Consider the following 140,629-nt stretch of genomic DNA (forward strand, 5'->3'; position numbering starts at 1 on the left):
ATTGCTCCAAGCCGGGGATCGCCTGGTGCGTGGAGCAGGCCTGGCCACCTGGAAAGATGCGCTGAGACCACTGCACGTGTCACCGAGCAAACAGAAAGGGGACTTTCAAAATTCCCAAGGAATTTAAGGGGTGGGGCTCACGGCTGGTCACCTGAGGGCAGGGCAGTGGAGTTCAAACTGATGACCAGAGAGGTGAGAACAGGCATTGTGGGACACCTCCCGGAGGCCAATCACAGCACTGTAATCACCCAGGGTGTCTACACTGGCACCGTGGCGCTGTAGCCCCGGCGCAGAAAGCTCTACGCCTCTCATCGGGGTGGCTTTTTTACAGTGTTCAAAGCTGCTTTACTGCGCGGAAACTTGCCAGTGTAGACAGAGCCATGGTTTGATAAGCAGTAATGTGACGTATGTCAACTATCTCATGGGCAGGAATGTGCAGAGGCCTCTGGAAGAAGTAAAGGTTATTCACCTGTAATTATGGACTCTGAACAGTCACACTTCCCACCCCCCTTCCCTTGGAATCCTTGGAATGCTAATTACATCCTCATAGCTGAGGAGGCGGGGGAAGGAAGTGAGGCAGATGGAAACCTCATTTATAGCTGCACCCTCCGAATGCAGAGGACCAGTGAAGGGAGGGACAGAAGCGGGTGCGAGAGCACTTCAGTGGGCACTGCCACGAAATGTTCTACTGTCAGAGCTGCACCTCTGGCCCTTCCCAGGGGCCTGACGGTGCAGGGTTCATCTCCGTTACAGATAAGTAACCTTCATTTGTTAAGCCGATGTCATGATTTTGGGGGACCCAACTCAGGACTGAATACTTGTGGGTGACCATACTGACCACACCTCCATGCATGAAGATATTTATGCCAACCCAATGTTAATGACAGGGTTCCTCACATTTATTTTTTTTTAAATTAGAAAATTCCAACACAAATAGATTCATAGATAGTAAGGTCAGAAGGGACCATTATGATCATCTAGTCCGATATCCTGCACAACGCAGGCCACAGAATCTCACCCACCCACTCCTGCGAAAAACCTCTCACCTACTACTGAGCTATTGAAGTCCTCAAATCGTGGTTTAAAGACTTCAAGGTGCAGACAATCCTCCAGCAAGTGAGCCGTGCCCCATGCTACAGAGGAAGGCGAAAAACCTCCAGGGCCTCTTCCAATCTGCCCTGGAGGAAAATTCCTTCCCGACCCCAAATATGGCGATCAGCTGAACCCTGAGCATATGGGCAAGATTCACCAGCCAGATACCCAGGAAAGAATTTTCTGTAGTAACTCAGATCCTACCCCATCTAACATCCCATCACAGGCCATTGGGCCTATTTACCATGAATAGTTAAAGATCAATTAATTACCAAATCATGTTATCCCATCATACCATCTCCTCCATAAACTTATCGAGTTTCATCTTTTAATCTTAAAGCTTAATCTTGGTTACTTTAGAGTTATGACTCACATAGGTGCCAACTCTGCACCCACCGGCAGCCAAGCTCCCCTCCCGCCCCCTCCTCCTCCTGCCCCTCTCCCCCAAGCGCGCTGCGTCCCTGTTCCTCTGCCTATCTCCCAGTGCTTCCCGCCAGGCCGCCGCCAAACAGCTGTTTGCACGCTCGGGGCAGGGGGAGGAGCGGGAAGCGCTCAGGGGAGGAGGCTGGGAAGAGGCGGGGCCGGGGCAAGGATTTGGGGAAGGGATTGGAATAGGGGCAGGGAGGGAGTGGGGACTTTGGGGAAGGGATTGGAATGGGGGCGGGGAAGGGGTGGGAAGAGGTGGGGGCGGTCAAGCACCCATGTAAAACAGGGGAAGTCAGCACCTATGATGACTGATGTAACTGACATAGGCCTTATACTACAATGCATACCTAGAGCTTACCATTAAAAAAACCTAAGCGTTCAAAAGACAGGAAATGAGTAGTTAAGGTGATTTACACAAATATTCTACTACCCTTACAGTTTATAAATTAAGTTAATGACCCTGTAGCATTACAGTTGTTGTTGGAATGAGTAAGGTAAATTTTCACGTGTCAGTGTTATTAGCATTAAACCAAATGAATGGACTGCACTGGTAATAGAATATTTTTGTAAATTACCCCTTACTAATTATGTCCTGTCTTTTTAAATCTAAGGTTAATGCTGTATCTGTGTATTCTGCGTAAGAGTTATATTAATTACTTCAGCAACTTTAATTTGGGTAGCAATTTTTTTATGTGGGTTTATTATTCTTTACTGTAGCCTGAGGAATTATTCTTTTAAATTCGTTCTCTGTTAAGGGCCTGAGCCGAAGTGCATTGAAGTTAAAGCCTATCTAAGCCCTGCTGTCTCCCAAGGATGACCCCAGTCCAACAAAGCACTTAAGCATATATGTAATTTTAAGCACATGAGTAATCCCCTTAAAGTCAGTGGGGTTGGTCGTGTGCTTAACATTACACATAGGCTTAAGCGCTCTGCTGAATCAGGGCCTACATGCTGACATGGGGTGAGGGCTGTGATTTTGGAACGGAAGTGAAATTCAGAAGAGGAAAAATGCGAGGTACCCTGTTCCTAGAAGTTCAAGATATGTAGTCTCTGGTGTTTTCTGTTGCATTTTCTGGTCCTCTAAAGCAGGTGGCATCTGCAGTTTAGAGGCGGTGGCTGCAGCTGTGGGAGTTTGTGGTTGGTCTGGTTTAATGTTCTCTGCCAAACCTTCATTTGCTGTTAGCAAACTAGAAATATTTCAAGAGGGCGATTGCAGAAGAACCAGCTGAGTGCAGAGGTGTTTTTTCTTCGCAGCTGGGAGACAGAGTAATTAGCAGTACAATCTCCCACTTGTACTGTTAGAACAGACAGGTGGTGTGAACAGGGCTGAAGAGGCAGGTGTGAAAAGGTGATGAGGTTCACAAGACCCATTAAACAACGCAGAAGCTCACAGTTATTTTCTCTTCCCTTGACTTACAGATTCTTTATTTCTCTTTTCCCTGCTCTCCATGAAGCATGCGAGTGGTACAAAATGAGATGGAACATACACCTCATTCTGGAGTCCGATATCTTGGGTTTTGTACTTAGTACCATTAATACACACACCTTCGAGATGAGGGTGAGAGTATCTGTGGGGGAGAGTATGATCATGGAAGCAGAGCTGAATGGACACAGAGATTGAATTCCCCATACTATCCCCAAGAAAAATCTGAGGTACATTGTGATTAAGTAGTGCAGTGTGGGAGGGAAAGGAAGAAACTCAGAAAATTCTGACACATGAAGCAAGGGCATCAATTTCTACTGGACTGACAGTGCTTCCTCTCTCAAACAATATGAGAAGACTTTAATAATAATACTGCTGTGCACTCATACGGTCTTCACTATACAAATATTGGGATGAAATTAATTGTGGTGAGGGGGCCAGCACAAACCCCTATGTCCTCAAAATAGGGCTTAAGTGGTGCAGTAGAGTCTTCTGCTGGCCCTCTGCACAAGCATGAATGTCACCCCATTAATGAATGAAACCAGTCAATACTCTTGTGCAGTTGGCCAGTATTATATTCCCATTTTACATAAGGGGAAATTGACCGACAAAGCAGCCAAGTGACTTGTTCACAGGCACATAGAAAGTCAGTGGCAGAACTGAAATATCCTGGCCTCTAACTCTTTCCTGTAATGGCAAGACCCTCCTTGATGTGAGGGAAGACTCTTGTATCAGATGAGGGAACCCAGTGGAACTGGGAAAAGATGGATGTGATGTGATCCTGTTTCAGCATCAGTTTTCTGTATGCACGCTGCAGCCTGGAGACCTGGGACTTTGGTGAGGATGAGTGTGGTGGGTGTCCTTCTGTTCTTGCCAGTGAGTCTACGTATTGCAAGTCTGAGGCTTGCAGCAGTGAACTGTCAAAATTGGGGCCGCATTTGGGTGACTAGTGCAGTGACGGCTGTGCATTTATGCTTTGCTGTGGACAGTATCCTCTGTTGCTAACCAACCTCAAACATTCAAATATCATGAGCCAGCCCCTCCCAAAATAATGAGTGTCTTAAAAACTGAGGGTTTTTTTGTTTTGTTTTTTCTTTTAAAATGAAGTTCTTTTATTTCCTTTCTGATATTCGAGTCTTCTGAGTGCAGTTCCGTCACATCTTTCTGCTTTTCTTCACAGCCCTGAGGGCCAGAAGTATATTTTTTTGATGAAAGCTGAGATCTTCATGTAATCACTTGTCTCCAAAGCCCAGGCTCTAAGTGAAACATCCAGTATCATAAGAATCGGCATCACAGGCATCTGCTCAGGTTGTGGAGGAGGGAAGAGACTGGAAAAGGACAAAGGGGAAGATGAAGTTTATTTTTATACCCTGCATGCTTCTCACAAGCTAATCCCCTACCAAATCTTTTAATTACCAAGTACTTGCTTGCACGCAGCCATGTGGGTGCTGTGTCTGCATTCCGTTCATTTTTAGCTTCACAGAAGACAAACATATTTTTGTCCAATGGATGTGGGAGCTTCTGTGACCTGCCTTTCTCCATCCCTTCCCCCACACACCTTCCTTCCCAATGAGTACCAGGAAGTGCCTGGATTTTGTCAGCACCTTTGACAGCCAAGCCCTTTCACATTCACTTGAACCTTACCATTTTTTTTTTAGATTTGTCTGAGGCAATGCAGGGAAAGTGAATTGGTCAGGGTGGATACCTGATCTCCAGCAAACGGATGTGAGTATTGTTGTCAGACGTCACCGGTGTGGTGCTCTGCTCTGTTCAATGTTGATAACAGTTGGCTGCATGAGTGTGTTCCCTCTGTGTGCCGCACAGATAGCTGACACAGCAGACCCCGAGAGCACTCCCAATGACCACAGACTCCGATAAGGTACGAAGGCACCCGGCCAGGTTTATTGCCAAATGAAACACAGTCTCTAGGTCCCTGGATCAGATGTCTACAGTTCTGCTAGTACATATGTGCTCCCTGACAATGGACTGGCTCAGTCAGTGGTGGGATTTACTACTGCCCCCTAGGCCAGACAAAGACATCCACTCAGGGATGTATTCTTATACACAGGTACAAACAAGTTACACCTCACTCCTGGAGCATCGAGGTACAACCCCTCTGCTTGTTGGGGTGCTGCCTCTCTCCTGGTACATGTTGGTTCGAACAAACAAGTCTATGCATCGTATTATCCTTTTGACCCTGTTTTTAGGATGGGTCAGCCTGTTCCTCATTCTCTCTGTGGAATGTGTTGGCACAGGACTATTCTGGTGCCATGCTTATCCTATTAGTGCTTGGTACCCTTTAGATATGTGTATACGTCCAATTAGCAGCCTTCTTCTTGCCAACTTCCGTGAGCAGTGCCTGCCTCTGGCTCGCAGCTTAACTTTGCTTTATGTTAGCAAAATCTTGACCATTACTTTAGTTCAGGCCTCATACCAGGCCTCTGATACAAGGGTTTATGTTTCAGGGCCTCCTCTTACTACATGTATCTCTGCCCACAGCAGGCAACACCGTTTGTGTGGTTCTGACAGAAAAATTTCAGTATTGCCAGGACCATTTCTTGGTGGAAAATGAAACATAGGTACAGCCTAACAATTGTCTGGCCTCAAGCAAGAACTTGGTGAGCAAATCTTTGTTTCTGCTGCCAAGGGGATTGATTTGAGTAGGAACTGGGACTGAGGCCCGCAATGCTGAGGCAACACGGAGCCCCCAGAAGCATAGGACCTCCATCAGTCTGATGAGAGCCAGGTCGCCTTTGTGCTGATGGGTAGGGTTGTGGGGCCCAGTTCATCATCCTGTGGCTCCTTTATGTAACTAAGCTGTCTTAAAGCAACTGCCGGGCAAGTGCAGGGGCTCATGGGGAGTATCCCCAGCATAGGAGCCCCCACTCCAGGCACAGAGCCAGCTCTGTACAGCCTATCCCAAAGCACGGGGTGTGTTCCAGGCCAGTGGAGGAGAGATGGAGGACATAAACGGCATGTTGGGGGTGAGAATGAACTGCCCATCCAGGAAGTCTGTGCCTTTGTCAGGCCCCACAGGGGCCATTGCGGCAGGGACAACCCTTCACCAGGAGCTGCGCTGTCCCCAGAAGCCATTGAATAGGGAAGGAACAAGCTGCTTTGCCTCCATCCCTGCACTGTAGAGAAATCTGTCCCCTGGTGTTCAGCGGAAGGACTGTGTATCGTCTCCTCTCTCCTCCTTGGTGTCTTTTCCCACTTATCGCCACAGCATCTCTCAATTGCTGAAGTAAAAACACTCCTCTAAGGCCAGGTGTATACCACAACCTTTTGTTGGTATAGCTGTGTTGGGCAGCTGACACAATAACTGTGCTGGCAAAAGCGCCTAGTGTAGATGCAGTTATACCAGCAAAACTTCGGGTGGGGGTAATAGCAAAGCCTTCTGAGACCTCACCTAAATAGTTCAGTTTTCTTACAGAGCCACCAGCGATCAGTACCTGAGTTCTAATTGGAATGTAGGACATAGGACTAGAAGGGACCAATCTAGTCTCCTGCTAGCTCTGTAAGAAAGAAACTATTTTTAAAGTCTAAGTCATGTTTTTTACGCATCTCTCACAACTAAATGTAGAACTAGTAATTTGTCATTCCTGTAATTTGTGGAAACGGGAAGGATGAGCATGTGGCTAAAGCATAGGCTTGGGAGTCAGGCTATTTGGGTTCTATTCTCGGCCCGGCTGTAAACTTTGTGTGACCGTGAGTGAGTCACTTCCCCTTTCTATGCCTTAGTTTCCCTATCTGTAGCTACAAAGTGGGCATTGCTCTTGCTTCATGAAAGTCTGCAAAGGGCTTTGTGAATCTCAGCTTGAAGGTGCTAGAAGTGCGCAAAGTTTTGTTGTTTATCGGGTCATTGTCAAGTAAAACAAACATGTTACTAAATAAATCCCTTACCGTTTTACTAAGGCCATGTCTACGCTTACACGCTTACAGCAGCAAGGCTCGTGCAGCTGAGCTATGTCGATGGGAGAGAGCTCTCCTGTTGACAAAACAAAACCAGAGCAATGAGCAGTGGTAGCTCTGTCAGTGGGAGAGCGTCTCCTGCTGACCTAGCGTGGTGCACACGAGCGCTTATGCTGGCAAAATGTATGTCGCTCAGGGGTGTGGTTTTTTCACACCTCTGAGCGCCAAAAGTTTTGCTGACATAAATGCTAGTGTAGACATGGCCTAACTAATTTGAGAACATGAAAAGGCGGGTGGGGAGAGGAAATATCTAATTTGTATTGTTTACTTTTAGCATTTCATTCATCTTAGACAATTGAAACAGAGTAGACAGAGCTGTAAAGCATAACTGTTTTTTTGACTTTTGGGGTGTGAAAGGGACTGACGTTTGTACGGAGGCACTGAGTTTTGTGGGAGCTCTGTCGTGGGTCTAGTTTTGGTGGGAGCTGTTGGTGGGTTTAGCTTTTAGTTCCAGCTGATTTGATTTTGGAATGTATGTCAAAGGCACGTGGAGTGGTAGGTAAGTGCCTATTGTTTTATAAAGCACAATAATAAATTGAAGAATAATCTAGCTTTCTAGCTGCTACACACTAGTATAAGGTTCTTGTGTTTGGGTTTCTAACAACACTGGGAAATGTATGAATTAAAAAACACAGGTACACCCTTTTTTTTAAAATTTAAAAATATAATAAACATGAAGATCTTTCCATGCAGCTGCTCAGAACTATCTGGATAGCCTGATATGTATTTATGAGGGCTGTCGATTAACTGCAGTTAACTCACGCGATTAACTCAGAAAAATTAATCGTGATTAAAAAAATTAATCGCAGTTTTAATTGCACTGTTAAACAACAGAATACCAATTGAAATGTATTAAATATTTTCTACATTTTCATATGTATTGTATTCTATGTTGTAACTGAAATCAAAGTGTATATTTTTATTATAAATATTTGCACTGTAAAAATTACAAACAAAAGAAATAGTATTTTTCAATTCACCTCATACAAGTGCAATCTCTGTCGTGAAAATGCGACTTACAAATGTGGATTTTTTTTACATAACTGCACTTAAAAACAAAACAATGTAAAACTTCAGCACCTACAAGTCCACTCAGTACTATTTCTTTTTCAGCCAATCACTAAGAGACAAACAAGTTTGTTTACATTTACAGTAGATAATGCTGCCTTCTTCTTATTGACAATGTCACCAGAAAGTCAGAACAGGCATTTGCTTGGCACTTTTGTAGCTGGCATTGCAAGGTATTTACATGCCAGATATGCTAAAAAGAAGTCTTAAAGGAGCAACACTCTGATGCGGAAACTAGAGAACCCGAACCAGCAAAAAAGAAAAACAACCTTCTGCTGGTGGCATTTGACTCAGATAATGAAAATGAGCATGCTTTGGTCCATACTGCTTTGGATTATTATCGAGAAGAACCCATCATGAGCATGGACCCATGTCCCCTGGAACGGTGGTTGAAGCATGAAAGGACATATGACTCTTTAGTGCATCTGGCACGTAAATATCTTGCGATGCTGGCTACAACAGTGCCATGCAAACGCCTGTTCTCAATTTCAGGTGACCTTGTAAACAAGAAGCGGGAGCATTATCTCCTGCAAATGTAAACAAACTTGTTTGTCTGAAAAAAGAAAAGGAGGACTTGCAGCACCTTAGAGACTAACAAATTTATTGGGGCATAAGCTTTCGTGAGCTACACCTCACTTCATCGGATGCATGCAGTGGAAAATACGGGGGGGGGGGGGGATTTTATCTGAGCGATTGGCTGAACAAGCAATAGGACTGAGTGGACTTGCAGCCTCTAAAATGTTACATTGTTTTATTTTTGAATGCCTTTTTTGTACATAATTCTACATTGTAAATTCAACCTTCATGATAAAGAGATTGAACTACAGTACTTGTATTAGGAGAATTGAAAAATATGTTTTCTTTTGATTTTTTACAGTGCAAATACTTGTAATCAAAATAAATATAAAGTGAGCACTGTACACTTTGTATTCTGTGTTGTAATGGAAATCAATATATTTGAAAATGTAGAAAACATCCAAAATATTGAAATAAATGGTATTCTATTATTCACAGTGCGATTAATGACAATTAGTGTTTTTAAGGGCACAATTAATCACGATTAATGTTTTTAATCACTTGACAGCCCTAGTATTTATATTATGGTTTATTATTTAAAAATAAACCCTGCTTTTGGGAATGACTTGATGGCCACAATGAGTCTGCAGCTAACACTTTTCACCCAGAAAGACCCCAGCATGCTTTACAAACCATGCAGGCGAATCCTTTCAACCACCACAGAAATGCATCCGCCGCTGAGGCGGAGCAGGGCAGCTTGTTTACACCACTGGACAACAGTTTAGGGCAGGAAGCGGGGGGGTTTCTCCCAGAGAAGGGGCTGGTGGTGACCCCACGGGAGCGGACTCTGGGCTCTCCCCACGCCAAGCGAGAAGCTGGCCGGAGCTCCGAAGCCGGGTCTCTGGGCCCCTAGCTGGGGGGGCGCTGCTGTCTCCTGGGGGATAAATGCAGCCACCGCACGCGAGACAAAGGGCAACAGCCCCAGCTCTCGCTCCTGGCTCCGGTCCGCGGCGGCCCTTTGGGGAAACTCCTCGCGTGGCTTTTGCCGCCTTCCTCCCGCTCCGCTGCACCTTCAGCCGGCTGCGATCTCCCCGGCGAGCCCCCGCAGCGGGCTGCTCGCTGGTCCCTGGCAGGCTGGGGCGTGGGACGCGCCGCGCCGCCTTGCGCGGGGCCAGGGGCCCGCCCGGCGTCCCCCGCCCGCGGGCCCGGGCGGGGGCTCGCTCCGCTCCCCCCCAGCGCGGGCCTCTGCGGAGAAGGAGCTGCCGGAGTGCGGGAAGCCGGTTTCCACAGCAACCGGCAGCAAGTAGGGGTCAGTCATTTCCTGAGGAAAAGCGTGTGTGTGTGTGTGCGTGTGTGCAAGGAGGGGTGTGTGTGCAAGGAGGGTGTGTGTGTGTGTGCACAAGGGTGGGGCGTGTGTGTGCAGGGTGTCTGTGCAAGGGTGGTGTGTGTGTGTGCAGGGTGTGTGTGCACAAGGGTGGGGGTGTGTGTGCAGGGTGTCTGTGTGCAAGGGTGCAGTGTGTGTGTGTGTGTGTGCGAGGAGGGGGTGTGTGTGCAGGAGGGTGTCTGTGTGCAAGGGTGGGGTGTGTGTGTGTAGGGTGTGTGGGGGGGTGCGTGTGTGCGTGTGTGCAAGGGAGGGGGGTGTAGGGGAGGAGAATGGGGAAGGTCCGCGACTTGCCTGCGGAATCCGGGCTCGCTCCGTGAGGGAATGACAGCGCAGCCCCATTGCCATGGCACTCCTGGCCCTGGGGGCGGCTAGCCCGGGTGTCAGTGCCGGGCGCCCACCCCGGGCCCGGGCAGCTCCGACTGGGTGAGTCCGGCCTCGGCCCTTTTTGTTTTGTGCATCAGCGGGCCGGGAGGGCAGAGCGAGGAAGGCAGGCTCACAAGGGGGATTTCTCCGGCTGCTTGCGGCAGGAGAGAGTCCCTGTCTCTTTTGTCTGGCCTGCCCCTGCTCTGGGTGCCTCTGCTTTGATCCTGCGGGGTGTGTGGGTGGGTGTGTGTTTTTTTCTTTTTGTCTCTCTGTGTGTGTCTCTCTCTCTCCTGGCCCTGCCAAAAGGAGCCCGAAGAAGAGCTCTGTGTAGCTGGAAAGCTGGTCCCCTCCATCCGCAGAAGTTGGTCCCATATGCAGGGCATTCCCTCACCTACCTCGTCTCTCTCAAAGGACTCTTTGTCATTGGCGGTGGGGGCGGAGTGGGAGCTAATGCAGCAGTAGGTGGCGTGCGCCTGACACAGCTTTGTGCCTTTTAACCAGGGCTTTGCTTCTGTCACCCCCTCCAGCTCCCCCAAATCGTCGCCGTTCCCATCGGTCAGTCTGTATTTCCAGTGACTTGTTTGGCAGCTGATGGCCCCTGGCCGGGCGTGCGCCGGCTGCTGGAATTCTCGTTTCTCCCCCGGAGCGTGCACCTGCTCTTGCGTTGCCATTACGCTTCCCCGGCCAAGGCCCAAAGGTGTGACAAGAACCCTGTCTGCGTGTGAGATGCATCAGAAATAGCAGGGCCGGGTGCTTCGAAATACATGGCATTCATTCCATGAATATGTACAGCATAACGTTTGCTGTAATCTTAGTTTCAAGATTCAGCATTTCCAGCAGTCGGAATAAATATACAGTAATAAGCAGCGGGATAATGCCGGGGTTCTGATCCTGCAACTGCCACCGTCTCAATGGACCCCTGGGTCATTTAGCGGCAGTTAGGAACTGGGGCCCCCTGTTAGCGTGGGGTGGGTCACTCTAATAAGTGATGTAATGGTTAATGAGGCAGAGTGGAGAGGTGTTTTAAGGTTCCATTAATGTTCTTGCAACACTTTGAAATCTTTGGATGAAAGAAGCTTGACGAGCAAAATAGAAAAGAGTGTTTTAATTATTATTTAATCAGCACCTAATGCGCGTTAGGGTGCTTCACAGGGCATAGACAAGACAGTCCCTGCTCTGAATTGCTTCCAGTCTGAGCATACACTGATGACAGGGATTTTAAATAAAAATGCAGTTAAAAAAAATTGTTCATTTCTCCTCTTCACCTCTAGTTTCTGATCATGGGCTATTCTCTATTTCTCTGTTCCTGTATGGCACTGGCTTTCCCTGCATAACTACACTTCTTTTAATGGGGTCTCTCCTGCTTCATAGATTTCTGACCAGAAGCTCTGTGTGTGTATGTGAGATGGCAAGGCTCATGTATCCAGTTCTGAGTTTGACCACACTGACGGAAACAATCCTAGATCACAGAGCACTCTCCTAATGACGCCTTTCTTCGTGCCACTGCCTGGGTGCCAAGCCACAGGGCTTTTTTGGTTGTTTTCAGTTTTCTTTTCTCCCCTTCATTATGGCTTTGAGTTTAGAGTCAGTCCCCAAATCAGTGCTTTCTGACTACTTCACTAACTCAGCTACATGTGCTTGAACCCGTGTTAGGTTCATCCTTCCTCTCCAGATGACTCAATGGGATCATTGAGACACAGGGTCATTGAACCATAACAATATGAATGAGAGCAGTTTTGTAACGTTACGAGTGATAGTTTAGAAGTCTAATTGAAACAAACATGGCCAAATCCTTCCTCGTGAGACAGAGGATTTGAAGACTTCCTCTCAGTTTAATCCCAAATGAGGGAGTCTCTTTCCAGATGAGTGAGGCGCAGTGGAGATGGAAGGCCTGGGCATCCAGGTGGCACATGCCACTTTGTAAAGCAGCTTGGATAGGAGTCTCTCTCTTCCCCAGTCTGCTTCCAGCCTCTGTGGTCTATGGTTCTCATCCTGTGGAGGCCTGATTGTGGGATGCACTAGGTCTCATTCTAATCTAAGTTATGAAGGTTTAAATCAAGTAATTCCACTGAAGTCCACTGGTGGAAACACTGGTGCAAGATGAGAATCAGGCTCAACAACTGAACAAAGACCCTGAATATCTTTGCTATTCGTTGTATGGTGGTAGCACTTTTGAAGGCCCCAATCAAGATCACAGCAGTGCAATAAGAGTGTGATGCGTGATGCACAGGAGAACAGGTAAGAGACTGGGGCTTATCTACTGGCTATTGTACTAGGTTATCTACAGACTCATAGGACGACATGATTCCTACCCTGAAAAACTTACAGTTGTAAAAGTTATAAAATCAAATGTTGTAGTGGAAGAAGCTGGAAATGATACAGGAATTATTAACCAAAACAACGTGGGTAAACAACATTGCAAACAATTATGGAAGCTATGGAATTTTGGCACTTAGAATGGAAATATCACAACATGAAGAAGGAAGAAAAACAGCTACAATAACATTGCAAACAGGAATTATTAAGTTAATTACAGATACAGTGTGTGTAACATCTACTTTGTATAGGTCAGCATTTCTCATGTGGACAAATTCCCAGTGTTCAAATCTGAATCGTTCCAGATCTGTGTGGGAGTAGGAATCAAGTTGGGGACATTGCTACTTGCATGGCTTGCTACAGTATCTCATCCTGGACTGCTAATTTCCTGCAGCTGGAATATCTTTGCTTGTGTTTATTCCCAGGCCTTGAGGTGTCGATCTGCTTTGGAACCCTATGCCATGATTACATCTCACAAGACCTGGGATCTGGGACCTATTCCCTCATTGAAAGACCTGTGGAAAAAGGACCTCCCTCTTGACAGTGAGTATTAAGTGATGGCTCATCCCATTCCAGGCCCAGCCCACTCTTGCTCACGCCCTTTCTCACACTACAGCCAGGAGAGGCTAGAAAACCAGCGAGCCCACATTTTTGACATTTCTTTTTAGATGCCAGAGATGAGACTAAAATGGTTTCGGGGGAAGCAATTCCAAACCAGACAAAAGCTGTTAGGTAACTCCAGGGCTTAGCAGGCAGGTATTTCAGTGCTGCTGCTGTGGTGGAAGGTGAAAGGCTCCTCTCCTGCTTTCTAGTCAGAAGCCTTGGGACAAAAGTTAAAATTTAACATGTAAAAGAAAATAAATGATCTGTGATCTGCATGGAAGAAAAACACATGGATTCTGTTCGTCCTTCATCTCAGCTCCTCGGGAGAGTTTGTTCTCTCTCTCTCTAAAGCACGTAAACCAAATAGGTGAGTTTAGTTTAACGTTCTTTCTTTTTCAGGGGCTGATGTCTTTTCAAAAAGTAGCTAAAAGAACCAAAACCCGCTTGTTGAAATATGCTGCTGCTTCTATGCAGTTATACATAACACGAGCTGTCTGTTTGCAGGCTTCAGGGTCACTCTGAGTCTGGGGCTAAATGTTAAAGCCAGGTTTTAGCAAAAGGATTAGATATTTTGGGTGGGAAATCAAAAACAAATGGATTTGTTGTTCACTCTGACACATTTAAGTTCTTAAACTTTGGCAGCAATTTGTCTAAGTATTGTTTCCTCTTCTCTGATTTCTAACTACAGACCATAGACGTGTGTGTCTGAGAGGCTGGCCTGGTCTGCAGCAGCAGGGGTCTGAAGTTGTGTTTTCATTTCCCCCCCTACCCTTTCCCCACTGAGCTAGTAACATTCCTTTGTTACTGGGTGGAGAGACTGGTGGGGAGTGAGACACTAAAAGCCAGTGTACTGTATGATTAGCATCAGATGGTGTCCTTCCTGGTGGGGGAATAATAATGTACATTAATTGCACGTATGTAATACTTTTTATTTAAGGAACTACATGTGATTTTGAAAGGTTTTTATTCCTATTTTAAAGATGGGGAAACAGAGGCATAGGGAGGCAAAGTGACAAGCACAGCAAGATTATATATCTATCTTGTACGTATACAGCCGTCTTCACCATAGTATCTGAATACTTCCCAATTATTTAAGAACAGAAACAGCAATAACAATCTCTCTCTGTCCCTTTCCAGCCTGTAGGAGAAATAGCTTGATTTATTTATAGTCGTTTTTTGGTGTGTTTGCGTATGAGAGAGATGAACTGATCATGGGAAAGCTAAATGGAAGAGTTCATTTTTGCATTTAGTTCTGGACATGGAGAGACCTGTAGTCTTTCTTATTTCTTTCAGGGCTGGGTTCCCTGGTTTAGGCCCAGCTCCCGTGAAAGTTCTCTTTTCATTTTTGCATTTAGTTCTGGACGTGGAGAGACCTGTAGTCTTTCTTATTTCTTTCAGGGCTGGGTTCCCTGGTTTAGGCCCAGCTCCCGTGAAAGTTCTCTTTTCCACCCTTTCAAGCCTCCCTCTGTGGTCTGTATATTCATTATACTAGTGGGACGTAGATGCCATAAGAAGTTATGGTCACTGAAGGAGAAATGATGTCTCAGATGGATTGGGCCACTCTTATACAGGGCTTTGAATATCAGGAAAGAGACCTTGAGGAGCCACTGCAGAGAGCTGAGTGATTTTATACGGTCATGATGACCTGCACTGCTAAGCGGAGGGGTTGCTATGTTTTGCACCGCTGGAGCATCATTCCTATATGTAATGAGTTGCAATGATCAAGCCTGGAGGTCACCAGAGTGTGGGTCACTGTAGTCAGGGCTGTGTCTGGGAGGAAGGAACACAATCTCCTGCTCATCACAGAAGAAAGTGAGTGTTTTTTGCCACCATGGCTATTTGAGTATCCAGTAGCATTGAGGAATCCACAACCATATCAACCCATAGCCTCCTGGTAACAGACACTCTTGAGAGCGGGGGATGAGAGAGGAGGCAAGTTCTGCAAAGTGCTTGCCACTTCCTGCCATCATCACTTCAGTGGTCCTGTCAGGGTTCAGCTTTAGCCGGCTGCTCTCCATCCAGGGGTTGATTTTTGGCTGAGCATTGAGAGAGCTGGGAGATGATCCATTTTCTCAAGTGAGCTTTTTCTGCTGTTGGACCCAGAAAAGAACAGAATGGCTACTTCGCCTCTAGATTTGTCCTTCTTGGTTCTGGTTCCGTAAGGAAGAACACATTCAGAGGGGCGGAGGTGTTAGCTCACTCATCCTGCAGTGTCAGTTAGACAGGTTTTGTGATGCAGACCTGGTCAGGCAAGTAGATAGGGGATAAGGTCGTGGATACTGAAGTCACAAAATAAGTGAGTGGCAAAGGTGGGAGGAGAACCCAGGAATCCTGATTCCCAATCCCCTTGTGTGGGAGTTTTGACAGTACAGAAAAAGTTCAGGCATCTGACAACATTGTAGATTGAGAGGTGAAGTTTGCATAATTCTTCAGAGTCTGTTTGGATTGTTTACAGGGTTCTTCATAAAGATACATGAATAGATTCCTACAGTCTGGATTCCTGTAACTTATGTTCATTTGCCAACAGATCATATTTGCCCTAAAGGGCTCATTTTGCTAATCAACATTGCCCAAGTTGTAATAATACTTTGTTCTTGTATGGTGCTTTTCCAAATGACATACAAAGAGGAAGTTGTAGTCATATGTGAAATGAGTTTGACCAGTCTCAGCTCACTCAGGTAGGCAGACTGTAGCTTTGCTTACACCTTTTCCTTCTTTCCTTCGCCCACCCCTTCTCTCTCTAGTGTCATAGATTATCAGGGTTTGAAGGGACCTCAGGCGGTCATCTAGTCCAACCCCCTGCTCAAAGCAGGACCAATCCCCAATTTTTGCCCCCGATCCCTAAATGGCCCCCTCAAGGATTGAACTCACAACCCTGGGTTTAGCAGGCCAATGCTCAAACCACTGAGCTATCCCTCAGCCCTGTGGCTGAGATTCCATACAAAGCTCATGGTTTCTTCATTGACCTGAAGTATTTTGGGCAGCAGGAATCGAAAGCGTGACTGTAGTTGTTAATGATCTTGGCTGTGAGCCAGAGAAGGGAGGGGGCTTGAATACCAGCTTTAGTTACTAGCATGATGATGGATGGCCTGGAACAGAACTTGGGGGGTGGGCGGAGGGGAGGAGGAGATAGGCTTGCTGAATGAGAACAGGAGGCATACACAAGACTGAATCAATCTAAAGGGATCCCTCCTCACTCTCTGCTAGACAAGCTGTTTGTAGTCAGTTTCTGCTGGGCTGATTTATTTAACATTATTTTTTGTTCTGTTCAAGGGAGTGGACAAGATTCACTCCTCAGAGACGGTGAAGAGGACTCGTCTGTCCAGACGTCTGTGGTGCCTGCATTGATCCAACATAAAACCCTCAGTGTGAACTGGTGCAGTGCTGCAAGTCCACAAGGCCTCTACCTGACTGTGCAGGTAAGGAACTCCTGATCCCCTTCTCGGTGGTTTCCTGCTTGAACTGTGTGTCTTTTCAGCTGTGTCTTTATGGGAAAGGGAGTGGGTTATCAACTAAGTGTTATATTGGCATCTAGAAGTCATCTGCCTGCAGTGTAAAGGAGCTAAAAAATAGCTTGACCACTGGGGACTACCTGAGGTGTACAAAGGATTTCCTGGTGACATTAGGCTGGTGTAATGACAGTACACCAGGCCCCATCACAACTTCTGGTGCCTGGACATGTCAGGGACATGTCTCGGGAAGAGAAGGGTTGTGTTGGGGAAGGCAGGAGGCTGGAATGCTCTGTATTCGGGCTATTATGATCTGTTGGGTGGTCCTGTGGGGACTGTTGCAGGCAGGATGTTAGTCACAGCAGCCCCTAGGCTGCTCTAACTTGTGTCAAGGGCTGAATCAATCCCCTGTAGTTCCAAAATCTGGAAGGCATAAAGGTTGCTTACAGTCATCTTTGTGCTCCCTAGATATAGGGCTGCACTGAACTCATCTTAGCCACAGCCAGGAACAGGGTCATCGTCAGTAGAGGATCCCAAACCAAAAATCAGCAGTAGGGATCTCAGCGTTTCCCAGGAGGATGCATTTTGAGGGGAATATGATAAGTGTACTCATTGTGAAACTCACAGCTGATTGAACTTAGTACGACCACCACTCTCACAGCAGAAAATCCTCTAAGGAATAAGGCAGGAACTCAGACTGTGGAGCAACTGCTAGCTAATTTAAAAAAAAAAATCACTCTTAGATTTAGAGTAGCAGCCGTGTTAGTCTGTATTCGCAAAAAGAAAGGGAGTACTTGTGGCACCTTAGAGACTTATTCTCAAATAAATTGGTTAGTCTCTAAGGTGCCACTAGGACTCCTTTTCTTAGATTTAGGTGCCAGATTTTTAAAGCTAGCTTGTCTCTTTTCAAAATACAATTTATTCTGCTGTGTAAAGGCACTTTGTTGTAATGCTTTATTCCCTGGGTAGAGATGGAAAGGGTGCTGGGAAAATATACCTCAGTTGTCTGGAAGGTGTCGGGAAACCAAATCCACTGAGGAAGTGGTAAAGATTTAGTGGAACTGTTAAGAATAACATTTTTGGTGTCACTTTTGAGCTATATAATAATCATTCAAGGGAGGAAGAAGACAAAACAAACAAACAAGCAAACAAAAAAACCAGCCCATGCTTTGCATACACCTTATCCCAAATCTAGGATTGTGCAATAGTGTTTACTAACTACTGATTAGATGGGTCATGGGTGGGGGAGATGATGGTAGTAATTTCATATGGAGGGGTTAGAACAAAGGATTGAGAGTCAGGACTCCTGGGTTCTATTTCCATTTCTGTCACTCGTTCATTGCTGGACTTTGGGCAAGTCACTTAGATTCATAGCTATTTAGGTCAGAAGGGACCATTATGATCATCTAGTCTGACCTCCTGCACAACGCAGGCCACAGAATCTCCCCTACCCACTCCTGCGAAAAACCTCTCACCTATGTCTGAGCTATTGAAGTCCTCAAATCATGGTTTAAAGACTTCAAGGAGCAGAGAATCCTCCAGCAAGTGACCCGTGCCCCATGCTACAAAGGAAGGCAAAAAACCTCCAGGGCCTCTTCCAATCTGCCCTGGAGGAAAATTCCTTCCTGACCCCAAATATGGCAATCAGCTAAACCCTGAGCATATGCGCAAGATTCACCAGCCAGATACTACAGAAAATTCTTTCCTGGGTAACTCAGATCCCACCCCATCTAACATCCCATCACAGGCCATTGGGCCTATTTACCATGAATATTTAATTACCAAAACCGTGTTATCCCATCATACCATCTCCTCCATAAACTTATCGAGTTTAATCTTAAAGCCAGATAGATCTTTTGCCCCCACTGCTTCCCTTGGAAGGCTATCCATTTAATCCATGTCTCTATACAATGGAGACAATACCTATGTGTTTCACAGGAGCGCAGTATAGCTTCACGAATTACCTTTTGTAAAGTGCTTCCAGAATGCGGGATGACAGGCACTATAGAAATGCAACGTATTGTTTTCTGGCTGCGGTCTGAGAATTGCTCTCCCTCATCTTGAAGTTAAATTCAGAAACGTTCCAGTTGTAATAACCATTCACCATTTTGTGTTGAGTATTGTACTCACTCGTGCCTTTCAGGTTTATGCTCTTCAGGGCAGGGACTTATTCGTGGGGCGCTGCTCACCTATTGTAACTTTCTGATATTGCACCTTTCTGATCTTAAGCCTGGTCTATGCTACAAAGTTTTACCAGTAAAACTCGCCTGTTTCAGAACATTATAGATACAGTGTAACTCATAAAAGTAGCTTCTGAACGGGGTGGGGGAAAATTCTCAAGTCTCAGCCAGTGAACAGATTACACCAAAACCTTGTCCACGCTGACCGTTTCCAGAAAACCTTCCAACATTGCTCCAGCCCCAGAACAATTCCACTGGTGACAGCAAAGGAGAGAGTGCTGTTACCACTCTGTCATCTCCACTTGCTTTTAGACGACATGAGGGTGAAAATGGTAGAGCCCGGCCTACACTCATGCCCCCATCACTGTTAGTGCCAGCAGAGGTGTACTGGCGTTAGAGCTATAGCGGAGAAATCCCTATAATTGTCCCTGTAGAGACAGCTTCACAGTCCTGTCTGCAGGCCGTAGTCCTGGCACAGCACCAGAAGCAGTGTAATCTTTCCTAGGGTAGCAGAAAGGAGAAGGCTTGCTCCTGGAATGGAGAAGAATGTAGATTTTTTTTTTTCAGGGTACTGAATAATTGTTACATAAATTACTATAATCCCCTTAATTCTCTCCATCCTTCCAGATCTGCCATACTTGGGTAAAACTGTTAGAAGTTAGGCTTGCTCCAAATCCGTGCCTCTGAACAGTGGCTCATTGTGATTAAATGGCCCATGGAAATGAGCTTGCAGTGTGATATAGCAGCAGAAAAAGCCAGCGTGAATTCAGAAACAACATGTCATGGAACGCAGAATTGACAGTCTGTAGAACGACTACGCCAACTGGAGTACTGTGTACAGGGCTGGGTCCCTCTCTACCAGATAGGAGCTGACAAATTGGAAAGAATACAGAGAATAGTAAATGTGATTTAGAAGTGAGAGGCATTGATTTATGAGGCTAGATTAAAGGTTACATTTGTATATATTAAAGGACAGACTAAACTAAACATGTGCATTTTGGCTAAACCACAACAAAGGTAGGAAGGGACATGACTATCTACCAATAGGATTCAAATATTAAGGAGAGTGAGGACTTGTTTAAGGTGGTTCAAGGATGGGGGTGTAACTAGGAGGAATGGGATGAAATTAAGGAAAGGAAAATCGAGATTGAATGTCAATGAAAACTTCCTCACACTGAAATCTGTAAAGCTCTGGTGACGTCTCCTGAGGAACGTGGTGGAAGCCTCATTGCTTGGGTGATCTGAAACTAGACTGGACAAAACACCAGCAAATGTAGTGAGAGGAATAATCCCTGCACGGAACCATGTCTGGGGCTACATGGACTAAAGGACTTAATGCATCTTTTCTGTCACTGGTTTCTGATTCACTCTGTCTGGTTTCTTTCCTGCTGAAAAGGATTTTTTCCCCCCTCCTCCTTTTCCCCATCAACCTTGGCTTGGCTCGCCTGATTGCAATCAGGAAATCACCTGCTATGCGATGAATGGATCCGCCTCAGTCACTGTAATTGAGTGTCACTTTTTTCTTACATTGCCATCTAATTTTCTGTCCCCTGCCTGTCTTCTCCTTGTTCCTTTCTCTCCAAAATAGTTTTCAGAACTTTGAAAAATGCCCGCGATGAGAGATGCTGATTTCAGTCTGTAGTTTGTATTTGAGACCATGTGTATGCTGCTTCTTGTCTTTTGCCTTGTGACTGACCTTTTGGAAACCTGAGGTTGATGAGAGCTGAAAGCTGGAGGGAAAGTGTGGGAGAACATGGGAGGTCACTGGGGAAGAGGGCACCGATGGCTTTAGTGGGATGGCACAGGCTGGAGTTTGATTAGGTTGGAACGGCAATGGAAGGAGTTTGGTTTTAGCAGGTGGGGAGTTGACCAGATCAGAGTGGTGCAGGGAAGCAAAGAAGATGTGAAGACAGCAGAAATATATCTTGAAATACTGTGTGATACTGAGGTACCTGTAATGATTTCAATACCCTGGGGCACAGGGTGACCTTTCAAAATCTCACTCAGTCAAAATCTTGCTCAGTCTGAGAAGTCTAGGGAGGGTTTGTGCCCTCTTGAGTTACAATGCCCTTTAAAGGGAAAATGGTTGTGTTTTGAATGCAGGCCTTGCAGGACAAGTTGTGCAAGGACAAGAGTCAGGTGAAGAACGAAGAGACGCATCGTCAGCCACAGACTCAGTGTAGGACCCAGAAGCTGGGCATAGAGAAGAGGCCGGGGTCTGCTCACAACTGGGACGCTGGAGCACAGGGCCAGGAAGCCTGCAGCATGAACGTTGAGAAAACAGGTAAAGGGGGAGGCATGAAAATTGATGGCCATTAATTCTTATGCCTATCTCTGTCTTAAGGCAACACAATCAGAAAGAAACTGCTTCCTAGTGAAATGAGCTAGGGGGTAAGTGAATTTCCTCAGCTCACAGCTAATGCAATGATTCTTTTATATAAATAGAAACTGATTACTCATTAGGGAATGAGTTTGACTCAAGAGGGATCAAATGCAAACCAGGTGTTTGCAGGCAGGTAACAAAAATGAGCTGAGCTGAGCTAGGTCACTGACAGATGAATCTAACCTTTGATCTGAAGCAGAATGATCTTGTTTATTTCTTGTCTTTTAAGGAAATGTTATCACAGCGCAGTTATAACCACCTATTCCCTCTGAGTGCATTGCCGCCTCCTTTCCTCTTCATCCCTGCTCTCTTGCATCCCCTCGGCCTGAGTTTTTATCCTGTTCTGTGTCCGTTTCGCCTAGTAGTGCCGCGTGTCCCTGTGCTCTTGGGTCTCGTTTAAATGTTCTGGTTTTGTCTTCAGCCCCCTGCCCACTAGAGGAGATAAATGGCATTTCAGAAGATTATACTTCTTGCTTTGAAAGCTGCTTCTTGCCCAGATGCTCTTCTGAATCTTACGCAGTTAAACTGACAGCTCAAATGTGGGACCTCGTCTTTGCTGTCCTGCAACTGCTGAGGACAGTGTCCACTGTAATGTGTTCAAGAGACTGGTCTACTCTTGATAGTCATTCGGAGCTTTTTTATCCCTCTCCCTGGTTAACTTCCAAAGTGGACAATGTGGATTTGGCAGAAATGGAGTCCTTATTGCTCCTTTTGTCCCGCTTCCCATCCTTCCAGAGGCAACATCGCTCGTACAAGAGTCCAGCGAATGTAAGTGTCTCCTCAGGCTTGGAGTCTGTTGGCAGGGAAAAGGAGGTGAAGGAAGAGCTTTTCACTAAAGGTGCATGGAAGCATATTCACCTTTCTGAGAGAAATGGCAGGTCTGATTCTTATCCACTCACGCCAGTTTAACTCCATTGACTTCTGGGGGTTATTCCTATTGTACAGATTCAGGCCTCGTGTCCCTGGTGAGGAAGAAGCTACGCAGAAACTGTGCTGGAAGTTGGATTTTGATTCCTATTATTTATTTTCTCCATCAGAAACTCATTACCTGGGCTTGCCCAGACACACCAGAGTGAGCCACTCCCTGCTGTACTCTGGTTTAGAACTTACTGGGTTATCTGTGGGAGACGTCTCTCTCCGCCCTGAGCGGCCCTCAGGACAGAGCGTGTGCGTGAGAGCACCAAGCATGTTACACAGAAGAGGCGTCTCAGTGACAGAAACAGGAAGGAGCTTAAGAAAGGGGGAAGGCCTGCCAGCTGGAGATGTCAGGTTCCAAGAGACAAACAGTGATGCAAAGAGTAGGCAGATGCTTGAACTGCAACTTTCTTCTCAGGCAGGGGAACTAGCGTGTGAAAATGACGTAGCCGGAGTAAGTATACAGTGAGTTAGACCTAGAATTTATCTTCCCAAGTCCGTGGTACCCCCTTCTCTGAACCCCCCTGCTGCTGCTGAGTTATTTCCTTCTCTGCTGCCCCTGCTCCTCCTGCCGCTTCGCTAAGCCTTTAGCTGCTTTTCTAGCTGGGCCCACCCGAGGCAAAAGGCTCCTCTGAATTTTGCTGATCCCTCCATCTGCTAATGCTCCTTGAGCTTTTTACTGGCTTTGCTCATAGGTGAAGCAGGCTTTCCTGCTTTATACACTCCCCATTCTCTGGCAAATGGTTGGCAAGATGCCGAATAGAGAGGCTCAAGACACTACACAGTCAGCTATAAATAGAGCCCTACCAAATTCACGTCCATTTTGGTCAATTTCACGGTCATAGGATTTTAAAAATCGTAAAATTTCATGATTTCAGCTATTTGAATCTGAAATTTCACGGCGTTGTAACTGTAGGGGTCCTGACCCAAAAAGGAGTTGTAGGGGGGAGGAGGGGTTTGCGGTACGGCTACCCTTACTTCTGCACTGCTGCTGGTGGGGGTGCTGCCTTCAGAGCTGGGCAGCTGGAGAGCGGCAGCTGCTGGCCGGGAGCCCAGCTCGGAAGGCAGAGCCCACGCCAGGAGCAGCATAGACATCAGGATGGCGTGGTCTGGTATTGCCACCCTGACTTCTGCCCTGCTGCTGGCGGGGCGCTGCCTTCCGACCTGGGCGCCCGGCCAACAGCCGCCCTTCTCCAGCCTCCCAGCTGTGAAGGCAGCACAGAAGTAAGGGTGGCAATACTGCGACCCCCCTAAAATAACCTTGTGACCCCCCCCCCCCACAACTCCCTTTGGGTCAGGATCCCCAATTTGAGAAACACTGGTCTCCCCCGTGAAATCTGTATGGTACAGGGTAAAAGCACACAAAAGACCAGATTTTGCAGCGGGAGACCAGATTTCACGGTCCGTGATGCGTTTTTCATGGCTGTGAATTTGGTAGGGCCTGAGCTAAAAAAAGCTGAAAAGCCAGAAAGTGTTGAAATAACAGGAGATTTCATTTGTACGCTTTGCACATCAACGGCTGGCTACCTCAGCACCTTCTAAACAATTTCAGTGTTAAATGCCCCATATAAATCCTATGGTCTGATCTGCCCCGTATATAATCAACATGTTTTGTGAATACTTGGGTACTGTACACATTTGCTGCAGCCTTTGTGGAAATCACTGATGTCCACTTTAAAAGTTTTTCAGAACAAGCATGGAAGTCTGTCTGGCAGAGCTAGACTCACAGTATGAAGTGTCTGCCTAGCTTTGAACTCTAGCATACATAGAATACTGCTGTGTAATTAGCTTCCCAACCAGTACGGCTGTGTGGTAAGTTATATAATGTAGGCCAGCCTGCTCCATTGGCAGACCTGCCTTTCCAAGCCTCCGGTTTCCCAAGAATGGTTTCTGGAGAATAACATGTTGGAACAGATGATATACCCTGTACCAAAGGGGAACATGTTCAAAGCATAGAAAAATGCCATGCTTTGTTTGAATTAAGTTGGGTACAATTGCCATGGTTTTAAATGGAATGGTTTAAATTCCCTAGCAGAAGGATTCAGTGTCCCAGCACAGGATTAAAATTGATAATACACACAGATACACAGTGGTTTCATACGTGCCCTGACATCTCCTTTAAACCTAGGATAACACTTTTGAGGTGAGAATGCTCCAAAAGGAACAACACTTTGCGTTTATATATCATTTTACAGGTTCTTTTCTTAACATCTGGTGGATGTTATCCCATCTGGTGGATATTATCCCTCTTTTACACACAGAGAAACTCAGGTACTAAGAGAGGTTAAAAGCCAACAAAAGTGCACACTGCTTTTGGACCCCCAACTTGAGTCACTCTCAAGGTGTCTCAAGCACCCAAAAATTAAGGCAAAATGCCACCCAGAATCAGTGGTCACTTGTGAAAATATTGGCCCTATTCATAGACTACAAGGCCAAAAGGGACCAGGCTGATCATCCACTCTGACCGCCTGTATCCATAGCACTTTCCCAAATTAGTTCCCGTTTGAACTAGAATATACCTTTTAGAAACACGTCCAATCTAGATTAAACAATTTCCAGTGATGGAGAATCCACCACAACCCTTGTCATGCATCTTATTTCTACTTTGAATTCAGCCATTGGATCTTGTTATGTCTTCGAACTGGCCATGGTCACACACCAAATCAGTGACGGAGCTAGGATTAGAACTCAATACCTGCTTTTCAGCCCTTTGCTCACACCATTATCCCATAACTTCTCTAGACAGGGACGAACATGTCAAAGGCCCACAGCTGGTATATTAAACACTTCCATGTGGTCCAAACGTGTCTTAAAAAGAGACCGAGCTACCAAATGTTTACAGGGGAACAAAATTTAGTCTTGCAGCAAAAGCAGCTTCTTCTGATAAATACGCTTTTCATAAAGCAAGCAACTTCGGCTGCTTGCAGTTAGCCAGACAATTACTAGCCCCATTATTTGCCCTTAAAGCCACAGAACTGTGTTATTTCCAGTAGTGCTTATTTAAACCAGGTGAGAGGCAGGGCAGGGTAGTATTAGGCTCATGGCAGGCTGGAATCCTGACCCAATCTCTCTTTCTTATGGCCACAGATTCTCCCTCCTCACCACCATAGCGCCTCCTTGTAGTGTCACCCCAAATCCTGGGAACTAGCCAGTCCCTTTACTTTCACCTGGGAATTAGCAAGTACTTTAAGGGTTAGTTGCAAGAGCTACAATGTATGCACAGCTAGGTCTCGATGAACATATATGTCTATATAATAGGGGATATCTGCAGCCTTTCTCCAATCAAAAATACAAGCCCAAATATAATGTAAACCATATAAAGCCACCCACAACCTGCTTCCAAAAAATAATGCTCCCTTCATAATTAATTTCAGTTAAAACAACAAAGCCTGAGGAGCTGTGAGGTGCCTTTTGTTTCCTCGCTGCTGAGTCTCTTATGGCATCAGTTCTCTTACCATGAAGGCAGCGCAGTGAGAAAATAGCAGGGCACTTTCCTCCCACAACTCCTCACTTTTCCAGGTTGTTTGTCCACTGTGAATTGCAGCCACTGTCAGCCCCTCCCTCACTTGCCACTGGTTTTTGATCAAGGCATCTGAATGTAGGAGTTTGTGCGATTTTTTTTTTGTTCTTCTGAATTAAAAAATATGAATAGTAAAGCCTGGCATTACCTGAGGGACTTGAGAGTAGGGTAGAAATAAGGGCCTTGCTAAGGCAGGGTGGACTAGTGGGTAGGTCACTGGACAAGGCCTTTATGAGAGATGTGTTTGAGTCCTGGCTCAGCCACAGACATCGTACGTGACTTTGGGCAAGTTATTGAATCTATCTGTAAAGTTAAAAAGGGGGATAGCACTTCTCTGCCTCATAGTGGTGTTGTGAGGATAAGATCCACCGACAACTCTGAGGTGCTTAGATACTACCATTATGAGGGCCATGTAAGTACTTAGACATGTTGATAGGAGCTGCAGACCAGACCTGCCCTTACTGTTTTGTAGGGCCAGATTGTTACAAACAGGAGCTGAGTGGGGAAAATGAGTGAGATGTGACCATGGAGCACCGTTAGGAGATTACGGCATGTGGCATGGAGGAAGGAGATTGCTTTACTACCTCTCAGTATTATCCTCTTCACTAGATAGCCTTTTGTATCATGCTTTGGATTGTGGCTGGGGCTCTCCTTCACTTGCTGGCCACAGCTAAGAGTGAAATGCCTCGTAGTCCCCTTGGCTCAGCCCCCCTTCTTGGTAGAACTATTGCCCATTGCGAAGGGTGTATTGGGTTATTTTCCTCAGTTTGCCCCAAAGCATTTTTTTTTACGTGTTAAATGAAATCACGGGCTCTGTCTGTGTGTTTTCTTTCTTGCTCGTGGAGCCAGGACTGTGGAAGTCAGCAGGTGATGAACTCCTCAGCCCGGGGCTCAGAAGCAGTGGGGTATTTATGAACATCACATGCTTGTGTGCACACAGTGTACTTTCCACCAGCCAAACGCCAACAGGCAGTTTCCTGGGGGGTTGTGACTGTGGAGATGTGACGTCTGGGTCATTGCTGTCACACACTGTTGTTTCTCTCACACGTGCGCTTGCGTCTCAAATGCCTCCTGCGACACTTTCTTCAGCCCTGATCCTACAGGCACTTAAGCATGCGTGCGACTTTACTCTGGGGGTACTCTGTAGTCCTGCTACGGTCAGTGAGACCGCTCACACGAGTAGTTAGGCACATGCGTACGTGCTGACAGAGTCACAGCCTTGTTTTGGGTCTGTCAGTGTGCACGGAACTCTCAAACAAATTACTGTTCAGAGGTGTACGCACTTATTTCAGGAAAAACTTCCAATCAAATGATTCATCTTCTGTATCTGGAGCGTCCCTGCAGTTCCTTCTGGGGGCCGGCAGAACTGCCCCGAGCTTCCCTGCGGGTTCTTTCCCTCAGAGCATTGATTGGAGCAGCAGGTGGTTACTGGAGTCATGAAATGGTCCTCTACATCTACAGCATGTTTAGCCCATGCTGCTCAGGAAGGAATCTGGGGTTTTCACTGCTGTTATGGTCCTTTTCTTTTTGTCTTCACATCTGCTCCACTTTAGTCAGTTAGCGGGCCCTACTTTTAGTCCACACTTACTGGCCTCTCCTGGCGTGCGTCTGTGCGCCAACCTCCATACATTCACACCTACCTGCTGCTTTGTAAATGTAATGCTAACACTCTTCTTGTTGCAGGCGGAAGATTCTTCAGTGGGAAATGCTCCAGCTTGTCAGGAGCACGTCAGTTTCCTATGATCCAGAAGATGGTGGAGTCTATGGCCCAGCTGCAGGAGGAGAAGCTGCAGCTGCAGGAAGAGCTGCTGGCACTGCAGGAGAAACTTTCTGCACGGCAGAATGAAGAACTTGCCGTGTCTGTCCAGCTGCAAGATCAGGTACTGCACAAGATGGGGGAGGAAGAACTCTGGGAGTGAACCGAGACATTTTTCAGGGTCCAGATCCCAAAAGGTATTAGGTTCCTAGCTTCCATTGATTTCAAAGGCAGTTAAGTGCCTAAATACCTTTGAGGATCTCGACCAAGGTGTTTAGGCCAACATTGTAACTTACGTGTAAATTGCTGTGTTCCAAGTGCTCTCACACTCAATATCTGATCTAATTCCTCTTATAGAATCACAGAATCATAGAATAGAATCATAGAATCTCAGGGTTGGAAGGGACCTGGTCATCTAGTCCAACCCCCTGCTCAAGGCAAGACCAATCCCCAACTAAATCATCCCAGCCAGGGCTTTGTCAAGGCTGACCTTAAAAACCTCTAAGGAAGGAGATTCCACCACCTCCCTAGGTAACGCATTCCAGTGCTTCACCATCCTCCTAGTGAAAAGGTTTTTCCTAATATTCAACCTAAACCTCCCCCACTGCAACTTGAGACCATTACTCCTTGTTCTGTCATCTGGTACCATTGAGAACAGTCTAGAGCCATCTTCTTTGGAACCCCTCAGGTAGTTGAAAGCAGCCATCAAATCCCCCCTCATTCTTCTCTTCCGCAGACTAAACAATCCCAGTTCCCTCAGCCTCTCCTCATAAGTCATGTGTTCCAGTCCCCTAATCATTTTTGTTGCCCTCCACTGGACGTTTTTCAATTTTTTCACATCCTTCTTGTAGCGTGGGGCCCAAAACTGGACACAGTACTCCAGATGAGGCCTCACCAATGTCGAATAGAAGGGAACGATCACGTCCCTTGATCTGCTGGCAATGCCCCTACTTATACACCCCAAAATGCCATTGGCCTTCTTGGCAACAAGGGCACACTGTTGACTCATATCCAGCTTCTCGTCCACTGTAACCCCTAGGTCCTTTTCTGCAGAACTGCTGCCTAGCCATTTGGTCCCTAGTCTGTAGAGGTGCATGGGATTCTTCCGTCCTAAGTGCAGGACTCTGCACTTGTCCTTGTTGAACCTCATCAGATTTCTTTTGGCCCAATCCTCTAATTTGTCTAGGGCCCTCTGTATCCTATCCCTACCCTCCAACGTATCTACCACTCCTCCCAGTTTAGTGTCATCTGCAAACTTGCTGACGGTACAATCCACACCATCCTCCAGATCATTAATGAAGATATTGAACAAAACCGGCCCCAGGACCGACCCTTTCGGCATTCCACTTGATACCGGCTGCCAACTAGACGTGGAGCCATTGATCACTACCCGTTGAGCCCGACAATCTAGCCAGCTTTCTGTCCACCTTATAGTCCATTCATCCAGCCCACACTTCTTTAACTTGCTGGCAAGAATACTGTGGGAGACGGTGTCAAAAGCTTTGCTAAAGTCAAGGAATAACATGTCCACTGCTTTCCCCTCATCCACAGAGCCAGTTATTCTGTTGCTAAGAAGCACATATTTTAAAGCAGATATTTTGCAAGACCTAGATACATAATGTGTTGTGCTCCCTCTGTTGGCTCTGCGTAGCAACAGTCAACTCACAGGTCTAGTGCAGGAGTCATGGAGGAATGTTGGGGGGAGCGGTGACGCCAGGCAGCTTGGACTTCAGCCTGGTGTGGTGGGTGCCACCTCCACCCAACTCACCTCTTTTTTTGGTCTGGGTTGCGCGGGGGCGGGGGGGATGCAATCAAAAATTGTAACTCAAAGCGGGGGCTGAGCTCAGAGAGTTTGAAAACTGCTGGTCTAGTGGTTAGGGCAGGACTCTAGGAATGAGGACTTTGAGTTCTATTCACAGGTCTGCCTTTGGCTTTTTCTGATTTTGAACAAGTCACTAAGCAGCTGCATGCTTCAGGTTCCCTGTCTAATCTTCTGCTGAATCAGTTTTGTGGCATTTCAGTAATCTCATGAAGTGCTTATAAATCCTTTGATGAAAAGAGCTCATTAAGCACCAAGTATTGCTACCTAGCAAACCTACTCTCAGAGCTATGCTGTGATTGTCCATTATACTAGTGCACAAAGGGCCCAGCACGATAGGTTTGTGGTATGAAATAAGCAAGTTAATTCTAGTGTCATTCAAAAGGCAGGAAGTAAAAAACACATTTAAAAATCAGTTTTCCAGCTGAGAAGGAGAAAACTGATAAGAGAATAGGTATGTGGGTGGGTGGATGCGGGGAAAAGGGTGGTGCATGAAGTACAAAGACATTCTTTGGTGTCTAAGAAAAAACAACAGATGTTTTAAAGTCATTACCTGGTTGTTTGTCAAAGTGTAGCAAGATTGTGCGACACTGGTAACCACTGCCCATACAAAAAAAAATAGCATTTATTTGTGAGAAAGTGGGACTACAGTGGGAAGGGGGGTTGGTTTATAACTCTAGATGTAACTATGGTCTGATTCTGCTCTTAATTACACAGATCTAAACATGACCGAATAATTGTATTGAGTTCAGTTGGGTTACTCTGTATGACACCAGTGTGCATAAGTTAAAGCAGAATCTGGCCCTATACCAGCTGACAGAGAGAGAGAGAGAGTGACATTGTATACAGGAGGCAAGTCTCTGCTAGGGAAAAACATCTAGTTAGCATGTGGACAGAGGAGAAGGATAAATTAATATGTCCCATTTTTTTAAAGAGACTTTAAAGGCTAAAAGAAAAGGAGGACTTGTGGGACCTTAGAGACTAACACATTTATTTGAGCATAAGCTTTTGTGAGCTACAGCTCACTTCTTCGGATGCTGTAGCTCACGAAAGCTTATGTTCAAATAAATGTGTTAGTCTCTAAGGTGCCACAAGTCCTCCAGAGTAGCAGATTAACACGGCTGCTACTCTGAGACAGTAGTCCGGTTACTCCCAGACCCAAAGGACCAGTCATGTATACCAGGTCAGTTGCTCTTTAGATCTCGCCCTAAAGATAAAGCTTGTAGCCAGTCCTGTCAAACGATCTAAAGATATATTAACTAGGAAAAGGAAACAAGTCCTCCTTTTCTTTTTGCGAATGCAGACTAACACGGCTGCTACTCTGGAACCTCTTTAAAGGCTAAGAGATACAAAGGCCACACCTACGTGCCAGACCTAGCTAAGAAAACCAGTGGGTGTCATTTCTAGCAATTGTGGCCAGGCTGCAGATACAACCAGTGAGGTCTAACCAGGCAAGCAACCAGGCTCCACCTATTTTTGCAGGAAGGGGTGGGTCTCCACTGCAGGAGAAGTGAATCAGTGTCTCCTGTGGTTGTCTTCAACTTCAGCTGAGGAAGAGAGATGGGCTGGTATTTTCTAATTTAACACTGTGAGTTTTCTGCTAATGAATTTAGGGTTAAACAAATGCTGATGTTAAATGTACTGATAATCACTTATTCTGAGTGGCATTTGTATCACAGGTGAATGCTTGTCTGCAAATACTATTAATTCTAAAGACATTTCAAGACTGACCTAGGTGACTGACTGGCTGACGTTGGAATGGTATGAAGTGTATAAATCCATTCCCGGATAGATGGCTATGTGTAATGCAGACTTGCTTTTGATAGATTTTTACTTGTTTTTTGTGTCCCCACTGTAAGGACCAACTATTGTAAGTGTCCATAGGTTTTCACTCTTTTTAGAGAGATGCTGTTGTTGTTGCTTTGAAATAGTGTAAAATTTCAATGTTAAAGGGAAGTAAAATGATTAAAATCTAAGGTATGGATATTAAAAGATTAATTATTCTTAGTGATTTTTAATCCATTAGATCTGTTCTTTGCATTTCTCTCAGATTGGACAATGAAAACAGCTCAGTCAGTCGCAACTTTTTAAACTTTTTTCTTCACTTCCTGGTTCTCATGCACTTGCACAGTGCTGCCGTATCTGGGGCCTCTCTTGTTTAAAAACAAACTCCTAATTCTATTGGTCTTCGGTTTTGTCGAAGTTTGTCTTTATAAAAGCCTAATTGTTAGGCAATGTATGACTTCTCAGTGTACTTTTTTAAATGGAACAGCAAGTGTGGGGTGGGATCTGAGTTACCCAGGAAAGAATTCTCTGTAGTATCTGGCTGATGAATCTTGCGCATATGCTCAGGGTTTAGCTGATTGCCATATTTGGGGTCAGGAAGGAATTTTCCTCCAGGGCAGATTGGAAGAGGCCCTGGGGGTTTTTCGCCTTCCTCTGTAGCATGGGGCACGGGTCACTTGCTGGAGGATTCTCTGCTCCTTGAAATCTTTAAACCACGATTTGAGGACTTCAATAGCACAGATATAGGTGTGAGGTTTTTTGCAGGAGTGGTGGGTGAAATTCTGTGGCCTGCGTTGTGCAGGAGGTCAGACTAGATGATCATAATGACCTAAAAATCTATGAATCTATGAATCTCAGAATATGGTAATACCATGTATTTAAGTACTCATTCTAACTTCACCTCATTAGATGGGTGTAACTTAAAGTGAGCTTAATTAATTGTAGCATAATGTAAACATGTATTTGTTTTAAGTCAGCAGTTCCAAACTGAAAAGGAGGACTTGTGGCACCTTAGAGACTAAGAAATTTATTTTACTCCTTTTCTTTTTGCGAATACAGACTAACACGGCTGCTACTCTGAAACAGTTCCAAACTGTGGTCCACAGATCACTGAGGGGCTGCAGAGAGCTGGGTGGTCACATGGTAATAGCTCCTTCTCTTTGTTTCCAGCTGTTAAATGCTATTAAAAGAAGCTGAAGTATGTGAATAGTCTGCTAACATTTCTTTCCCTTGTACTTGCCCGCTGTGGCTGCCACAGGGATGTTCCATGATCACAGGTGGAGGGGAAGCACTAATGAGAGTCTCTTTCTGTTAAGAAATGGTTCACTCTTTAGGAAAAAATTGAGATCCTTTATTATAAGCTAAAAAATAAAAACTGGTATTAATGGTCACGGGGAGTCAGACCACTTATAGTAACTCCATTGTGGAAAGACTCTTTGGGTTCAGTTCTCTTGTGGGATCCACTCCCAGCACAAGGGACTTTCAAGCTGATGTAAAAGCTCCATAGACCCACCTCTTAGCTCCTGTTTTAGGGTATGTGTCCAGGGTCGGTAACGGTTATCCCAGGGAGAGGGAAGGGGTGTGGTTTGAGTGCACGCTGCTCTGTCTGCTCTCATAGGGAGGCATGAGAAGCAAAAGATTTGTTAGAGACCCCTTGAGATAGCTCTGACTAAAGCCAGGCGGCAGAGGGCTCTTCAGCTACTATGGGACCACTTTTGGCCACCCCAATCTTCATTGTGCATTGAGCACTAAGATGGGGGAAAATAGAATTGGGGTCTTTATATGGAGAAGTGCACACCACCAGATCTTTGTGTCTAAAGACCCTGCTTCTACACCAATCAAAGAGGTGGGTCTGAGAGCCAGAATGTAAACTTAGGAGAAGTCTGAAGTGTGTGTGTGTGTGTGTGTGGTGCAGGGGAGAGAGGGGAAGGTTGTCAAGCTGTCCTGGAGTGGCTCAAGAGTGTGGGTACCAACCCCAGGGCAGACTGTTGAGAAGCAGGTCACAAACACCAAATTGGCAATGAGTTCTATACTTAGATTTCACCTATTAAGTGTAAACTTCTCAGGCAACATAACAGCCTAACCGTGGAGTCACAGATGGTTCCCTTGGGTACTCAACCTAGGCAAGCTAGCTTTTGTGCTAGATGGTGCCCTACACCAAAACTCACAACAGTAGTCCGCAAAAAGAAAAGGAGTACTTGTGGCACCTTAGAGACTGAAGTGAGCTGTAGCTCATGAAAGCTCATGCTCACATAAATTTGTTAGTCTCTAAGGTGCCACAAGTCCTCCTGTTCTTTTTGCGGATACAGACTAACACGGCTGCTACTCTGAGACAGTAGTCTGGTTACTCCCAGACCCAAAGGACCTGTCATGTATACCAGGTCAGTTGCACCTTAGATCTCGCACTAAAGATAAAGCTTGTAGCCAGTCCTGTCAAACGATCTAAAGATTTATTAACTAGGAAAAGGAAACAAAAGAGTTAAAGCAGGTAAATGTACACACACTCTAAAGGTAATAGAAGTTTGTATAATAAGCAAGCTCTATATGTACCTTAGGGCTCGCCTACATTAAGCAGCCGGGGGACCGCATGCTTATGCCTAGAAATCTTGCCCTCTAGAGTCTAAGCAGAGTAGAGTTACAGTTTCTCCTTTGTAGGGATGTTTGAGTTACCAGCTCACCTGATGGGAGGATTCAGAGTGGTAGCCATGTTAGTCTGTATCAGCAAAAACAACGAGGTGTCCTTGTGGCATCTTAGAGACTAACAAATTTATTTGGGCATAAGCATCTAGCCCACGAAAGCTTACGTTCAGATAAATTTGTTAGTCACTAAGGTGCCACAAGGACTCCTCGTTGTTTTTGCTGATGGGAGGAATTCACTTGCATGTCTCCTCTTCCCGGGGGCTGGCGGGGTGGGGGTGGGGGGAGCAATCAACAAAGTCTTTTATCTTCTTTGATGTTCCACAATAGTTCTTCTAGTGTTGATGGGCCTTCTCTGTGGGACAGGACACGACACCTTGTGTTTGTAGGCCAGCATTACACACTAACTAATGTCTCTTGCCAATCTGGTGACTGACACAGCTACAGAGGTTTACAATGCAAATGCTCAAATATTTACCTTACAATATGGTGTACAGATGTTATAATGGAGATTAATGCACAAAGCAGTTTACAAGCATTCAATAAAGTCTAGACACTAAGCCCATTTTTAGAACTCGAATACTTGTTTTAACAATACTAACACTGATCAGGTACTAATGCGGAGAGTGGACTAGATGATACATCTGAGGGAAGGGAACAGAAGGAGACTCCGGCGATTGGAAGGCATGAGATGCACTGTCCTAGGGATGGGGGTTCCACGACCACTGCTCCCAAGAGGAGGAGGCGGGTGGTGGTGGTTGGGGACTCTCTCCTCAGGGGGACTGAGTCATCTATCTGCCGCCCCGACTGGGAAAACCAAGAAGTCTGCTGCTTGCCAGGAGCTAGGATTCATGATGTGACGGAGAGACTGCCGAAACTCATCAAGCCCTCGGATCACTACCCCTTCCTGCTTCTCCACATGGGCACCAATGATACTGCCAAGAATGACCTTGAGCAGATCACTTCACACTACGTGGCTCTGGGAAGAAGGATAAAGGAGTTTGAGGTGCAAGTGGTCTTCTCGTCCATCCTCCCTGTGGAAGGAAAAGGCCCGGGTAGAGACTGTCGAATCGTGGAAGTCAATGAATGGCTACGCAGGTGGTGTCGGAGAGAAGGCTTTGGATTCTTTGACCATGGGATGGTGTTCCAAGAAGGAGGAGTGCTAGGCAGAGATGGGCTCCACCTAATGAAGAGAGGGAAGAGCATCTTCAGGCTTGCTAACCTAGTGAGTAGGGCTTTAAACTAGGTTCACTGGGGGAAGGAGACCAAAGCCCTGAGGTAAATGGGGATGTGGGATACCGGGAGGAAGCATGAGAAGGAGCGCGTGAGAGGGGAGGGCTCCTGCCTCATACTTGAGAAAGAGGGATGATCAGCGAGTTATCTCAGTGCCTATACACAAATGCAAGAAGCCTGGGAAACAAGCAGGGAGAACTGGAAGTCCTGGCACAGTCAAGGAATTATGATGTGATTGGAATAACAGAGACTTGGTGGGATAACTCACATGACTAGAGTACTGTCATGGACGGATATAAACTGTTCAGGAAGGACAGGCAGGGCAGAAAAAGTGGGGGAGTTGCACTGTATGTTAGGGAGCAGTATGACTGCTCAGAGCTCAAGTATGAAACTGCAGAAAAATCTGAGTGTCTCTGGATTAAGTTTAGAAGTGTGAACAACAAGGGTGATGTCATGGTGGGAGTCTGCTATAGACTACCGGACCAGGGGGATGAGGAGGACGAGGCTTTCTTCAAGCAACTCACAGAAGTTACTAGATCGCAGGCCCTGGTTCTCATGGGAGACTTCGATCACCGGATATCTGCTGCGAGAGCAATACAGCGGTGCACAGACAATCCAGGAAGTTTTTGGAAAGTGTAGGGGACAATTTCCTGGTGCAAGTGCTGGAGGAACCAACTAGGGGCAGAGCTCTTCTTGATCTGCTGCTCACAAACTGGGAAGAATTAGTAGGGGAAGCAAAAGTGGATGGGAACCTGGGAGGCAGTGACCATGAGATGGTCGAGTTCAGGATCCTGACACAGGGAAGAAAGGAGAGCAGCAGAATACGGACCCTGGACTTCAGAAAAGCAGACTTTGACAACCTCAGGGAACTGATAGGCAGGATCCCTTGGGAGAATAACATGAGGGGGAAAGGAGTCCAGGAGAGCTGGCTGTATTTTAAAGAAGCCTTATTGAGGTTACAGGGACAAACCATCCCGATGTGTAGAAAGAATAGTAAATATGGCAGGCGACCAGCTTGGCTTAACAGTGAAATCTTTGCTGATCTTAAACACAAAAAAGAAGCTTACAAGAAGTGGAAGCTTGGACAAATGACCAGGGAAGAGTAAAAAAATATTGCTCGGGCATGCAGGAGTGAAATCAGGAAGGCCAAATCACACCTGGAGTTGCAGCTAGCAAGAGATGTTAAGAGTAAGAAGAAGGGTTTCTTCAGGTGTGTTAGCAACAAGAAGAAAGTCAAGGAAAGTGTGGGCCCCTTACTGAATGAGGGAGGCAACCTCGTGACAGAGGATGTGGAGAAAGCTAAGGTACTCAATGCTTTTTTTGCCTCTGCCTTCACGAACAAGGTCAGCTCTCAGACTACTGCACTGGGCAGCACAGCATGGGGAGGAGGTGACCAGCCCTCTGTGGAGAAAGAAGTGGTTCGGGACTATTTAGAAAAGCTGGACGAGCACAAGTCCATGGGGCCGGATGCGCTGCATCCGAGAGTGCTAAAGGAATTGGCGGATGTGATTGCAGAGCCATTGGCCATTATCTTTGAAAACTCATGGCGATCGGGGGAGGTCCCAGATGACTGGAAAAAGGCTAATGTAGTGCCCATCTTTAAAAAAGGGAAGAAGGAGGATCATGGGAACTACAGGCCAGTCAACCTCACCTCAGTCCCTGGAAAAATCATGGAGCAGGTCCTCAAGGAATCGATTCTGAAGCACTTAGAGGCGAGGAAAGTGATCAGGAACAGTCAGCATGGATTCACCAAGGGCAAGTCATGCCTGACTAATCTAATTGCCTTCTATGATGAGATAACTGGCTCTGTGGATGAGGGGAAGGCAGTGGACGTGTTATTCCTTGACTTTAGCAAAGCTTTTGACATGGTCTCCCACAGTATTCTTGCCAGCAAGTTAAAGAAGTATGGGCTGGATGAATGGACTATAAGGTGAACAGAAAGCTGGCTAGATTATCGGGCTCAACGGGTAGTGATCAATGGCTCCATGTCTAGTTGGCAGCCGGTATCAAGTGGAGTGCCCCAAGGGTCGGTCCTGGGGCCGGTTTTGTTCAATATCTTCATTAATGATCTGGAGGATGGGGTGGATTGCACCCTCAGCAAGTTTGCAGATGACACTAAACTGGGAGGAGAGGTAGATACACTGCAGGGTAGGGATAGGATACAGAGGGCCCTAGACAAATTAGAGGATTGGGCCAAAAGAAATCTGACGAGGTTCAACAAGGACAAGTGCACTTAGGACGGAAGAATCCCATGCACCGCTATAGACTAGGGACCGAATGGCTAGGCAGCAGTTCTGCAGAAAAGGACCTAGGGGTTACAGTGGACGAGAAGCTGGATATGAGTCAACAGTGTGCCCTTGTTGCCAAGAAGGCCAATGGCATTTTGGGCTGTATAAGGAGGGGCATTGCCAGCAGATCGAGGGATGTGATCGTTCCCCTCTATTCGACATTGGTGAGGCCTCATCTGGAGTACTGTGTCCAGTTTTGGGCCCCACACTACAAGAAGGATGTGGAAAAATTGGAAAATGTCCAGTGGAGGACAACAAAAATGATTAGGGGACTGGAACACATGACTTGAGGAGAGGCTGAGGGAACTGGGATTGTTTAGTCTGCGGAAGAGAAGAATGAGGGGGGATTTGATAGCTGCTTTCAACTACCTGAAAGGGGGTTCCAAAGAGGATGGATCTAGACTGTTCTCAGTGGTACCAGATGACAGAACAAGGAGTAATGGTCTCTAGTTGCAGTGGGGGAGATTTAGGTTGGATATTAGGAAAAACTTTTTCACTAGGAGGGTGTGAAACACTGGAATGCGTTACCAGGGAGGTGGTGGAATCTCCTTCCTTAGAAGTTTTTAAGGTCAGCCTTGACAAAGCCCTGTCTGGGATGATTTAGTTGGGGATTGGTCCTGCTTTGAGCAGGGGGTTGGACTAGATGCCTCCTGAGGTCCCTTCCAACTCTGAGATTCTATGATTCTATGAACACAGAGGTGAGCCAGTCTGAGCCCTGCTCTATGTTACAGAGTTAGGCAGCTTATGTCCACCTAACTCTGTAAGAGTCTACTGTAAAATTTTGCGCCGGCCGACGTAACTCACCCGGGACACCAATTTAATAACTCTGCCTCCACAAGAGGCGTAGCACTTAGGTCGACACAGTATCAGTGTAGACCCTGCGTTGCTTACATCGACCGTTGGTGGCTTTCAGAAGCTGTCCCCACAGTGCTCCACACTTACGGTTAAATCAGTGCAAGCGCTCCTGGTGGGGACGCGCACTGCCCACGCATGGAGAGTCGTGTGGACATGCAAAAGTGATGTAAATACGGTGGTGGTGCTATGGCAATGTAACGTAGGTCAATATAATCTTGTAGTGTGGACATACCCTCATTCCAGCTAAGTATTTGTCAGTGCTCTGTTGAGACATGGAGGCCCGGCATGAGCTGGCACCTGCTTTGCCAGCGTCAGAGGCTTTAGCTCACCTTTTGTGGCTGCTCCAGCACTCTGGCCGATGCTGTTGAAACACAGGTTTTGTCCTGGCTTTATCATAATCCTCTGGGAGTTTGTCAGGCATCTCCTCGCTACCTTAGAGTAACTCAGGTTCCATCCGTGTGTTTGCATTGCTGCCATAACCCTCCCGCTCCTGCCATCCTGGGAGATTGAGAGCTCTGACCATGAGACAGAGCCCAGCGCTCTTGGCTGGCAACAGGAAGCGTTAAATGTTGAACAGAAAGGCTGCCCATCAGACAGTCTCTTAAATATTGAAATCTGGACACTTGCAGCTGTCCTGAGGGTAAACATGATGTGCGTGGTGTAATCGTCTGCAAAAGTCCCCCTTACCGTTTATCACCCTGTTCTGGTCAAATTTAGCCTATTATCCTGCAGGTTGCTTCAGGCAGATAGACAACTGTACCTGTGTGAAGCCCCACTGGAGTCAATGGGGCTCAGCACAGGTGCAGGGGTCTGCCTGTGTGGCTCTCAGACCGTACCGTGTAAGTGCTTTGGGGGCGAGGACGCCGTATTTTGTCTTTAGTGAAGCCACAGCACACAATGGGGGCGCTGTAAAGTCAAAATAATGGGCTCCTGTGGTGTAGCTGGTGTGACATCTCTGAGACTGCACTGCAGCGGTTCAGGTTAGTCATTTTTTCCAGTGGATTTCCTTGTCTGACACCGATAGAAGAATAGGACCAGGTAGAGCAGAGAACTAAGTGAGAGCTCTGCAGAAATCCCGTACGTTTTGCCAAAATCCCTCACTTCTCTTGTTCATCGGTATGAAGATGGGTACATTAGTAACGTCCAGCCAGGGCTTAATCTGTAATGAAAGAGTTGCCGCAGCTCGAGCGATTTTTTTTACATTCGTAACAGATGCAGCAAGCCCAGAGGTGCCGGGGCTATGGACTGCCAAGCTGCCAGGTGCTGGGGCTCCGTCCTAGCAAGGCCTGGGACAAATTAAGCACTGCCTACAGACTTCGATCTACTGTATCCCTGGAGCAGATATCCCTTACACACATGGAAGGAGAACGGTGTGCTGTACACGGAAAAAAATATTCTTTGACGTCTGTTTAGGAGGATTCTCCTTCACGAACCTCACCATATAAAAGGAATTTAAAAGCCACTGCGAGAAAAAAAAAGTAATAGACATCTTCCTAGAAGAAAAAGCAAAAAGTGCCAGAAGCTGGGAATGGGAGACAGGGGATGGATCACTTGATGATTCCCTGTTCTGTTCATTCCCTCTGGGGCACCTGGCACTGGCCACTGTTGGAAGACAGGACACTGGGCTAGACGGACCTTTGGTCTGACTCAGTATGGTCGTTTTTATGATACAGGAAAGCAAAGACCCCTGGCGAGGAGGGGACGATTTGATCTCTGAGCACAGTGGGGTGGAAGATTTCTCCAATAAGAAACAACATTTTTTACCCATTAAAGTTTCTCCCAAGAGTTGGTGAAAGAATGGAGGACAAGCTGTCAAAATGCTCATGTGGTAGAGGAGGTTACCTGAAAAAAAAATCTTTTTTTATTTTTAATCCTCAAACGTGCATTGAGGCAAAAAATGAGTATTTGGTGTGGGTAGCACTCAAATGTGCAAGCAAATTATCAGAGGAAATGGGATGAAACTGAGCAAAGAAAACTTTTGCTGAATATCAGGAAATAGTCCTAACAGTGTGGTCTCAGTCTGAGGAATGATTTGCTCCAGGGCAGTGGTGGGGGGCCCATTATTTGGAACTAAAACTGGATTGGAGAAGATACTGCCAGGTATCTGCGCTGATCGCAGGTGTGGAGTAAGGGACCAAATAAGTCTATTTCCTTTCCAGCTTGAATCTTTTTATGTTCCCACTTTCTGTTGATGTTTTCAGTGGCAGCTCACAGTTAGCCAGGGCTGCTGTGTACCCAGTTCTCTCCAGAAAAGCTGCCTACATGGTATTCTACAGTCATATTAGCAGAAATAAAGAGAGCGCGTTGCTTGTCTGATGAATAGCACCCCATGTAATTTGGGGATTGCTGGTGTGGTTCGTTGTCTTCTCAGGGCCAGCTTGGTAGTCTTGGACATTGCTTTCTCTGGGGTGGGGGGTTCCGCAACTCGTAACTACCCAGTCTATCGGTCTGGCTCTGTGTGGCTTGTAGGAAATTCATGATTTTTCCCTCTGGGCCTTAAAGCCCCTTATTTTTGTGCCGGAGCATTGCAGCTTCAAGTGAAGCTGTGTGTAATTTGAGCTGGTGTGTGTTGGGAGGAGGTGTTTGTGGTCAAAATAAAAAGGGGACCAGCCTAGTCAACTTGTGCCTGTGTTGACAGGTTGAAAATCTGAAGGGGAAACTCCTGGATCAAGCTCAGGAAGTGAACAGACTCCATTCTGAGTTGGTGAGCCCTTGGAAACTTATCTGTTTTTTATATCTGTATTACATGTGTTTTTCCCCTGAGGAAATGGTTACATTCTTGGTTGAAGTTGTTGGTTCCTTAGTATTTTACATATGAGACAGTAAAACAGGGAGAGAAAAGAAAGAAATCTCAGTGCAGATTGGGATTGTTTAGAAGCCTAAGGGTGATGAATGAAATACTCCCAGAACCATAGGTTTGACCCAGATGGATTTGGGCCAACCTGAGGTAGATGAATTGAAGTCCATTAAGTTATATGGGAGTTTGTCCAATGCAGCCTTAAAACAGAGGCCCTGGCACTCTTCTCCATAGCAGGAGTTTGCTGCTGGTGTCCTTGGACAAAATTTCCCATGCCACTATTATTGTGGTATTCACTGGCTGCATTCTACCCTTCACCCCAGAGATGGCTGCATTTCAGGAGTACCATATGTGTACCGGTTTCAGAGTAGCAGCCGTGTTAGTCTGTATTCGCAAAAAGAAAAGGAGGACTTGTGGCACCTTAGAGACTAACCAATTTATTTGAGCATTGTTAGTCTCTAAGGTGCAACAAGTCCTCCTTTTCTTCATATGTGTATAGTGTGTGAAAAATGTAGAATCCTTAATTATTATTAAAGATACTGTGCCAAATCCTGTTCTTTCTTTTATTGGTGCAACTCCACTGAAGTCAAATGCATTGCATGGGTATAGGGAGAGAGCAGAATTTGACCCACTGACTGAAAGTAAAATATTGGGTTAAAAAACACTCTGTCCCCTCTTCTGCCCTTTTCAGGGTGGCACTGACTTGGAAAAGCACCGGGATCTGCTCATTGCAGAGAACGAGCACCTAAAGCAAGACATGAAGTCATGTGAGGCGGAGCTGCAGAAGCTGAAGAAGCAGCATGTGAAATGCATTGACTGTGAACACATCCAGGTAGCGAGATCCCGAGGGTGGGGAGTGCAGACAGAGCTTTTCATTATGTATCATGTGCTTGCTGCCTGCTGATCACATGAAACCTGGCTTCCTCTCCCCCCTCTCCCAACCTGGTTTGCAGGAGAATGCGAGGCTGCAAGAAAGGTTGGCCCAGCTGCAGCTGGAGGTGGAGGAGGCGAAAGGGAGGCTGTCGGAGCTGGACTTGGAAGTGCAACAGAAGACCAATCGCCTGGCAGAGGTAGAGCTGCGCTTGAAGGACTCCCTTGCAGAGAAGGCTGAGGAGGAGGAGCGACTCAGCAGGAGGCTGCGGGACAGTCAGGAGACTATAGCTAGCTTGAAAGCCCAACCCCAGCAGATAAAGGTGAGATGGAACAAATCATTTATGCAGGGCGATTCCTATTGATCGTTCTGCCCATTTGCTGTTATAAATCCACGCAGAATGCATGCCTTTACATTTTGTTTAGAGCGAAAGGGCCAAACTCTGCCAGGCTTTCTCCCCTATTAACCCCTTGATATCAAAAGGGGTATAAAATGGGCTGGCCCTTGACTCAGAGAATCTAGGAGGAGCTTGCAGGCGGTTTGAATACTGTTTGTTGTTTGTCTGTAGCTTATACAGAATCCTGGCAGCGTACAAAGTGCTTAGGGTAGGTGAAATCTGTCATATAAATAAGAGTCCCAGCTTTGTGCGCTGAAGATGCCACTGCCTGTTTAAAGTTCTGGTAAATCCGTAATGGTGGTTCTGCAGACCTGCACTGAGCTCCAAAGGACTTGCCGGTTTCATCTGGTCCTTGTGGGTAAACTTCCTTGAAAATTCAGTGGGGAATGCCTTTGATTCGGCCAAGGCCGTGTCTGTCCCAGGCCTGATAGTGGGGAGTTTCTCAAGTGCTTGTGTTGGGAATTTTTTTTGTAGTATATCATCAAAACGGTGGAAGTGGAGTCATCCAAGACAAAGCAGGCTCTGTGTGAGACCCAGTCACGGAATCAGTATTTGCAGGAGCAAGTGGGGATGCAGAGACAGGTGCTAAAGGAGATGGAACAGCAACTACAGAAGTCGGAGAAGACTGCAGCCCAGCTCAGAGCCCAGGTAACCAGTACTGCACAGAGAAGGGGAAAATATACAATGCGTGGGTGGAAAAGGAGAGAAAAACAGCTACAAAGGAACATAGCAAACTGCATCCAACCTCAGAGCTCAGGTCCCTGGGTCACACAGGGAACGTACATGGGAACAACTTGAAGACGTTCCATTGGTCACATTACTCCTTGTTCAATGGCCCTTTTTGATTGACTGTTTCTGACTTACTCACCTAGCCCCATGGTACAAGTAAAAGAATTTTAACAAACTCTAATAAGAGTTGGCATGAAATATTGGGTGGGTGGGTGGGTGAGTGAGTCAGTCCTGCTGGGCTTGGCCTTTGTGATGCTGTTTTTTGTCACAGAGTCATAACTCCAGTTTGGGTCCCTTCCTAGATTATGATGTATGAGTCTGAACTGGAGCAGACACATGGACAGATGCTGGAGGAGATGCAGAACATGGAAGATGACAAGAACCGGGCCATTGAAGAGGCATTTGCACGAGCTCAAGTAGAAATGAAAGCTGTGCATGAGAACCTGGCAGGTGAGGAACAGGGGAAGCAAGTCCCAAAACAACCTGACGAGGGTGGGTGGTACAGGTACTGGGGAATGTAGCTTTCCAGGTGATGCTACACATTCTCATTTGCACCAGGACTTCCTTTGGAGTTACGAGAGGAAAGCCACACTTGGATTTAGAAATGCCCAGCAGCGTTAGTGAATCCTCCCCACATCTCTGCCATCTGCTCTGTTGGTAGTTTGAGTTCAGACCTACACTTCCAAGTGAAGGCTCCAAACAGGAGAAGGGCTTTATCACCTTCAAGGTGGGATCTTAATGTGAGGATTATCAATTGTCTTATGTTTGTTTGCAGGGGTCCGGACAAACCTTCTCACACTACAGCCAGCACTCCGCACCCTTACCAATGATTACAACAGCCTGAAACGGCAGGTCCGAGACTTCCCCCTGCTACTGCAGGAAGCTCTGCGGAATGCCAAGGCAGAGGTGAGCGTGGCAGGAGAATCCTTGCTCTGCGGTAGAGCAGGACCTAACGCTGTCGCTTTGATTCTGCCACAATTAGATTTGCACAGTGAGCATGAAGGAGACAGATGCTCTTTGATTCTCTGCCACGGGAACATCCCCCATGTTTCCCTTGTTAGATTCCTTTTCTAGTTCCTGCACTGTGAAAGAGAAGTGTGTGTGCGTGTGTGTGTGAAAGAGGGGGTGTGTGTGTGTGTATGTGTGGGTAGCATGCTGTGGTGGGGGTTCGCCATACTTCGATTTTTTCCCCTCTCATAATTCGTGTCTCCTCCTCTTCAGATTGGACAAGCCATTGAGGAGGTGAACAGCACAAATCGGGAGCTACTCAGGAAATACCGCCGGGAGCTGCAACTCCGGAAAAAATGTCACAACGAACTGGTGCGGCTGAAAGGTGTGTGTGTGTGTGTGTGAGATATTATTTAGACAGCAATGTAGGGCAGATCTTTTCGGTGGGTGACATTAATGCAGCTGTAGGGCAGAGACTTCCCACTTCAAGCTTGTGATTGGACTGAAGTTAGACATGTGTTCAGGCGTGAGGCTGGGATCGTTGGTTCTGGGGACCCTACCCATAAGGGCAATAACAAAAGCTTCAGCATTTCTTTCGCACAGTAACCTATTGTGGTCTGTCTCCAGATCACCGTGGTTTCACTGTGTTCTACTAGGGACATGATTCGTGGCCTGCTGCAGACAACAGTGTCTTGTGACTCCACCCATGCACGCGTCACATATTCTGTGCGGGGCTCTAGCAAAACGTCTGTCCTGTGGGAAGTCCGCATGATCTGGCTGGTGGTCTTGGAGCATGTTACTCTAAGTCTCCACCTTTGGGATCTGGAGTTGCAGAAGAGAATGCGAGCAGTGAAGTTGATGGTGTTAAGCATCTTCACTGTCTGATGCCCTTTGATAAGAGATAAGTGGTGGGAAGGTTGATCGAGAGCTTGTCTCTGTGTTTTAGTCTGTATTTTTGTCTTATAAAGGAAATATCCGTGTGTTTGGCCGAGTCCGGCCAATAACTAAAGAGGATGGGGAAGGGCCTGAAGCAGCCAACTCAGTGACCTTTGACCCTGACGACGATGCTATCTTGCACCTGATGCACAAGGGGAAGCAGGTGTCATTTGAACTGGACAAGGTCTTCTCCCCACAGGCAACACAGCAAGATGTAAGTATATCCACTTGTGTCTGTACCGGTACATTAGCATGGACTTCCACCTCAAGAGAAAGGTGTGTGTCAACATGAGTATACACATAGTTATTTCATAAGGGCGCAGATCACTCACAGGTCCCTGATTTTGTAGGGGAAGGATGGAGAAGAGAAGGTAAAGCAACTCTTTCCTCCAAAGGAGCAATAAGCAGGCAGAGTAGAACTCGAGTAGACTTGAGAGCTGTATCTCTGCTCACCCAATGATATGCAATAAATTAATGTAGAAACGAGAGATTCCAGCACAGCCAGTCAATCCCAAGTGTAATCTGTATGAGAGGCGCAGCAGGGAGAGTGGTTATGCTGGGGTGTCAGATATTGCTCATTTTTATTTCTTTCCCATTGGCAGGTATTCCAGGAAGTTCAGGCCCTGATCACATCCTGTATTGATGGCTACAATGTCTGTATATTTGCCTATGGACAGACAGGTGCAGGCAAGACATATACAATGGAGGTAAATTTCCCCTTCTCGCCTTTTCTCTCTCTATCTCCCTCCATCTTCCCTTTCAGCTTGTCTTCTTGCTTTGCTTCCTGTATTCTACGGCTCAGTGTCATCATTTCTTGAGGAAGGGTGAGGGTAGATTGATCCCTAGATCACTGTATGTAACGGCTATGGTCATGGGTAAATGTGTGTAAATTCCCCCTTTGTCACGGTGACCAAGAATGATGTTCCCTGATTAACCATGCACAGCAGCCCTGACTATGCGTCTTCCAAGTTGGTAACAAACCTCACAATGCCAACAGCAGAACAGTCTGAAGAAGAAGGTTGAAACCTGGTTGTTTTGCAACCTTCTGGCTGTTCCCCTTCTCTTCCGTGAGCGTGGGAGGTGGATCTTGGTGATTCCACAGTGAATCATGGATGCCTGTTCCAAGCTTTGTCGTGGTGTAATATCCTACCGGTGTCCTCACAACTGCACACCATATGGGCTCAGTGGTGAGTCTTGTGTCAGTCACTCTGTCACACCTTTCTCTCCATTGATGTCACATGTGAGATTTTTTTCGTGATCATCAGGGAACTCCTGAAAACCCAGGAATCAACCAGCGAGCTCTCCAGCTGCTCTTCTCCGAGGTGCAGAGGAAAGCGTCTGACTGGGGCTACACTATCACTGTCAGTGTGGCGGAGATTTACAATGAGGCGCTCAGGTAACAGGAAGGGAGCCTGGGAGGGATGGGAGTCTGTAGGAAAGCTTGAGTGTGGGATGTCTGTGTCCCTTAATGGGTGACACGGAGTGTGTGCCCTGAGTCACCCTGCAAAGGCAAGGGCAATCTGTCCTGGTGCTCCTCCAGGGCAAGGTGGCTCCGCACTGCACGTGGGCAGGGCTGGGCATAAATGACACACCTGAACTCTGAACCAGGCTGTCTATTGTCGGTGTAAGAAGAACAGGAGGACTTGTGGCACCTTAGAGACTAACCAATGTATTTGAGCATAAGCTTCTGTGAGCTACAGCTCACTTCATCGGATGCATTCAGTGGAAAATACAGTGGGGAGATTAATATACACAGAGAACTTGAAACAATGGGTGTTACCATACCCACTGTAACCAGAGTGATCAGGTAAGGTGAGCTATTACCAGCGGGGGGGGGGGGGGGGGGGGGGGCTTTTGTAGTGATAATCAAGGTGGGCCATTTCCAGCAGTTGACAAGACTGTCTGAGGAACTGTGGGGGGTGGGTGGGGGGGAATAAACATGGGGAAATAGTTTTACTTTGTGTAATGACACATCCACTCCCAGTCTCTATTCAAGCCTAAGTTAATGGTGTCCAGTTTGCAAATTAATTCCAATTCAGCAGTATCTCGTTGGAGTCTGTTTTTGAAGTTTTTTTTTGTTTATTTCCCCCCCCCCCACACACACACTGTTCCTCACATGTTCTTGTCAACTGCTGGAAATGGCCCACCTTGATTATCACTACAAAAGGTTTTTTTTCTCTCCTGCTGGTAATAGCTCACCTTACCTGATCACTCTGGTTACAGTGTGTACGGTAACACCCATTGTTTCATGTTCTCTGTGTATATAAAATCTCCCCACTGTATTTTCCACTGCATGCATCCGATGAAGTGAGCTGTAGCTCACCGAAGCTTATGCTCTAATAAATTTGTTAGTCTCTAAGGTGCCACAAGTACTCCTGTTCTTTTTGCGGATACAGACTAACACGGCTGCTACTCTGGAACCTATTTTCGTTATGTTTACCAGGGAGTTTACTTGTAGTGCTTAGGCTGGGAAATTCTTAATGGCTGAAAAAGCAGGTTCGCTTCATATATCTCTCCTCCTCCAACTTGTCTAGTGTACGGTCTCTTCTCTCCCATGTACAGGTAATTGAGAAGCATATGGTGTCTCCAAAATCTTAAACTACCACATTGATCCTGGGCTGTACATTCTGTTTTTGATGTGTGCTCCAATCCCCTAGCTTTAGCGGGCTCGGGGATTTTTCTCAGCACACAGGGCTTTCAGAACTCCTGCCTGGAATTCTTTCCAAGCCTTGGGTTCCTAGAATGCCTTCTGTTTCTGTGGCCTCTCGCTCATGCCAACACCTGTTAAAACATCAGCCAGCAATCAGACTGTATTTTTCCCCTTCATGCTTTCGCTCTCTGCCTCCTCATTTTCCGCTAATGGATGTGGAAACCCCAACAAGCTTTAATTGGAAGCTCTTTTACATTAACATTCTCTGCCTGTGTTTTGTGCCTTTGGCACTTTGGTTGTTACGTTTGGAAACTGTGAGCTACGGTCTCAAAGAATGAGAAGCATTTTCCTCCAGTGAATTCTTCTTCTTGTCTCCTTCAGGAGTAGGGTTGCGGGTGGGAATGGAGCATAGAAGTGTGGCAGCAAAGACACTGGAAAAATGACTTAATTATACAGCAACTGGGTAGGTTGAACCTGAGACGGAGACTATCAGTTGTTGAGATAATAAAAGCTGCAAACCAGGCATGAGTCAGATTAGGTGGAAACAGGGGATTGGAACTTCTGAATGTGGATCTGTTTGGGGCGCTATACGGATGGGTTGTGTTACATTCCTGACAGACAAATAACACACACACAGAAAATAGAAGAGCTGAGACTATAAATAGACGAGGAAGCATCCAGTGGGAAATGATTCCTCTGAAAATCGTATAGCTGGTGTCGCTAGTATTTAGTCTGTCCTTGTTCACCCAAAACCAATGAAAAGGTTTTGTGGGCAAGAGTTGGGGTAAGCATGCTTGAGGAGAGATCCTGGCTTCCAACAGCTGGAAAAAGCTTGTCCTGTCTAGGTCATAAACCAGACCACTGGCAGAGCAGAGCAGAGCATGGGAGCCTGGCCTGCCACGGGCTGTAGTTTCCTAGGTGGGGACATTAGTTCAGGGGTGGTCAGGCTGAAAGGCCTCATATCTTTCACCTTTGTAAGTCGCTAGTGTAGGGAACAGAAAATGACACGAGTCTGAGGGGAGGGTCACCTTACCCGTCTTTACAGGGACTTGCTTGGGAAGGAGCCTCAGGAGAAGCTGGACATCAAACTGTGCCCGGATGGCAGCGGGCAGCTGTATGTACCAGGACTGACTGAGTTCCAGGTGCGAAGTGTGGAGGATATTAACAAGGTAAAAACATCCCGAGAGATGGAGAAACCAGGAGGGGAAGGGCAGCGATGGTACCTAGTAGATGGGGTGAACCAGCTGGGGGATCACCTACTGGGATGGGGTTAACTGTCCTGTGCATTAGCGAGACTTACTCAAGTTCTTCTCTTATGAACAGACCAGCTGCTGGAGCAGTGGTCGCAGCACAGGGACAAGAGGATGCAAATGCCTCATCTCTCCACACATAAGATCAGGGCCGTCCCTAGGGGGTGCGGGGCCTGGGACAATCCCCCCACTCCCTCTGGCCCAGGCCCTGCCCCCACTCCACCCCTTCCCCCAATCCCAGGCCCCACCTCTTCCCGCTCCTGCTCCACCCCACCCTGCCCCACCCCCTTCCCGCCCCCACTCCACCCCTTCCCCCAATCCCGCACCCTGCCTCTACCCTCTCCTGCCCCTCCCCACCTCTTCCCACGGAGTAGAGTGGGCTGGAGCTGGGTTGCTTGCTGCTGCCGGCACCAGGCCCCCCGCTAACTCCCCAGGCTGCCCTGGACCCTGCGTCCTGAAGCACGGGGCCCCCCAAAGCGTGGGGCCTGGGGCAGTTGCCCCGGTCTGTCCTATGGATGGGACGGCTCTGCATAAGATGAAGGCAGTGGGCACAGATCCAAACCCTCCTAGACTCACGTGTGTGATAGACTGACACGTGTGATATTTGCCTCTTGTAGGAGTCAGACTGAAAACGAGGCACCCAACAGAATCGACCCAGAAAGCAGCTTGTAATGTGAGCTGTGTTTCTTCACATGCCTAAGATGTGCTGTAATTTCAATTTCACGAGTCAGCACTTCACAAAAACAGGGAGCAGGTGACAGATTTGTAAAGAATGAAGATACATTTAGTTGGGGTTGGTCCTGCTTTGAGCAGGGGGTTGGACTAGATGACCTTCTGAGGTCTTTTCCAACCCTCATCTTCTATGATTCTATGAAATGGAGGTCTAAAGTAATTACCTCTTCGAACTGGGTGTGTTTGTGAGGAGCAGGGAAGGGAGACTGGAATAGGGCCCTGAATATAATGTGACAAATGCCACATGATGAGACCAGTTCGGAGGTCAATAACCCTTTGTGTGAGCCACCAATAATTTAAAAATAAGATTTTGGGGCCTAGATGGCTCTCAGGGCGTTAGTGGGATACCAAACCTTTCTCCCACAGGTCGAAGGGCTGGACAGTGCCTTGTGTGAAATGAACTGTCAGGTCTCAGTCCACTTCTGTGTCCATATCCCAACTATATTGCCCCGCGACCCCCCCCAGACACCCACCCACCCACCCACTGGGTTTGCACCCTTGCTGGCAGTCTCTGAAAAGAGTGGGCCTTGTCCTCGAGAAGTACTCCCACCAGAAAAGGAGAGAGATGCACTGGCCAGAGATGTGTGATGGGAAACTAGCACTGACTGCTCATACCATACCTATTCTATGGGCAAATTTAGTGCTACTGTCAATCCAATATCTTTCGTGAGCAATTAAGGTCAGTCGTTGATGATTTCATTGCGGAAGGAATAGGGTTAATATTTGCCAGGGATTATGAGCATCTGCAAGCGAGAAAGGGCTGCCATTCATCCACTGGTGCTGAGCGTCAGCAAGGAAGATCTGCCAAAGACCTGCCCACCATGTTGTCATTTAAGAAAGTGGTAAATGTAGACGGGATAGATGAAGCTGCTGGCCAGAGAACACAATGAAATCCAAAGGCTCACGGCTTTCTGCCTCTCTCCCAGGTATTTGAATTTGGGCGCTCAAACAGAGTGACTGAGTACACCAGCCTCAACGAGCACAGCTCACGGTCTCACGCCCTCCTCATCGTCACAGTAAGAGGACTCGACTACAGCACAGGACTTAGAACCACAGGTTAGTGTCTCCTAGGAGGTGGAGGGTGAGACTGGTGATCACACCCGTGCTTGGATGACACAGGCCTAGAGATTTGGGTTCAACTGCTGAAGTGGGTAACAAGTGAAAAAAGAACTGGGTGTCACTGGCCTACTCCTTAGGGGATGCTTGTCTCTGACACAGAATTACTGGGAGTCAGTGTTTGGGAGCAGAATGCTCAGGGTGTTGCTGGTCAGGTCTGAGTTGTGTAGCCGGACTGAAAAAGAGGCTGGCTACTCTAGAACATCTGTAGTTATACATGCTAAGATAAGGTGCTCAGATTTCATGCTTCGGGACATCAGCTGATTGCTACAAGATCAAGAAGGAATTTTTACCCCCATGCATTGCACAATTGTGCAGTGATTCTGTATCAAGTGTAGGCAACCCTCAAAGGCCAGCTCAGCTTGTACAGTCCCATCTATTGGCCCTCTTTCATCAACTCTAAATGTAATGAAAATCCAAGCTGCAGGTTGATCTGTGGGGCTCTTTACTCATAATTCTCCATACCAATATAAAGTTTAGTGTGTCTAGTTCCTAACTGGAGAGGATGGGGATGTTCATTAATTGCTAGGCAGGCCCGACTGTGGCTAGCACTTCCACATGGGCCAAGCAGGTAACTGCATAGGATTATTAAGTTTGTGTGTGTATTTGTGTTTTGGCTGGTCATAGGGAAGCTGAACCTGGTGGACTTGGCTGGATCTGAACGGGTAGGCAGGTCTGGTGCAGAGGGAAGCAGGCTCCGGGAGGCCCAGTACATCAACAAGTCGCTGTCAGCACTAGGAGATGTGATTTATGCTCTGCGCGCCCGCCAGGGCCACGTGCCATTCCGCAACTCCAAACTGACCTACCTACTCCAAGACTCCCTCAGCGGAGATAGCAAAACCCTCATGATGGTGCAGGTAGGTTCTGGGGCCGACTGGGCAGATGAGGTAAGGAGAGATGGTTGACTGAATCAGGAAACTTTAAACTGTCAAAAAGCCAAGAGAAGTCCAGAACCTCATGGTCCAGAACCTCAGTGGGTTCTTAACAGGTCTGAGGAACGGACATAAGAAAGCTTGTCGTCTCAAGTTTGGATCGGTAGATACAATAGGGCTTCACTTGAGGTGTGGCTCTCCTCTGAAAGTGGCACTGTGGGGTTCTACATGGAGTGTCTCTAAATTTAATCAGTGGTGCTGTTTATAAGTGAAAAGATGGGCTTTTTCGTAACAGCTAGCAACTTGAGAGTCAAGTTGGATTTCTTCCATCTCATCACCAGTAATAAAGGCCCTGCAGGCCAAATTATGGCTTAGTGACACCTGAGCAACCCCCTTGGCTTCAGATTTTGCCTTCAGTGAGACCTGTGCAGTCCTGTTGCTGTCTGTGAGTTTGCACAGGTGTCACTGCCTGGAACCTACTTGGCAGGTTTGTCCCTAATGCATAAGAAGGAATAGAATTTGGCTTCCTCTCTCATAGCTGTGTTGGCTTCTGCATGGATAATAGGCGGAAAGAACAGTAAAAACTTGTTTTAGTTACTAAAGTGAGCAAGGCTGACCCTGAATGCCCCATGGGGAATAGATGAATAAGGAGGTGCCATTTTTACACAGTCATTTTTTAGAGTAGAAACCACACTTCTAAGAATAAGTTTGCAGTGCAACAACTGATACTATACTATACAATTTTAATGTGATCCACTAACTGCCTTATATGTTCGCTGGGCATTTATTTAAGCCGCTTCATTCTGTTTGTTCGGCTTGATTGGGGCAATACACAACATGTATTTATATAGCTGCCTTTGACCAGACTCAGGAATCAGTCACTGCCCTTCTGCTTTTTGGGAACACCCTCAATGTTACCACTGTGAGGAGTGGCACCCTCCTCTGGAAAATCTTCCTACACGCCCACTAGGATTAGCTCTTCCACTGGTGTAAACTGGCATAGATTCACTGCAGTCTTCCGACTTTGTGGGGGGGTGCATCCGTGTGCCCTTCTTTGTCGACGTTTGCTGCAGACCCCTGGGCTTCCCTACATGCCTTTACTTCCCACTTCAAACCATGCTCCTGTCACAACATGAAAGTGCTGCAGGCCATAACGTATTATAGCCCCCCTCTCCAACATCAGCCTCTCTTCTTGAGTTCTCCCAGTGCCGCTGTGGAATATCTGCACTTGGTCGGGTCTGTGCTGGTGATGAAGCATGAGGAATACATTACGTGTTGTGTAAATGTATGGCATTCCTCTCCCCTTTCCCTGCACTGCAGAGTAGCTTGTCATTTGGGACATGTCACGGACTGAAAGGGAAAGGTTCCAGTGCAATGGAAGGGGATACTCAGGTCTAGCTGAAAGCCTCCTCTTCCAACAGCGAATGGACACTTTGAGCTGGAGATGTTATTTCTAGCTTGGGGAGATGTACCCACAGTAGCTTTGTCTGAGCCAGTGCGCTAAAAATAGAACATAGCTGCGACAGTGCAACCAGTGAGGGGGCTGGCCACCCTAACTACAATCCGACTGAGGTCCGTAGGGATGGACTTAGGCAGTCAGCCCAGCCTGCTACCTACACGGCTGCAGCTACCCTTCTATTTTTAGCGTGGTAGTGGGATCAAAGCTAGTGCACACACGTCTATTCGAGCTGGAAATGACACCTCCCGCTCAAAGTAGAGACATGCCCTCAGTCACAGAGGAGGAGCACAGTTGTCCGTCACGGCACTCCACCAGCATCAGAGCCAAGAAGTCGGGGCATCCAATGAGATTCAGTCAGCCCTGCCTACCTGTCTGTTTACACTATTCCTGGGGGCACTGGTGTGAGGAAAAGACTGGATCTTGAAATAGAACCCGCAAAACTCATCCTTTTCTATTGTCTCTCTCTAATAGCTCTACTCAAAGAGAGCTCTGTTGTGCATGAGAGGAGGGAGGAAAGCTGGTAAATCCATTCACAGATTCTAGTACTGGGCAGGTCACAGAGATCTAGTTGTATATGGAAGTCTGAGAAATCTCATACTAAACTATGGCTCTAAATGTTCTCTAACAGCCAGGCCAGGCCAGGGAACATGTGGCTTTTTGGGGTGGGTTTCCCCCTCTCCTCTGTATTTTTCTGTGGTTGGCATTATCAGATTCTTAATAGTCTCTCTCTGCTCACCTCTATTTGTTCATGGTGGCCTGGGGTGTTTTTTTTAAACCTCCCTGCAGCTTGTGTGCCCCCTCCCCACCAGGAATTTCACCAATAAATCACTAGAATGCCTGTGTCTCCACTGTTCCCTTATGGAAGAGCCACTGAGCGGTTACCAGCTGCTGTAGCTTATTTCAGCTCTCCTACAAACAAAAGTGTGTTAGTTACAGGGAACACACTTGACTCTGATTGTAAAGCACCACATACATGTACAGTGCTATAATGGAAAATGATTTTTATTAATCGTAGGCTCTCAGCAGCTCTGAAATACTCTTGCTGTGACGGAGAGCTGGAACTTAGATTCTATCCAGCCTCACTGTAACTGCTGTCTGATAGTGAACACGGCTCTCCCAGTCCTGCCCCCCTCCTGTTACCAGGGATCGGCGGCTGCCCGCTGCGAGCAGTACGGCAATGCTGGGAGGGAGGCTGGGAGAGTTCAAGGCAGTGAATGCTGTGTATTTCTGTCTGGCTCCAGGTCTCTCCAGTGGAGAAGAACACAAGTGAGACTCTCTGTTCCCTTAAGTTTGCTGAGAGGGTTCGCTCCGTGGAACTGGGCCCTGTGTCCCGGAGAGCAGAACTAGGGTCCTGGTCTAGTCAGGAGCACTTAGAGGTAACTAACCAACCCCGTTGCGCTCTTCCATTGCCTTGCGTTAGATTGTTCTGTTGGGGCGCTGGTCACGTTCTGTTTCTCTGCGACACACACAACCTCCTCCACCCTGGGACAGTCTTTCTCCCTCTCTCACCAGCCCCAGGGCCTGAAGTTTGGAACTCCCCCTGAGGGCCCTTCCAGAATCTACCAGCCAGCTCAGAATACAACGGCCCCTTTTCTGACTGCCTCGAGCAGTAGTGGTCCCATCCGGCGCGGCCTGCATTCTTCACGTGGCAGATTGACTAGGCTGGCCCAGTGCGGTGATTTGTCTTTAAAAATCCTTAATGGTGCAGACAGTGTAGCTTTTCTTTGCCGTCTGATCCCGGGCTCTCGCTCTCTCTAGAATGATTCAGCAGGGGCAGCACAGCCCTCCATTCGAACACATTCTTCTCCTAGCTCCGGGACCCCTTTAAGACGAGCAGGCTCATTCCGGAGGAAGCTCCAGACCTCAGGTAGGTGCAGGGGAGAGGTCTCCTTCAGCCTCTCGGTGCTTCCCTATTTTCAATAATGCTTCTTGGCGCATGTGGACTGTGAATAACAAACTACAGACTCTTCACCCTCTGTCCAAACTGTATGAATTCCCACCCCCTCTGCCCCACCCAGCTATGGTTTCTGAGTCCCTCCCAGCAAGAAGAGAACTTCTTCTGAACGCATTCTTTGCACCAAAGGCTGACCCAGAGGGCTTGTCTTACCATAAATGTGTGGGCATTGTCTGATGCTGCAGAGCCAGAGCCCTTAGATCTCACTGAGGCAAGCTGCTTTATCCAGTGGCACATAGGCTGTAGAGAAAATTCACAAGCCCCTAACAGGGAGAAGTTAGGAGGCTCATATGAGTGGATAATGGTGTGACAGACTGATTATATCCTGGACAAACCTTAGGGAATTAAGACAGACTAATGTAATTGCTCTGGTTATCCACTCTTTGAAGCCACCCTCCTTGGATTTCAGATTGGATTCTCCAGAGACCCACAGACAAAAGAAGGGATTTTTGGATAAATAGCCTGGTTTTAAACTGGCTCCGGGCCTTCTTCCAGCAAATGGGCAGGACCCCTGGTCCACAGAGGGCCCCAGCCCTGAGGGACGGGTTGGAAGGGCTGGGTCTACTGCGGCCCTATAAGACCGTGTGCTTGTTCTCAGCTGAAGCTGTGATGAACTTGAAACAACAAGGAAAACCATTGTGTGTGTGGGGGGGGGGGGTGGGGGGGGGGGGGACTGGCTGCAGGTTGAAGGACTGCTCCTGCCAGAGCCCATATTAGGGTGGGGTGACCTCCGGTAAGCTATTTAGCATGTGTGTAGGTTCTTTTGTTGTTTTTAATATGTTTTCTGTGTGGTGCTTTTACCTTAAGAATAAAATTGGCTTGCTTAGAAAGAGCTGTATGGTAAACACTATTAACCATCTCTGCAGAGAAAGCAAGCGGCTGTACTGGGGCAGCCTGTCTCTGCTGGTGGGAATACCACACTGAAGGCAGAGAACTGCGCAGCCTGGAAATACCCCAGATAGAAGGGAGAGACGTGGGTCTCCATCCAAGAAAGGGAGCTGGAATCCTAATACCCTTGCTGGGGCCCTAAGGGAAAATACAAGGCAGTTGCCCAGAACTGTGACAAACGGCTCTTTTCTGATACATCCAGTCCCAGTGTGCGAAGAGCGATCCTAGGAACTGAGGTGTCCACGTGCTCTGTTGTGTTGTGCTCTATTCATGTTGCCTTTTGAGGGTCTTCACAGGACAGTTCCCCAGATAAATTCCAGAATAGACATGACTATAGAAAAGAGGGTTGGTAACAACTGGGGCTAGTGCAGCAGACAACTAACGGCTCATTCGCCTGGAATAAGTTCATTAACTAAACACAAAAGATCTGGAACATTCCCAGTTAAATCTCTTCCACCTCCCTTCTTGGAAGAGGACTCAGTGGTGATGCTGCCTGGTCTGAGATCTTAATCCCACCTGCTCCGCTTCTGCTCCAGCATCCATGTGGTGGGGAGCCGGTGCTGACCAAGGGAAGAGGTTTTCATTGCAGACCGCAAGCTCATGCTGTCGTCATCGCCTCTTGTTTAAGGACCAGTAATGGCCACACAGTTTGACAAGGCAGCACAGCAAAAACCACCCTTGGCAGCCCTTCCTGAAGGGGCACAAAGAGAGGGTGGTGCTACGTAACCAGCCTCAATCGATCCCCTTTGTGCACTGCTTTAAATCCCACGCCCAACTTCCCCTCCTCCTCGTAGCACTGAGAGAAAAAGTGGAGGAGGGGGAGGCTTCGTTGCAGGGGGCGGGAACATGTGTAACCTCGTCTCCAATGAAACTGTGTTGTTCACTTTGATTTCAGCCTGAAATTAGGGGAAGTCCTGGCCTCCAGGTGAGCATGTGCAGGTATGGAGGGCAGTCGGGTTTAAGCCTTTCTGTAAGCGGTGAAGGTCTCTACTTCAGTAAACGCTTAAGGAGGAAGGTCAAGTCTGCTCAATAACTGGCAAAGCGGGGCTTGTGTCTCAGAAACGGTGTGAGGTGGTTTGCAGTCTCTAATGCAGGGCGCTTTTTCTTTGGCAATCCATGTGCCAGGGTTACAGCTCGGGCCTTCCTTTGGTGGTAGCAGGGAGAAGCCCTCACACCCTAGAAGCACTGTCTCTACATTGGTGTTTGGGGCAGGAATTATGCATTCTCCCCTTTGCCATAGTATTGATGCTCTTTTCTTTCCTTGTAGGAAAGCTGAGGCCAGTCCCTGTGTGATGGACACACTCAGCTGGGAAACAGGATCTGCTCCAGCCGCAATGAGCTCATGCTGTGAAGGAGAACCCCTGCGTTTCAAGAGATCCGAAAACGGAAAGAGACTCTCCTCCTCCCCCACGCCTCTCCCACTGGATTGACAGTGCACACTACTGTGCCCTGTCACACATTCAGGAGCAAGCAGGACTCTGTGGGATCCAAGAGCCAAAGGTGAACACAGTTCTCTCCAGGCTCCCGAGCAGAGGCAGAAGCTCTTGGAAGCATGGACAACAGGTTGCTCCACTGCAGATGTGAAACCAGGTTGTCAGGTGCCGGTTCTCCTTCCTCCATCTCTGAACCAAGACTCCTGCACAAATAAAGTCCCACCTGGAGACTCGTGTCACCAGATAGGGGCACCAAGCTTGGCAGTGCACACTACGGACTCCATTGCTGGCAATGGATGCCCCTGGAGCTGGATTCTGGTGGACCTGAGCCCAGGGGCTTTTACCTGCGTACCTGTGGCACTTATGCATGTACACTTTTATTTGCCATATGGAGGTTTTTAGTGGATTTGAAGGGAGAGTAGAGCTGCCGGGGGCCTCTCCCATCTCACTGCCCCTGGCTTTATTTGTAAATGAATAAAGAGTATCACCAAGCTGTTGGTTTAAAACCTACCAACCAACCAACCGTGTCTGTGCTTTCCTCTGTGCAACGACCAGGGCTGCGTCTGTTCAGATCTGTTCATGGCTGTCCGGCTGCTGCCAGTGAGAGCTGTGGAAGGGAAGATCACGGACTTTCATGCCACTGTCTTCATCTCCTCATAGATAGCTGGGGTAAAGCTTGTGTAGGTGTCAGCTGGTCGAGGACAACCTAGCGGTAATTTATGGCAGGGACGTCCTCGTTGGCCCTGGTTCAAACTTCACGTCGACATACTTGCACACATGCTATTTCATTGTATTCTGCTGCCCGTCACACAACGCAGAGAGAGGGGAAGGGTCAATTTCAGAGGGGACGGTGTGTGCCTCTTATTCTTGGATTGAAACAGCATTTGGGGATCCAGAAGGGCCATAATTTGCTTGGCTAAAGCTCACAATCCATTCACTTTGAAGCAGTCTTCCACTCATTTTCACATCTGCAAACCACAGATGGGGACTGTCCTCTTCACCCACTTTGCCTAAAAATACAAGCAGTACCTTCTTCTGATCCCCCGTTGCTGTTTCTCAAGCAGTCCTCCCCCTCCACCAATCATCTCTTTAGTTGATTATAGCTGCGGAGGGTGGGGATAGCCACATAGGAAAGCAAGTTTGCTGGTCATTACGGTAAATGTTGAGGAAGAAATGTTCTAGCCCTTCCCTGCTGTTTGTCCCTTAGCAGAACTTTTCCAAGGAGCAGGCACTCTGCCATGACGAGTCCTGCACCCTCTGCGTATAAAAGCAGCAGCCAGCCACCACTAAAACCAGCTGAACTGTCTGCCTTAAACCAAGGATTCCTCATAGCCAGCCAGAGTTCCTTGGATCCAACTCTAGAGGCAAATGAAGCTCTTTAAGTGACTTTCATACCTTTATCCATCTGGCAGGAGAGGGATAGCGAGGTTAAGGTTAGAGCTGAGAAAAGCAACTATTGACTTTAAACTGGTGTTTTCCTTGTAGCAGCGACCCAGGCTTCCAGCTATCTAGCAGATATAACTTGGTACTGCTCTGCAGGAAGCTGGAGCAGCCAGGTGGTAACTGAATAGTGCAGCTGTCTTGCTTGCCAAAGACCAAGGGGATCTTAACACTGGGTTTAGAAAACTGAATCAATCTTTTCCTGGATCTGTGTCTCCCTGAGCCCTACTCCTGCAGAAACGTATGCACCAAAGTCTCCCATATGTGACCAGGGAATCTACTATTTATTTTGACGCTTGCATAGGCCAGCAAAGACTGGAATCCTGCTACCACTGAAAGCAAGATCAGGCCCCGCTGTGTGTGTGAGGCAGAACATTGGAGCCAGAACCCTTTCTTACCATCCCTCTGCTTCTCACCACTACCCCCACCCCCACATTGCATGCAGGACTTGACATACAGGGCTGGGCAAAAAGCACCCGTTAATGTGCCAGTGTAGTAAGGCTGCTGCTGAGCAGCAATCGAATGCTTAAAAAAGCTTCAAATAAAGCTAATTGTAAAGCTATTTAAAAACAGTCTTCTCTCTTTCTAAACAGGTCAGTGTGTTCGTTCATGGAAGCGTCTGAAATATTTATATCCTCTCTTACAGTCTCTGAAAAGAAACAAGCAAAAAACGTTGGTTTATACAGTTAAGTGTGGATGTTGTCTAACCTTTGGGGGTGGGGTGGGGTGCGGTGGATGGAGTCCAAGAGCTGTTGTTTAGAGCAGCTGCCCAAATACAGCCAACAGGGTGTGCTGGCCTGCGTTACAGAGGACAGGCTGCATTTGTCAATCTTCCCTGTATTACAAACACTTGATTCCACCTTGGCTCTTTCTAAGCTTGTTCTTGCGCTGTGGATTCTATTTAAAAAAACCCAGCCTTTTGTAAGATTAGATGTTTTTATGTATTTTAATAAAAAGATCCTGTTTTGTAACAAAACTTATTTTAAATAAATTGTATAAAGCAACTGCTTTCACGCTATTGGTTTGCCTGCTGCTAGTTTATGATCTCTCTCCTGCTCGCTGCTGCAACAGCTTAAAATTCTTTCCTCTCCCATTTTACTGCCACTTGCAAAATGTGTTGCTTTGATCAATCTTTTCATGCTTTATCCTAAAGCGCCTATTTAATCTCTCTTTTTGCTGCTGTTTATTACAATCTGAGGTGCAGCTTGTCTTCTGCAGGCCGCTGCCTAAGAAACATACAAAAACATAGGAGCTTTTACCATCACAGACCTTGAACTTGTCATTTTTGGAGCAGGGTAGAATTATTCTCTTTTCTATTTATCGGTGGGAGGGAGAGAGGCCACAGCTAGGGAATCAGGCAGTTGGCCTGAAAAGGATTACATGCCTGCTCGCTGCAGGGAGTCAGAAAATAGAGGGAGAATGTAGGTCTCCACTTCTAATCGAACCTTAAGCAGCATGTGTCATCCTCCCCACAATTAGTACCCCTGTGGGAATTCTGCACCACTGCACATGCGCAGAATTTGTGTCCCCCACACATTTCTTTGATTCCCTGCAGAAAAATGACTTTCTGAGGGGGAATCAAAGGGAAGCCACAAGAGCAGTCATGTGACCCTCCCCAGCAGTAAGTTTTGGGTGTCCAGGGCAGCCAGCAGAGAGAGGTAAATCACTGTGGGGCAGGAGATGGGACTGGGGAAGAGCTGACTGGCAGCGCCCTCCCTGCACCGGGCTCAGCTGCTAGTCCCAGCTGGGCTGGGGAGGATAGGACTGCCTCTTCCCCTGCATGACATCCAGGGCCAGGTCAGACTCACCCCCAGATTTCTCCCCTGGCTGCAGGCAGCTCTGCAAACTCCCCCTCCCCCTGCTTCCTTCACCCATTGCTCCTCAGCTGCATGGGGAGGGATCCCTGTACAGGGAGCTGCTCCCCCATCTGCCCAACGCCCATGCATCCAGACCCCCTCATACCCAGACACTCCTGCTGAGCCTCATTCCCCTGCACTCAGAACCACCCCCAAGATGAGCCCCACTCCCCCAGCATCTAGACCCCCCTTTGAGCCCCACCCACTCCAACCCCCCTGCCAAGTGCTATCCCCCCCATACCCAGACCCTGCCCCACTAAGCCCCAACCACCTTCACCTAGACTCCCCTGCAGAGTTCCATTACCATTGCACCCAACCCCCCCCTCCCCCCAACAAGCCCCTTTGTATCCAGATCTTCCCTGCACCTGGATCCCCCACTGAGCTGCCCACACCCAGATTGCCCCCCAGAGAACCCTCAACCCACACCTGGAACCCCACACACTAAGCCCCTCCACACTTGGATCCTGCCTTGCCCACACAGAGGGCAGGGCCCTGGGGTGTTTTTGGGGCAGGCCCAGTCCTTGCGCTGTCAGGGTTGGGTGCAGCCTCACCACTGAGTTCGTGCCCTGGGTGGGGGGAATCTTCACCATGATCTCCCCCCACCTCTAGGTAGCTAGGGGTCTGTGTTCCCTACTGTCATGCTAGAGTCTCCGCATTTATTTGACAAAAAAAAGTGCAGAATTTTGCAGAATTTTAAAATGTGTGCAGAATTTCTATTTTTTTGGCACAACATGCCCTCAGGAGTAAATTAGGACAAGGAGAGGGTTGCAGCTTCACACTGGCTTCTGTGCACAAGCATGTAAGTGGGGAGGAAACTGAAGGGCAGCACCTGATGCAGGTACAGAGTCAGGAAAAGACTTGCAGGAGGTGGATGGAAAGAATGGCATTGCAGTTGCCTAGGTCAGCTGCTATGTGGGGAAGGAGGAGTTGGGCAAGGATGAGATGGGGCTAGGCCATAGCGTCTCCAGCTCCTTAACTAAGGCTGCTTAGTTTGTGTGAGATTCAGGGTTTAGCAATGATCAGTCTCTTTCCTCAGCTAACACCCCATTCCAGCTACATACCTGACTCCCCTCTGTCCCAGATTTGTTAGAACAGTTGTGTACCACTTCCCGTACAGAGCAAACGGGAACTCTGGCTCCACATCTCACTCTGCTCTCCCATGCCTCCGCAGTTCCTGACCTGAGGCTGCTCAGCCTCATACCTCTGCTCTACAACAGTCTCCCTCCCCATCAAGCAGTGGCCAGGAATGGTAAGGGAGAAAGAGTAGTAGACAGTAGATTCCCTACATTTATTCTTTGCTCTTCCCCTCACTTCTGGAGTTCACACAACTGCTGAGCTGGAACTAGGCAGTGGGGTGCTGGAGACAGCAGCGGATTCAGATTTAACCAGAGATGAATTTCATTTACCAGACACACTATTTTTTATTTCACCTGTTTATAGGGAAACACTTGCAAAACACCTAGAGCTGGGGGACAAATCATTAATCAGCAGCCTCCAAACTAACAGCTCCAGGAGACAGCCTCACAGAGAGAGACAATGCACTCCAAGACTAACCACGATGGATCAGTTCCTAGACTACTAAATGATCGAAGATTAAAGGATAAAGCATAGGCAAAACCCTGAAGAGCCAATTATAGGCTAACACCAATGTGCGTTCCAGCATGTCAGAAAGCTAGTATTTGGCCAAGATATTTATTTTAAGCAGCAGACTAAACCTCTACGCACTCAACCATGAAAAACATCTGTTACCACAGTCTGAGGCATGAGCCACCATGCTCACAAGTGGAGCCAGGACTTCCCAGCAAGCACCTACTTACTGCATCACAGAAGAGTCACAAACTCAACCAAGCAACTGGGCATTTGCTCCATGCTCCTCGGAAACAACCCCAGCAGAGGTTAGTTCCTTCAGGCTGGCAGAGCTCTCCAAAGAATTACGGAAAGCAGCTGATGAGTGGTCTCAGGATGCAAATCACTTAGCCTGAGGAGGCTGCACCCAACCCATAGAACCACATTGTCTCTTCACAGCTGAAGAGGCCAGTGTTAGAAGTTTAACATATAATTGTGTTTACAGAGGTCCAATGTATTTAACAAAACAAAAACAAAACAAACAAAAGAAGATGTTCTAACTCAACTGTTGCCCCCACCACATTCATTAGGAGAGAAACCACCTCTCTCCACATCAGCCCAGCTGCTCCACGCGGACACGGGCACAGCTGCAGAATGACTATTTGCATTACTGGCTGTTTTGTGAAAGACAAAGAGTCAGGCAGAGAGAAAAACAACCAATTGCGCCATTTCTGATGCAGGAACAGCTGATTCTGAGAAAGGCAGTTTTCCTCCAGCTCAAGTTATTTTCATAACATTTCCTCCATCCTTCACCAAGTATCCTGGCCTTTTTCAGGTGTTCTGATGATAAACCTGCAACTTTTGGCCTACTACAATTGCAACCGATCTACACAGAGTGCCAGGGTAATCCTCACTCAAGCATGGATCACTGCTTACTTACAAAGTTGACACATGACAAGAAGCTCTCTGTCTAGTGAGTATTGGGCAATCCTTACCCGCATGCCATTCTGCCTTAGGCGCGCACTGAAGTGTGTGCAGTATTACACAATTCTTCTCCCTTCTGTCCTTTCAGAGTAGCAGCCGTGTTAGTCTGTATTCGCAAAAAGAAAAAGAGTACTTGTGGCACCTTAGAGACTAACAGATTTATTTGAGCATAAGCTTTCGTGAGCTACAGCTCACTTCATCGGATGTTTCCACAGTATGCATCCGATGAAGTGAGCTGTAGCTCACGAAAGCTCATGCTCAAATAAATCGGTTAGTCTCTAAGGTGCCACAAGTACTCTTTTCCTTCTGTCCTTATTTCTCAAGTACACCCGTTTCTAACTTGAAAAATGCTCAGACAGCTGCATCACTCATTTCAACAAAACCCAGACATGGGTGTAGCTTCATAAGACAGCCTGGAATAGAGCACAAAGCAGCAGGGAACAGCAACCACAAAGGGAGGCTGACAGCCAGTGTTTCACAAGTCCCTTCACAGCTCTTGGGTCTCTCTCCAGACTACTCTCCGAAACGTCAGGACAGATTTCACCCTCAGCCCTGCTCTGCTTTTCCTCAGGGGTCGTGATCTGATTTCCACAGCCACCACCGCAGCAGGAAGGGTCTTGCTCTATGACTCCAGAGGTTGAGCCATCATTGACACCTCTTTCCCCATTGCTATTCACACCGAGGCACTGGAGAACTGCTCAGACCATTCTTGTAGGGCCCAGTAAATGCGCAAGACAGACCAGAGGGGGATGAATTTAAGATCACATTGACGGGTGTGGATCAGAGCACTTTCATGGCCATACACCCTTAGAGTGCTTTTATGGCTAGAGAACCTCTCTACCTGTGACCATGATGGAGCAGGTTTCACCAGCAGGCAAGCAAGCAGGATGCCAGTTAATAGGTAACCTTTAAAGAGTTTGTGTGGAGGCCATGCTTAAGGAAGCAAGGAATTGAACCACTGGCTCCAGGCAGTGGCTGTGCAAGCTTCCCACACAGCACTCTGCACTGCACAGCCATCCTGAATGACAAACGCCTGCTGCTCCTTCATAAGCATCATACAGGATTAGAGCACTGAGTCCTCAAGTCATGTCCTCTGCTCCTTGTTACACGCAGGCTTTGCTCCTGGTCTGAGCCCTGGGTCCTCTTCACTCCCTCCTTGCTCTGTGCTTTCTTCCAGACTGCTCATACACTTGGATTCGCCTCTGTCAACCAAGCCCTTCATTTTGCCCTAGAGCGCACCACTGGGGCCTGTAGCTGCCATGCTTTACTCACCCATGGAGTCCCATTGACTGTACTGTCTGCTCCCATGTTTGCAGCATTGGGTCATTAGACTAAATTCTTCAGGGCAGGTAACTGTTAAGTGTTCAAGCACAGCTCACCCACTGTCCACGGCTGTATACACGTCAGCACAACACACTGAACAGGTTACCTCCAGCAAAAGGTAAGAGTTATGGCCCTCTTCAGGCTAAGCAGCAAACGGGGAAGACAGAGGATAAAACACTGATGGGTTTCACTTTTGTTCCCAGCCCTTACATTGCCAAGACGCAGTGCTGGAAAGGCTTGGGTTACTTGATGCTGGTTCCATTGCATTTAGCTTGGGCAGTGAGCGCGTTAACCAGGTTTGGGTTTTGGTTCTTGTACATCATACACCCTGCCTGCAACCCAAGGGAATATTCAGACAAAGTTCCTCATCAAAACCCTAAAGGTGGGACCTTAACTGTGCCACAGGAAAGAAGGAGATCCACGTCAGACATGGGAACTCGTCCATTCAAGGACAAGCTGTGAATGGAGATTTCTTTTAAAGCTTCTAGGATGGAATAAGACAGCGGAGTGAAGATGTCCTGTAAAATCTGAACTAGGCGCTTGCTGGTGCCCTCTCCGAATTCAGGGGCTGCGCCTTGGCCGTGACATGCAAACTGACACGGTTCAGCAGCACCGGACAAGAGGAGACGAGACCGCAGTATGGTTCCCACAGTAAACATTAGTAAGCTGAGCCCTGCTTTCACCACAACGTTCCCAGCAGGACAGAGGGCAGGGCAGGGCAGGGCAGGGCAGGGCTTTGGGTGTTTAGAGACTCAAACGTTTAACACGATTTTCCAAATAAGTTACAAATTTTTAATAAAATTCATTATAAGTTAGTTTCCTGAACAGCAGGCTCCAGCGTATTAATGGTGGGGAGGGAGCCCTCAGCACAGGAGCCTCCTTCCCTACAGGAAAGAAGCAAGAATGGACAAAGGTTCTGACAGTCATTTATTGAAAAATCTCTAAGAGTCCAATGGGTGTAGCAAGAGGTTGGTCTGTGTCCATCTGCCTCTCACCCGCCCACACACTCCCAGCTCAAAACCCTCCCCAAAGGCAAACACATAGGGCAAGTCCTGGCTAAGTTCCATTTACAAACAGATCATGTAGGCCCCATCCCCACCTACTCCTAGTTAGATTTTAACATAACTAAAGCTACACAGCCAAGAGCCACTAACAGGGATCTTAAGCACCCCCGCTATCAGGCAGACCGCAAGACAGCCTCCACTGGAAACAGGGCCTTGAGACTTCAGGTGTGACACCAGCAGGACTAGTGCTGTGCGATATCCTGACTCAAATCCTCTGAAAAAGTTCACCAAGGAAGGGGCTAGTCCCAGATGCCAGTAGAAAAGCACTAGCCATGTCCACGCTCTAGGAAAGGGGCACTCTGCCCAGAGCCAGCTCTTCCGCAGTGCTGCTCTGGCAATACCCAAGCAGAGGGAAGCTCCTGGAAAAGGGATTCCATCGCTCATCTGACTGTGAAGGGAAAAACAGAGCAGGCCTCCAGTTCCAGACTCAAGTGTTCCAGCTGGTCTGATCCACAGCCTCTCCGTGGCTGGAGTAGTCAGGTAACAAGCGGGCTGACGATGAGTATGGGAGTGGGAGACGGCGGAGTGATGGCTGATTCTGAGCCCCACCCCAGGGAGGAGGTCTAGCAGAGAAAGAGCTGGGTAAAAGTTCTATGGAGAGCTGAACTTAAGTTAGCTCCACATAAGAACCAGAGAAAGGAGTTAGCTCTGCTGCAGTCTTCATCCAGCCAGGCCCCTCCCACATGCAGGACAGACACCTCCAAATCAGGTTTTCAATCCAGCTCCTAAGGCACCAGAGGTGGGGCAGGTAGCCAGCGGGGACTTCGGTTCCCTGCTGTGCTCTGGGGAACAAGGATGGACACGGCGTGAGACAGATGGAACTAATTGAACCTGTGTGTTTGCGTGTGTGGAGGCGGAGGCAGCTGTCACTCAAAGACAGCCATGAGGAGGTGAAGCTCACGGAAGGCACTGCCATGGCGGCCACTCAGTCCAGACTTGTTCTTTATGATATTGCTGATATTCTTCAGCTGCTTGTAACACAGTTTGCACTTATGGAGCCTGCAAAGAAAGAAGATGGACAGGGCATGAATCTGCAGCAAGCACTCCCTGCGGTTCCTGGGAATATGTGACGGGGAGGAGGAAGAACGCCTGCCTCTCTGTGGCTCGAAGAGACGGAAATATCAATGGGTTTGTGCGGGTAGATGTTTGGAATTCTATCAGTGCTATGAGCCAACAGCTCTTTTTCTACTTGTTTCCCCGCCCCGAAGGGAGCCAGTTTGCGATGTAAGGAGGTGCCATTTCAACAGAGCCACTTTTCAAAGAAAAACTGCACTTTAAATGAGGAATCTTTTTCATTTTCAGGCTGAAGCCAGTTGTGGGCGGTCACTTAAGGAATACAGCCTTAAAGGACAGTGGCTGTTTGGTATTCACATGCGCTCCCGGAGCAGTGGGACACTGTGCATGTTGGGGGAAGAAAGTAGTAGCCCAAGTGCCTGAATTTGCTTCTCAAGCATGGTCCTTCACCGCCTAATGCCAGGTGCTACCCATGAAGGGGGAGAAATACCCTGCATAGCTTTGCAGCAACCCCTCTAACTCCATGAGCAAGACTGATGGGGCTGGGAGGGCATCCATCCAGCCTCTAACTGTCCAAAGGAAAAATCAGTGTGATGCCATGTCCAGAGGGCTCGTATGGCAGGAGGCGGCGTGGCAGCGGCTAGGGTGCCTTACCTCTCTTCTCTTGTGATGTCCACCCCAACAGACGGTGGTGCAGCAAGAATGTCGGTGATCAGTGGCAGGAATCTCTGGAGAATCAGCTTTAAGGAGGTGCAGCCAGTCTGTACATAACTGACACAAAGACACAGAGGGTCAGATGTCACTTGACTTTCACTCCCATATTTACACCACCTGGCTGGCTGAACGTGTCTTACAGCTCACTCACCAACTTAGTGTCCTGAGGTTGGTGTCCTCAAACAAACCTCCCCAGCCTGCATAAAAGACCCTCCTGGGGAAGAAGGGCTAATAAGAGGAAGGAGAAAGGAAAGCAAAAGCTGGGCCTAAACAGCAGACAAATGATGAAGCAAACTACGCCCACACCCTCAGAGACTCTGACATTTGACCCCTGCTCAGCAACCTGTTCAAGCACAGAAACGTTCTGCCTCAGGACTCAATCTCCATAAAACCCATTAATACTCATGGTTGAAGAGTAAAAGCCGGAAGTTGTTCCTTGAGGGACATCCTGCATTTCTTTACTGTGCGTCTATGAAGTACACAGGATCTTCAAAATGACCCAGAGGCTGCCTCATGACCAGGTCCAGGTCCATCTGGAGCAACTTGCTTCCTTGGTTCCCCGCCTACCTATCCAAGTGCTCCTGTTCTGTGACTAAACATTTCAACCAGTGTCCTACATGCTCAACTCCAATTCATTCCTTTGACTATCTCCTCTCCCAACCGTGGTTATAAATTCCAGGTGGAGTATTCCAAAAAAATCTTTGGTCCAGTCATTGTTTAAAGCCCAACTATTCTGCCTCAACCTTTTCCCTGGCTCTGCCATAGCTACCTTCAATTCAAAATATCTAGAACAATCTGCTGCTCTCAATGTCCCTCTTGTAGTGGGTAACAACTCCCACCCCAAGCAAACTCTATCCTCCACGTTTCTTGGTTTCCCTGTGCTCCTCCTGACCTTTGGCCACTGCACCTCTCTCTTCCAGATGATGTATCTATGCAGAACTGTATCCTACATGGTTTTCTGGTATTTTCTTTACTCATCAGCTGTGTAATACCCAGTGAAACTCATCTAAGAATGCCACTATCCACCTGCTTATCCCCCAGGGAGGTAGCTTCCTGAACACCTCACCTTTCATATTTGCTTTGAAGGAGCTTCTCTATCTGAGGCAGAATTATAGTACACAGATCCAGTTTCCAGAGAGACCTGGAAAGAAAAGAACACACTCCAGGAGAAATGGAGACAAGCCTCAGGGGGCTTTCTGATTCAACACAAATAATGCATTCAGACCCAAAAAAACTCAGCCAGTTCAGCCTGAGCTTTGCTGACTGAGTTCACTCACTCCACCTTGTGATGGAAAGTGGCATAATAGCAGCTCTGGTCATTTCTGGTTGGATTCCTGAAGAACTGGCTGAAGTTCTTCTACAAGACTTTCATTTTCCTGATGAGACATTAACTGCTAACAAGAAGGCACTGCAAGAACTAGTGCCAAAGACCTGATCACTAGTGTTGCAGGCTCAAAGATGTGACTAAAATGCATTTGCTCTTACACTGGTGGCCATATGCCCAATATAGGAGATGAGTGGATGTTAGGATATGTCTAGTCAATATCAGATAAAGCAACCACAGAGCGTAGAAGGTACCTACTGGACACATCCTTACACAGATGCAACAGCTGCAAATACTCACGCCTTCTGGTTGACAATGTTCAGTAGGTCCACTATGACCGAGAGATCATTGATAGCCACAGCAGAGTCCACAGATGTCTGAGACAAGGGGAGAGGAGGTAGAGAAAAGTTAGTGTGAGGCTTACACTAACAGACCCCATGTAATCATTATGAGAATCACTTTCTAAATACCAGGCACAGGGACATGGTAATAGAGTAGAGAAGAGCATGCTGCCACTAGCCACCTTAACACTTAGCAACACACCCACTGATTCACACAAGGGTCCCTATGTAGGAAACAGAGAAGCTCACAGCTACTCTAGTTCCAATTGCAGCCACACTACAGTTCATTCCACATTTCTTTTGAATCATATAAAAAGAATGAAACAGCACACCAAGGTGCAATGGTAGGAACCGATGCTTGGATATCATATCTTCCTGTAATCGGGGGTTCAGAGCTAGTTCTGCGCAAGCTGAGATGGCCTGTCCAATTGCTGTCCTACCTCCACCCCACAGAGTAAGTCTGACCTGTCCCTAAATGCAAGTAAATCCCACTTCCTTGCCTTTATGTCACCAGTGCTCCACATCGCTCGCACAGTGTCCAGGTTCTTGTGGCGGCTGGTGAGCACCACACACATAGTCTCATGGCCCTTACGGATCTGGGACATGGCTTCCTCGTCCACTATCTCGCATTGGCTTTGGTTTTTCACAGCCTGAGGTACAGAGAAAACATCAACTGATTGGTGACAGCAGAACAAGATGCTGTGGTCTGAGACTGTGGGAAGTGGATAAAGAAGAGCCTTCCTAGGTCTAATCCTGCTTCCCTTGGCAGTAGGAATATGGGCTATCCAAGAATGAATCTCTGTGTAATTGAGTCTGACCTTTCTGGCAGCATAAGGACATGGTAAAGAATTCATATTCTCCAAGTTTGGACTTTTGTTCTCAGCAAGTTTTAAGCACAAACTGAACACAGCTAGTGAAAACTAGACCTAGGAAAGAAATGGGATTCTTTCTGGTGGAATTTTTCACAAGAAAAAAGTCTTTATTGACATTTTTCAGCTGGAGAACATTGATTTCCCATAGGAAAGTCCAAAGTGAAAATTTTTAATTAAAATTTGTTTATTCTGTTTCATATTCAAATATTTCAGTTTGTTTCTTTCAAACAGAAAAATGTTTGTTTTAATTTTCAGTGTGTTTCTCCCACCCTCTTCCCTGCACTGGAAAAAAAGGAAGAGAAGGTGGTAAACCTATCTTTCATGCCTTTTTACTAATTAACAGTGGGTGGATTCCCCCCTCACCCCTTTGGCTGTTTCCCAACTCACAAGCCTTAGAAAACAGTTACAAAATGCTGGAAAGGAAGGGGAAAAAAAAAAAGTTTGTTTTGAGACAAACCCCATTTCCAATAAAAAAAATTTCAATCACAACATTTTCAACCAACCCAAGTTAAAAAACCCAACACACACCAAACCGCTCTGTGGATTTAATTAGAGGCTTTAACTAGACTTCTGTCTAAGCCAAGCTGGAAGCTCCCTTTCATCTGATCATGTTTCTAGTTTGGTATCAGAAGAGTGCCTTGGCTTGGGAAGGTCTTTTCCCTTGGGAAATTCTAGGAGCAATCCCTGATTTGGGAGACAAAGGTGAAAGTGAAATAATTTAGAGACAAACTGACACTTGCCGCAATACCTATAAAAAAAACTTGACCGACGTTAGGCAGCTTGTGTGCTGGCTCACTGCCTATCATGCTGACCTGTATTGTCTCACTCTTTCCTTGTGCTCCCGTGTCTCAGGATCCGTCCATTGTCACTTGTCTCCCATTTGGACTGTAAACTCTTTGGGGCAGGGACTTTTTGTTCCGTGTTTGTACAGCAGCTAGCACCATGGGGTCCTGGGCAATCGCAACCAACCAAGAGCTTGTCAGTAGTTAGGGGTGGGAGGGTCCCTTGACTGATAAGGCGTGAGCAGAGGAAGGGCGAGACCTGTGGTGTTCCTCTGAGGCCACATTCAAAGATCTGAAACACAGGCTTATGGAATCTCCCATGGAGCAGTGATTATTTTTCAGTATGAAGAGCCCTATTGCAGGGGTGCCCCACATCCCAACTCTGTCTCACAGGGTTTGTCTGTGTTCTTTTTTTAGCGGTCTGAGCCAAGGCTGAACATAAGAAAATCCTGCAGTATGTGTGGTCAGAGATGGCACCAACACTACCTCAAAACTGAGCACAACCAATCCAGGCCTACGGCACTGCTACCCCTTGCTCCCAAACCACCTGCTTAACTCTCCTGCTTTAGAGCAAGCTAGTTACTTACTGGCAGAAAGTCAGAGGCCTTCAGCCCAATGGGCGCATTCCTGGCTGCAGGAATCACTGATGGCTCTGCTCTGGTCACAGGGGTTGAGGACGCTATTGGTGGCCTCTGAATCAGGCCAGGCTGCAGGAGAAAGTGAAATAGAAGTTACAGCAGCAATACTCTGCCCCAGGTCTCACACGCTCTCCCTCACCCACTTCCTTCTGGAGCAATCTAAAGTTTGCTGGCATGGCAGGCGGGGGGGAGGAGAGAGAGACACTCTCCGAGGCATGTTGTGAGGCTTAATTAACGATTGTGAAGAGCATGGAGATACTCCACTGAAAGGCATTAGGGCCGCCTGAATGTGAATGGAGAAGCCCCATCCTGTGGGACTCAGTTAATCTTCAGATACAAAGAAGCCACGGTCTAAGAATCCCGTGAAATCTGACAGCTGTTTCTCTTCAATGCACACTGGGGCTTTGAGGCGCCAACAGAGACAAGACTAGAAATCTGGAAACAGAATTAAAAGTAGCAGAGTCAAAATCTGCTTGTAAATGAACCCAAACTGGAGATCTGGCTTCGAGCTCTACACCTGGCCCTGCCCAGATCAGTTTTCTCCCTTTCTGGTCTCCACTCACGTGCACTGGAGGGACTGGCATGATTAGCAACATTCCAGAATCTCCAGTGCTTGGAACTCATTGGGAATGGGGGTGTTGAAAGATCCTAATGGCTCACACGGTACATACGTTTTCTTGGTTTGGCAGTGGGGTCTGAATGTCCACGACTTGGCTGGGCTTTGCTGCTTCCTTTATGATGATAGGCTCTGGAGTGAAGGAAGGAAGGGGAAGAGGGAAAAGTCACACTCTATCCCTTTCAGGAGAAGCTTTCAGCAGAGGTTCTATGTAATTCAAGTGTCTGAGTACAAGTCATATATCTCTCTGGACAAGGAGCATCCTGTTGAAACAGCCACCTGCCCCCCCCTCCCCCCCGATTCCCATCCCACCCTCACCCAGCATTCAGATGGACAGTCCCAACTCACCATCCTCGGGAGGGGCTGGGAAGGGCTCACTCTTTGGTGGTGGAGTTCGAGCTACAAGAAGGGGGAAAAAAGAAAGCCAAGGCCACAGATTAGCACAGAGCAGCCTTGGGACTGGTGTAACTCACAACAACTAAGCAGATTAGGACAGTTACTGACATCGAAGACTGGCTTATCTCCTCTAGAGTTTAAATGTTATTGTTGGGTTTCAGCTGAAGGTTTGTAGCCACTGTGGCTGTGAGGAGCAAAACAGACCAATACGTTCCCATAATTCAAAAGGAGCGAAGTGCAGAGTCAGGCAACATGTTCACAAATCAATTAGATTAGTGAAGCAGAAAGACGTATAAAAAGATAAGGGATTATTAATTACACCAGTAAGGAAGTTAATATAACTACTACTACCATCACCACCTTAGACAGCTTAGATAATTTTAACCATTTAGCCCTCTACATGGTCATAGCTGGGCTTTGGAGTAGACACTTAACCACCCACCTTAAATGGGAACCCTTGGAAACTATGGGGTTTGTGCATATGGTGCCTACGGCCATAATTCTAAGTGAAAAGAGATATCTAACAATCCAGTGCTCCGTCTTGATCTGACCAGAAAGGCATCCCGCTCAAGATGGAGCGGTTGGCTTCTGGGCCATACCTCTATATTACAAATGAGAGGCTGCAGTTTGCTTCCCCATATGCTAGTTAGATACAGCCTTCTAGTAAGTTGCCAGTGTAGCCCTTGGTTCAGAGTTCCGTTTTAAAGAATTTTAAATAGAGGTTTTCTGAACTCCCAATAGTCACAGGCTGTGCCAATTAGCCAAAGATCAGTCCTTCCTCCTGGAGCTGATTAATTCTGAAGCCCCCAAACCCTAATCCTTGCTACCACCCGGAAAGCAGAACAGAGTCTGGTACTGACTGATGGAATTCTTGGGCTGGAAGATCTCCTTGTAATCCTCTGGATTCTGGATCTCAGCCTTTGATTCCTTTTCATCCCGGTCATCTTCACTGCTGGGACTGCGCCTCTCGCTCTCTGAGTTGTGCTTCACTCTGCCAACAAGAGAGTCCCAGTCAGGAGCAGACTGGCAGGGTACGTTAGAGAGAAAGAGCACCAAGTTCTCCGCTCCTTCCAATAAAGCATTTGGAATTGTGAAGCACACACCCCCACCGGATTCTTTCTTACCTTTGGGGCTTGCTACAGGTAGTTGATGGCCTGTCATAGATGCGTCGAAGGGAGGACCCTGTGGGGGTGGGCTGAGCCAGAGGCCTATCATCTTTGATCGGTCCATGAAGACCAGAACCAGACTTTGTGACTCTGCTGAGGTCCACAACGAACGAGGAGACTGTACTCTGCGAGACGGAAACCCCTATCTGCCAAGAGCAAGAGTAAGGCAAGTTGTTAGGAGTCCAGTATAATGTTAGCCCCTCTAAGCTGAGGTCCCATGGGCTGGACTTAGGGTTTCTTCTCCTTTAAATCAGTTACATAACTTGTTTTGAATGGCTTCTCTGTGGTGTTATCCCAAAATAGTGACCAGAAGGGCCTTTAGCAGCTGGGAGCGTAAGCAAGGTATGGAAGAATCTACCAGGGAAAGTTACTGAGAATGTGTCAAACGGCATCAATTAACAGATCAGACATTGGTTAAAGCAAGCAGAAAAAGGGCACTATGAGTGTATGCCAAACGGCTGCACTAATGAAAAAGAGAAGCCGCTTGGCATAGGGGCTCGTGAATGAGAGTGGAACTTAGGAAACCTAGATCCAATCCATGGTTCTGTCAGTACTTCACTAAGACTTAAAGCTTGTCATGTCACCTCACCTTCTTATTCTTGCCCTCCCTGTTAGATGGGATAGAAAGGCCACTACTGCTAAGGGTTTTCTTCATGATAGTTGTCTGCATACAGTCGTGCTCTTGGCACTGGGGCTCAAACCTTTCTAGCTAGTACTCTCCATTGGGCCACATGCACATGGTATCAAATAGCCAAGCTCCAGGGTGCAAAAGGGACTAGAGCCCCAACTACCACCCATTTGTTCCTCAGGAAGCCAGACAGACGTGGAGCGGGGTAAGAGGGAGCAGCACGTGGAACTACACAAGCAATGATCCGAGGAGAAAACGATGCTGCCCCATGTTTATCCGTCATTCTGAGACCTGCTGAGGAGCACGGTACCAGCATTAAGACTGACCATGGCCAACTATGAGCTGTGACAGCCTAACACGGCCAGTCTGTAGAAGTCAGAGGCCCAGTAAGCAGCCCAGGGAATATTTATTTGGTATTTCTCAGACTCTTCTCTCCAATTCACTAAGGGGAACTCACCAGCTGGTTGTTGCAGATAGATAAGTCAGCCACTTTTCCCCAGGTCACCAAGACCACATCAAAGCAGCGCTCAGGCTCCCAGCCATACACACGTAGTGAATCCTGGTAGCCACTATACAAGCAGCAGCCATCTGGGTTGAAAAGAACACACCTGGAAAAGGAAAGAGACCAAGATTTATCCAAGACTTTACTAACTCAGATAGTCTTTGAAGGAGACCAGGGCTGAACATCCTACTTCACCAGAACACCAGGGACAAGTGCCATAAGTGCCCTAGAGCTTCAACTTCAGCAGCATGAACTTTCCTTAGCAAAGTGTCCCATTAATGAGAACTCGGCCTTTTAACCAGGCCGAACCCATATGCTAGGTCGCTACCGAACTCACTGTGGTACAAATATAATGTACCTGACAGGAGTGGCCTCTTCTTCAATGCAGCTCACCACTTGAAACTTCTCCAAGTCCCAGAATCTGACTGTCCTGTAAGCACAAAGAATGAAAGGAAAGAATAACCGTAATTCTAGAAAGCCAGAGACCCAGACCGTTATAATAGTATGTGACAGTATTTTCTACTGCAGTTTATTGCTGTGTGCTAATGATGACCCCCCCCAACAGTAGGTAATAACGCTAGAGCAGAATTTGGATCCAGCCACAGATGCAAAAGGAGATGCTTTTATTGGCTCCATAGGTATCTAGCACTGACCCAAAGCCATGGATGACTCAGTGGGGAAAGGCTGCCTGCTGTGGCTGCATTAGTGTTCGACTCAGGTCTAGCTCGTTGATTCCTAGTGCGACAGAAGTTGCGACTAGATTTTGGGAGAACATGGTAGGATCTGCATGGCATCATACCACATCTGCAATCTGCAGTGCAACTGTCCAGTGGTGGGAATGTCTCGCCCCCTACATGAACAGCAATGCTCCCAGGAGGGTGGAGACCACTACAGGAGCAGATGAATAAACATCTTGCTTTTTCTTTCCCTGCATGTACCTGTCAGCGCTGCCGGAGGCCAAGAGGTATTCATTGGGATGAAATTCAACAACGTTTACTGGGCCTGTATGTCCTGTAAACTCGAACATTATCTTCCCAGCCGCCAGATCCCACAGCTGGAAGAAGGAAAGAACAGTCAGGCTCTAGAGAGGATGTGTCTACCCTGGATTGTTCTCCACTGGAAATCTGCTAGCTAGCCCACAAGCCTACCTCTGGCAGGTAATGACCAGGGCCATGTGAGTTCTAATCAGACTGAGGGTTATTTCCAGTTTTGTTTTTATTTGGAGATTTGTCAAAGAACCTCTATCATTGTTGAAGACTGGCAAGAATATACAGTGGCACTAGAGGGGGTTTCAGTAGCTAAAATAAGAGGTTTTTTAAGTCATGATGTGCTATATGTTATTTTACCTGTAGGGTTTAACTTTTCACATCATCTGGTCTTCACTTATAAATCTTGGGTGCAATGACTGACCCGCTCATCTGAACGGAGGTTGAAAATGAAGCCAGCTTCTTGCCCAGAGCCCTCCATACCACAGCAGAAGAAATTGAAGAGTTGCTGCTAGAACAGATACTTTGCTGAATTCTCTCTGCATTCGGCGAGTTGTGTCCCTGACAGCTCTTTGGAAAGTGCACATGCTTAACCATCCAACTGGCTGAGCTTTCATTTTCAGCCTCAGGTTCACCTCACCTGGAAGTCAATGTACCCTCAACCTTTAGAGGCAGGACACTGTCTTGTGTGTTGGACAGTAAGGAATTATATTTCACTTAGCCACATCTCATTTCTGGCTGTTTTGCACTGTTGGATAATGGGGTCCCTGCTCAGAGACTTACCCTATGAAACTAAGGGGCTCGCATCACTGCAAAGTGAGCTGGAGTAGGTGGGGGAGAGAACTGGCAACACAAATTAAAGAACAGTACCCCTGTCCTTCCACATGCCACAAGGAGGAACGGCTCTTGCCACACTCTTGATAATGAACACCATACCTTTACAGTGTGATCATCTGCAGCGGACGCTAACCACTTCCCATCAGGACTAAATCGGAGACACCTAACTGCTTGTGTGTGACCCTAAAAAAATACAACCACATACAGCTTGCAATGGGTTTGCACCTTCATTGTGCCCTTAGGAGGAAATCCTAGCTTCCTCTTTCCATTTTATTCTGTGCTTGTAACAAAATGAAATCAAGTAATGTTTATTACAGTTTGAAAGACTCCACAGTATGGTGGCAAAGCTCACATGGAAGGTCCCTGTGTGATGTTATCTAATTAGAATACGACCATACAAATCATTGTTGCTACATCTGTTATATAACTGCAACGAAACTTATACAAAGTGTGACGCATGGCCAGAAAGGGTTAAGCATCCTGAAGGATAAATGACCCAGATGCAACCTTTAGAGACATGTTAGAAAAGTATACGAATGGTAATTATGGCCATCCCATGTTAGGTAGGCTAGAACTTTGAAACGCAACCTGTATTGTTAGAGAACTGGAGGTGATACTAATCGTATGTGTGTACTTATATCCTGTCAGATGTTAGCCAGATAAACAGACAGTTCCTGTCTATCACTATAGCTATTGATTCAGAGATTAAAAGGACATCTTAACATTAAAATGAACTATAAACATAGTAATATCACTGTATTCATCTCTCTTTGAAATGTATAGCGAATCACCCGCCAATGATGGAAAAAACAGGCAATTGCCTTATGTTAATCCGTATAGCTAATTACCGGAGATGCTTAGGAAATAGATCTATTTCAAAGTATCCACGATTGCCTATTGTTTGCCTAAGGACTCTGAGCTGTCAAGGAAGACCTGGAACTGTATAAGAATGCCTGGGGTCCTGAAACTTTTTATCTCAGATCTGCTTGATGCTTCATGCAGGGGCAGCTTAAGCCAAAAGGCTGAGATCTCCAGTCCTAACCTGGATTCCCCCTGAATATGGATACTGGACTATAATCTATGAACTAATTCTGAAAGAACTCTTTGCATCTACAAAACTCACCATCTCTGCTATGAATCTGATCGCAGAACCGTACTCATGTCTGTATGTATACTGATCTTTTAACCAATACTCTCTTTCTCTTTTTTTTTTTTAAATAAATTTTAGTTTAGTTCATAAAAATTGCCTGTAGTGTGTCTTTGGGTAAGATCTGGAGTATTCATTACCCTGGAAGGTAATGTGTCCAATCCTGTGGGATTAGTAGAACTTTCTTATATGATGAATAAGATTTTCAGTAATCCTCATCATATTTGACTTGGGTGTCTGGGTGGAGGCCTAAGGCTGGGTGGCTTTAAGGGAACTGTGTTATTGGCTTTTGGGTAACCAGTAAGGTATTATAGAAGCTGTTTTGTGCTGGTTTGATAAACATAAGTATTGGAATATCCACCAGCTTTGGGGATTGTTTGCCCCATTTTTTGCAGTTCACCCTAATTGAGTCACTCCAGTATAGCTCCCTGGGACCCCGGTCACACCCTGCAGAACACGAACAATTCATGTCTCCAGCACAAGGGCAATGCATCACTCCACTGCACACTCACTCATGGGATGCTCTGTAAGCACCATTGACACGGACAACACATAGTACATTTACTCTTATGCTAACCATTTCTTGCAGCCTCTCTATTCAATCAGGCTCTGTACAAGTGGTCAGGCTATTCATTATCATTGCATGGACTTCACAGGTCACATCAGTCCAATTTCCAATACCAAGGGATTAATAAATTAATTCTAGGTGATCCCATCTTGATTCCTGCATAAGTCAGAGAGAATCTCTTCTCCCCTCCCCCAAATGATAGTGAAGCACACCTTACCTTGTACCGGAAGACACAGCCTTTTCTTCTTACATCCCAGAGCTACAGGAAAGAGCAACAAAAAACATGCTTAGAACCACAGTTATGAAGGACCCTGAAAGTCATAACAGAATGACAGGTCTCCCTACTACAGAGCCCATAAGTACTGTAGAATGGCTATGGGACAGGTGCCCAGCAGCTAAAGGGGCTGCTAAAACACAAGCCCATGCAAAGTATATTTCTTTACCCCTCTCTCCCCCTGCCCATGTAGGAATGGCCTGGAGTCAAGTTGCAACTTGAAGTGTTCAGAAGAGAGACGGCTGGCAGGACATTTCATACCATGAAAGCTAAATTCTTAGGGCCAAATGCAGACCTGCTATAAGCAGGTGTAGCTCCATTGATTTCAATGTAATCACACTTGCTTACACCAGATTTAATTTGGCATCTAACACCAAGAGGCTTGAGAAATAAACCATAAACCCTAAGAGATGAACCAGACTCCAATTATTAGGATAAATTTCAGCTATAAGAATACAAGCAGGAATTTCACAAGCATCTATGAACACACCTCCTTACACACATGCAACTGATACTTTACAAACCTCCAACAGAACAATCTATTTTGCTGCCAAAACAATCATGGTACTCCGACACACATGCACAGGGGATGAAGAGGGTACTTCCAGAAAAGACTGGCCTTACCTTGATGTTAGTATCCAGGGACCCCGAAGCCACAAAGCTTCCAAAAGGATGGAAATCGAGGCTGCAGATATTTGCCTTGTGACCCATTAATGTACGAAGAACTGGAAAGAAAGTAGCAGCACAGAGAGGGAGGAAAAACCCTATTAGTCAGTGCTAATTTTCCCACAGACAATCCACAAGTCCAGCCATGCTGCTACTTACCATTAAATACACACTGATATTGTATACTGGCCAGTCTGTGCACAGCTTATTCATCTATGTACTGTGACAGATATGGTATTTTTCTGCAATATCTTTTGGAGACCTTACTGAATCAAGTTTAAGGATGTCTGGGGTGCATCATATTAAATAAATGGTTGATGTATTACTGCGGGCTGGGACTGCACGTAATCTCTTTCTAGGTGAGACATGGAATGTGAACCCTAGGAAGTGTTATGAACTTCAGAGGACTATACCAGGGTGGCGAAACTTACTGGCCCTCTGAGTCACATACAACAATCTTCAGACATTCGAGAGCTGGGGTGCACCTGCCAGGGCTTGGGGCTTCTGCCCCACGGCGGCTGCAGTCCCGAGCCCCAGCAGGCCCGCCCTGTGGCAGCTGAAGCCCCGAGCCCCGGCAAGTGATGTTTGGAGGGGGACATGTGGAGTCATGTGCTCCCCCACATTTTTGCCAGGATTTGCTGACCCCACTCAGTCACATGGTGCTGCCGGGCCCCCTCCCTGCACAGCAGCTGCTGGAGCTGTCAAGCTGGGAGCTGTGGCTGTGGGGAGCAGCAGCAGCAGGGAGAGCCACTACTTTTGCAACTGCCTCTTCCCGTGGAACTAAAGCAGCAGCCCCTCCAGGCAGCTCCCCGCTGTTTGCTACTGCTACGCCACAAGGAGCTTACACGTGGGAGCTGCAGGGAGGGGACGCCTGACTCAAGCTGTTGGGGGGCAAACCTTTAAATTCTGCCCCCTCACTCTCAGCAGGCACCAGTCGTCTCTAGCAGAAGCCCCTAGCCCCACCACAGAGCAGAAGCCCCACGCTCCCTCTCCCACTTTGGTAGGCAGAGAATGAGGGGGCGTGAGAGGCTCAGTGAGACACACATTAACTGTAAAAGAGCAGAATGTGGTTCGCAAGCTGTAGTTTGGCCACCCTTGGACTGTACTAAATGATGTGCCAGACAAGAATGGACTTTTGGGACAAACAGTTTGCCTGTGGAGTCGAATACAAATTCCCCATCTCTGTTTATGCAAACACCCAGCCTTTTGAAGTGGTGCCCTGAGGAGGGGACCATTGTCTGCTGATTATCCGTTCCAGGAGTCTCAAGATCAAAGGCTCAAGCTGTATAAAGGAAAGACTGATTTATTCACGGGTGTGCTAGTTTTGAACTAAGGCTGTTTAAACACAGAACCACCCCTTGGTGGGGTTTGAAGGACTTACTCCTCCCAGAGCCCTGGCTGGAGTTGGGGGTGATGTCTGGCACCTATTAGCATGTGTGTAGGTTCTTTTCTTGTTTTTAATACGTTTTCTCTAATGCTTTCATCTTAAGAATAAATGTGCTGGTCTGGAAAGGGCTGATAACTTATAACTGCTAGTAATTAGAGCTGCTCATAGCCTTCGGCAAAATAGCAAAACAGTAACACTCGCCTGCTTAGGTAGTCTGGTTTGCTGGGCATATCACAGTATAGGCAGGGCACTGTACAGCCCGGAAAAACCCCAGTCAGAAGGGGAGAAACACATGGGTCTTCGCCCAAGAGAAGTGACAGCTGAGGAGCTGGGAGCCTACAGTGGGCTCCATGGTCCACCAAGGGCAGAGGAATGCAGGTGCAGTTCCTCTGAATTCTGACACGTACATCACTTCATAGAAATGCTTTTGAGTCGACTTCCGCTAAACAAAGAAACTGCACTAAATGGACTGTTCCAGGGACCCTGCTTTACATGGTAATGCAGTTAGCAAACATTAATGCAAGCCACAAGAAGATACATAGAGGGGAAACAGGAAAAATGTATTTCTTGGCTGAGACGTTTAAGTGACACTTCAATGGCTATTATATTAACTTTGTATCTATAAAATGCGCCCTCAATTGACTAGACTCAAGAGCATGACTTCCACCATCAATGCTCTAATAATGCACCATGTTTCATCTACTGCAGATTCCTGGCAGGTGTCCTACAATGACGACTTGCACATGAACATGACAGAAACGCACAGGCCAAATTCCTAAACATTCAGCCTCTTAAGTCAGGCTCAACATGAGACTATGTACATTCACACAAACCCCATGTGCACATTTATAACTGTTCAAATGTATACGTGCATTATGCAGCTTCAGTAGAACACTCCAAAGCATTCTAACAATACTGGTTTTGAGCTGAAGGAAACACTATCAGTCGATAAGGGCCTATCCAGATTTTTGACCTTCCTAGTCAGGACCTCTCCAGGTCAATGGGGATATGTGGTATAGGGATTTCCCAAAAGTTTGTACCACCCTGCTGTGCTCACACACTGCTGACTTAAATGGAAGACGCAAAGGAGAATGGAAACCTACTTTTGGCAGCTTCCAGATCCCATACTCGAATGGATCCTGATTGGGATCCTGCAACAATGAGTTCTTCATTTGTATTGATCCTCACACTCTCCACTGGTGTTGTATGGCCTGTCAAACTCTGCAAGGAAAGTCAACAGTAGCAGTCAGCAGACTGGAGGTGCAACTCTGAAAAGTCCTATGCGGGCACATGGTATTATCCTGTAACTGGTTTGGCATGCTGTTTTGCAACAGGCAGGACCTCCTAACCGCACAGCCAATTTGGCTGGTCCTCCCTCCTGGCAGCTCTCAGTGTGGTATAACATTCTAAGATGCACTGCCTCCCTCAGCCCCTGCCAAGTACTGCTGGTGTCACTCTGCGTGCATATCCCCCGGGCACTGTATCTCTTGCTGAGGCACTATGAGATAGTTGCCCAGATTTTCTCAGAACGTGCCGATACAAACACGGGTAGTCAAGCAGTAGATGTGGATGTACAAATTAGGTCAGCACATGCATATGCAGTGAAAAATATGCTGTATTGACACAACTACACCAGGTTTGTTGTAAGTGAGTCAGATGACTCTGTCATACAAAACCACAGCTGTCCTTATAGCATAAGCAGGACTATCCGAAAGCCTTCTCACAAGCAAAGAAGTACATGTTACTAGCCAGCGTTGGCTGCCACACCAACAGTGCTACAATAGTACTGCAGCATTAGCTTGATGCAACAGCTACTGCCATGTACACAGTGCCTTTCATCCTCAAGGATCTCAAAGTGCTTACTAACTTGACTGTATAGATATTGTGCAATAAGTAACCATTTAGTTAAAATGCCCGTGCCATAAAACACGTAACATAAAAATAAGGAGTTGTTCCAATAATCAAATTAATATGTGCATAATAATTAGTTAATATGTGCTGTTATAGGTATTTTAGTACCATTAAGTGATGCTTATTATTCCAAATCCAAACTCTTCCTTTATTTGTCCTTAGAATGGCTCCCTTGAATAATTCAATCCAGCTCTCTCCACCCTTCACATTTATTAAGGTAACACCAGGGAGTGACAAGTTAAAAACCACCTGGATCTTTCTGCAGTTTTTGCTTGGGATTGCTTTTCTATAATATTGCAACTGTTAACGTTTTGTGTGCAACAGAGAACTCGGACTCAAATCAGGGGTCACAAAGCTGTAAGTCACTTGCCTCCCCTCTCCCCAAGGGTACTGGGGGTCCTAGAAAATCAAGTACTAAAGGTGAACTTCAAAGCAAACAAAAATCCCATTGAGAACATCTCTATACACCATAAAGCAGTAAAATCACAGCGATTCCCCTGCCCCCATCAAATAAAACCCGTCTTTTGTTTTGTTTTTAAAACAACAACACTAGAAATACTAGGTCCTGACTTCTCTCTCTTCCCTGGAAAACCCAGGCAAATGTGCAGAAGCCTGGATGGTGACATCACAACAGTCCAAATCTAGTGCTGTAGTTCTCTCTGCCCTCAATTGGGGGAGGGTGAAGAGATGCTGAATCTTATGCGCCTGCTGACTAAACTGAAACCAGTGCCCTGGTTTCACACTGCTCTGACATCACCATGCAGATCCTCCAGAGACATTGCAAAAGCCTATGGGAAGGAAACAGCACTGCCAATAAGGGATAGAGATTTCTTGTATCTACTTAGTCCTCGTCACATTTCCTGAGAGATGCCAGTTCAAATGAATGGGTGTTTGTGTGTGTGAAATGAAGTGAAAACTTTCTCCTTCTATCTTTCTCAGCTCAACTCTCCTACCACACCAAGTGTCCCCTACATCCAAATCAAACATCAAAGCAGGATGCAGCACAGATAAATGCTAGCTGCCTTTATAATTGGCATGTACTCAACATCATTTCATATTATTGTGGTAGCTTTACTCTCATTATAGTGCATTTGAACATGCTGCACACAGCTTCTCCCTGCCCAGCTTATGGCCAAATCAGCACAATATCCTGACACAGTTTTATGCAGAGGCAAATGCTGGTCAGCCGTAGATATGATGCAACCGAGAGTGCATCCTGGCCTAGGATGTGCCCCAATTCCAGGGTGCAAATCTCACCACCCTGAATATTAATCTGTAAGACAAGCCTATCCTAAAACTAAGCCTTTAATAGTTTGCAACCCTGTAATAGTTGCATGCTGCAAACAACAGCAAGCCCAATATGTATTGTCTGAGCAAATGCTACGACTGATGTTAAAGGTAGCCAGACATGCTGGATTGCCCTTGTTTTGAAAGACAGTTCCTGTCAGTTACTAACTAGGATTTTGTTCCTTCTTCACTGGAAACAAGACTCTGGTCACCCTGCACTCAGTAGCACTGATGTGCTATGAGCTAATGATATCTTTTCCCCCAACCCCACAGCCACAACTCAGCTGCTCTACAGAGAGAAGTGATGTCTGCCCTCTCACTGAACACGAGACACAAAACCAAGAACTGTGCAGGGGCAGGAGGGCTGCTCTCTCCAAACCCCCCATGTCATGAAGATCTTCAAGTATTCAGTGGGAGACTCCATTACCTGCCCTGGCCTGTCTTCAGTGGGAGGATGAGGAAGGAACCAGTGCAAATGTACCTTTTAAAACCTTTTTGAGTCAAGCCAGTGCTAGACTGGGGGAAGAGAGAGAAGATGGGGTAAAGGAGATGAAGTGGAAAATCAGGAGAAAGGAGAAAAGAAGAGTGACAGATGGAGAGGAACAATAGAATAGGTAACATTTTGGAGAGAAGACTGGAGGAGGAGGGGACAAGCACAAAGAAGAAAAGGTGAGTAAAGGAAAAAGAAGAAATGCCTACAATGGAGAGGGATGAAAGAATTAAGAATTACAAGTTTAATTTGGGGGTGAATTAGAAAACTATGGGGACACAGAAAGAGGGCATCTTATTGCCTGCCCCACATATTCAGCTAACTGTGAACTCCTCCTAAACATTTCTCCTGTTCCTACCACCTCACTGAACGGATATCACTTACTAGAGTGATTTACCTCTGCTCCCCACACAGCTGGTGATCTCCCCAGGATGAATTAATGAATCAAGATACTAGGGTAATAGAAAAATGTACACATTGAAGAAATTAATAATTTCCATTTTTTTTAAATGTCACTCATTTTAGACCCTTGTCATCTTTGAAGGCCACTGTCACATAGTTGGGCCTTAGCAGGGCATGGGAAGAGAGGTATAGCTGGTTCAGAGTCACGTGAACTGAAGGGACAAAGCCACTTTCAAATTGTGTGGGGCTGCTGGACAACATTAGTCCACCAAAGCTACCTTACTATGTTTGTGTCCCAATATAGCTTTGTAGCACTCCAAAGCAGCCGAGAGGGGTTGGTAAAACCTAGCTGGGGATTTATGACATTGCCAGACTCTCTCTGGCTCTAACTATGCAGACCAATTGCCTCCTCCCACAACCTACCCACAAGCAAAAAAAAAAAAAAACAAAAAAAACAGCCAACTCTTACTATGATGCAGTTGGGCTTGTTAACAGACCATATATTGACCCGACAGTCCTCTCCGCCAGTTGCCAGCAGCCGACCTGAACTTTTGCCCAGAACCAGCGAGGACACATTGCTGCTGTGAGCTGTGATCTCTTCTGCACAAGACAAAGCAAACAAACAGTCACAACAAGTATTTGTACGATACACAATTCCTCTCCTGAAAGACTAGTAATCCACCTTCTACAGAAAGACTTCCCAGTTTTCACTGGGCAAACTGCAGTAACCTAGAGTTCAGATAAAAAGCCCCTACTTACTTATCTTGTTTGCACCAGCTCCTCTTGGCCCTATCTGCTATGCTTGGTGACATATGCAATCAACCTTCATCATCCCACTCTAGTCTCAGTGTGGTTCACAGTGACTATCTTATCTTACTAATAGTGACTCAGTAGCTTTTAAAAGGAGAATTTGCTTGGTTCCAGCACACTCCTTACGGAAGCTAGTTCATCATCTGTACCTGTGTGAACTCTCCTGGGCAGATGAAGGGTCTCAGAAGTTGGCATGGTACAAAGCAGCTACCAATCATTTAGAGAAAGGCTCCCTAATATTGTTCTGGACAGTAGCAGAAGTTCACACTGTCCTATCTGAGCCAAACTTGCAGGTTTGCAGCCGCAGGAGCTACCTTGCCGAGAAATTAAGACTCGGCACCTGGGATGGGCGGAGCTCCCTTCTACTTGAATTTTGGCAGAGCCTTTGCCTATATTCTCAGCATGTAACGTAGGTGAAGCAGAGCAATACAGTTAGTTTGGGGGCAGTGACAAAAGATGTCCCTACTGGAGGGATGGACATAGATATGCTTTAGAGGGGTTGAATAAGGAAGTAGAATTAAAAAGGTGTTTTTGTTTTTTTTTTTAAAGTAGCTTTTCATAAAGGCTGGGGGAGAAGATAGCCCCAGGACCCCAGTGGACTCTGGAGACGTCCCCCTATAAACAGCCAGATCTGCATTTGTTTTACATTAAAGGGCACTTTAAAATGCACCCAAATTGTTAAGTTTTTGCCAAATGCATTTACCAATTCTTTAATATCACAGCTAAAAAGTTCTTGTCTTTTAAAGGCAGCTAGATTTGTTTATGAAGTGGTTACGAAACATTTGTAAAAATGCTAGCTAATAACCAATCCAGCCTTCGTTCTGATAATTGGGTGTGAAGCAGCTCACTTTTAATAAGTGACACTAATATTCCAAGACTTCAGAGGGCAGGAACAATTGCATACTCTTTGATCTGATGATCTCAAAGCACGTTACAGAAAGCGAAACCACGTAACTTTCACATAAGCTAGAGAAACATCTTTCATGTTTCAGTTGTAATTAGGTTATTAATTAAATGAGAAAGGGACATTTGCTGAGGATGTACTTGCAGTTTAATGAAAGACTAGTATTGTCATTTAGTAGAATATTGAACCAGAGCATGTGTCAACACATGAAATTCAAAGGCACATACAATACTAGTTACATAAATCCTCCTTTGGTATTAAGGGACGAATAGTGACTATTTAAGATTGGGTGGTGCAAGTGCTGAATGTTGTTGTGAAATGCGAACATTTGCATAGCCTCCCTTTATCTTTTATTAATAATTTTTTACAATTTTTAAGAGTCATTGCTGAAGCATTCAACCCCCTGAATAAATGCCAGATTATAATTTTATGCCAACATTCAAAAACTGGTAGCAGAACCCTCTCTCTCTGAAGTGCTGATTTCCCTAAGCCCACAAACCCTTTCATAAAATGCTCTCTCATTAGCTACTACACATTGGCTCAGCAACCTTTAAGGCCCTAATTATCCCGGCTACACCTCTTTCCTAGCACTTGAATGATTACTACTCTGAAGGCAGAGCTAAAATGAAGTAGGAAATAGTGATATTAAAGATCAACAGCACAGGCATGGTTGCCGAATGAAATGGGATGGAGATTTGAAACGGACCAAGTGCTGTCTTTTCCCATAATCTGTGAACTTCAGCGGGGGGGGGGGGGGGGGGGGGGGGGGGGAGGCGGTGACGGGGAGAGTAAGATAAACATTTTTTCCGATTGTGAAATTATGAACAGAAGAACCAACTGATGCCAGGTATATAGTGCTATACAGCCTTTGATCGTATACACCAGTTAACTCTATTAATATAGTTCTATTAAACATACAGCAACCCAGATGGGCAACATTCTCACTAATCCAGTTCTGGGCCTCAAATACTCAGCCTGGAATGCACATTTGTGGATAATCAACTACTTCCTACTTGTTCTATTGATCTTCTGACATCTCACAAAAAATTTGCAACATCTGCAGGAGAAGCATTTTTCTGTGTTTCTCTTTTTGACATTTAGGAGCTGCTTTGCCACTCTTTTTCTTTGGAGAAAAGATCAATTAAAAATAGAAGTTTACTCCCTCTCGTGAACCTTTTATGGTGAAGCCAGAGACACAATGAAGAGAAGAGGACATAAAGATCTTGTAATGATCCCAGCACCCTTCCTGCAGCGATCCAAGAACCTACTGTACCTATAGCGATGGTAGAGGCAGCAACAGAGAGCAATCCAAAAAGAATATTGACATTAAACAAGTGGAACACTCCAAGGCAGGCTTGGCTTTATAAGCGTTCCAACCTGTTCACCAGCTGTTCTTATATTATATTAGAGAATTAGCAGGTTGTTACAGACCTGAAATTTAGAGAAAAAGAGAGATTTAATGACCAAAAAAACCTCAGACAACAGGAATTGAAGACAGAAAGGAGGATGCCCTATCATCATCGTTGCAAATCCCAAAGGAACGTATCCTCTAGATCAATCTCTAGCTATGTCCTTAAGTCACTCTGGCTGGATGTTCAGAGGATGCCCTATGCCCTTCCACAATTCTCTCTCTGCCCTCCATCCACAAACAGACCCCTGAATTTTAAAAGAGTGCTCTATTGTCACATTAGAAAGGGAGGGGATAGTTCCCTGGGGAAATTTCATTCATACCACAAAATAGAACAAGAGGCCTCTCTCTTCCCCTTCCCCCATTTTCAAATAGAGAAATCTAATGAAGGACAAGAGAACACTATGAAAGACACTCACGCAGCTTCCAAGCTGTCTTGGTGGCAACAGAAGTTGCCATTTCCTTATTCAGTTCTTTTCTGATGGCCACTGAAAAAGTGCCTCCTTTCCTCCCAACAAAGATTCACTTTGCTGAATTGTGTGGGGCTCAACCCCCCAGGACTCAGTTTCTGCTGTTTGATCTGTTCAGACACATTTAGGCAAATGCAATTCCTTTCAAAATTCTTATTCTATTGTATCCAGAACAGTGGCCAGTTTCCTCCAATCAATAGGCCAGATCTTGAGTTCTGACTTAGTCTTGATCCATATCACTGAGCCGTTTGCCTGGAGAAGAGAAAAAAAGAAAGAATCTTAACGTTTATGGCATTGTCCTGCGATACCGCTCAGTCAGTACAGCAGGTGCAAAGTTCAGTGTATAGTTGTAACATTCATCTATTTATTCTGCTTGTAACAGCACCTAGCACAATAGAGTCCTGGTCAATGACTAGGGCTCCTAGGTGCTATGGCCATACAAATAATGAATATTTATTTAATTATTATTAGTGAGGAAGGTCATCAAATCCTGTTCTTCTAGTGTAAGCTAAAGAGTATGGACTGGTTGCGTATATGACCACTTCCCATCTCCCAGCTTTCAACAACAAAAGCAAAACAAGGCTCAATTCAATAAGATTATCACAGGGCTAATCAGGGGTTATTAATACACTAATTATTACAATTAAAATAATTAGAATAGTTCAGTGGCTAGGTCCAGAAGTTGTTTACAAGTCAGTGTAACTAGCACAAGGGAAGAAGCTTACTAGGCAACCACTTATCTTAATAGGTCACCCAAAAGTTTCCCCAGAGATACTGAATCAGGTTCTACTCCACCTTTATGCGGAAGCCACTGCTGTTAAGCCAGTGAGTTTTAAACCCTTGAGTTGTCACTCAGGCTCCGTACAGAAACTGAATGAAGGTGGCAGCTTTTCCAGGTCATTGCTAACATACGATCCGTGCGGCAGAGCCGCATCCACACACGAGTATCTACCCCCTGCCCACCCCGCTCTGGCGAGACTCATAGGCGAGCAGGTTCATAAGACGCCCCGCAGCCACGCGACCCAGGGCGCACGGGGGTGCGGCGCGGCTCCCTCCTCGGGGTGACCCCCCGCGCCAGCCCCTCCACGCCAGCAGCCCCCAGGCCCCGCAGGGGGGGGGGGAGGAGCCACCTTTCCAGCTTCCCCCAGCAGCTCCGCGCCGAGGGGTCCCACAGACGAGCTCCCTCCCCCGCCTCCTCCTTCCGGCCGCGGGAACCGGCACGTGAACACATTCCAGCCCCAACAGCTCCCCGGCAGCCCACCGGGGGAGGCGTCCCCGCCCGGCGGCCTGGGGGAGGGGCGAAGGAGGGTTCCCCCCCCCACACCGGGCCCCCGGCCGGGGGAGGGGAGGAGGGTCCCCCCCGGCCAGCACGCTCTAGGCCCCCCGCCCCCATGAGTGGCACCGGGGCCCGAATCAGAACCGCGCCCCACCCCCCACCGTGGGGCCTGCGAGCCGGGGGGGGGGGAGTTGGACCCTTTCAGCCCCCCCGCCGCAGCCGGCGTGCGGGGACGGACCCGACTCCATTCCCCCCCCCTCCTACCTGCAGCGGCTCCGCGCTCCGCTCCGCCTTCCAGCCCCGACCCCCCACCTGCTCCCATCCCCCACCCTGATTGGCCCCTGCCTGACAACCGGGCCCTCACCCTCACAACAAACCTCGGGCCTGGCCCCGCCCCCACGCGGCCTTCGCCGAATCGCACGCGCCGCCTGCATCCGGGCCCACCCGCTCCGCGGCAGTCCAGCCAATCAGAGCAGCCCATTATCCCCGCCGTTCTTCTGCCGCCCAGCCGCCGCCGCTGGGGTTTCTCGCCCCGCCTCTCCGGGCACATTGACCAATCACCGAACACGAAGTGGGGTCAAAGCCCGCCCACAAGGATGAGCTCTACCAATGACAGATCGGTTGGTCGCCTTAGCAACCGCGGAATTCCTGGCCACTCCCAGCGGGTCTTGCTGGCTGAGCCCCTACTAGGTAACCAATAGGGAAGGAGAGAGAGAGAGCCCCCGAGGGATGGTGTAGCCGTGTCGCCGCCATATTGGCTTCGGGCAGGCAGGTTGGACAGGGCTTATCCTGACTGTTCCGAGGGGAGGGCCCTGAGCCCCGGTGACCCTCCTGTGCCCGGTCATTGCCCCTCCCCCCGGGGCGAGCCTGGGGTAGCGGCCCCTGCCGCGATCTGGAGTCTGCCCCTGGGGCGACTGGCGCGGAGGTGGGGTCGCTGAGAGCCCGGGGCGGGGGGGCAGCGGCCTGCGCGGGGGGCAGGCTGGGCTGGCAGCGTGAGGCGGCGCCGCGCGCGGTCACGAGAGAATGTGGCGGCGCGAAGGGCGGAGCGGGGCCAGCGGGAGAACGGGCCGGGGGCCGACGCAGCTCCCTGGCAATAAGAAATGAGGCACTAATCGTTGCGGGGAGGGTGACACAACCTCTGGGACAAACCACCGGCGGAGGTCGCGGACTCTCCGTCTCCTCGTGTCTTCACAGCCGGCCTGGGAGCCTTTCTGGAAGATCTGTGTTAGCCAGAGACAAGTTATTGGCCTCAGCACGGGGGCAACTGGGTGATATTTAATGGTCTGTTATATACAGGCAGTCAGACTGGATGATTTACTGGCCCTTTCTGGCCTTAAAATCTATCAGGAATAAAATTACGGCTACATCTTGAGGAAATATTCCGTAGCAAGAGAAAATGGCCACGTTTCAGTGACCTGTCCTGTCCCGGTGCATCTGCGAACAGCCCCCTAATAATGCTACAGTGTTTGTGGTGGGCAGCAGCCCAGTAACAGATGGGCCGTCTGTTCTCTGGCCTAAGCTGTGTGCTTCAGAGCAAGGAGTAAATCCCCTCTCCCCTTCCAGGTTTCAGGGTAACAGCCGTGTTAGTCTGTATTTGCAAAAAGAAAAGGGGTACTTGTGGCACCGTAGAGACTAACCAATTTATTTGAGCATAAGCTTTGAGCTTATTATGCTCAAATAAATTGGTTAGTCTCTAAGGTGCCACAAGTACCCCTTTTCTCCCCTTCCAATGCCCCACGTTGGGGTATTCTAATATTTCATAGCAGAATGTGTTTCTGACTTCCGCAGATTGTAATCAGTATCTACCTGTGTGATTTGGTGAACTATTTGCAACACGATTTCCCATGAAGTTATTATAAAGTTGTTACTTTCAAAATTGCTGTATCATGAATACCACTTTGTCTGTGTATATCCATGATTGCTTACAAGCCTTTCAGCATGGACCTCCCAAACCAGGTTCAATAGTGGGTCATTAGATTTCTGTGACCACCTATTAAGGTTGATGAAGTTCCTTGGGACAGTGGGTTTGCTAGTGCTGGGAGAAGATATGTACTCTTCTTGTTTGAAGGCAGTGGGGAGTGAAGAGACTGGAAATTCACCAAACAGAACAAAAAGACAGAGGTGACAAAGCAGGAGGTTATAAAAGGAATCATGTTGAGGCTCAGAGAGACCAACAGAAAGTTCTGGGCAGGAGGAAGGAAATGGATGGACCAGCCAAGATCAGAGTAAATGAGCTGGGGCAGGAGGAGACTCCTTATTTCAGAGCCCAAGTCATATGTTGAAACAGAAAGACCTTGGATGGCCCCAGACATCTCACCTCAGCCCAAAGAAAATGCTCAAGAGGGAGTGCTTGATTGGACTTGTGACAGCCTAGTTAGAGGGGATAATTATAGGTAATCTTTTGAGGAGTGTGAGTTAGGATTGTCTTCATACTTGTCTGTAAAATGCCTAACACTCTTTGGATGAAGAAGAGCTCTGTATAAACTCAAAAGCTTGTCTCTCCCACCACCAGAAGATGGTCCAAGGAAAGATGTTAGCTCACCCACCTTGCCTCTCTAGTATCCTGGGACCAACATGGCTACAACAACACTGCATACAAGAATAATACTTAGCATTTATATAGTGTTTTCCATCTATGGATTTCAAAGTACTGTGTTTCCCAAAACACTTTATTACCTAAAGTTCCCTTGATTAGAAATGCACTCTTTGGTTTACTCCTGACATTTCCTCGTATCTACCAACATTTGTGAGCTGTAACTGGGGAGAGTGAGAGAGAAAAATAAAGATGCCTTTTCCTCTCTAATTATATTTTTCTAAAAAAGATGTTTTGTAGTGACAGTAAAGAAAATGGTTGATATTTTTCTTTAAAAATTTTTTGGGACTACGGGATTTCTGGCAAATTCTATCAAATAACAGCTGTTCTACACCTTACTGCCTTTTGTAATTAATGAGTAATTCTAATGATGGTCACTGAATTTTTATATTTGTGGAAAACCAGCAAGTATATAGTTAAAAGATTTCACTGGTGGTCTCAGTTATATAGTCGGAACAGTAGTTCCCTGCACATCCAGAAATTACTGGATTTCAGAAGAGTCAACTCTTTAAATAATGCACTCTCTCAAAATCAGAGAGACCAGGTGGTTGAGGTAATATCTTTTATAGAACCAACTTTTGTTGATGAGAGATAGAAGCTTAATATATCTCTAGATATCAGCAATCATGTGAAGCAAATGACATAGGAAAAAACTCTAGTGTCCAACATGTAACCTTGACCATAGCAACTTATAAAGTAAGAGGCTAAAGATGAGGGCTCATTTAGACTGCAGAACTGAACCATAAAGACAACTGTATTCTATTCTAACCAAGCCCTTTGACTCAGTTGTAATTGTAGTGTAGGTGGGCCTTAAAACAGCAAGGTAACAAGAAGGCGGCAGATATACAAGTATGAAATAATAATAAAACAGGACATAAGCCTCACTAGGAAAACATTTAATGAAAAAAAAGGGGATAAATGAAATGTGTGGAAATGAAAGTACTTCTGCTATTATATCCTCTACACTACAGTTGAGATCCCAGCAGCTCCTGGAGAAAGCTGCAGAGGGGCCCTGGGGGAAATTTGATCAATCAGACCACAAATGGTTCATTGAACACAAGTAGGAAAAAGATGCCACATTTCTCTCCAGTAGCTCGTACGGTTAGCTCAGCCAACTCTGTGCAGGTTTCTGCACCGATTCCCATGACTTGTGAGGGAACAGGGACTATATCAGACATTAAATTTGAGATACTCAGTCAGGCGAGGATCCTTGCACAATTTCTCTTCCAGTTCTATGTATTTCTGTGGCGCCATCTCTTTGTGCCTAAAATAAGGAGGAAATCAGAGGAAGAAGCTGGATTGTATTAGATGATATTGATATTAAGTGGAATATTTTCAGATTATGAAATTATCAAACAATTGAAATGCAAAGCCCCAATGAATCTCCATCTGTAGATCTCCCTTAAATCACTCCTGTCAGACTGCCACACATTCATTAAATACTAATTATTACCTATTAAGCCGTATCTCCAGAATGCGAATACGGAACATAGCATCAGAGCAGTAGGTTAGGTAGGCATCCTCATCCTCCAAGGTCATAGAGAGCTGGTTTTGCTGGTACCACTGTTGTTTCTTCTGCAACTCCTGTGTCTCCTGATGGGAAGAAGGAACAATCAGGGTATTAGAGAGATACAGAAGTAGCATATCAAGATGAAAGGAACCAAAGGAAAGAAAAAAGAACAAAGAAGAAGAAATGTAATAAGTCAGAAGCAGTAAATGAGATTAGGACATAGAAAAAGTAAGCAAAATATGGAAAGCAAGGGAAGGAGAGAGAAACGTAGAGCGCTGCCTCCTTGGAGATAGGAGACATTGGGGGTCAAATTCTGCTCTGATATAAGCTGGAACAAATCTACTGAATTTGGTCCTAGGGCTATTCTGCCCTTTGGTCTCCTTGGGTAAAGACAGAGAAACATGAGGGCATATATACTGCCTCCTCCTAGACAGAGATGTTGAAGGAGTGTTGCTTTTTCACTTGCTGTAAAATGAAGAGAGAACCCCACATGTTTCCCGGTCCCAAAGCAAAGGAGACCAAGCCAAAGGAGTGGACAAAGAGAAAGTGGGTGAGTACCTTCTCAAAGCGAGCTTGGATGAGGTTGGCCTTGTCAATGAGATGGTGCTTGAAATCATTCAGGCAATCTTCCTTGAGGCGTAGGGCTTGCCACTTGGACATCTTCTCTGTGCTTCCCATTTGAATCAGGAAGGGTGCCAGGTAATCTAGGTCCTGCTCCACTTGTCGCTGTCTCTCTTCTAGCATCAGACGCTCCTGGAGGGTAAGGGTGAGAAGAATTATGCCCCAAACATGCCTGTATAGGGCACTACCATAGCAAAGGACAGACTAGCTGTGCCCCCACTGCCAGGGACATGACATAACTCACCAAGATTTGACCAGAGGTGCTTGCTTTTCACCAGCTGTTTCTTGTACCAACCATTTCCCACATAAAGCCCCAATCTGATTATTATTCTGTTTCCTAGTTTTTGGCTGTGCTTTTCAACAACTCTCCCCATTCTCCTAGAATACAAAGCTTGTCCCATACATGAAATGTCATCTCCTCTGGTGTGAGAAGGGCCCCACAAGATACACTGTCATTCTGGGTTTGAAGTGGCTCAGGGTGGAGGGATGTGTTGCATTTGAAACCTTTCTGAGCGATGTTCACCTGGTTGAACTGGCTGACAAATGTTTGCTTCTGGACTGCTTGTCTCAATTTTCTGTTCAGTCCATAGGTGCTTGACACTTAAAATCTAGTATCTCTTTTTATTACCTTTCTCACCAGGAGAGCACCTACAGTATTGTTCTTGGAATTTATTATTACAGTTGTGCCCAATACAAAATCCATACCAAAGAAACATCTTGTAGAGAACTGGAATTTGTAAGCAAGCCACGTAACAACCTCAGATAGCTAGACTGGAATATCCTTACTTTTGTCCAGAAAACTCATATGGGTATTAATTCCTCAAGAGATATCCTGGGCCAAAATCAATATTGTTGTTATAAACAGGACTAAGAATGGTGGAACCATCTATTCCAAACCTGGTACTCAGGGAAGATGTTCCCCAACAAAATGAACCCGAGCAGATTTGGATACAATTATCAAACTCCTCACCCAGCTCCAACTACAATTAGTTTTATCATTATTAATTATTTTATTTATTTTATTACACAAAATAAAGTTGTCGGTTTTTTGGACATGATTCTTCCAGAAAGTCATAGGCACAAGGAGCTAGACCTTCAACTAATATAAATTGTTTTAGCTCCATTGAAGTCAATGGAGGTATGCCGATTTACACCAGCCAAGGATCTCACCCAGGGAGTTTTAATGGTATAAGAATGGGCTCTGGAGATAGCCCCTGAGAAGGGAAGAATTTGAGCTGGATTTTTTTGTCCACTGGTAATGAACTCTGAATCCAATCCTGCTAAAAAAACTTGAACTGGATCTTGCTGATCCACTCAGAGTAGGTTTATCCCATGGTTCTTACTAAAACCTGCCTTTAATACAAGAGGTAGAAGGTGGGATGAAAAATTGTGTTAATTTTTTATTAGACACTGCTGCCTACCATTGTCTCTCGCTGTTGTTTGCTCTTTTCATTCCTCTCTGTATCATACATGGAAACTGTCAGTTTGCTGGCTGCTGCTTCTTCCTCCCGGATCTTGAGAATTTCTAGCACCTTCAGTGAAATCAGAAAATGAAAGACCCCCTGACATTTCCTCAAAGTATGAAGCCCTCCACTTGGTTTGTCTGCTTAAAAGAACATATACAAGGGTCTTTGTGCAAGGACTGTAGTATGAGCTTGTATACTATTAGCTAGGGAGCAGCATGTATGTATTCAATGCTGAGGATATATCAGTGTGACCAAAAGAAAATAATTTTCTCAGACTACTAATAACAAGAACTTTATGTTGTCTACAATTTTCTACAGACTCTTTGATAGAATTATCAAATCTATTCACTCTTTTGGAGTCCAAACTCCCCATTGGCTCTAAAAATTGCAATGTTAGCTTTAAGAAAAGGAGGACTTGTGGCACCTTAGAGACTAACAAATTTATCTGAGCATAAGCTTTCGTGAGCTACAGCTCACTTCATCGAATGCATCTGATGTATGTAGCTCACGAAAGCTTATGCTCAAATAAATTTGTTAGTCTCTAAGGTGCCACAAGTCCTCCTTTTCTTTTTGCAGATACAGACTCACACGGCTGCTACTCTGAAACCTGTCATAATGTTAGCTTTGGCATATTATATCTCACCAATATAACCATAGGCTAGCCTGCTGATGTGTCAAGACTGAAAGAGTCCAAAAAGTCATCTGCTGGAAACCAGGTTATACCCTTCACTGTTCTGCAATATGTACTTCTACAATCCATTTTATCTTAATAATTATTGTTAATACCTTGCATTTTCACAGCACCTATTATCCAAGGGTCTCAAGCCCCTTTACAAATATTTAATTAAAGAAGCCCCATATTTTAAAGATATGGAAACTGAGGCACTAGGGTCTTAAGTGACTTGTTCAAGGATACACAGCACGTCATTGGAAGAGCTGGTATTAGAACCCAGATATCTTGATTCCCAGTCTAACCTCTAGACTTACTGCCTCTCCTGTTCTCCCTCACTCTTTCCTCCTCTCCTATTTCCTTTTGTTCTAAAAAATATGGTAATACCACTGCAATCCTAAGAAAAAATCTGGTTGTGTTATATATAGAATAAACAATGTGTAAAATGTGAACAATAGGGTTGTAGTTTCATTGAGGTATTCTGATGACATAATGAACCATGGGAGTGAAAGATGGGTGTCCAAAACCCACTAATGGAATTATAGATCCATAACCCCTGGACCTTACCCTAGTATTTTGGTGGCCCTCTACTTTGCCACCAGGCTGGCTCCACAATCCTCTTCATTCCCTAACCAACTGCTATAGGGCTTTCATCACAGCAGCTTTCTCACCTTCAGATTCAGTGGCCTTCTCTTCACATGCTGGAATGGCTGTGCTCAGTCAGTCCTCTCCAATCAGTGCCATGGGAATGGATTTTGCTACACGCGGTTGCAATGTGTTACTCATTGCAATCCATCTATTTTAAGGTAATTCTTCCCTACAGATAACACAGTGATAGGCACCTAGATAGTATGGCCATGGGTACCTTAGAAGTGCCTAGTAACTAGATTTTAATCAATCCAACTTCTTGGGCTCTCTCTTCTTCCCTGCTCTGGTCAGCAGGCAAATGGTAGATGCGCGGCTAGATATCCCAATATGTACCCTTTCTGTGCAGATTCTTGCTCTTAGATTATCCCCTTCCCCTAGAATGTAGAACAAGAACTGAGGATGATTCTTCATAAACATTCCAAAGAATGATTTCCACAGAACAAAGGCAAGTCATGATTTGTATATTCTAGCGTGTGGACCAGCATTGTGTCATTAGAACTTTGATCACTGTTTAGTTACTAGATAATATTTGAACATATGGCATAACATGAAGAGATGGTAAGTTGAACCTGGCACCAGACTCCTATCAGACTTTGACATTAGCAAGCAGATTTCCCCCATCACCTCTGTTTCAGACTCCCAGACTTGATGCCTCAACTGCTTTTCTTCTTCCATTAGCTTCAGCATCATTTCGTACAGATGGAGCAGCTTCTTGTTTTTCACAGAAGACCCCACCTAAAAACAAAAACACCAGTGTTGGATGGCAGGAGTCTTCCAGACACGTGGGACCAGATCCTCAGCTGGTATAAATTGGCATAGTTCCACTGACTTCAATAGAGCCATACTGATTTACACCATCTGAGAATCTGGCCCATGGTTAACAGTTAATTTAGCCCTATCTAGGTTTCGAATCTAACACTTCACTGAGCCAGAAAGTGTATTGTTCACCTCTTTGCTGCTGCTGCTGTGTGGCTAGAAACAGTCTTCTGCACGCTTGAGGTCACACTTACAGTCTGCGTGCTCTTTTCAACGCGACAAAAAATTACAACCTTTTTAAAAAGCATTCAGATTGCAGAAAAAACCCTGAACTTGGGCAAACTAATGGATGGGAGAGTTTAGGACAGATGGCAACATCACATAGCAAGTCCATGGCAGAAATGGAGAGAGAACCCAGGTGGGTATTCCTGACTTCTTGTCCCCTGCTTTAATCGCTCCCCTGAGAGAGAAATGCAGAGAGATTTCAGCTTTCCTTTCATGAGCTGCCAGCTTTGAGCCTCAGAACTACAGAAATTGGGTCTCCCCAAATCTCAGTTAGTCTTCCAGCTTCTCTTTGTGTCCTTTTGAGCTAAAAAACTCCAAATCATTGTCATACTCTCTCCGTACCTGATAGCTGATGCACATGTCTGAGGTCATGATGACCTTGTTTCCCTTATTATCCACATCCTTCCATTTGATGAACTCCTTCTTTGAGGCAGTGATGTAATCGTCCTTGCAATGATACGTCAGCATAATCCGCCCCTCCAAGATCATAAAGATGCGCTCTGCTACATCTTCATCAGCTGGCTTTTCTGGGTTCCTATGGAACTGCTCCTTGATTTGCTAGGGAGGGATAAATAAAGAGAGATAAATCAGTCAGAATCGAACATATGGCCTAGAAAAATGACAAGGTTTGTGGGGATTTGGATGAAACAGGTGGGAGACAGAGATCCCAGGTGAAAATTGGGCCCCACTCCAAATCCAAGGTCTCTCTATAACATGATAAAGATTTGGAAGAAGGAACTATGTTCAGACTAGGACTGTGATGCTATCACTCAATGCTAGGATCAGGGTCCTACTGTTCTCGCCTGTGACTACAGTGTGACGGAGAAGGAGCAGAGTCAGAGCTGCTTGGTGCAACAAGCAGAGTTGCTGCTTATTGGAGCAGATTATACCCCTCTAGCACAAGACCAGAGTTGCACCATCCACTCCATGAGGCATTATGCCTTGGAGAGACCCAGTGCCTCCCAGAGCTCCCCACATGCAGGGGGGGAAAGGATGCAACCTCCCCCTTTGAGCACCTGTCCAAGAACCAGCCATGCTCTGGCCCTATATTAACAGGTGGGACGTGTGATCCATGCTTCAGGGGGTCAGATGTGGGTGTGCCCCCTCCCCCATTATCAGATTTGGTTTTGGGGACCGGCAGGGAGATGGAGGCTCAGTATGGGGAGCACAGGGTTCACCCAACTGAAAGAGCTGACTTCAGCAGAGGATGGAAGGACTAGGTCATGGAATGCCAAGTGAGGGAGAGGGTGCACTGGAGCGGACACCCCAGATACAGATCTCATGCATCTCCGTCTTACAAGCTCTCTGCCCCAGGGAAACAAGGCAGGACCATGGTCCTAGCAGCAAAGGCTGGTTTCGAGGTCTTATTGTGATAAGCAGTACCAGCTATTTTGGAGAGGGTCATTATTATGGCTCTAATTCAAGAAAGCACTGAAACACATGCTTAACTTTAAGTATATGCTTAATATCCTTCAATGGATTGGGATGCTTTCCTGAATTAGGGCTTCTATGACTCCCTGCTACTGACATGGTGCAAATCAGAGTGCTGGTGTTATTATGCAGAGCTATGGACACATTTCATAATGAAACCCCAAAGCTGGCTAGTGTGGGGCTTGAACATGGAAACAAGACCAGTGGAGTATTTTGGGGTCCTTGTGAACATTTTTTGTCCAAACTCATAGCTAAATCTTTTGTCTGGCACAAATTTTCAAAGACTTAGTATCATTTTGGTTGCTCAATGGAATTGGTCAATTGGAGTTGCTCATGACAATTGGTCACGTGGTGGGGTTTCTGGGTCAGACTAGCCCATATACAAGGCTCACTTCTCTCGTTTGGAGTTTTGCCTTGGCTATGCCAAGTGAAAATGAATCTGAACCTTCACCCAAAACGGTATGTTCGGTACAGCTCTAATATTGGTAATGCCCAATATTTCCCTCTTCTTGTACCACTATGGGCCGGGCGTTCAATTCAGTATTAATGAGGACCATCTGTGCTCTTTTTGTTCTTCTGCCAAACACTGTGTGCCGGTAGTGCAGGAAATCTGACCGCCCTTCAAAGTATTCCGTCATCTCTTTGGCATTTTCAACCCGTTTCTGAAGGCCATCTACTCGCGTCTCGCTGTAAAACTCCATGGTGCGCTCAGTCTCCGGCTCCATCGTCTTGTAGCTGTGCGCTAGGAAAGCCAGAGGTGCTGTGTAAATCTTAAACTGTAAGAATGACAGCGATGATGAATACAGATTTGCAAAATTTTACTAGACGTGAGCAAGTAGCATCTCTCGTGACAAGATTTGCTTTGTGATTGCCCCACCAGCCACCATACAGCCTGAATGTCCCATGCACCTGTACAGGAGAGTAAGAGAATGTGAAGCGCTCTATACTTTTCTGCACCAGCATGCTGTGGAAAGCAGCATTGAAGGACAGCAGCATCCACAGGGCCACTGCATCCTCCCACGCATCTGGGCTGGGAGTAGGTGGAGCCTTGATTTTACCCCTGGAGGCCTCCATGTGTGCGGCTGCCTTGGAGGTACATGCTGCACTAGGTTTATGGCTGATACAGGGTATGTCTGTCCCAGAGCAGGGGAAAACTTGGAGGCAAATTGTGACTTTGAGACTTGTCTAAACAGGATAGTTCTACCAGTTAAACCAGTATAATTATGCTGGTATAGTTAAACCAATAGTTAGATTGGTATAACTCCCATGTCACTGTTTTCAGGTTAGCTAAAACCCCTTCCAAACCAACATAAAGTAAACTGGGGTGGGAGGAAGCTATTCTTGTACTGGAATGTGTATCCACATAGGTTTCAGAGTAACAGCCGTGTTAGTCTGTATTCGCAAAAAGAAAAGGAGGACTTGTGGCACCTTAGAGACTAACCAATTTATTTGAGCATGAGCTTTCGTGAGCTACAGCTCACTTCATCGGATGCATGCTGTGGAAATCGCACAAGACATTTTATACACAGACACCATGAAACAATGCCTCCTCCCACCCCACTCTCCTGCTGGTAATAGCTTATCTAAAGTGATCATCAAGTTGGGCTATTACCAGCAAGAGAGTGAGTTTGTTTGTGGGAGGGCGGAGGGTGAGAAAACCTGGATTTGTGCTGGAAATGGCCCAACTTGATGATCACTTTAGATAAGCTATTACCAGCAGGAGAGTGGGGTGGGAGGAGGCATTGTTTCATGGTGTCTGTGTATAAAATGTCTTGTGCGATTTCCACAGCATGCATCCGATGAAGTGAGCTGTAGCTCACGAAAGCTCATGCTCAAATAAATTGGTTAGTCTCTAAGGTGCCACAAGTCCTCCTTTTCTATCCACATAGGGAGTTCCATCAGAATAGCTATCTTGGTTTAAATTCACCCCTTGGTTTATACTGGTATAACTTCCACATTTAAACAAGCCCCGAGTAACAATCTGGTTCCTGATCTGCCCCCAGGGCAGGGCAACAATGCAAAACTGTCCCACATGGGGCTTGTGGCAAAGCCACAATTGATCCCGTAGCAAGAGGTGGAGGAGTAAAGCTTGCGCATGAGCTGATAAATTTTCATTGGTTTTGTAAAGCTGTAATAACACTTGGCATGTTTACAGGACCTTTTATCCAAAAAGACTTAAGAGCTCTTTGCAAACATTAAATAAACTTCCAGCCAAGCATTCACTGGAAACTTAGGAAACTCTATTATGAACCCACACTCTAGTTCTGAGAGTGCTGGGTTGTAGCCCATGCTGATCCCACGTAACACTAGAGATGTAAATACCATTTAAAAAGTTAACCATTTAAACTAGGGCTGTCGATTAATCACAGTTAACTCATGCAATTAACTCAAAAAAATTAATCACAATTAAAAAATTAATCACAATTAATTGCAGTTTTAATTGCACTGTTAATAAAATACCAATTGAAATTTATTATTTTGGATGTTTTTCTAAATTTTCATATATTGTATCCTGTGTTGTAATTGAAATCAAAGTGTATATTATTTTTGATTACAAATATTTGCACTATAAAAATGATAAAAGAAATAGTATTTTTCCATTCACCTCATACAAGTACTGCTGTGCAATCTCCTTGTCATGAAAGTGCAACTTACAAATGTAAAATTTTTTTTGTTAAATAACTGCACTCAAAAAAACACCAACCCAATGTAAAACTTTAGAGCCTACAAGATCAATCAGTCCTACTTCTTGTTCAGCCAATTGCTAAGACAAACAAGTTTGTTTACATTTACAGGAGATAATGCTGCCCGCTTCTTATTTACAGTGTCATCAGAAAGTGAGAACAGGCATTCGCATGGGACTTTTGTAGACAGTATTGCAAGGTATTTACGTGCCAGATATGCTAAACCTTCGTATGCCCCCTTCATGCTCTGGCCACCATTCCAGAGGACATGACTCCATGCTGATGACGCTTGTTAAAACAATAATGCATTAATTAAATTTGTGACTGAACTCCTTAGGGGAGAATTGTACGTCTCCTGCTCTGTTTTACCCACATTCTGCCCTATATTTCATGTTCTAGCAGTCTCAGATGATGACCCAGCACATGTTGTTCATTTTAGAGCACTTTCACTGCAGATTTGACAAAACACAAAGAAGGTAGCAATGTGAGATTTCTAAAGATAGCTACAGCACTCAATCCAAGGTTTAAGAATCTGAAGTGCCTTCCAAAACCTGAGAGGGACGAGGTGTGGCGCATGCTTTCCGAAGTCTTAAAAGAGCAACACTCAGATGTGGAAACTACAGAACCAGAACCACCAAAAAAGAAAATCAACCTTCTGCTGGTGGCATCTGACTCAGATAATGAAAATGAACATGTGTCGGTCTGCACCACTTTGGACTGTTATCAAGCAGAACCCATCATCAGCATAGACGCATGTCCTCTGGAATGGTGGGTGAAGCATGAAGGGACATATGGATCTTTAGCGCATCTGGCATGTAAATATCTTGCAACCCCGGCTACAACAGTGCCATGAGAATGCCTGTTCTCATTTCAGGTGACACTGTAAACAGAAGCAGGCAGCATTATCCCCTGCAAATGTAAACAAACTTGTTTGAGTGATTGGCTTGATCGAGAAGTAGGACTAAGTGGACTTGCAGGCTCTAAAATTTTACATTGTTTTATTTTTGAATGCAGTTTTTTTTGTACATAATTCTGCATTTGTAAGTTCAACTTTCATGATAAAGAGAGTGCACTACAGTACTTGTATTAGGTAAATTGAAAAAATATTATTTCTTTTTTTTACAGTCCAAATACTTGTAATAAAAAATTAATACAAAGTGAGCACTGTACACTTTGTATTCTGTGTTGTAATTGAAATCGATATATTTGAAAAAGTAGAAAACATCCAAAATATTTAAATAAATAGTATTCTATGATTGTTTACCAGTGCGATTAATCGTGCAATTAATCGCAATTGATTTTTTTAAATTGCTTGACAGCCCTAGTTTAAACAATTAAATATATTTCGTTTAAACGGTTAACCAGCTGGGCCCGATCCAGACGGCGTGGCTGGGGCTCCTGTGGCTGAGGCTGCTCCAGCTGGGTGGGGTGGCTGGGGTCACTCTGGCCGGGCAGCACTGCTCTGGTCGAGCGGCACGGCTCGGGCCGCTCCAGCTGGCGCGAGGCCATTGGGGTCGGCAGGCTGGCCGGCACAGGGTTGTTGGGGCCAGCTGGCAGGCCCAGAGGTTAATGGTTAAGGCATGTTAACCGGTAAAACTAATGCTTATGAGTTAACCAGTTAACATTTTACATCCCTACGTAACACTGTGCTGGGGGGGCTCTGGGATCAGCTCTGACTGCGAGGGGAGAGTTATTTCTGTTAAAACCTTCTTGGGTGAGATCTTTGTCCCTGCTCTGATCTCTTTATGCCAGGTAAAAAAGCTGGAGCAGCATGAAGGAGCTCAGTTCTGCCTGGGGAAGGATTCTCCCCAGTTTGGAGCTGCAGAGGACAACCCAGGCTGCCTTCTGAGCACCCCTTCACACTCCTCGATGTAAGGATGTGCTGGGGGCGGGAGGGGCATGTCAGAGGTGAGATTGCCGCATGCAATGCTATAGAGATTTCAGGTAGCACTGTGGCCCATAGGAGAACTGGAGGAGGCTGCTATATCTTAGGCCCCCAGGTCTGTCTAAGTTACATTGGGGACCTCTCCAGACTCAGGATACCCCAGGACTGGGAAGGTGCACAGCTTAGCACCCCTTCCCCTGGGTTGCAAGCTGTGAATTTCACCTCTTCAGTTTCTTGCATGGTAACTAGTGCTTACAAAGGCTCTAGAATGAAGCCTTGAACCTTGCTTGGTGGAGGATTTCTTTTGTTGCTGAACCAGGTGACTGTGTCCAGTAGTTTATAGTCCCATGATTGGCCTTTTGGCCAAACCTAGGAGGAACTGTCACTGGGTCGCAGAGAGTACACAGCTCCGGATGGGGCTGAGCTTGTGTACCTTTGAGGCCTTGGATGTGTCCCGGGCTGAAGTACTCCGTTGTCACCTCTGTTTTTTTATTCAGTTGTCTCATGTTCATCATGTCCTCTCTATTTTCGAACCAGCCCTTCACCTCCAGCACTCTGACACCTAGAACGAGAAAAACCCCATGGCACAACCATGTGGCCCCTTGAAAATCCTAGACTTCAGACATTCCCTGGTGATGGTAACACAGGAGGTAGGGCAGAGAAAATTAGGCGACTTGTGCTAAAGGAGAATGCTGGGGAAAGGAGGTCGTTTGTCCAGTTAGGGGCTTACACCCTACTTCCTGGACCAACTGCTGAGAGACATGACTTAGAAATAAAGAAAGGTCTTTAGTTAAGCATAGCACACACTGTCCCCTTCGTTTTCACAGCGATTGAGCTGCGTGAGTCCCCTTCACATCAGTGGAAGATGGGGTGATTAGTTAGCACTATACCGCTGTTTCTCAACAGGAGAAAACTATAGGCAACTCCTGCCACAATTCAGGACTTGATCCTGAGAGGCGCTGAGCGCTCTTGCCCGGTCCTGCAAAGCAGTTAAGCAAGTGCTTAATGTCAAGCAGGGAAGGGGAAAGGATTACTAACATGCTTTAAGCAGCGCACATGCTTAAGTGCTTTGTTGGATCAGGCCAAACTGCTCCGGGCCTGGATGGATCACGCCATCAAACAGCACGGTGACTGCGCTACTTGTGACCCATGGTGCTTCCCAAACCTGACGAAGCCCTTGAGAGTAGCTCTGAATCAGACCCAGAGGTACGAAAGGGATCAGTGATAGCGACCAGCATTGCAGTTACAGCTTGGGATAGATTTATAGGCTCCAGTAAGAGTCCCCAGCCGTGCTGGAAGCTTTAGGGTTTGTAGGGGAGCGAACAGGGCAGCGTGAAGAAGGGGTTGCGGGAGCAGAAGAGGAGAAGCAAGAAGTGTGAAAGGAGGGGGAGAAGGGATGGGAGATACAATGGCACCTCTCTATCCTATTCTTTCCCCCTCCATTGCACCCCACCCCATTGTGTATCGTCTCAGTGGACTCCTGCTGATCATTCATCTCCCCTTACATTCCGGATCCTCATAGACGGTGAGGCGTTTGACCAGCCCATTGCTGTTCAGGTAGGGTGCCCATTTCTCCAGCTTTGCGCTCTTGTACTGGATCACCTTCTTCCCTTGGGGACAGCGGGTCTCAAATTCTGCAGACGGCAAGGAGAAGGATTTAGCCGCAAGAGCTGAGAGCACAGGAGCAGAGTTGCTTGTGTTTAGCACCTGCTGCCAACACTCAAAGGAATTCACATGGGGGAAATAAAGGATGCAAGAGGAATGATTTGTTCCTTTGTCACATTCAGCTGCCTGAGAATGTATTAACATCCTTACTGGGCAGAGGGAACATTGTTCCTGATACTCTCCGTGGCTGCAGGAAGGTGATGCGCTTTCAGAGGGGAGGAGGGGGAGCCAATCTGGTGGGCTGCTTAGCCCCCTCTGCTGACTTCAGTGAATGTTGAGAGCACATAGGAGCTCACAGGACTGGGCCTGATCCAACTGTCTCTGGGAGCTGGATCGGGTCTTTAATTTGCATAGTCATGACATACTGCAATGGATTGGTATTGTCCTTTAACCTCCGTGTATCTTCTACTAGTGATAATTAAATTAAATTAGAAAAGAAAGACACAGCCCTGGGGGTGTGGATGCCAGAGGGGATTAGCAATGGGATGAGGAACCTTTCACTTCTCTATGACTGGTTAGACTATGGGCAGTACCTTCTGAATTACCTCCTGAATTTCCCATTTACAAATCATTTACCTAGGGGCTGCTTTTGAATAAAGTTCTTACTAAATATAAGAGGTTTTCCTCTTATAGCATCCCCTGTCCAAGGATCGCAAAATACATGAAAGAATTAAGCTTTAAAACACTCCTGTGAAGTAGGCTATTAATTCTATTTTACAGATAGGGAAACTGAGGCACAGAAAAGTTAAGGGACTTGCGTGAAGTCACACAGTGAGTCAATGGTAAAACTAGGAATAGAACCTAGATCCCCTTGCTCCCAGACCTGGGCTTTAACCGCTAGACACATATAATGATTAATAACACTTTGTACTGCTATAGCACATACACGATAATGCATCAGTTGCAATGAACATGGGTAATGCCAGGAAAGAGATCCTCACAGGCAGAATTCACCCAGCCAGCAGGCAAAGGAAGAAAACAGGTCCTATGTCCATAGTGGGGGCAGAGGTTCCCAATTTAGGATGAGATAGTAGGTTCTGGGAGAATCCATGGGCACAAAACACAGCTGTGTAATTAAATAATAATGAAAAGGAGTATTTGTGGCACCTTAGGGACTAACAAATTTATTTGTCTCTAAGGTGCCATAAGTACTCCTTTTCTTTTTGCGAATACAGACTAACACGGCTGCTACTCTGAAACCTGTAAATAATAATGGATATCCTAATTATTGTGTATCTTGATTTATTGCTATTTCATTGCTTGACTTTGTCCAGTATGTTACAATAAAGGTTCGTTGCAATACACAAAATTGTATCTATTGCCATTAGAAAAATATAAAACATGGTAAAGGAAGAACAAATACCTTTCCGAGATATTTGAATCAGGTCCACCCAGGATGGTGGCATGTCAAAACCCTTCTCCTCCTCCTCCTTATCCTATCAAGACAGAGCAGGGGTTTGCATGAGGTGGCCAATGCCCTGAGTGGAGCTGGCAGTACTCTCCTGCCATGGCAGGAAGCACATTTGTCTCTGGAAATACTTGTTATATTAGCCTGTGGTTTGTGCAGGTTATACACATTCCCAGGTGACGCAGCCGTACGGTAAGGGACGGTTTATTTGAGTTATACACACTGCTGAGGATACAGTCATGCAGCACAGTATGGTTTATACAGTCCTAGTTCCAAGAGACACACGAGATATTTATGCACGTGAGTATTTGCATCCAAAAGCTCACACTAAAAATCATACAGGTTGTTTAGTCAATAAAATCTCAGAGCTGGTGGGACATTTCTGACCCTATAATTTTGCAGAGTGGGTGCTATTTTATGCTTCAGAACTAATTGCTCTTGGATTTTTCCACTGGAACTGCATGGCTGTTCCATTTAAAGGAACTCTGCTACGTTCACTCCATCCAGAAGTCCCTCACACATTGCCACGAGCAGAGCCCAGCCATGGCCTAAAGGACTCCACTTGCTTTGGGTTTAAGATCATGCTGACCGTGGAGAAGCTCAGGTCTGATTGAATATGGCAGTGCTCATTAGGACCAATGACTTGCTTGTTTATTTTGTATAATCTGAGAAAGGCACTCACAGACCATGATGATGGGCATGGTATAAACCGATTAGATAAAGGGAGAGACTGTGTTGATGTCATCCCTACACTATCACACTGTGTCCTTCATACTAAGATGTTGTTCCTCTCAACACACAGTATTTTCTTTTGTGAATGGTATAAGAGCACATGCGTTATTTCCAGGCCCCCCATTGCCATGTTCCACCAGCCCCAGGGAGAGGAGAAGCAGGTAGAAGGGGTCCTGAAAAGTTATACATTTGAATTTGATTTTTAAAAAGCAGTTTTATCCTGGGCAGGCTTGTGCCCTTCAGGGCACGCGGGCCTTGAACCTGGGTCCCGTCCATCAGGTCTCCCAGCAATCAAAGCTTGGCAGGCGCTGTCCCGTAGCAGATCGGTGACCACTTAGGATGCCACTGTGCTGCAAATCATGGTCACAGGGAATTACACAGTAACAGCCTGGGATAGGTCAGTGGTTTGAGCATTGGCCTGCTAAACCCAGGGTTGTGAGTTCAATCCTTGAGGGGGCCATTTAGGGATCTGGGGCAAAAATTGGAGATTAGTCCTGCTTTGAGCAGGGGGTTGGACTAGATGACCTCCTGAGGTCCCTTCCAACCCTGATATTCTCTGATTCTCTGTGAGCAGTGCTTGAATTCAGATCCTCCTGCTCCAAAAAACGCATCCCTTGAACTGAAGGAGAATGTCTACTAGCCCTATAGGATTGAGGCAGTGAAGCACCTCTGATTCTATCCAGCAGAGGGCAAAGGCACACATAGGCGTAAGTCCAGTTCATTACAACATCAGCCCCCTCTATCAAGAAGTGCTCCTAGAAACATAGGAAACTTACGAAATCATCCAAATCCTCATCAGCTAACTCCTCTTCTTCCTCCTCTGGGAGCAACAGAAGGGGCTTGTCGGTCCCCAGCAGCATGAACTCCCACCGCACTGGGTCCCCGAGGTCAAAGGTGAGATCCTAAGCAGGACAGAAGAACCAGGGTTGGCCACAAAGGTGTCTTCAGCTTACGATGCTAATACCAAGAGACATATGACCTGCCACGGAGCACTCAATGCTACTCCCGCTCAGCAGCAGACATTCAGAACCTGTCGGTACCATGTGGTGTTCTAAGGATTTTAGTGGGGCATTAAATCCATCCTTAGTGAGGGACTTATTGAATTCCTTTGGGGAGGAGCCACTGGACCCGGGACTCGAGTGAAGACGGGGGACAACTAAGGAATAACAGGTCTGGGAGTGGGAGTCATAGGTTCAAAACTAAGAATCCAGAGGGGGCTGGAGTACCCACCGGAAGCTCCCCGCCACCTCACCTCCGCCTCCGCTCTGCTCCGCCTCCACCCCTGAGCGCGCCCCTGGGTCCTGCTTCTCCCCCCTCCCTCCCAGCGCTTGCGCCGTGAAACAGCTGTTCCGCGCGGCAAGCCTGGGAGGGAGGGGGGAGGAGGGGGAACGCAGTGCTCTTGGGGGAGGAGGCGGGGCCGGGGCGGGGATTTGGGGAGGGATCCAATAGGGGCAGGGAGAGGCGGAGTTGGGGTGGGGCCAGAGGTGGTGGGGGCACGAGCACCCACCAGCACCAACCAAAGTTGGTGCCTGTGACCCCAAACAGCGCCCACTGCCCCTCAAAGCTCTCTAAGGAGCCAGTGGACTCCGTCCAGTGGAAGTCTGCCCAGACGCATGAGACCAGGGAGGAACGGAAATAGGCCCCACAGTTGCAGAGTACCTCCCCATCCAACATCCTCCTCCTGGTATTGTCCATGGCCACTTTGGCAGCTTGTCAGAAGCCCAAGGGCTGCACCTCTTCACTAAAGGCCCTGGATGCAGTTCAACACTGCACCGGTGCAGGGACTGAGTGGAAGCAGCTTGGGGTTCCTGGTGTCAACTGGAGTATTCCCAAGGGCTGCTCTAACTTATGCACTGGCTGTCGTGGCCCCACAGCTTTGCTGCAGCTGGGGAATAGCGAGGGTGTAGAAACACCTTTGCCACGTCTCCTCCCATCCCAGTCTATCCCTGACGTGCCCCTGGAATCCCCCCTGTACGGGGCCCTTGTTGAGGGAGGGGGCACGCAGCCAGCTTTGCCGGCTGGGGATATTCCCAGGGGATGGGCAGCAATAGTGGCTTTGCAGGCCCATCCCACCGGCTACAGCAACGTAAAGTGATCAAAGAGCATAGCTGAACTGGGCCCAGGCTTACACCCTGGCTCAGACGCCAAATGGGAATGAGGATATGGAGGTAGACATCACCATATCTGAGGTAGAAGCGAAACTCAAACAGCTTAATGGGACTAAATCGGGGGGCCCAGATAATCTTCATCCAAGAACATTAAAAGAATTGGCACAAGAAATTGCAAGCCCATTAGCAAGAATTTTTAATGAATCTGTAAACTCAGGGGTTGTACCGTATGATTGGAGAATTGCTAACATAGTTCCTATTTTTAAGAAAGGGAAAAAACGTGATCCGAGTAATTATAGGCCTGTCAGTTTGACATCTGTAGTATGCAAGGTCTTGGAAAAAATTTTGAAGGAGAAGGTAGTTAAGGACATTGAAGTCAATGGTAAATAGGACAAAATACAACATGGTTTTACAAAAGGTAGATCGTGCCAAACCAACCTGATCTCCTTCTTTGAGAAAGTAACAGATTTTTTAGACAAAGGAAATGCAGTGGATCTAATTTACTTAGATTTTAGTAAGGCGTTTGATACTGTGCCACATGGGGAATTATTAGTTAAATTGGATAAGATGGGGATCAATAGGAAAATTGAAAGGTGGATAGGGAATTGGTTAAAGGGGAGACTACAACGGGTCCTACTGAAAGGTGAACTGTCAAGCTGGAGGGAGGTTACCAGTGGAGTTCCTCAAGGATCAGTTTTGGGACCAATCTTATTTAATCTTTTTATTACTGACCTGGGCACAAAAAGTGGGAGTGTGCTAATAAAGTTTGCGGATGATACAAAGCTGGGAGGTATTGCTAATTTAGAGAAGGACAGGGATACCCTACAGGAGGATCTGGATGACCTTGTAAACTGGAGTAATAGGAATAGGATGAAATTTAATAGTGAGAAGTGTAAGGTCATGCATATAGGGATTAATAACAAGAATTTTAGTTATAAGCTAGGGACGCATCAATTAGAAGTAACGGAGGAGGAAAAGGACCTTGGAGTATTGGTTGATCATAGGATGACTATGAGCTGCCAATGTGATATGGCTGTGAAAAAAGCTAATGCGGTCTTGGGATGCATCAGGAGAGGTATTTCCAGTAGGGATAAGGAGGTTTTAGTACCGTTATACAAGGCACTGGTGAGACCTCACCTGGAATACTGTGTGCAGTTCTGGTCTCCCATGTTTAAGAAGGATGAATTGAAACTGGAACAGGTACAGAGAAGGGCTACTAGGATGATCCGAGGAATGGAAAACTTGTCTTATGAAAGGAGACTCAGGGAGCTTGGCTTGTTTAGCCTAACTAAAAGAAGGTTGAGGGGAGATATGATTGCTCTCTATAAATATATCAGAGGGATAAATACCAGAGAGGGAGAGGAATTATTTAAACTCAGTACCAATGTGGACACAAGAACAAATGGATATAAACTGGCCACTAGGAAATTTAGATTAGAAATTAGACGAAGGTTTCTAACCATCAGAGGAGTCAAGTTTTGGAATAGCCTTCCGAGAGAAGTAGTGGGGGCAAAAGATCTATCTGGCTTTAAGATTAAACTCGATAAGTTTATGCAGGAGATGGTCTGATGGGATAACATGGTTTTGGTAATTAAATATTCATGGTAAATAGGCCCAATGGCCTGTGATGGGTTATTAGATGGGGTAAGATCCAAGTTACCTGGGAAAGAATTTTCTGTAGTATCTGGCTGATGAATCTTGCCCATATGCTCAGGGTTTAGCTGATCGCCATATTTGGGGTCGGGAAGGAATTTTCCTCCAGGGCAGATTGGAAGAGGCCCTGGAGGTTTTTCGCCTTCCTCTGTAGCATGGGGCACGGGTCACTTGCTGGAGGATTCTCTGCTCCTTGAAATCTTTAAACTACGATTTGAGGACTTCAATAGCACAGATATAGGTGTGAGGTTTTTTTTTTTGTAGGAGTGGTGGGTGAAATTCTGTGGCCTGCGTTGTGCAGGAGGTCAGACTAGATGATCATAGTGGTCCCTTCTGACCTAAATATCTATGAATCTATGAATCTATGACTGCTGGTCCTAAAGCCAGTGTAAGCAGAGCTAAGGGGGAGGGATGGCACGTGAAAGGTGGGCAGCCACATGGGTCTCCATTTTCCCCATGCCACCGAATCCAGCTGCTCGCTCTCCCGCCGGGCAGGAGCCATTCAAACGGGAGAGTTACCTTGCAGCCATTCCAGCAATCCTGCATGTTGACCCAGTAGTTCTTGTGGTTCCAGATGCTTTCGATCCCGAGGAAATGGTCGTCGGAGGTGCTGTAGCTGTGTGCTGTGAAGGGATCAATGAAGAAGCTCTCCGGCACCTCCCGCTTCCCCGACAACACCAGAACCCAGGCGTGGACACGTAACCCGTACAAAGGGTCCGGCGTTGGCTTTTCTGCTTCCTGCAGTACAGAGTAATGATCAGAAGGTATAATCCAACACAACAACAATTGTGCTTGGTCATTCTCTGGTACTGTTCTGCCATGGCTCTCCAGGTGCCGCACTGATTAATGAAACCTCACGGCCCCAGCTGTGAAGTAGGTAAGTATCATTAGCCCCGTTCTATAGTAGGGAAATTGAGGCACCGAGCGGGGAAATAGTGTGTACCCAAGGTCACTCAGTGGGTCACGGAAAGAACCAGCAATGGAACCAGAAGTTCTGGCCACATCCCCTCTTTATATCAGCTGGAATTCTTCCCAGTTAATCAACTTGCTAAATGCCAGGCCACTATTTACTGTTATGGGTACCAAAAAAAAGAAAACCAAAGCTGGCCAGTAACCAGTTCATTCGTTTAAGCAGCTTGTCTGTTTATACAGCGTATGTCTGTGTGGACAACCTGCTCTCTGATGAGCTGTGGCCCTTGCCGGGCCTCGTCTCTACAGCAGGCCAAAGGCACTAGGTGAGTCACGGTGCTTGCGTCAGTGAGGTGGCACTGAGCCAGGGACAGAGCGTGAGCCTGGGAATCAGCGACTTCTCCAACCCAGATCCTCAATGGATGAAAATCAGGAAAGCTTCCCGGAAGTCAATGGAGCTAGGCTAATTTACACCAGCTGAGGATCTAGCCCCTGGCTTTTGTTCCCCGTTCTGCCACTCTGCGTGTGCTCCTTTGCAAGCGGCTTAGGGTCAAATTTTCAAAAGCAGCCACCATTTTTGCCTGCCTTGGTTTTGGGTTGTCCAACTTGAGATGTTTAGGGCCTGATTTCCAGTGGCTCTGAGCCTCCACTATTACTTCTAGTAGATGTCAATGGAAACTGCAGGTGTTCATCATCTCAAAAAATCAGTGGATAATTTTTGAAAATCTAGGGCCCAATGGCACCGTGCCTCGGTTTCCCCATTCACACACCGGGGCTAATATTACTCATCTGTCTTGGAGGGGGTTGTGAAGATTAACTTAACATCTGAAAATCTTAGAGATGTAAGGGATTGTATAATGACCCATATTACAGGGCTACCTCATGCTGTCTTTCCCCAGGCTAAATGCTCGCTGACAAACACAGTGACTTACCGGCCCACTGAAGACAGTGGAGGCTGAGGGTATCTCACAGACCAATGATGTGAGGTGGCTAGCAACTTGATGAGTCGGTCACTAGCTATGTCAGGGATCTTGCTGCTGAGACTTCAGAGTAAGATGGAGACACATGAACATTTACTCACCAATACCCTTTCCTCTTCCTCCTTCTGCTTCTTCTTCTGTGCGGCTTTAATATCGGCTTCCTTCTTGGACACCTGCTGGAGCTCAAACTTGCTGCGCAGGTCCCGTGGGGGCTTGACTGCGTACTTCTTGGCCTTCTCCTTCACGGGCTCTTTCAGGACCTGCAACCACAAGAGCAGAGGGCTATGGAGCCTTATTTAACCCAATAGGGATCTAACGGGGCCCACTGGATGGGCAGATCACAGACACCCCTTGGTGCTCAGCTCCCTTAACATTCTGTGGGTTAGTACTTCGTGGATCTGGGGTTCAGTAAACTCTGAGGGCCCAAACAGGCTTCTTCAGTGGAAGAGTGACATGGAAAAGAACTCAGCAGATCACCCAGGCGTAGAGAAGACCAGTTACATGGACACTGCCTTTGGTTCAGACCATTTACACTGGAGCCCCCATTCGGAACCAGAGCGTGTTAAACAGAAGGCAGTCACAGACCTATGGGAGGCCAGTCACATTCAGCATGCCTGGCCCGTCTCACCGCATTGTGGCTGACTCGCCTGAACCAGCGAGCTGGGCTCCTCACCTTCTTTGACTTCTCCAGCAGTGGGCACACCTCCCTGGTCTCGTCCATCATGCAGATCTCCCGGGTGGCATAACCGTTCACACAGTAGGCATCGTAGCCCGCACCGATCAGCAGGGAGCACAGTAGCACGCTGAAGCCAAAGCAATTCCCCCTTTGGTACTTCAGGATTGTGGTCGGGGAGGGAAGGTAACTGGGCTTTAAAGAGCAAACACATTTCCTTGCTTAAAGTCTTGTTCCCGTCATCTTGGTCTCTTTACTTCCACCCTCGAATCCCCTCCTTCTCCAGAAACAAAGCACAGGCTCTCAGACACACTGAGATTCTCTGGGCCAAGCACTGCAGCACTACAATGGGACTCGCATGTAAATAGCTGAGGAGAGAACGGAGCCCTCTGGTTCACATGCTTTCCCTGTTAGCGTATTCCCTGTATCTATCGTCCCTGCACGTGAAATAACTCTGCCCGAGTTCACTGTTTCCCCAGAATTCTCTCCTTTGTAGATTCCTTTGCTAGGAAGCCATGTGGGCTAATGGATGGAGTAGAAGGCTGGCAGCCAGGAGACCTGGAGTCTAATCCCAGCTTTGACACTTGCTGTGTAACCTTGGTCAAGTCACTTCACTCGTATGTGCCTCAGTTTCCCCATACATTAAATGGAGATAATGATGCTTTCTATGAGATCTGTCAGTGCAAGGAGCTAGAGAAGTGTCCGGATTTGATTTTTGAATCCCACACCAATTTGAACAACTTAAAGCCGCTCTTCAGCAAGTATAAATCAGCGTGGCTCCATTGCAATCCGTGGTGCTACACTGATCCCCACCAGCTAAGGATCTGATCCATCATCTCTAACCATGTTACCAGTCCCTCTCTTCGCTCTGGAAACCTCTGTCAGGGCACCTCAAAGTCTCCTGTGGAGCTGAGATCATCCCATCAAGTGCCTCATAACAGGTCACCAAGACCTACCAGCTTCTGTCCCTGTATATGCTACTCCTCTCCAAGGCGAGCAGCCTCCCAGTCCTTGGAAGGGAAGCCTGATACTTTAGCATGCAATGAGCCACCAGCTGATCTCCGTTGTACACGCCCACTTCAATGGAGCTACTCTGGTTTTACATGGCTGGGGGTAAGACCAGGATCAGGCCCAGTAGGCTAGATGGAGGCTTGTGTGCACTGTGCACATTAGTTTGGGAAGCCCAGAGTCTCCACTCAGCAGATGGGAAATGATCATGCCTGTAACATGGTCGTATGCCCAAATAATGCACATGACAGGGCTCACTGAAGTCAATGGGAGATTTGCCTGAGTAGGAGGGAGAAAGGGTTCTTAACAGGCCCTCTTAGGGAGGGAGTTCCTGGGGGGGGTCAAAGGGCAAAACTCTTCATAGCCCCATAACCGGTGTGATACCCTGATGAGAAACCCATTACTGTTAATGATGTGGGACTCCCAATGCGCCAAGGGGGGCAACTGGAAGACTCAAAGGAAGTGCCACGTCTTACCGGCGTGATGGGGGATGAGAGGGGCTCCATGGTGAGATAGTCAGAGACGAACTGGGCACAGCCATCCCAATTGTACAGCTCCGGGTAAGGCTGCAGGGTCGGGCGCACTGTGGTGCTCACAAATTTCTGCAGCAAGAGGGTGTCGGTTAGCAGATACGCGGTGGGGAAGCCATCAGAAAGCGGCATGCAGAGCAGGTGACAGGGAGGGACTCCGGGGCCAGCTGGCCAGAGCTAGTGGCCAACTCCTCTCTAAAATATAGCAAGCGTTTGATCAACCTTCTTGCTCTATTACTGACTCTTTCTGAGATGGGAAATACAGTGGGCAGAGAAGCCATCTCACTACAGCTTCTGAAATATGTCTCTGTCTGTCTCCCGCCTTTGTCACTTCTCGGCTGGACTACAGCAAGGGGCTAGACCTGGCCATGAAGCCTTCAGCACCGGGGTAACTGCAACTAGGACAGAGTGCTGCAGCACCCGACCACTGGAGGACTGAGCACACCCAGCTCCCAGGGCAGTCAATGGGAGTTAGTTCAAGATGCCCATTGCAGGATTGGGCCCTTCCCCGCTACCTTCTAATTTCAGGGAAGCCTCACATCTATTGCTACACATCTGGCAGCTGCGGGGCATAGGAGGCTTGGATGTTTCCAGCTTCCACAGGTTGCGCCTGGCATGTTGTCAGTAAAAATTCTGAACACTGGATCTGCCCAAGCTGAGCTGCAGAACTGGATGCTAGCTCTGCAGCTCAGGCCTGTCTCCACAATGGGCCCAGACAGGACCCCATATTTCAACACCCAACATCTGGAGAGGTTCAGCCTAAGATCCAAATCTGGATCTAAACTTTGTGCCTCAGACCTCGCTCGAGTGCTGAGTAGATTGTGGGGTCTTCAGAGTTGATCTCTTAGACTCAGGTATTTCTTTTAGTTTGAGTCACTTCTTTTTTCTGTTCCCCAAATGTACTGTATGCTGAGTGTACAGTCAGTGCGATGGGTATACAGGCGGTGTGTATAACTGCTGTGTCAAGTGTGCGGTTGGTATGGTGGAACTACAACTGGTAGGATGGGTGTATAACTGGGGTGCTCGGTGCATACCTGGGCACTGAATGTACAATTGGTGGGTTTTCAGCACTGGTTGTGTCTATTGCAAGGGAGCACATGGGACTGGCCCTTGGACAATTCTACTGCTAAAATATGTTTACAGTAAAAAATACATGCAAACGAATAAAAAGATAATCAACATAGAAGGAAGGAAAGAAAGAAAGAAAGAAAGAAAGAAAGAAAGAAAGATGTGACTGTGCAGAATTGCACATAGTCCATACCATATGCTATCAAAGGAAAGCAAACCCAGATTGTCCCCAGCTGTCTCCAGATGTTCCTTTACCTCCACTCCACACTCATTTAATGGGTGGAGGAAGAGTGGCTGGCGATCTGGGCAGAGATGTGCATACTGTCGGTGGAAATTGTCAGCTAGTTGAAGCAGCATCTGCTCCTTGGCAGAATTCATCTTGTAGGAGGCTGGTAACTGGGAGGTGTCAATGGAATTCCAGTCAAATTCACTTCATGCGGTGGGAGGAGACAAACAGAGACAGATAATGAAATAGTGAGATTCAGATGGGTTAATCCTGTCTGAAGAAACACTAGGGTCTCTCTTCTTATTCCCCTTATCTCTTATTTCCCAGCAGAATTGGTGCAAATTAAATAACTTTGAAAGCGCACAATTCAAAACAGGAGGGCATGAAACACGACTAAGCTGTTCCCAGTGATGGCAAGTGAGCTGCACAGCCCAGTGGGCCTGTAAGTATCTTCCTATGATCTCCGTAAAGCTGATCCAATGGGGAACACATGAAAAATGCAATTTAGAGAGCCAGTTAGAGTGCGGCTTGTGCCATGAAGCCTGAGGGTTTAGCTCCCTTCCAAAACACCTGGTTTTTTATAGTCCTTACTCTGATAACTCTGGAGATTCCCATTATCCATATAAATGTACTTTTTTTTTAAATCATGCTGAGCAATTGGCCTTGGTGCTGTCTTGTGGCATGGAGTTCCACAAACTAGCTGTGCATTGGTGAGAATAGATCTCATCTTAGCTGTTTCAGAAATGCAGTCTGTCATGTATTCTTGTCTATCTGTCTGCCTTTCTCTCTCTCTCTCTCACACACATTCCTACTTACGGTACAACATCTGGGATATGGACTTTGATCCTTGACAGCTTCTCTTCCAAGTCTTGGAGTTCATTACTAATCACAAGGACTTTCTTTTCTTCTTCCTCCTGTTCCCCATTCTCTCTCAGGACCTCCATCCTGCTCCCTCATGGGCTGCTGGGAGAGAAGCATCACATGGGTTATTTTAAAAGGGTAAGAAATGGCAATAGAGAAACATTTTTATTGTCTGCCTACAGATTCAATTGGAATGAGGAAAGCAGAGTTGGCTGGGGGTGGGATTCCTTCTTAGGGCAAAATGTGGTTTAGGGCATGATTTTAATCCATATTGGGTCTGCTGACTACTATTAGTGTGAGATGTGGCTGGGGGAGTGGGGAAGCAGAAGGGCTGCTGCTTCTTTGATGGATTAGAAACACAGGAACTGCAGAACTGACCCATGATCCATCTAGTCTGGTATCCGATCTCCAGCAATGGCCAACAGTAAGCAGTTATGGAATCACCTGCCCTTTGGGGAATTTCTTCCGGACCTCCTTGAGTTAGAACTTGGTTGGTGCCATGAAGCATGGAGGTTTAGATCCCTTCCAAAACACCTAGTCATTTTAATCCTTACTACAACAACTCTGGAGGATCCCACTATCCATATAAATGTCCACTCTTTTTTTTTTTGAATCCTGCTAAACAATTGGCCTTGGTGCTGTCTTGTGGCATGGAGTTCCACAAACTAGCTGTGCACTAGTGGAAAAGTATTTCCTCTCAGCCATTTCAGATGTGCTGTCCTTCAGTTGGATACGTCTGTGTTGAGGGCGCCGAGCGTGCTGTGGGGCGGGGTGTAAATAAATCTAAATTAATAGCAGAGCAGCAGAAGTATCTCCAAGGCCTGTTTTTTGTTTTGTTTTGTTTTTTAAGCTCACACTGATCCCAACGTGTGTTTTGGGGCTTGGGGAGATAAGGCATGAAAATGGAGACGCAAGCACTCTCTCTATCTGGCGTTGTTTTGGTTGGCAGCGGGAATGGCATGTCGAACGAAGACAGCAGGAGGAGCAGATTTACTGAAATAAGACAGAAAGGCCCACAAGAGGAAGGAGTGATTTCATGTTGGACACTAGCTAGACCATTCACTGGAGCTCTCCCTGCCCTGGGCTTTGGACTACATTCAGCCAACCAGCCAGAGGGGAGTATCCAGCCCGAGCAAACCAACTCGTCCCATCACGTCCTGCTGACAACCGCATGGCTGTATGTCTCTGGTTACTTACTAAGATTTGTCAAACTCTCCTGCTGTGTGTGTGAAACTCTCCTTTTCCCCCTGTTCCCCACCCTGCCCCAGCTTTCCTCTTCGTATGTTTATTGATTAGTTGCACTGATGCAGCACCGAAGGGCCTCCGTCGGGGATTAAGGCCTTATTGTGCAAGGCGCTGCACCAGGGGTTAAACACAGAACTTAGTGGAGAGCACAGGGCTCCCCTCCTCTCCCTGGTGTGGCTAAGGGGGGCTCCCCACAGCTCCCGCTCCTCTTCCCATCTCCTTTAATCACTGCCCAGTGCAAATGTTTAACATTGTTTCTTCTGCTTTTAAAGCCTGGCTGCGTGAGGTCTTCTGCAGCGGCCACCGAGGGACGGAAGGAGCCCAACCTCCCACTCATCAGGAGCAACCCCAGTCTGACCCCTTTCCATTTCCCAAATGCTCCTGCAGCGCCCAGCCTCCAGCTCCTCCCTTCTTCACGTCCCCCCTCCAGTCCACTCCTCCCTCCCCTGGTGGCACAGTCTGAAAAATGGCCTGGTTTTCTGTTCTCAAAACGCGCTCCCCCCAAGACACATGTGGTCTGGGTGGGAGCAGACCCCGGTCACCTCATCGGGCCCCACGCAGACCCCAGCTCTGCTGAGGGCGACGCAACAAGAGCGCTGGGCTTTTCTGGTTTTGCTTCCCTCTGACGGACAGACCCCCCCAACCCAAAATTCAGCCCTCCCAAGTCTAACAGCTCCACTGGAGCCTCACGCCAGGCAGGAGTTTGTCCCAGTGTGTCAGCATCCTCCTCCTTTTGCTTTCCCAAAGCTCCCGGGTCCTCTCCTCCCCTGCCTTCGACTGATTCCCTGCCCCTTGGTCTAGGCCCTACTTTTCCATGCCCTGCCTGGCCCACGCCCTCAGGCGTTTCCTTACTCCCAGGCATGCCCCTGCTCCCGTCACTGGGATGCCCCTTCCCCGGGCGTCCCCTGCGCTGCCCCATAGTGCATCCCCCCCCTCCCCAGCCCTGGGTCTGCCCTTGCCTGCACTCAGACATATACGTCCTCGCTCACACAGGCGCACAGGTGGTCTCCATCCCTCAGTGCCCCCGGGTGTAACTGCAGAGCAACGGCCGCTGAGAGAACCCCAGTGCCTCGCAGCCCCACCTACCCACCCACCCCTCTGCAAACAGCAGCCTCACCAGCTTCTCCTGCGCTCTCCCAGCCCTGTTGGGCTCCCTCGCCATGGCAACCGCCTCCCGCAGCCTGAGGCTTCTGGGAACTGTAGTTTCTTGGGCAGAGAATAAGGCTGGGACTGGCAGTTTAAGCACGACCAGTTTCAGAGTAGCAGCCGTGTTAGTCTGTATCCGCCAAAAGAAAAGGAGGATTTGTGGCACCATAGACTAACTCTCCTGCTGGTAATAGCTCACCTTACCCGATCACTCTGCTTACAGTGTGTATGGTAACACCCATTGTTTCATGTTCTCTGTGCATATAAAATCCCCCCACTGTATTTTCCACTGCATGCATCCGATGAAGTGAGCTGTAGCTCACGAAAGCTTATGCTCTAATAAATGTGTTAGTCTCTAAGGTGCCACAAGTCCTCCTGTTCTTTAAGCACGACCAGTTTCCTTTCTGTGTAACTTTTGGAGGTTTTGAAAATGGAAAGCTCTTTTAAAATCTAGGCGCACATTTTCAAAGGTCCCGCCAATTTGCACTGACTGAGGCTGTGCTAAACCCAGCCTTTGAAAATTAGAGCCCTAACGTTTTCTTTTCTATTACGGATGCATTTGTTCACCTTTTGCATTTCACTTGGTTTGAGAAATTAGTCCAGTCAATTTCACCCTTTGCCTCTAGTCAGTTTTACTGTCAGGATTCCTTCCTGCACCGGCAACATCCTGCAGTATTTGGATTTGGGTTTCAAGCCAAACTAACATCTGTTTGCCCAGATATTTTAATATGAATAAATCAGATTTATTGGAGAGGGTTCAGAGACAAGCCATGAGAATGATTAAAGGAACAGAAAACTTGCCTTACAGTGATAGACCAAGAAGCTCAATCTAGTTTAACAAAGAGAAGGTTAAGAGGTGAGTTGTTCACAGTTTGTAAGTACCTATATGGGGAACAAATATTTAATAATAGGCTCTTCAGTCTAGCAGAGAAAGGTCTAACATGATCCAATGCCTGCAATTTGTAGCTAGACAAATTCAGGATAGAAATAAGGAGTCATTTTTTAACAGTGAGAGTAATTAACCGTTGGAGCAATTTACTGAGGTTTGTGGTGGATTCTCCATCACTGACTATTTTTAAATCAGGACCGGATGTTTTTCTAAGAATTATTTGGGGGAAGTTCTCTGGCCTGTGCTATACAGGAGGTCAGACTAGATGGTCACAGTGGTCCCTTCTGGCCTTGGAATCTATGGCTCTATGAAAATGTATGAAAAACATTTCTGTTAATATTAACGTGGCAAAAACTTGGATTCTTTTTTGCAAAATGTAAGGACCCCAACTCTAGCAAATGCTTATGCAGATTCTTAACTTTACTCACAGGAGCAGTCCTGTTGAAGTCAGTGTGATATCTCACATGCTTAAAGTTAAAGATGAGGGTGTTTGCCCTGCAGGACAGGGGTCTTGGTCCTTTAACTCCGGCTGTAGAGTTTCATGCTTTTAGCTACCGGAGCTCAGTGTTCAGTTCCTTACAGTGCCCAAGGTGATGGCAGTTACACACAGGATCCCTGAGTGCAAAAACCATGAGACTGGCTAAAAAAAAAAAAATCGCGTTTTTTATAGTAATACATGTTGGGCTTTTTTTCTTTGCTTTCTGTTTTCTGAACCTTTAAGGTTCGCTCACGTCAGGTGTTCAAGCTTTTCATCACACCCACGAGGCCTAGAACGATAATGGAAGCTGTGTGTAGCAGGCATGTATGTGCACAGGTAGTCAATATGGTTTGCAATCCAACTGTGTCTGTGTGGGGTCTTCATAGTCTTATTGTTCTGTAAAGAGCAGCCACATCAGAAAGTAACTAGTCTGACTAAAAAGGATGTGTGCGAGGGAGGGGAGGGAGGAATGCAAAAAATCTTCTCTTCATTAGTGAGCCATGAGTTGTGTCAGTGCTTATGATGAGCTGCCTAATAGGAAGGTTGGTGTTTAGTGAGTCCTTTCCACCACTGCAGCAATTACAGGATGCTAAATTGGCACTGATACAATCACTGGGGAAGTGTGAGGGGTGGGGGAGAATCAGCTGTTGAAAGATGATATAAAGAGCACAGCAAGGCAAAGGGAAATGAGGACAGCTGTGGGTGGGTGAGTGAGCAAGCAAGGTTATGCAGGTCTGGCAATGGTGAGTAGAGAAAAGCTCATGAAATCTCAACTTTAAACAGGGACTGCAGGGGTCTGTTTGTGATTGCTGAAGTTGTGGATTTCTCTTCCTGGTTGTAACTTACAAGAGTGCAGGGCTGTCTTTCTCTTATCTCCTGAAAGCAATTGCTAGGGCTTCCAAAATGTCTTATTGTGTAGCCATGTTCTCCCTTCAGATAAAAGGTCCTGATTCCTCAGTCTCCTGCTCCTTGTCAAGTCCATTAACTTTAAGGCAAAGTGAGTGCAAAATGCTATCACACCAGCACCGTAGCATTTGATACCTACTTTGCTGAGGTATAAATGGCTACACAAGGTGCAAGGCAGTGGGGGAACCAGCTCCAAGAAGTGCAGCTGTTTACTGCTAATTCTTTTAGCCTCTCCAGAGGTTGGCCTGCCTCAGTGCTGTAGGAGTCATGTACTAACAACAGCGTTTCTAGACCGTATGCCATCCATAGATCTCCTAGCGCTCTAGTAATCATTCCCCATTTCCCAGATGGGGAAAGCGAGGCACAGAAGTCAAGTGACTTGTCCAAAGTCTCCTCCTAAGTCAGTGGCAGAGATAACCGTAGAACCTACTTCTCCAGATTTTTAGCCTTGTGCCGTCATTAACAACACGAGGGCAAAATAGGTGTAAAATGCTCCCGAGTCAGGATGGGGACTACGTATACCTGCATTGTCCCTGGTGTTAATGACTGCCCAAAGGGCAGGGCAATGGAATCCGACTGGAGCCCTATCCACTAGCCCACACTGCCTCCTAGCAAGCTTGCCAATGAGATGGCTCCTTCTGTGTCAAACTGTTACAATAGACAGCTGGGAGTGTAAGATCTGGGGAGCGGAAGGCGGCCTTGACTCCTTGTCCTTTATCTGTCTGTTTGTGATGTAAATGTACATTCCCTTCAAAGCCACACTCTTACTCTAGCTGTGTAAAGGATCCGTGGGAAGATGCTGTTCCTCTTGTAACTGACCACTTTATTTATAACTCCTCTGAAGTGGAAAGTGAACTCCCTGAGGAGGAACAACTCTTTCCTTCCTCTTCTGTTTGCACGGGTGCCTCTACTGTGTGATTTCACTGCAAGTGCTTAGCTGTTACTACTGGCCCATAATCACTTGTCTGGGTTTATTTTTGTCTGCATATCCTCTAAGTTGGGGACTCTGATACCTCAAGCCCAGTGAAGTAGCCCTATTGGCTAAGACACTTTAATGCAGGACAAAATCCTGCCCTGCATGTTGTAGGATGGCAGATGAATAAGGTTTTGCTGCTGAGACCCTTCAGGTCTTTGGTGATTGGCAAAATAACAATAGAAGACACATCTGGGTACAGAGGAGACCAGGAGATCCCAGATTAGAGTTAGTAGCACTGATGGTCAGGGTAACAGACTCCTTCAAAAACCCAGGAAAGCAATGCTTGCTGCAAAAAGAGGAGTATTCTGAGTGGGTGAACTTCAAAGTCCATATTGTCTCTGCCTTCTAGATAGGTTAAACATCTCAGCACATTCTGCTGCTATCAGAAGACTTTTAAATGGCTGTATATGTTTCCAGAGGCTACTGATGAGCATGTTAGAAATCAAAATAAGCTGGAGTCCGTTTGCTTTTCAGGAAGTGACTGTGATGTGCCTGCTGCTGCTCTCGGCTCTCTGGCTGCCTGGCGGTGAGAGCTACAATAGTGAGTCTCTCTATTTACTGGCCTGTGGGATGAGGATTAATAGTGAAGACAAGAAGGGTGAAATCCTGATCTGTATCTGAGGATGTGCTCAAGCTACTTATCCAGAGTAGGATTAGCACTGGTCACTTCTCCCAAGAGCAGAAGGAATTTGGGTGGCTGAGGGGGGCGGGTGGAAGAACACCAAAAAAAAAAAAAAAAACACCCCCAGCTAAGGATGCTAAGGCTTTGGGGCCAGAAGTGGGATCTTTCCGCCTTCTTGTCAGCAGGAAGCTTTTTACCTGCCAAGCCAGAGATGAAGGTTCTGCATCTCCTGTAACAGTTGAGAGCAGCCACTCCCCACACTGAGATTTGGATGCTAATGACCTCAATTCTAACAAGGGGAAGTGCAGACCCTTGAACATTCCCTCTTGGTAGGCACTGAAGAGGCATTGTCTTTCAGATGTAGTGTCCCAAAGCAGTTCAGCCATTAATGTAAAGCTTCTCTTGGGAACTAAGCAGTGACTTTAAATAAGAGCAACTTGTCCTGTGGTTAAACAAGGGTTCCCCTCATGGCTGAGCAGAGCATGGACTCAGATTTAGTGACAGGCTAACTTTAGAATCCTAGAATATCAGGGTTCGAAGGGACCTCAGGAGGTCATCTAGTCCAACCCCCTGCTCAAAGCAGGACCAATCCCCAACCAAATCATCCCAGCCAGGGCTTTGTCAAGCCTGACCTTAAAAACTTCTAAGGAAGGAGATTCCACCACCTCCCTAGGTAATGCATTCCAGTGTTTCACCGCCCTCCTAGTGCAAGTTTTTCCTAATATCCAACCTAAACCTCCCCTACTGCAACTTGAGACCATTACTCCTTGTTCTGTCATCTGCTACCACTGAGAACAGTCTAGAGCCATCCTCTTTGGAACCCCCTTTAGGTAGTTGAAAGCAGCTATCAAATCCCCCCTCATTCTTCTCTTCCGCAGACTAAACAATCCCAGTTCCCTCAGCCTCTCCTCATAAGTCATGTGTTCCAGTCCCCTAATCATTTTTGTTGCCCTCCACTGGACGTTTTCCAATTTTTTCACATCCTTCTTGTAGTGTGGGGCCCAAAACTGGACACAATACTCCAGATGAGGCCTCACCAATGTCGAATAGAGGGGAACGATCACATCCCTCGATCTGCTGGTAATGCTCCTCCTTATACATCCCAAAATACCATTGGCTGCCTTGGCAACAAGGGCATACTGTTGACTCATATCCAGCTTCTCGTCCACTGTAACCCCTAGGTCCTTTTCTGCAGAACAGCTGCCGAGCCATTTGGTCCCTAGTCTGTAGCGGTGCATGGGATTTTTCCGTCCTAAGTGCAGGACTCTGCACTTGTCCTTGTTGAACCTCATCAGATTTCTTTTGGCCCAATCCTCCAATTTGTCTAGGTCCCTCTGTATCCTATCCCTACCCTCCAGCGTATCTACCTCTCCTCCCAGTTTAGTGTCATCTGCAAACTTGCTGAGGGTGCAATCCACACCATCCTCCAGATCATTTATGAAGATATTGAACAAAACCGGCCCGAGGACCGACCCTTGGGGCACTCCACTTGATACCGGCTGCCAACTAGACATGGAGCCATTGATCACTACCCGTTGAGCCCGACAATCTAGCCAACTTTCTATCCACCTTATAGTCCGTTCATCCAGCCCATACTTCTTTAACTTGCTGGCAAGAATACTGTGGGAGACCATGTCAAAAGCTTTGTTAAAGTCAAGGAACAACACGTCCACTGCTTTCCCCTCATCCACAGAGCCAGTTATCTCATCATAGAAGGCAATTAGATTAGTCAGGTATGACTTGCCCTTGGTGAATCCATGCTGACTGTTCCTGATCACTTTCCTCGCCTCTAAGTGCTTCAGAATTGATTCCTTGAGGACCTGCTCCATGATTTTTCCAGGGACTGAGGTGAGGCTGACTGGCCTGTAGTTCCCAGGATCCTCCTCCTTCCCTTTTTAAAAGATGGGCACTACATTAGCCTTTTTCCAGTTGTCCGGGACTTCCCCCGATCGCCATGAGTTTTCAAAGATAATGGCCAACGGCTCTGCAATCACATCTGCCAACTCCTTTAGCACTCTCGGATGCAGCGCATCCGGCCCCATGGACTTGTGCTCGTCCAGCTTTTCTAAATAGTCCCGAACCACTTCTTTCTCCACAGAGGGCTGGTCACCTCCTCCCCATGCTGTGCTGCCCAGTGGAGTAGTCTGGGAGCTGACCTTGTTCGTGAAGACAGAGGCAAAAAAAGCACTGAGTACATTAGGCAGCTTGCCTTTAGCTTGCTCCACTATAGCCAGTTATTCACGATGCACTTAAACATTCACACGTCCTTCAGATCAGCTACAGCAGAGGAAGCCCCGTCGCCGAATGGAAGAGGCTGCCCTCCGTCCCAAGAGAAGCCCGAGATTCTGCTTTCCGAACCCGTGTAAGCACCAGGGAGTCTGCCGGGTAGTTGAGGAGAAGCCAAACTGCACCTGCAAGGCTGGTTTCACTGGGACATTCTGTCAAGGTAGGACTGGGGCAATGCTGGGCATGGGTGGGGTGCGCGGGTCAATTCTAGCAGTAGTGAGCGCTACTCAAGCCACTCGGACAAGTATGAGGGGGGGACTTTCCCTTTGGCACTCTGAGTGCCTTTATAAGCTGATATGAGGAAAAGATTTGCTGAACTAGGAACCATTTCATGGGAATGGCGTGGGAGTCTGCTGATTTCTCGTGCGAAAAGGTGCGGGCCTGTGATGTGACTTGTGTGTATACTTGCACAATGAGTGGGGTGGGTGGACACCTTCCTTTTCAGGGGAGCAGTGGGTGTCTGGACATGGGGAGTGAGGGTGGGGTCTCTAACCCTTTGCACGCTACCCTGCTCTGTGGATCAGAGATGGCCCAGCACTTGCAAGGGGTGCATGGAGCTGCTCTGGTTGTAGAGATAAAACCCCTATCAGTCAAGCTAGGATAGCTCCTGCTGGCTATGGCCCAGTCCAAGGCTTTTTCGGTGAACAAAACTGTGCAAACTGAAAGGATTTGCTCACCCTTTGCTCGGCTGCTCTCTGTTGGGAATTACTCTCTGGAGTCACTTCAGTTGTGATCAGACTCGTGAATGGTGACAGTCACAGAGGAGATCTGGCCTTAAGAAATTTGAAGCCCTGCACTTAGGGAAAGGAAACTACTGTCCCTCCTCTCCTCCCTTCTTGTAACTAAGCAGCTCCAGCCGGTAGCACTGCATTAGAGTTAATTTTCCTTTCATCTCAAACCCGTCCTCATGTTTCATGCAATGGACACTTCTGCTGTGGGATGGGGAGACTGCAATGCCTCTGAGACTATCTCTGTAATTCCAGGGGTCTTGCAATAGGAGGAAGCACAAGAACCACTGTCTAGTAGCATCCCATAGCTTTCCTTGGTCACTAATGGACTCTGGCATAGCAAAGTCAAGTGTCCCTTGAGGAAAGTGACCAAAAAATGTTGCTTTAGACTAAGGTCTGAAGCAGAAGCACTTCAGCCTCATCTGGCTTCCCAGGGTGATAGTGCTGTAGGGTAATGACTGCACAGACATCAGTCACGGGGATTAAATGTAGCACCTCTGGATCTAAAAGTGGGAGCCCTCTGCTGTCCTGAGTTAAAAGGCCACATCCCTCAGCTTGGAGGCTGAGCAGTAGACTTGGAAACATCTTGGTGTCTAACCACTAGAGAGAGACAAGCTCCCACTGGATTCATGTGGGTTCTCAATCTCCTCCACCCAGCATCCTTTGCAGGGCTCTGAAAATCATTCTTGGCCAGCAGTGAAGTGAAGGACACTCTCAGTATACCGGTGCTGGGTCACACCATAGCTCACATAGGGCTCCTTCAGGCCTCTTCCTTATGGCTATTGCAGATCGCTTTTTCCCCAGATGTGGTGCTGAAACTGCAGTGTGAGGAAGATCACATGAAGATGATGGTGAGAAAGGAAGTGTTCGAAGTGTTGAAAATCCCCTTGGCGCGGGTCCACTTGAAGAATGGTGCTTGCAAGGTCTCCGAAAAGGAGGAAGATGGAGCAATCTTCTTTGCAGCCAGTCTCACTGGCGAGAACCATACCCTGTGTGGGTCAGTGATTCAGGTAAGGTGGGGTGTATCTGATTAGATCTTGGGAGGGGAAGCCATTCTGAGACAAGACACAGTAGTGAAGGGGTTCTAGGTATTTCTGCTCTTCCTGTTTTATCTCTGCCTTGTAGCATTAGTACCAAGTCCTAGCTCTAAACGGAAGTCTTCTCAGGAGAACTGGTAAGGTGGCTAATGTACACCATCTAACATAGTCAATGATTCTTTCTGGACCTCCACTGAGTTGTTGATTGCGGTTTGAGGGGGCAGTGCTTGGCTACTTCAGCAGAGTATGGGAGTCCTGAGTTTCTGTTTCCCAGCTGAGAGTAACTGTGTTTCCAGCAGCTATTGTATGTATTAAGATGGAATAAATGGGCTAACGCAGTTAACATAAGCCAGTCACAATCCAACAGTCAATAGTATCAACTGAGGTCCAGGAATTGGTATGCAGAGTCCTCCGCCTGCTTAGCATCATGGCAAACACGCTATAAAATTCATGTCACAGGTTATTAAAGAGACTTCTATTGGACCAAAATCTGTTGGTGAGAGTGACAAGCTTTCAAGTTTATACAGAGATTTTCTTCGGACCTGCATAGGTCAAAAGCTTCTCTCACCAAGAGAAGTTCTTCCAATAGAAGGTATTACCACACCCACCTTGGGTCTCTAATATCCTGAGACCAACATGGCTACAGCAGCTCTGCAAATGCCAAAGATTAGAACTTTTTATTGATTGAAATATACAAGAGGAAAAGAATCAAAACCAGTTAAAGAGCATTAATGGAAACTGTCTTGCACAAAGTCCCTTTTTGGAGACTGAATATGGCTTAAAGCCTCTTATTGAGCCGAACAGTCCTTGGTGGGGAAGAAAGAGTTAATTCTATTCAATTCTGAATCGGGCATGATAGTCCCTTTTCTGCTTTAGACCAGACCAAAACCACCCCCCTCCCCGCACCCTCATAATCTTGTCCACCAGTTAGGTCTAATTTCCAACACACCAATTTTGGTTAATTTCCAATCCTCTACTCCTCTTTACTAGTCATTAATCTGAATGGTCCTTGAATGGTATCAGCAGATGCTTTCTGTTTAAACTAAATCCAACTTTGTCTCCCTCTCACATCTTCTCTTAAACAGTTTCATATAACAAATCCATTGACTACTCATCAACCTTTCCCCGCTAGTCATCAATTAGGTTAATGATTAAAGAAGGCCTGCTAGGCCCCAATTATTGTGATTGCTGCCAACTTTCTGTCCCATAGCAGGACTGTGTCCCATTCTGGTGGCTGGACTGCAGAAGAAGAGCCTTCCTTTTGCCAGCTGATGGAGATCTTCCTCTATCTCAAGATATAGGAGGCTCTTTCTGGAGTCCAAGGTCCTGGGTTCTGTACCCTGCCACACACATGGTGTGTGAATTAGCTGAAGGTCTGTGTGCAACATATAGATCTGTTTTGGTGCGTAGCCATATGTAGTGCAGTACAGACATGCCACTACCAATCTGCTCCATACAGTGCTGTCTTAATACAGAGATCTCCCTTACTGGGGAACAGATGACTTGTTCTGGGCCAGATCTCGAGAGGCACACAAAAATTAAAGGCTAAACTTGAGATCTGCCTCTTCGGACGAGCACCCAAAAACTCCAGCTGAAATCAGCGGGTGCTTCCAGCTGGACCCTGGAACAAGAGGCCTGTTTGTGCACACAGGCTGATGGCTGTGGGCTTTGGGTGGAAGCCTCAAGGAACAGGCAGTGTCTTCTAGCTGCTGGGCTACCTACAGCACCTGACCTATTGCTAGCTCTAACTGGGTTCCTGACCACCTTGCTGCAGGCAGGATGGGGTGAGCCAGATTGAGTGCAGAGAGAGAGAGAGACATGTTCCTGGCATGAAGACATGTCTTAAATACTCTTTCTGGCCCACGTCAGCAAAACAGGTCACACGTGTCTTACGCCAACGTGATGGAGTCAGACATGGAGGCTACGGGCGTGATCTCCAGAAGCAGCCTTGTGCGAGTGCACTTCTCCTGCATCTACTCCTACGAGCGGGTGGTCCAGCTGCCCTTCTCCCTTACTGCCATCGACACGTGAGTTGCTTGTCTTCGCCTCTCCTCTGGACAGGCATTTCCCTCCTATACTAAATGCTCGTTGGCTGCCGCCCTCAAGTGGCCGAGTTTCACTGGTGAAGCTGGATGATTAAGGCCTGATCCCCGGTGGTGCTAAACCCCCCACAATTCCAGCTGAAGCCGATAGGAGCAGTGGGTGTGTGGCTCCTCTAAAAATAGGTCTCATATTTACAAGCCATTAAAAGCTGTAAAAATAGCTCCTGTCGATAAGATGAAGATCTGCCAGGCCACCAGGAGGTGCTGGTGAGCTTTGAGAGCTGTGTGTGTCACATCAAGATCCTGTGCCCTCACTTCGTACAGAAGTGGCCCTAAATGCCTGACTTGGACTGGCTGGAAGCCGCCTTCCTGCCCCCTGCTGCACTGGGCAGCTTGCCTGAAGGGGCCTGTGCTTTCAGTAGCACGTGTTGCAGGCAACTGAGATGTTCGTCGAGATGTGACATCCGATTCCTGCTTTTCTATCTGCCCCTCCACTGCAAATAAACTAGCTTGCAGTTCACCAAGTGAGCTGGGGGGGGTGGGGGGACAGGACAGTGACCCCCATCAGACTCCCCGCCACTTGGTGTGTGTCAGGGAGAGACCCTCTTGGGATACTGCAGATGGAGACGTCTTGGGTGCATTCTTCTCAGATGCCGCTGTTCGATACCCCAGTGGGGCAGTCTGGATGGGAGCTGCTCTCTCCAGGGGTCCCTTGTGCAGAAGGGCTGCTCTTTCTGTTCTCACACCGGGTGTATCTGGGCAGGTAGCAAACTGTGCGTGAGTGTTGCTAAGGGTTGGCGATGGGGCCCTGGCTGTAAGGAGAGCAACAGACAGGCTTCCCTGTGGGCAGGAGCTGGTGGCACATGGGGATCTGTCTGCAAGCGCCAGCAACTGGATGCTTGGTGGCCGTCTCCATCCTGCCTTTTTCTAACTCTGGGCCTGGTCTCCCTGGTCTCCTCCTAGGCTGGTGAAGTTTGTGGTCAAAGAGGGGGAGTTCAACGTGACCATGGCCTTGTACGAGACCTCCGCTTACCTGCAGCCCTACCGGCAGCAGCCCCCGGCCCTCCCCCTGTCGGAGTTCCTGTACATCCTGCTGCAGCTGGAAGGGCAGAGCCAGGTGCGGTACTTCCTGCTGAGCCTCGAGGACTGTTGGGCCACCCCGTCGGCAGACCCCAGCCATGACGTGCAGCACCAGCTCATCGTGAAGGGGTAAGAGCAGCGGTTTCAAGCTCTCCCCAGGCTCTTCACCATGGGGAAAAGCCATGTGCTTTACTAGCCCTGATGCTAGGTAATTCCGGGAGGGGAGGAGTCCAGGTCCAGGTTGCCGTGACCGCTCCACCGGAGCAACAAGATGTCAAGTCTTCACTGGCTGGCTACGACCACAGGAGCCATGTCAAGATTTTGTAATTGCCTAGGAGAGAAAATGAAAATGACCACTAACCATGTGGCATGCGGAGCGAAGTGCAAAACTCACCTCTTCCTCCCACACTTCATCTTTAGATTACGGTCACTTCTCCTCTTGAGATGCTCAGATCCCAGAATGATTCTGGGGAGAAGGCCCTGCAAGAGAAGCTGGCTTATCTCCTGAGCATGTCCCATCTTTCATATCTGTGGGAGAAAGTGCTCGCTCCCTCGATCTTTCCCCCATCCCAGCACCTGGGACAGTTGGCCACTACTCTAGTGCACTCTGGCATTCATGCATTAAACGCAACCTGTCTTGTTTTAAAGCTGCGTTGTGCAATCCTAAGTGACTTCCTTGTTTGTATCGTGGTAGTAATTGAGCCCTTTGACCTGTCATGGACCCAGGAGTCTGTTGTGGCAGGTGCGGTACAAAAACCACTGCAAAGCTGGTTGCTTTCTTGGTAACTCTCTGCACAGTTGTTCGTAGAACAGCATGTCAAAAGGCAGCCTGAACCCGGAAGACCTTCTAGCCTGTGTTACTCTGAGATGTAGCTTGGTGTCCCAAAGGAGGATGCGGGAAATCAAGACTCCTGAAAAGGATGCGTTTCTGGTCACAGTCATGACCTAACCGGATTCTGGAATGGAGCTACCTCTCCACATAGCATCAGGAATATAAATAAGCCCATTGCTGAGTTCTCTTGCATGGCTAAGGACAGTGAAGCAGGGGAACGGGTTACCTAGGGAGGTGGTGGAATCTCCATCACTGGAGGTTTTTAGAACAGGCTGGACAAACACCTGTTGGGGGTGGTCTCTGTTTACTTGGTCCTGTCTCAGTGCCGGGGGCTGGCCTGGGTAATCTTTTGAGGTCCCTTCCAGCCCTACGTTTCTCTGAGGGAGTCAATGACGGGGGTGCATGTTACTGTCCCATGCAGCTTGTGAGCCAGCACGTGGTCTAGCAAGACTAGTTAAAACTATGGGGCACAGGCCTGCAAGGGACATGAAGAGAAGTTGGATGCAGGGAACTGTGACCCAATTAAAGCAGTCTGAGCTGTGGGCATGCAAACCCACTAATAGAACAGTGGAGAGCCCCACAATGCCATGATGATGCATAACCACAAGGCACAAGCATCCTGATGCACCAGCCTTTCATCAGAGGCAGCGTGGCCAGAGCACTGGACTGGGACTTAAGAGACCTGGATTCGATTCCCAGCTCTGCCAGTGACCTTGGCAAGTCACTACCCCTGTCTGCCTCAGTTTCCCCACTGTAAAGTAATATCCTTTTCCTTGACCTGCTTTGTAAAGTGCTTTGAGATCTACTGATCTATATAGGCATTATCACCTCCTTGGCGGTTGGGAGGAAGAGAATCTTTCCTTGCTGCTGTAAGGTAGGACTGAGCTTAGACCGTTTCTTTCCTCCCCCATCTATGGGCAGGGAGTGACTTGGCAATGAAACTCCCAGGTAGAACAAGGAGCACCCTTCCCCAGAAAGATGCACACAGATACAGGCAAGTACTGCTCTGAAAGAAACATCACCTTCGTTGCTTCCTGCTCATCATGCATCATCTGGAAAGGGGAAGTGGCTTATCTGAACTCTGCAGGGAAGGAATTAACCCAGAGGTCACAGCTGGTCAGAACTCAGCATTGTGAAAACTGGAAACTCTTCTTGGTTTCAAATTTAAAAAGAAATACTTCTGGGGGGAGAAGTGGAAGCATGACTGTTTCTCGTTCCCCCCGATCCTTCCAGGGGATGGGGAAGGGGAAGAAAATGGGGGGAGGGGAGAAATGGGGGCTAACATTTTTGAATTGAAAACAAATCTGCATTTTTGTCCAAAGCCATTTTCCGTTCATGCTGGCATCCTTCCTCCCTAAAAATCCCCTACCTCTACCTCTACCTGAGACTGCATCTGGCAGCTACATTTGACCCCCACTGCGTAAAGCCAGACATCTCAAGGGCAAAGCCTTCTCCACTGAAAGACCATGCGCTACACTGGGACTGCTGGCACCTCGTGGTGTAAAACTCCCCAGGCTGACTTGGCTCTTGGACCCCCCCCTCCCCGCAGGTGTCCCCGTGATGAGACCGTGATGTACATCAATGATATCGGAAACAGCACCATGGCAAAGTTCAGCTTCCAGATGTTCCAATTCGTCAACTACTCGGAGGTGTTCCTGCACTGCCGAGTCCGCCTGTGCCTCCCCGATGGCCCCGAGCCCTGTGCAAAGGTGAGGTCCCCTCTGCCCCTCTCACTGCGAGCGGGACTTGTTGGAGACCCTTCTCCTCTGAGCTGCCTTAGCTGTGGCAGAGGGCTCTGCTCTGACCCTACACTGGATTCAGCTAACCGTTGGCTACAGGCCTCTCCCTGTGGAATTGTCACTTAACAATAAGGATCCACTGGACCCGTTTTCTTTAAGACTTGCCTCCCTTGTGGGGCCTGTAAATCAGACAGTGAGACCTGCACAGGAGAGCACTCCTGCAGCATGACCAGATGCGGCCCCATTAAGGGTCCTTATCTCTGTCTATCTGCATTACTACAATGCTAGCAGCTCTAGTCACAAGCCAGGACCCCGCTGTGCTAGGCAGGGTACAAACACAGACCAAAGAGACTGGCCCTGCCCCCAAAGAGCTGACAATCTGCGCTGGGCCTCAGATTTGCCCCAGTTCTTTCAGCAGCTCTCTGGCTCTCCTTGCTTCCAGAAAGAACAGAGCATGATGGTGCTTCCTCTTAAGTCAGCTGCCCAGCGATGGAGGCCCTCGTCTCCTTTCCCTCAGAGCTCTAAGATTACATTATGGAGGGCTTTTACTTTAACCTCCCCTTTAATGATAGCTGGTTCCATCCAGTTCATTGGTCTGCCTGGCTGCTGGATAAATGAACTGAAAACATCTCCTGTAGCTAGTAGAAGGTTCCTGGGACCATGCAAGTGGAAGCTTTTCACTGCCAGTAAGTTGGGCTTGATCTCCAGAGGAAGGGCTCTTCCTACACGGCACGGGAGGGGAAAAGGTAAGAGTCCCATCCTGCCCCCATGTCCTAGCTTTCTTCTTTCTGTTCTGCTCACAGCAATGTCCCAGGAAGTCGAAAAGCAAGAGGGCACTTGAGGAGGACTACAAGAAGATTGTCTCTTATGGACCCATCCATCTCCTCGCCTCTCCCCTTTCTGGAGCACGGAGTGCTGAGTCGGGGACAAAACTGCAGGACCTTTGGGGTATGTATGTCCCTCCTGGTTACCTGTACAAAGCCAGTTGAGTAGGAACAGTCCAATCACACTTGCCCCCTGTTACATATAGCCCCGTTAAAGGAGGCTGTTAAGATCTCTCCCCTGCAATGTGGCAGTTTGGGGTCTTTCAGCCTGTCACATCTCAACGCTCCTATGTTGTGTTCTGCAGCGACTAGAAGTCTCAAGATGTAGAATGTGTATAGAGCCTAGTCTGCCATGGCACAGAGTCACTTGGAAGACCAGGGAATGGCTTGGAGGAGAGGGGCTGATGGCAGGAAGCCTGTAGAATCCAGCGATTAAGGGCCAGGCTTTTCGAGAGCTTGGTGCTCCACATGCTGAGTGCTTTTGCAAATTGGTGGGTGCTGGGCTCTCTGGAGAATCTGACCCTAAATGTTATGAGTGAGGGACCGGTTTAAGATCAGGGCTTCAGATTTTTGGTGTTAACTGACAAATGCCAATAAAACATCCAGATCCAAAAAACAAAATCGGTGTTTATCCAATAAAATGCTGGAAATGGTGATTTGTACCTAGGGAGCTTGTCTACACGGAGCAGTAATGCAGACTACAGGAATGTGACTTCTAAAGCACACTGTGTTATGGGTGAATTGGTCTGTGTAGATCCTGCCGATGCACGCCAAGGTTCCCGAGTGTGCTGTAACATTTGAAGCTGTCCTACATTAATGTGCACTGGCCAACATTACAAGGAGATGACTCACTATGGTATGAGTGTAATAAGTATTGTGTATATCTGGGATCGGCAACCTTTGGCCCGCAGCCCGCCAGAGTAAGCCCCCTGGCAGCACTGGGACGGTTTGTTTACCTGCCGCGTCCGCAGGTTTGTCTGATCGCACTGGCTGCGGTTCACTGCTCCAGGCCAATGGGGGCTGCAGGAAGCAGAGGCCAGCACATCCCTCGGCCCGTGCCGCTTCCCGCAGCCCCCATTGGCCTGGGACGTTAAACCGCGGCCAGTGGGAGCCACGATCGGCCAAACCTGCGGACACAGCAGGTAAACAAACTGGCCCGGCCTGCCAGGGGGCTTACCCTGGTGGGTTACGGACCAAAGGTTGCTGATCCTCTGTGTGTGTGTGTGTGTGTGCGTGTACAAAGTGCCTTGAAAAACTCCCAGTTTTGGGGGCCATCTACATAAAACTCAAATGGCTGAAAATAAGCCCTAATTCAGAGGCAGCCTAGAAGTACACAGGCCTTATGGGCCGCGTGTGTCTTTGCTGTAGTGCAGTGTGTCCTACTCACTGGTGTGGAGATCAGTAGCCATCATGGCTCTTGCATATCACGAAGTGACCCCACCTTCCCAGGCCTACTGCAGTGGCAGGCTCTCTACTGAGGAATACAATTCTGGTTCTTCCTTGTAACTGCTTTCTTTTTTAGGGCCACACCTGTGGATTCCTGGTGCCCTGGTAACGCTGATCATAGCCGGCCTCTTTGTTCTGGTTGCTATCGCTAAAGCCATGAAGAAATGAGTGATATCAAGAGAGCATAATTTCTAAATAAACCTGCCACTTGCAAAGAGGGCGTCTGTCTACTTCTTTAAACAAACTTCTCTGGAAGAACAGGCTGCTTGTTTAGAGGAGGGAAGCTGGTATAATGCTCAAATGGTTCAACCACTTGAGTCTCTTGGCTGCTTATGTTCTCTTGTGCCTATAGCTGCTGACACGGAGCAGAATTTCCCAGTATATCCCACAACATCTAAGCCCCTATGAGCAAGCACTGTGCTGGATTTACAAAGTTTAAGCACTCTATGGAAACAAAGGTGGTGATGGGCTGGAGCCGTCAGCCAGCAAACAGGATATTAGGGGAGACTTGCAAAGGGCAGTGAGGTGCTTGAGCCCATTCCAACCACTGGGCTGGGTGCTTAACACTACTTTGTGCCTCTGACAATCCTTCCCCCTGCTGTCCCCAAGAGTGTTGGTTTTAAAGGGAATGCATCCGATGAAGTGAGCTGTAGCTCACGAAAGCTTATGCTCAAATTGGTTAGTCTCTAAGGTGCCACAAGTCCTCCTGTTCTTTTTGTGAATACAGACTTACACAGCTGCTACTCTGAAACCGGTTTTAAAGTGGATGGTGATGCGCTATGCTGGTTAACCACTGAAACAGCGAGCTGCAAGTGTTGGTTCCCCAAGGCACTTGCTGAACGGAAACACTTATGGGAAGAATGATGGGGCTGTTGCCGTGGGAACCAAAACTTTAGAACTTGCTGACCTGTCTAAATCTTCCAGCTGGTCAATGCTTTAACATCTGCTTCCTCTCCCAGCCAGCTGTGCTTGCCTATAACCTCTTGCCTCCAGTATCTATCTGGCTATCCATCTGAATGCACCGCAGGTGATTTTTTCCATGCAGTGGGGCTCATTGATACATGCCATACCCAAGAGACTTGGACTCTTTTAAACACCAGCAGTGATGCAGCCCATGATCTTCACGTAGTTGGAGGTGTTGCGATTCAAGCCAAACCTCTGCCTGGAGCAAGCTTTATAGCAGGTTGAATGCTTCACCGTGAATGCAGAGGTTTGGGTGACTTTAGTGAAGTCTGCAAGTTTGGGCACAGTGGGCACAAATCTATTGAACTATACACCTGTAAGTGATTACCCTAGAAACCCTCAGAAAGAGGCATGTGGCTGTTTGGAGCAATATAATGACTCATGTCTGCTTAAGGGAGCACAGACTCTTTGTAACTGGGTGCAGTTCCATAATTCTGCATGGAAATTGTAATAATGGCTCATTTGCATAGCCAAATTAGCACAAGTGCAGAGCCTCCCCTACAGGAACTGCGAGCTCTGGCCTGTGTATGACTATAACACTAAGTATAAAAACCTCTTGCATTACTTTATCTAGAATTACTCAGTAACAGTTCTCGCTACCCCTAAGTATTTCAGGGACTGTTAATGCCATTTAGGAGGCTATTCTGTACATAAGTGGTGAATGAGGTGTCTTGAGCCTGTTTGTAAAAGCAGCCATTGCAGTGAAATCTGTTCGTGCTTCAAACCATGCCCTTTTCCAGGAGAGGTGCAGATCAGGCAACTCTGTACCCGAAGGAAAGGAGTAAGCAGAGAATATGGAGAGAGATCTACTGCCCCCAGACTTCTGATTGTGCTCAGCGTCACACCCTGGAGGTTCCCAGTGGCGTCAGGAGGGAATAATCTCAATATGCAGGGTGTATTAATTCACTTATTTATTCAAAAGTCCTCAGCTGTACATGTGCAGTGCCATGGATTAGAAATGGGTACAGGAATTTTGATGGAATGGCCTAGTGCATAATGGAGTTCCCAATGATAAATGGAAGCGCTGCTTTTTCAACTCCAGGGAATGAGGAGGGAGAGAGAAATAAGTCAGCCCATCAAGTCTCTGCAGCTCTGAGAGATGTGTGCACCCTTCTACCTATCTGTATTTATTGGAATCTGCTAACTGGGAATTGTTCCCAGGAGCCAACTTATTCCCCATTAATATATAGCAAGAGAGACACCTGCAAAAGGGGGGACAGAATCCTCTTATCTGATTGTGCTGTAGCTCAGTTAAACTCCATCCATGAACCTGTAGTGTCTATCAGGGTTCACCCCTGTCCTGCTGCACTTAAAGATTTTCCTGCTGGTTCAATTCCTAACCCCTGGTCCTCTTCCGCCTTAACTAAAGGGGCAAAACTGTAGAGCTTGAATCCATCAAGCTTATGCCTAGAAGTCTCCATTCAGATCTCATTCCTCTTCTCTCTCTCAAGAGGGAGCTCCTTAGAAGAAAAATCCAATGGGAGTAAGGTGCTTAAATACCTTTGCAGATCTTGACCTAAGTGAGTAAGGGGCAGTTGTGAGCCCACAAGAAAGCTGTGATGATCTGCAGGGACTCTAGCTGAAGTAGGTGAGATGCCAGGTGCTCTAGGCTCTGTCTTCAGGTAACCAAGGCCCCTTAATCAGACAGCGAGGTTGGCTTCTGTGAAGAGTTTCTCTTATGGCAAATCAATTTCACAGTGGGGTACACTGAGCCATAGCTGGTAGCCTTGGGCAAATAACTTGACTCCTCTGTGCCACGGTTCACCCATCCGTAAGGAAGGTATTATTCTGATCCTCATGCAGTGCATCAGGCTCAGAACAAGGCACAGAACGCAGGCCACTTACTTCCAGTTCCCTGCTCTGACTGCTAGACAAAACTCCTCTCCCGCACCCCACCATGGGAAGGAGCACAGAAAGGGGCTCATCTACTGCATGATTGTGCTTGCCAAGCAAGCCTAAGCACGGCTCTCCACCTTGCTAGCGCCCTGCCCATCCCTCTCCGCTCATTGAGGAAGCTACGTGGACTGGGCAAATTCCTCTGAACTAGCCCCCCTCTGCCTGGAAGAGAAGCTGGGCCTACAGTTAGCTGTGGGAAGCGGTGGTGACTTTCCCATTCTTGCCGCTGCTGGAAGAGGATGTGGTTGCTCCTTTCTTTGGATAGTAGAGAACAGTGAACCAGATGAATATGAAGAGACCTGTGGAGACAGAAAGGCCTCGGTCAGGGTGGAAAACGTTGGAATCTGTCCTGCTGGCGAATGCTATGGCTAATGGCCCAGGGACCTTTACCAGCACAAGTCTGAACCTAGCCTCATGAGCTCTTAGTACGCACAGGTGAAAGCGGAGATTGGCTTATACACCATTCCAGGGGGAATGTCCCCTGTCTCCTGCTGCCTCAGCAAGCCCATGGACTTCCGAGGTGAAGCCCTGGCTGGGATGATTTAACTGGGAATTGGTCCTGCTTCGAGCAGGGGGTTGGACTAGATGACCTTCTGGGGTCCCTTCCAACCCTGATATTCTATGATTCTATGATTCTATGAAGCTGAAGGAAGCTCCTAAGTTCACTTGCCCTAGCTGAGCCGCTGTTAATGGTCCAGCCCTCGCGAAAGGGGGGATTCCGAAGAGTAAACTCTTGCAGGGGGAGAGTGCAGGTGGGGTGGTAGCCACCTGCGTGCCATCCCTCCCACCCCCTGAGAGCTACATCCCTCGCTCCGGGGGCAGGCAGCTCTTGAGCTCTGTGCTCCGCGGCATGCTGCAGTTGGGCCTGGCCCCCCAGAACTGCCTTCCTCTTCAACAGGGAAGTGTGGCCTGCAGAGAGGTCCCAGCATGCACTGCTCTAGCTACGAGAGGTCCGAATGGCTTTCCGTTCGGTTCAGGATGTAGCACTGTTCTTTGGGACCTACAGCGCTAGGGGGTCACATCTCTCGATTAAAGGGGAGGGCAGCTGCGATCTGGTCCACCCTGAGCCGCAGCTGCGGCCCTCCAGCCTGGGGCGAGTTGCCAGCGTAGCCGCTCGGCAATGCCCGGGCACCTTTGGTATGCCGTGCCGCCTGGCCTTGTGCTTCAGCTGGGAGCTGTGCCCTGACCTTGGAGAGAGTTCAGTCCTGTGAAGAGGTACGCTGCAGGCACGGACATGGCGCCGTAGGTGAAGAAGGCCAGCCCCCAGGTGCCTCCCAGCAGGCAGGAGAGGCCTAGCACTGTGAGGCCCCCCTTCCAGGCCTGTATTTTCTCCTCCTTCCCCGCTGTGGCGCGCTGCAGGCTGAACAGCTTCCAGGCTACGACCACGAGGACCAGGGTGTTGAAGAGGAGGATCAGGCCGAAGTAGCTGCAGTTGGTGACGTAATGGACCACCAAGTGAGCGGAGTCTATCCAGCACCTGCAAGGGACCACACAGTGAGCCTGGACGGCGGGTCTAAGTTGTCAGAGCTGGGGTGGGTGGCAGGCAATGGAATGGGGCCGCACACCAAGAAATTGCTCCTGTACGGATCGGCGCACGTGGCTCTCCCAGCATGGGGACCCCTCTCCATAGAGTCCCTCCTAGAAGGCAGGGCCGGGTGCTTTCAGAAGGGGGGTGCGGGTAGAAGGTTGACAGGGTCTGTGGTCGGGAATGCCCCGGTGCTAGCGCGCCCCTGGTCTGTGATGTTGGGCAGTGACGTTCTTCCCCCTCTCTCAGCTCGGGAACTCCAGCGAGGCCCAAAGACACGTGGCAGTGGTGTGTACCGGGATAGGGCAAGCAGCCCTTTTAAACACAGGCTTCCCGTGGGCTGGAGCGGCCAAGCTCTAGGAACGGCCTCCACTCCCATCCCTAGGCCATATGATCCTGCCAGGAGCAGGCTGGAGCACGGATGCTGAAGGCCAGATCCTGCTTTCCTTGTTTTCCCCAATTCCCCGCTGAGGTCCGTGGGAGCCTCGGCTGCCCAAGGAAGGCACAACTGGGCCCTGAGTCTTCCTCTTTCACT

At 47.3% G+C, this 140,629-nt stretch overlaps 5 protein-coding genes and 1 long non-coding RNA gene across 45 annotated transcripts in view; 2 read left to right on the forward strand and 4 right to left on the reverse strand.

The window, feature by feature from the left end:
* Window positions 1–9,655: 9,655 nt before the first annotated feature.
* KIFC3 (kinesin family member C3) lies at window positions 9,656–58,918 on the forward strand. Of its 14 annotated transcripts, none has more exons than XM_037877544.2 (21): window positions 9,656–9,806; window positions 12,986–13,103; window positions 16,437–16,582; window positions 20,896–21,076; window positions 27,294–27,490; window positions 40,622–40,687; window positions 41,472–41,612; window positions 41,734–41,973; window positions 42,523–42,696; window positions 43,080–43,227; window positions 43,553–43,683; window positions 43,999–44,110; window positions 44,694–44,875; window positions 45,264–45,368; window positions 45,927–46,057; window positions 48,357–48,480; window positions 50,220–50,349; window positions 51,037–51,266; window positions 53,982–54,116; window positions 54,499–54,607; window positions 56,850–58,918. In XM_037877544.2, exons 2-21 carry the CDS (start codon window positions 13,022–13,024, stop codon window positions 56,873–56,875), a joined length of 2,790 nt encoding a protein of 929 aa, XP_037733472.1. In that variant the 5' UTR covers window positions 9,656–9,806; window positions 12,986–13,021; the 3' UTR covers window positions 56,876–58,918. The 14 variants fall into 14 exon arrangements, with proteins under 14 accessions (XP_037733472.1, XP_037733470.1, XP_043382224.1 ...); XM_043526289.1 differs by lacking the exon at window positions 9,656–9,806 and adding an exon at window positions 9,834–10,304; XM_037877540.2 differs by lacking the exon at window positions 9,656–9,806 and adding an exon at window positions 10,356–12,482.
* Window positions 12,064–15,692, reverse strand: LOC122462570. Its single transcript, XR_006285209.1, has 2 exons — window positions 14,537–15,692; window positions 12,064–14,431 (listed from the first exon to the last, which is right to left on the reverse strand). It is a non-coding gene; the product is annotated as an uncharacterized LOC122462570 (long non-coding RNA).
* Window positions 58,919–64,953: 6,035 nt separating the features above from the next.
* KATNB1 (katanin regulatory subunit B1) lies at window positions 64,954–89,547 on the reverse strand. 19 transcript variants are annotated; one of them, XM_043526303.1, is made up of 22 exons: window positions 88,584–88,852; window positions 87,738–88,040; window positions 87,184–87,341; window positions 84,694–84,796; window positions 81,210–81,327; window positions 78,678–78,778; window positions 77,997–78,038; window positions 76,164–76,247; window positions 75,180–75,295; window positions 74,600–74,671; window positions 74,197–74,347; window positions 73,070–73,257; window positions 72,806–72,936; window positions 71,898–71,948; window positions 71,605–71,681; window positions 70,883–71,002; window positions 69,142–69,291; window positions 68,601–68,677; window positions 68,043–68,117; window positions 67,128–67,190; window positions 66,917–67,033; window positions 64,954–66,247 (listed from the first exon to the last, which is right to left on the reverse strand). In XM_043526303.1, the coding sequence occupies exons 4-22, from the start codon at window positions 84,694–84,696 to the stop codon at window positions 66,115–66,117; spliced, it is 1,869 nt and encodes a 622-aa protein (XP_043382238.1). In that variant the 5' UTR covers window positions 84,697–84,796; window positions 87,184–87,341; window positions 87,738–88,040; window positions 88,584–88,852; the 3' UTR covers window positions 64,954–66,114. The 19 variants fall into 19 exon arrangements, 18 of the variants coding, with proteins under 18 accessions (XP_043382238.1, XP_043382229.1, XP_043382228.1 ...); XM_043526294.1 differs by lacking the exons at window positions 87,184–87,341; window positions 88,584–88,852 and adding an exon at window positions 89,442–89,459 and having other exon boundaries at window positions 84,666–84,796; XM_043526293.1 differs by lacking the exons at window positions 87,184–87,341; window positions 88,584–88,852 and adding an exon at window positions 89,329–89,456 and having other exon boundaries at window positions 84,666–84,796.
* A 2,985-nt stretch (window positions 89,548–92,532) lies between these two features.
* On the reverse strand, window positions 92,533–119,864 carry DRC7 (dynein regulatory complex subunit 7). Of its 4 annotated transcripts, none has more exons than XM_037878121.2 (18): window positions 119,797–119,864; window positions 117,390–117,533; window positions 116,603–116,777; window positions 115,226–115,351; window positions 113,742–113,936; window positions 113,170–113,328; window positions 111,699–111,917; window positions 108,195–108,320; window positions 106,642–106,714; window positions 105,119–105,247; window positions 104,047–104,175; window positions 99,560–99,786; window positions 97,956–98,171; window positions 97,197–97,307; window positions 95,210–95,320; window positions 93,726–93,920; window positions 93,111–93,250; window positions 92,533–92,921 (listed from the first exon to the last, which is right to left on the reverse strand). In XM_037878121.2, the coding sequence occupies exons 2-18, from the start codon at window positions 117,515–117,517 to the stop codon at window positions 92,828–92,830; spliced, it is 2,553 nt and encodes an 850-aa protein (XP_037734049.1). In that variant the 5' UTR covers window positions 117,518–117,533; window positions 119,797–119,864; the 3' UTR covers window positions 92,533–92,827. The 4 variants fall into 4 exon arrangements, with proteins under 4 accessions (XP_037734049.1, XP_037734048.1, XP_043382242.1 ...); XM_037878120.2 differs by having other exon boundaries at window positions 117,390–117,536; window positions 119,797–119,859; XM_043526307.1 differs by lacking the exon at window positions 119,797–119,864 and adding an exon at window positions 117,813–118,100 and having other exon boundaries at window positions 117,390–117,536.
* Window positions 119,865–121,881: 2,017 nt separating this feature from the next.
* The window catches only part of LOC102931768 (uromodulin), an 18,902-nt gene continuing 154 nt past the window's right edge, over window positions 121,882–140,629 (forward strand). The window contains exons 1-11 of one of the 4 annotated variants that reach the window (XM_043526312.1): window positions 121,882–121,935; window positions 123,549–123,600; window positions 125,848–125,855; window positions 125,983–126,142; window positions 127,515–127,720; window positions 129,617–129,774; window positions 130,753–130,998; window positions 133,251–133,410; window positions 134,244–134,388; window positions 134,570–134,626; window positions 137,773–137,774. In XM_043526312.1, coding sequence (XP_043382247.1) covers window positions 121,933–121,935; window positions 123,549–123,600; window positions 125,848–125,855; window positions 125,983–126,142; window positions 127,515–127,720; window positions 129,617–129,774; window positions 130,753–130,998; window positions 133,251–133,410; window positions 134,244–134,388; window positions 134,570–134,592 — 1,161 coding nt within the window. In that variant the 5' untranslated portion in view covers window positions 121,882–121,932 and the 3' untranslated portion in view covers window positions 134,593–134,626; window positions 137,773–137,774. Of the gene's footprint in view, window positions 121,936–123,548; window positions 123,601–125,847; window positions 125,856–125,982; window positions 126,143–127,498; window positions 127,721–129,616; window positions 129,775–130,752; window positions 130,999–133,250; window positions 133,411–134,243; window positions 134,389–134,569; window positions 134,881–135,786; window positions 135,926–137,772; window positions 137,775–140,629 lie in introns of those variants that run through there. The other 3 variants (XM_043526313.1, XM_043526314.1, XM_037877820.2) reach the window with 3 other exon arrangements.
* The window catches only part of ADGRG3 (adhesion G protein-coupled receptor G3), a 14,389-nt gene continuing 12,148 nt past the window's right edge, over window positions 138,389–140,629 (reverse strand). For 2 of the 3 annotated variants that reach the window (XM_037878068.2, XM_027825709.3), the window contains 2 exons: window positions 139,757–140,046; window positions 138,389–138,868 (listed from right to left, as the gene is read on the reverse strand). In XM_037878068.2, the coding sequence (XP_037733996.1) occupies window positions 138,756–138,868; window positions 139,757–140,046 (403 nt within the window). In that variant the 3' untranslated portion in view covers window positions 138,389–138,755. The remainder of the gene's footprint in view (window positions 138,869–139,756; window positions 140,047–140,629) is intronic. The other variant, XM_043526310.1, reaches the window with a different exon arrangement.

This window comes from Chelonia mydas, chromosome 12 (assembly GCF_015237465.2).
Source record: "Chelonia mydas isolate rCheMyd1 chromosome 12, rCheMyd1.pri.v2, whole genome shotgun sequence".
Lineage (NCBI taxonomy): Eukaryota > Metazoa > Chordata > Testudines > Cheloniidae > Chelonia > Chelonia mydas.

Excerpts from the sequence above, each read along its gene's own strand:
- KATNB1 (XM_043526294.1), bottom strand. The coding sequence starts at position 87,777 with ATGGCAACTTCTGTTGCCACCAAGACAGCTTGGAAGCTGC. Across the intron at positions 78,039-78,677 it reads CCCTGGATACTAACATCAAG|CTCTGGGATGTAAGAAGAAA; the intron begins GTAAGGCCAGTC and ends TCTTTCCTGTAG. Across the intron at positions 71,949-72,805 it reads CCAGCCCAAGAATTCCATCA|CTCGAACTCCACCACCAAAG; the intron begins GTCAGTACCAGA and ends CCCTTCTTGTAG.
- DRC7 (XM_037878121.2), bottom strand. The coding sequence starts at position 117,517 with ATGGAGGTCCTGAGAGAGAATGGGGAACAGGAGGAAGAAGAAAAGAAA. Across the intron at positions 111,918-113,169 it reads AGGAAGAGGAAAGGGTATTG|GAAGCAGAAAAGCCAACGCC; the intron begins GTGAGTAAATGT and ends TCTGTACTGCAG. Across the intron at positions 93,251-93,725 it reads TCCAAGCTCGCTTTGAGAAG|GAGACACAGGAGTTGCAGAA; the intron begins GTACTCACCCAC and ends TCTTCCCATCAG.
- KIFC3 (XM_037877536.2), top strand. The coding sequence starts at position 13,422 with ATGATCTGTGATCTGCATGGAAGAAAAACACATGGATTCTGTTCGTCC. Across the intron at positions 44,876-45,263 it reads CACAGGCAACACAGCAAGAT|GTATTCCAGGAAGTTCAGGC; the intron begins GTAAGTATATCC and ends TCCCATTGGCAG. Across the intron at positions 50,350-51,036 it reads CACAGGACTTAGAACCACAG|GGAAGCTGAACCTGGTGGAC; the intron begins GTTAGTGTCTCC and ends GGCTGGTCATAG.